The 135,757-nt window shown below is 40.0% G+C and overlaps 1 protein-coding gene across 6 annotated transcripts; it reads right to left on the bottom strand.

Moving 5' to 3' along the window:
- Positions 1-42,347: 42,347 nt before the first annotated feature.
- dyrk1aa (dual-specificity tyrosine-(Y)-phosphorylation regulated kinase 1A, a) lies at positions 42,348-133,560 on the bottom strand. Of its 6 annotated transcripts, none has more exons than XM_041211135.1 (12): positions 133,279-133,560; positions 100,885-100,957; positions 75,171-75,370; positions 69,931-70,050; positions 63,549-63,737; positions 59,787-59,934; positions 57,441-57,727; positions 54,052-54,198; positions 52,529-52,708; positions 49,392-49,698; positions 47,210-47,334; positions 42,348-46,288 (listed from the first exon to the last, which is right to left on the bottom strand). In XM_041211135.1, the coding sequence occupies exons 2-12, from the start codon at positions 100,892-100,894 to the stop codon at positions 45,677-45,679; spliced, it is 2,325 nt and encodes a 774-aa protein (XP_041067069.1). In that variant the 5' UTR covers positions 100,895-100,957; positions 133,279-133,560; the 3' UTR covers positions 42,348-45,676. The 6 variants fall into 6 exon arrangements, with proteins under 6 accessions (XP_041067069.1, XP_041067071.1, XP_041067070.1 ...); XM_041211137.1 differs by lacking the exon at positions 133,279-133,560 and adding an exon at positions 133,128-133,186; XM_041211136.1 differs by lacking the exon at positions 133,279-133,560 and adding an exon at positions 132,870-133,001.
- Between the last annotated feature and the right edge of the window lie 2,197 nt (positions 133,561-135,757).

Genomic DNA, 135,757 nt, shown 5'->3' with positions numbered 1-135,757 from the left:
AAATTGCATGATACATGACTTCAGCCAAACAAATCTCCAATGTGATTTTAGAACTAATAAACAAAAATTCTTCAAATTTTTTTTTGCAAAAAGAACCTGCTGATTTTTGTTTTCCCTCTAGGATTGCTTACAGCAGTGCCCTGGGCTTCAATCTTCAGCTGAAGGCTTGGCAACACCCAGTCACAGCCCAGCCACCATTTTCACAAAACTGTAGTCAATTTGTTTTGAGAAAGCATTTCTCATTTGCAGAACATGTTCGAAGGTAATTCAGGTAACAGTGCCTGTCGAAGGAACCTGCCTTTCTGCAAATATTCTCACTCCTGCCTGGACGGCTTTCCAGAAGTCACGCCACTACAGAACTATATTGTGTACATTGTCACTGGACCGGCCTCAGTTGAACTTTACATGTGGAGACAGAAACTGCCAACAAGTTGAAAAGTGGAGGTGGCAAGGAATTATTTTGAAAACCGTGCCATAGTTAATACTGAGCGTACACCATCATTATCATCGGTCTTATAGTAAACCTTCGAGCACTAAACGTCTTAAGTGCTTTTTGATTCTGCATAACAGCTAGAATATGAATTTATGTACATTTTTTTTATGCTGAATGTTTTCAAGCGAAATTAAAGAAATGCACGGCAGCACATCCAATTGGTCTTTTCTTTGTAACTTTTTTCCATAAAGTGGCAACCTTTTAACATTGGTACAGGTGAAATAATTATGGCAATCCTCAAGGAATTCATATTACACAACCAATGGGGATCGTGAAGAAGCAAAGCATACATGGATAGCTGGGGAAGAAAAACACGTTCCTTCAGCAATTAGCTCCATTACACTTTGTTGCGTATTCTGCATAAGCTGCAATACTGAAGTAGCGAAGTAAGTAAATTCTCCTGATTTCCAATCTTAATCTTGATGGGAAATTGGCTGAATCTCAGAGAAATGGCACAAGAGACCACTTAATATGCTTCTCCGCTAATCTTCCACTGAAGTTATGGGAGGAAATTAGGAAGTTTAACCCCACTATTAAAAAAGGAGGGAGAGAAAGCACAGAGAATCACAGACCAGTTGGCCTAACATCAGTAGTGGGGAAAATGCTAGAGTCTATTATAAAAGATGTGGTAACAGAATACTTGGAAAGCATTAACGGGATTAGACAAAGTCAGCATGGGTTTATGAAAGGGAAAACATGCTTAACTAATCTACTGGAGATTTTTGAGGATGTAACTGGTAGAATAGATAAGGGAGAACCAGCGGATGTGGTGTATCTGAATTTCAAAAAGACTTTGGATAAGATCCCACACAACAGGCTAGTGGGTAAAATTAAAGCACATGGGATTGGGGTAATTTACTGGCATGGATTGAGAATTGGTTGACACACCAGAATCAGAGATTGGGAATAAATGGGTTTTTTTCTGGGTGGCAGGCGGTGACTAGTGGCGTACCACAGGGATCAGTGCTTGGGCCCCAGATAGTCATGACATATATAAATGACATGGATGAGGGAATCAAATGCAATATTTCCAAGACTGCTAACAACACAAAACTGGGTGGGGTTGTGAGTTGTGAGGAGAACGCAAGGAGGCTTCAGGGTGATTTAGATAAGTTGTGTGTGTGGGCAAACATATGGCAGGTGCAGTATAACATGAATAAATGTGAAGTTATACGCTTCGGTGTGAAGAACAGAAAGGCTGAGTATTAGTTAAATGGTGATATATTGGGAAATGTGGATGTACAAAGGGATCTGAGTGCCCTTGTACACCAGCCAATGAAAGTAAACAGGCAGGTGCAACAAGCAATTAGGAAGGCAAATGCTATGGTGGCCTTCATTGCAAGAGGATTTGAGTTCAGAAATAAGGATGTCTTACTGCAGTTATACAGGGCCTTGGTGAAACCACACCTGGAGTATTGCGTGTAATTTTGGTCTCCCTACCTAAGAGAGGATATACTTGCCATAGAGGGATTTCAGCGAAGGCTCACTAGGCTGATACCGGGGATGGCAGGAATGTCATATAAGGAGAGGTTGGTTCGACTGGGCCTGTATTCACTAGAGTTTAAAAGAATGAGAGGGGATCTGATTGAAATGTATAAAATTCTAACAGGGCTAGACAAACTGGATGCAGGGAGGATGTTTCCCCTGGCTGGGGAGCCAAGAACCAGGGGCCACAGTCTCAGGATACAGGGGAGGCCATTTAGGACTGAGATGAGGAAAAATTTCTTCACTCAGAGGATGGTCAACCTGTGGAATTTTCTACCACAGAAGGTTGTGGAGGCCGGGTCACTGAGTATATTCAAGGAAGAAATTGATACATTTTTGGATATCAGGGGTATCAAGGGATATGGAGAGAAAGCGGGAATATGGGATATTTTGAGATAGAGGATCAACCATGATCCTATCGAATGGCAGAACAGGCTTGAAGGGCCAAATGGCCTACTCCTGCTCCTAGTTTCTATGTTTTGATGGGAAAAGCCACATAGAAGTTTTACACCATGATGACTGAAAAAAGGCTGGTGCATTATATACAGTAAAATCCTGTCACAGTGATCGATTTGCCCAGAAGCCAAAAACAATTGCTTCAAGCAATTGACCGAAAGTAGCAATCTCTCATGAGTCCTGCTGAACAACACTCACTGGACTTTAGACAGTTGAGTAAATAACCAGCTACTGAGCATCATCTCCCCAATGTGCTGCTTAGCACTTCTGTTTTGTGCCGTTTAGATGTGGATCTTGATCTAAGCCTTGGAAAACTGCTTCATCGACTTAAAAAGTTGGTGGTTACTCTTGGAATCTTTCCTTGTTTTGAGATATCAAGGGAAACCGTTAACTTTTAAAAAGAAATTCAAACTCCCAGTTTTTAATTGAAAGAACCACACCGAAATATTTCACGTTTTAAATAAGACTTCACGGTATAAAAACTAAATAAAGCAAGTACTATTAACTTAAAAAAATAAGGGTTTACAAAACATGGGCAAACATTTTTAGTTTGGCAGGTGGGCGCGCGCTCAGTGTAGAATGATATGTGTTAACGTCGGGCATGCATCCCGACATCAACGCGCAGTCGAGCGATATTTCGTTCGGCGGGTGCATGCCGGGTGTCGGCAGTACGCCAGCCGACAATTAAAAAGGCCTGTTAAGGCCATTAACAAGGTAATTAAAATTAAATTTTGCGCTGCCTGTCCAACCTTACGGTCGGTGGGCAGGCGAAAAGGCCAAGCGGCCTTCGCACTTTATGGGAAACCTCAGCCACGGGTGGGATGAGGTTCCCCGAAGCAAAGAAAAATAAAATTTAAAGCTTAAGTAATAACATGTCCTTGCTCATGTGACAGAGTCACACGAGGGGACATGTTTTATTACGTTATTTTTTTTGAAAGTGCTTCACCTCCCTGAGGCAGCTCACTCGTGCGCATGCGCAAAGTTTGCGCTCCCCCCTCCCACTTCCCTCCAAACTCTCCCCACCTCTGTCCACACAGGCAGCGCTGAGCACTGCCGCTTGCCTTTCCCTCCAGCCAGGCCATAATTGGCCCACCAACATGAAATCACCTTTCAGCCTCGATCGCGGGTGGCAGTCGGCTTCCTGACTGCCCCCACCCACCCCCGTCATACCCGCCTGACAAGGGCAAGCTTCTGTCCATGGTGTTAAGCCCAAAAATCTCAATAGCACACTCCCGGTTCTATTTATTTCCACCCAAGAGTTCCCCTATAGAATTACAGGATCGCGAGGGCTCCATCACTTCTCCTGAGCACAAACCAAGGTTTGCCACAGGTTTTACCGTCTTACTTTGACTCCCCTCAGTTTCCCAGTCTAACACTTAGGCTTCCAGAGCTCTTTCCCTCACTGCGAGGATTTCACTGCTGAACCCTTCCACCAGCTTTGCTAGGCAGATCTGACAATTTTATATCTTCATGCACTTGGGCTTTTCATTCCAAGCATGCTTGGTGACTCCAGATCAAGAACACCCCTGATTCCCAATGGTCTCTATGCTCTTTGGCAGCTGGTAGATGCACAGCTGCCTTCTCATAACCTTCCAGCTGACACACTGTTTCTGTGGGAAAAACGCATAAAATCCATACAAAAGAGTTGTTCCCTAAAACTTCTCCCCATCACAACATCACACCTGGAATGTCCCAGATAGAGGCTTAAATGAAGTATAGTATACCTTCAAAACAACCCTTTGATTCTGGCATCCAAATGAATAATTTAGATATATCTCTAATGGAGATAACGGCCCCCTTATCAAGAAACCCTGTGTTTACATGGTACTTTTAGCTTTTTTGATCTAGAGAAATCACACAAATAATTTATCCCCCTCATGAAGATACCCGTAGAACCTTACCTCAACTAAGACTCAGAAAGGGGTTACCCATTTTTGAGTGTTTTCGCATTTCTAACACTGACATAAACACAGGCCAACGTTTCAATTGCAATCACTTTAGGCATTGTTTACCAGCCTCTCACCCAGGTTTTCCCACATATCTTACAGTTAAAATTTCAATTCATAACTAAAAGCCCCTAAAACATATGAATCATGAAATTACATATCCATAACAATAATTTCAACAGTTAAGGACCATTAGCAGCTCACCGATGATATCATGATTTATCAAGGTGCTAGATTGGGTAAACTAACAATGCTGTAACAATGACGAAGAGTGATGGCTACAGCTGAAATGGGACCGATCATTATGAAAGAGTTCAATATCAGAGGTGAATTCCCATGGGGATTTTTCTGCCTGTCCACCATAACTTCCAGAATAGGCCATCATGATAAAGCAAGATTTGCATTATGTAATGCCTTTCACAACTATGGCATGTCCCAAAGTGCTTTACAGCCAATTAGGTGCTTTTAAAGTTTAGTCCCTTTTGTAGGAAACATGGCAGACACTGGGGATAACTCTTCTGCTTATCTTCAAAATAGTGACATGGGATCTTTCACATCCACCTGACAGGCAGACGGGACCTCAGTTTAACATCTCATCTAAGAGATATAGAGTTTGACCTCCATAGTGTTGGATGAAGTGTGGTTTCAGTAAACAGATTTTAGCTATTATAAGCAATTTACCTATACAATAAAAAGAAAAGATTCTCACAGGATATGACCAAAGCGATGACATAAGATTCGGAGTCAACATTTGGAATATCCCCTAATTATAACGCACATGTGTGGTCAGGAAACCATACAGCTAAATGATTATGCTCATATATAAAACACTATAGTTCCATTATTGAGTTTAAAATTCACATCCTTGTTTTCAAATCCCTCCATGGCCATGCCCTCCCAAATCTCTAAACTCCTCCAGCCCCACAACCCTCAGAGATATTTGCGCTCCTTAAATTCTAACCTCTTGTGCGTCTCCAATTTTAACCACTGGAGTCTGCAACTTTAGTTGCCTATAGGCACTAAATTCTTGAATACTGCCCTTGCATGTCTCCGCCTCACTTTCCTCTTTTCAGACACTCATTAGAGCCTACCTCTCTGACCAAGGGCGGGAGGGCGCAATTGGCGGGTCCAGGATCGGCCTGGGAGCTGACTGCCAACTGCAATTGGCCCCCAACCGTGATTTCACGCTTGTTGTCCAATTAACAGCCAGCCAGCATGGAGCGGGCGCTGAGAAGCTCAGCGCTGCCAGGGTGGGGACAGGAGGAAAGCAAGCGCTGACTGCAGCACGGATGAGCGTAGACAGAAAGTTCCCTGAAGGCAGAGAGCTGCCTTAGGGAGCTGAAGGCCTGAAGACCTGAAAAGCATTAAATAAAGTTTTTAAAAAGCAGGGAGAAAAAAAAAATATCCAAGCATCACCATCAGTCACCTGAACATAGACATGATAAAAATGCTGCCCATAGACTTTTATTTTTCTCTCATTTAATAACAGAAACCTTGGCTGAGGTTTCATGAAAAATGCAAAGTCCGCCTGGCCGATTCACCTGTCTGCCAACCATAAGGTTGGAAGGGCCGTGAAAAATCGGAGATAACTGCACTTTTAATAACCTTAATTGGCTTAACTGTCGACGGGCTCGCTTGCGACTTTTGTTCGTGCCCACCGACAGAAATATCGCGCGAACGCGAGATGACGTCGTGAAGCTCGCCTGACGTCATCTCGCGCAATTTCGCGTCCGATCGGGTCAGCCACGCGCCCACCCAATCAGCGTAAAATTCTGCCCCGGAATTTTGTCAGCTGTCTTAATATCTCCTTATGCTGCTCAGGGTCATATTTTGTTTCATAATGCTGCTGTGAAGTGCCTTGGGATGTTTTATATTTATATAATGCCCTTAATGTAATAGGTTGTTGTTGTTCTGACTGCTGCCAACTCCCATTAATGCTGTGCAGTTTGACGTTATAACAGTGGATCAGCTTACAAGCAGTGCAGTGTTTTGATCTCCACTCCCCCATGCAAACGCATTTTACAGCACACCACTGCAAGAGCTGTAGGCATGGAGACAGATACATCGAGTAAAAGAGATGCCAAATTCATTGGGTTCAAGCAGTGATCACTTATCATCCTCAGTCCTGTGACACTGCGCTGGCCTGTGTCTCAGGTGCAATGGCCCCAGTTCAGAAGTAACCTTGCTCCCACCTTGCTGCAGCGTTACCAGCATCAGTTACAGAGGGGAAGCCAGTTGTGAATATCTCTCAAGAAGGGAAGGAATAATTAAAGAGAATGTTTTCAATGTTCTCTTACACTCCTTTGTAGAATGTTTGTCATTTCAGTTTAAAGAGGAGGTAGAATGGAAGAGTACTTTCTATGTCCCCTAGTCCTTGTAGCCTCAGCTAATGGAAACAGTTTTTCCTTGTCTACATTACCTAAACATGTCAATCTTGTACACCTCTATCAAATCACCCCTCGATCTCCTTCACTCCGAGAACAACCCCAGTTTCTCCACCCTAACCTTGTAAGCAAACGCCCCATTTTTGAAACCATTCTGGTGAATCTCCCCTGCACCCTTTCAAGGACCCTCATATCCTTCCTGAAGCGCAGTGACCAGAACCGGATGCATTACTCTAGTTGTGGCGTAACCAGAAAAGATTCAGCATAAATTCCCTGCTTTGTTACTCAACACCACTACTTATGAAGCCCAAGGTGCCATATGTTTTGCTAATCACTCTCACAATAGGCTCTGCCACTCAACTCCTGACCTCATTACAGCCTTGGTCCAAACATGGACAAAAGAATTGAACTCCAGAGGTGAGGTGAGAGTGACTGGCCCTTGACATCAAGGCAGCTTTTGACTGAGTGTGGCATCAAGAAACCCTGGCAAAATTGAAGTCAATGAGAGTCAGGAGGAAAACTCTCCACTGTTTGGAGTTATACCAGCACAAAGGAAGATGATTGTGGGTTGTTGAAGGCCAATCACCTCTGTTCCAGGACATTGCTGAAGTCGTTCCTCAGGATAATGTCCTAAGACCAACCATCTTGAGCTGCTTCATCAGTGACCTTCACTGTATAAAGTCAGAAGGTCGCTGATGATTGCACAATGTTCAGCACCATTCACAACTACTCAGATACTGAAGCAGTCTGTGTCCAAATGCAGCAAGACCTGGACAATATCCAGGCTTGTGCTGACAAGTGACAAGAACTGTATATACTCGTGCAAAAGTTGATTTCATGCAAAAATTGACCTAATCAATTTTGGCCTAAAAAATATATAATTTTTGACATACTAGTTTTTCAGGGATCAAAGCCCAAAAATTTCAGAATCAAAGGACAATCTCTACAATCACCTCAAAAACCTCGATTGATTATTCATTTAAAAAGTTAGACATACTGCATTTCCTCCAGTTCCCACCTGGCAGTTCAGACAAGAAGGACGTAGATCGATTTTTGATTTTTGGCAGGCGAAACTGATGGATTGGAGAAGAGTAATGAACAGTGCAGCTGTAAACAGGATACAGGAACCAACTTCCAGAGTGAACAATAAATAAATGAACTCGCAGGCATATCCTCAACCACTGCCTTCAGCCTTCCTGGGGCCAGGAAGAGAGGCTCGGGCCTTGCCAGCCAGGCCCTTGCGAGTGCCAGCTCAGTGCAATCCCCTTGCACATTTAGGCCATGGAGAAGTAAAGGAGGGTGAGCATTATAGTCACAACCATTCAGCATGTTGGCCCAGTTTCAAAGGCTGGGAACCATCAGTGTCACATTTTGTAATGATATGGCCATTCCCTTTCCTTCCCTTCCTGCCAGTCCCCGAGCAGCATTGAAACCCCAGGCCCAGATGAAGTCATTGCCTCCTTTCCCCAGGTGCGGGGCAAGGTGGGCTGGCTCCTAAGTGAAAACACAGAGATAGGGTGCGACAGTAAGGGACTGGTGTGGGCACCACTTCCCTCTTTACCGTCTGGATTCTTTTGAGAGTCGTGTTGTGCGTGTCGGGCGAGTGTTTTTTAATTGAAAGTAAGCCCCTCAAAAACATTATCCATCGAACCTCAACCTTTTCCCTAAAGAGTTGGTCTCAAAAATTTGACTTTTACAATTGTACATACTGCAACATTCATGCTACCCAAGTGCCAGGCAATGACCATTTCCAACAAGAGAGAATCTAATCATTTCCCCTTGACTTTAAATGGCATTACTATCGTGATCCCTCATTATCGACATCCTGGAGGGTGATCGAAAACTGAATTGGACTAGCCATATAAATACTGTGGTTATAAGAGCAGGTCAGAGGTTGGAAATTCTGTGGCAAGTAACTCACCTCATTACTCACCACTGCCTGTCCACCATAAAGGACACAAGTCAGGAATGTGATGGAATACTCTCCACTTTCCTGGATGAGTGCAGCTCCAACAACACTCAAGAAGCTTGAACCATCAGAGACAAAGTAACCTGTTTGATGGACACCCCATCCACTGTCTTAAACATTCACTCACTCCACCACCAACACACAGTGACAGCAATGTGCACCACACACAAAATGCACTGCAGCAACTCCTTCTAAACCTGTGACCTTTACCATCTAGTAGGATAAGGACATCAGAGCACCACCACAAGAGGGAACATTGTTTCTTGATCAAGGGTGTCATATTGGCCACTCTTTAATCTCCTGGCAGCTCCCCACAAATCTAAGGGAGATTGGAAAATTGTGGCAAGCCCTCCACTTTCTCCACCCCAACATTTTTTAGCAACTTGCGATGCAAGCTGTCCCAACCAGGTGACTCATCAACTTTAAGTGTAGCCAGCTTTTCCAGTACACCCTATCAATTTTCACCCCATCTATTACCTCTACCATCTTTGCTTCTACTAGTATTTTGTCAGCATCCTTTTCCTTTGTAAACACCAATACAAATAAGCCACCAACCACATCACCACCACTAAAAGCTCCATGCCCAACTCTTCCTTTAATCCGTATCATTCATAACATTGAATCTACCCTAGCCCAAATCACCAACATGCTAAAATAGTTGCAACTAAAATGCATTGTTCCTCTTCACTGTTCTTGACTTCTCTGTGATCCTTGATAGTCTAACATACCACATCCCCCATAATCTCTCCTGTGATCCACCTCTATGGGAGTGCTTCTCATAGCACTAGCCCTGCCTGCCCCAACATTACTAGCTTACCTGCTGAAATAGTTCCTCCTTTCATGCCTAGATATTCACCTCCAGTGTCTCCCCCAAGGTTCCATCCTCGAACACCCTCAGATCATAATGTCTTCATTGTCTGTTATATTGTGGATAAGCATGGGCTTCAGTTTCATATGTAAACGGCCTAATTGTGCCTCTCTATTACTATCCTGACATCAGGTTGTGAATGAGCCAATGTTTTTGTTGTTATTGAAACTAAATAGCTGATGGCATTTGGACACTCCTGTTCAATGAATGATACACACAGAAAAGCAAAATTAAATTTGGAAATCCAATTCCCAGTGGCTATGACTTCACTAAGTGATTAGTTTTAATTTGCATAGACTATGTGATAAAACATTTTTTCCTTTTATACATACAAAAAAACAAACATCAAACCTATCTTTATGAAACTCAGAACATGTATTTAATAAATCACTATGGATTTACATTGGCTTGATTTAATTTACATATAAATAGCCTTTTCCCTAGAACTCAAACTAGAGATTTTATTTATAAAACTATTAAGGGCATAATAACGATTTGTGCTAATTAGCCCAATTTACATAATCATGTTTAAATGCTTGGCGTACAGGCAAAATCCCAAGGTGGAACAATGTCTTAGTGAATTTGTTTTCAAGATGCTTAATAATAGTTTGGACACACGTTTGTCAGAAAAACCTGTTACTAGCTCAGTAAATGGTAAATGTTAGGAATGCCTATTCCTGATATAGAACCTCACCTACCTGAATCACATAATATCATGGGGCCACTACCTATCCCATCAAACATGGTGATTATTTAATATGAATATTCCAGGGCCATGCATTCAAGGAATGTATTCTTATTACAAGATCTCTTAAAAACCATATTAGGAATCTTAAAAAAAAATCTCTTAATATTTCAGGTGAATCTTTGCATCCACAAAGATTAACATTCATTTTGCAGCTGTTCTTAACACGGAAGCCTAACCACAGATCTCCAGAGTTCCCATTATCCAAGCCCAAGTCACAGATGGATCATCTGGCTGCCTTTATATTTGCTTCGCTGGCTGTTAGTGGCACTAAGTATCAACCCGTTTCATGCTATCAGTGACAGTCCAAAAGTATATCAGCTGGATCTGCAAAGACTGGTGACTGGCAACAAAATAAAACTCTTTTCCCCGACACCAGACTTTATGAATCCAATAAGTTTACCTTGGACTTGCTGCCATCTGTCCAAGTGTCGATGCAATAACACGAGCAATGGCATGCTGCCAATCTTATATAAAAATAGCTTAAAGTGTCCAGGGCTTAATATTAACTCCCTCCATACCGTGGCTTATTTGTATAAGATCTACAGGATGCACTGCAACAACTAACAAATCTTATTCAAGAAGTACTTCCCTGCCCTGATAATTCCAGCACCAAGAACAGGAGCGACAATGTCAGGGGACCACCATCAGTTTTCCCTCCAAGTCACACACCATCATGACTTGATGCATGTTACCTTTGTTCAAAACTGGGCCAAATCATAAAACACCCCAACAGAATCATCGGAGCACCATCAATTGAATGACTGCAGTAGTTCATGGAGAAGTTCCACTTCCATATTCTTAGGGAAACAGGGGGTGGACAATTAATGAGGTGCTTTCCAACATTGCCCAATTCCTGGGGACAAATAAAAAATACCATTTCGCAAATAGACTATATGTTGTGTGCATACCTGACCTCATCAGATACATTAACTGCTCTCAGCCTTGCAAACAAAATAACAGCCAGTTCATCCAGAACAACTGCAAATGCCAATTGCATTTGTTACCAGCATCGCTTTGTCTCCCCAGACTAGGTAATAGTACAACGCTATTTCCAAAGGCAGGCTGCAATATAATGGGAAAAGCAGCTAAGAGGAAAATCCTGTGATAGGATTAGTTTTTATTGTTAGGATAAGTCCAATATGATGACCATTGATGATAAGGTCGCAACACCACATGGTTACACTAGAGAGACAATTACTGTAGAATTTGCTGCACAGAAACAGGCCATTTGACCTAACTGGTATGTGCCATTGTTCATGCTCCTCACAAGCCTCTTCCCCTTCTATTTAATCTAAACCTATTAGCACAGACTGCTTTTTTTCCCTCCCTCCTGTGTATACTTAGTTTCCTTTTAAATACATCCACATTCACTTCAACCGGTGGTGAATTCCACATTACGTATCACTCTCTCGATAAAGAGGTTTTCCCTCAATTCCTTGTTGGATTTACAAGTGACTCTCTCACAGTTATGACCTCTGGTTTTGGATTCCCACCCACCCAACTCCCCCACAAGCAGAAATATTTTCTCCACAAAAATCTTATTAAACCCTTTCATAATTTCAAAAACCTCTATGAAATCACCCCTCTACCCTTCTCTGAACAATCTGAAATTCTACCATCTTTTCTGTAGATATACAAGGGGAAAACCTACAAGGTAGATCTCCAAACAGGCAGAGAAATTAGCCACTTTATTGTACAAAATAATCATTGCAAAAAGATGGAGCATTGATTGTCCCCAAATACAAACGCGACAATAGATCCTAAAATACAAGGTAATCAAAGAATGTTTGAAAATAAAGAAACCAGGAGAATAGTGGTCTATGTGCATACTGGATGGCACACATGTATTGAATTAATCAACAGCATTAAGACAGAGAGCATGGTAGATTGTTCAACGATATGGAACAGGCATGCTCATATTGTAAGTGAAAATAGTGCATTCCATCTCCAGGAAAAAATGCAGGCATCAAAAAGGTTTACTTCAGCATAACCTTTGTGAAGGTCACTTTTGAAAATGGTAGCAGAATGTTGTTCATTGTGCATTTATTCTTAAAACAAAGTAGCAGCTAGTTACTCAGTGAACAACAACAAGCTTCCTAATGGAGCAATTCCACACTCTAATACCAAAGCTCCAGATCTGAAATAAGCACTTTTTGATCAACTTACCAAATAAATATAAAGATATGTTCCAAAAAGTATCCTGAACATGTTCCCAATAAAAATCATTGCATACTATCCATTGTTTTAACTTACTGAATTCATACACATCAACCTAGGAAATTCACAAAACCTGACCAACAGCTTCAAATAAACTCCCCATAAAAGCCAACAACTCAAGAATGTCCCTACGACATTGAAAACAAGTAGCTATATGGGCTTTGTAACTTAAGTTGCAAATTTTCCAAAGTGCTTTCACTTACATTGATGAGGGGTGGGGGGGAATCAGTCTGAAGGGTGAAATACAGAGACTGAAGGAATAACATTGGCGGTGCATTTCAAGGGAGTCCAAAGCACATAATCTCTGGAAAAGTTGTGTGTTTGACCCGCATTTATGATACAATTTAAACATTTTTATACTTTACATTTGACAGACTCTTAATCTAAAAAAAGAGGAACAGAAACATTTTTTTTTTAAACCGAAGTTCATCAATTTCCCAAAAGTAAAAGTCTCTTAACTATATCCAACCACCCACTCAAGTCCCTCCTGGACCTAGAGTTCATATCCCATCCAATTCCACACCCTTTCACAGAGACACTCTCTCCTTCTCCAACTCTCCCCAATTCATACTGGCACTTTTTTCCTTATCCTCCTTCAATTCAACCAAGCAATAGTCCCCCACCCCAACACCCTGTTCAAACTGGCACTCTTTTAGCCCACGCCCTCAGCTCATGCTAGCACTTTTCCTGCGCCTCATCTCGGGCTGGCATTCTACTCCCCAAGTGAATTCAATCACCCTTTCCTTCCTCAGCCTCAGATGATCTTTCCAGCTTCTCCTCTTTTCCCACCCAAGCGTCGGTGCCTTTCCTTCATTCTTTTTCCCCTTCATCACCCTCTATTTCTCTCCTCCCCTTTCCCATGGGCTTGCTTGTGTCTAACTCCTAATAGGAGGAATTCTAGCTAATGTATTCTGCAGGCAAGAGATCCTACCCTTGCAAGAATTCCAGCTTGCGGTATCCAGAATCATTTCCACAATGCTTGAAAAAAAATACCTCTTAGTGGAAAGAGGAGAGATACCCAAGAGTTATTTTGTCAGCAAACTCTGGCACGCTGGCCAGATGCACAAGGTGATGACTAGTGTATAAGCTATATCATAATATGTATACATTAATTAATAAGTGTTTATTCTACACTTGTATTAAACGTGAACTAAAAATGGGAACAGTTTTGCGCATCACCTCAAAACAATTAGATTTCCCACTGAGGATCATTGTCCACTGAGATTAAATAACAAACATAATGACAAATAAGTTTTCACAAGGTAGCTACTCATTTAGTATTTCTGTGTGAGGGTACCATGGGAGCGTCAGTTAACTTCATAATAAAATGATGCCTGTTACTTTTAATCTCCTGTACACAAGAAACAGACTAAAAAAAAGCAGCTAGTTCATGGAGTCTGTCCCAGTAAATTGTGATGCAATGAGGAAGTATGAGGATCCCAAGTATTCCCTACTCGCCAACAGCCATGTAATAATCTCTCAGGAGATGGATTAAAGGTTAGAAAAACCATCTCCTAGCCAATATAAAAGAATTTTGGGAAATTTCTTTCTGACCTTCTAGGCGATAACAGTGACCAGGAGCTACATCACTCAATGTTCCAGCTACATTTCCTACACAGTTATAGCAGCCTCCTCCAGGAACTTTCACTAACGTCCTGGGCAGCGAATGCCAGGTGATCACCACTCTGTGTCAAAAAGCTCTGCCTCACACCTACCATCATCCCCACCACCAGCCCTTGCATCTCTTGTCCAAAAGTTTAAACCTGTGTCCCCTCCCCTTGTAACATCAGCTAATGGGAACCATTTTTTGCTTTGTCGACCTTCTCTAAACCTAGCAAAATCTTGTACTCCTCTATTTAATCTCCCCTCAATCTCCTATGCTTCAAGAAGGACAACCTCCACCTTCTCCAACCTAACCTTGTAGATAAAATCCCTCATTCCTGGAGCCATTCTGGCAAATCTCCTCTGCACCCTCTCAAGCAGCTCCACATCTTCCTAAAATGTGACTATCAGAACTGGATGTACTACTCAAGTTGTGGCCTAATCAGAACTTTGTACAAGTTTGGCACAGCTTCCCTGATTTTGTACTCAAATGTCTATTTATGAATCCTAAGATCCCATATGTTTTGTTAGCTACTCCGTCAATATAACCTGCCACCTTCAAAGATCTGTGCATATGAACCACCAGGTCCCTCTACCCTGCATACTCTTTAGAGCTTTGCCTTTAAGTTTGTTTTGCCTTTCCCTATCCCTTCTGCCAAAATGCATCACCTCACACTTCTCTGCATTAAATGCTATCTGCCACGCGTCTGTCCATTCCACTACCCTGTCTTGACATATGACATGTGTATTTATGTATTTATGCTACAGTCAATTGGTATCTATCTCACTGTTTGCCACATCCCAAAATTTGGTATCATTGGCAAACTTTGAAATGTTACTTTCTGAAAAAAGAGCCATGTTGCTGAAGCTTTTTGCCTTGCGCTCATCAGGACAAAGGCAAAAATGCCAAATTTCCAATGATCACAACAATTTATACTATAAGAGAAAAGGGTGCTGATTGGTTGGCAAGTTGAATTTGATTGGCCTAGGCATTGCCATGGAGAAAGCAACAGGAAACTATAGGTGCCCCAAGCTCCTAGGTAATTCAAAAAAAGACACAAGGCTTGAACATATTCCTTTTGTTTGCAGAGAACCCGTCCCTGTGTATGACTGCATAGTGCTTCTAACAAGATTAAATGAGCCACATTATGAATTACCTTAAATATGTTGTTAGTGTAGGTAATAGTGCACTCTGGGCAGCACTTGCTGAACAATCCTATCATGGAATCACATCTAATATTAGGCATTTTGCTTTAGGCTTTGAAAGTGTGAGCTGGTTAAGTACAGTGTGTACCTTGCCTATTACAAACAAGACAAGCACAGTTAGATGTGATTCCACAACTGGGAGACACTAGCCAATGACAGCGGGAAACGATAACATTGTTATGTTGGTGCACGGTGGCCCACAGGCAGTGGCGGAAGCGGCATGGTAACAGACATCAACATCGAAAACAACCCACAATGACACCTCAATCACTTCATGTGCGGCCCCTGTGGCAGAGCCTACCTCTCACAGGTTGGTCTCTTCAACCATCACCAGAGGTGGACCATATGAAGTTACCCCATCACTAAAGGATTTGATATGCTGCATGTCCATTATCTTGTGTAGATAGAAGGATGCTGATGACCACAATGTTGGCTCTCCTTAATTAACTCAAAGCTCTCCAAATGCCAATTATTTTTTCCCCGATTATTGGAAATTTCTCCAAGTTGATTTTTTCCCCTGATTATTGCTTCCAAAACCTTCCCCAGCTCTGATGTAAAAATGATGAGCTTGCAGTTGCTAGGGATGTCCTTACATCCTTCCTTGAAAATGGGTGCCACATTTGCCACTTTTCAATCCCCTGGCACCTCCCCTATTTCTAGGGAAGATTGGAAAATTATGTTAAGCACATCCGTCATCTCCACCTCCACTTTGCTTAGCAAGCTGGAACATAAGCCATACAAACTAAGCGACTTATCTATTCTAAGAATTGCCAGCATTTCCAGAACATTCTCCCTCTCAGTTTTCACACCATCCATCAACTCTACCATCTCCACCGATATTTTGTCAGATTCCTCCCCCTTGGGAAACACTGATACAAAGTACTCATTAAATATTCTAGCCTTGCCATGTGAGTCTAAGCATAAATCACCTTTTCTTTGTTCATTTTACACTCCAACTCACTTCTTGCTATCCATTTACTATTTACATGCCAGTAGAAGATTTTTGTGTACCCTTTTATATGTTATCTGCCATTCTATTTTCAAATTCTCTCTTTGCTAGTATTATTGCACTTCACTTCCTCTATCAACTTATTGCATTTAGCCTGGTTCACGCTTGGAGAATTTACCTGCCACAAGGCTTTCATCCTCTTTTTAGTTTCATCATATTTTCTCTCTCACTCATCAATCATGGAGTCCGGACTTTCTTCCTCTGCTTTTCCCTCTTGTTGGAATGAGCCTAGTCTTTACCTGAAACATCTCCTTCTTAAAGATCATCCATTGTTCCATTAAAGATTTTCCTGTCAAATGGATTCTATTTTATCCTAGTTAGCCCACCCCATTGAAGTTCGCCCCCTTCCAACTTTGAAGTCCTACTTTAGATCGTTCCTTGCTCTTCTCCACTGCTAATCCAAATCTTATGTTATAATGATCCACTCTTACCCAAGTGTTCTTCCACAGACACTTGGTACACTCATTTCCCAGCACAAGAACCAGCAATGCCTCCTTCCTGGTTAGACCGAGAACACACTGGCCAAAGAAGTTTCCCTGAACACATTTCAGAAATTCCTGCCTGTCCTTATCCTTACTCTAACATTATCCCAATCTATATTTGGGTAAGTAAAGGCCCCCAACATCATCACTTTATAGTTCTTGCGCATCACTGTGATTTCTCTGATTTGCTTTTATATTTTTCTCTCTCTATTTGGGGGCCTACAGAATCACCTTCTTCTTAGGCAGTCCCTCGGAACAAAGGATGACTTTTTTCCATTCCAGTTTAATGAGTTCTGAGATGGCTGATGAGCCCAATGCTCGATCCACAGACTCTGCTACAAGCAGGGAAGGTGGAGCTTGAATGGTTGGGCAGATCAGTTGTTTGGAGCTTTGTGCCTTCTCTCCAATGCCTCAACTTCACCTCTGTACATTCACAATGAAGCCTTTGGACATGTTCAGTGCCTTCCTGAATGAGGCTTCTCCACCTTGTCAGTCATAAGCCCATGAGTTGATGGGGATATTTGACCTCTTCAGGGGCACTTTGAGGACATCAATAAAGCATTCCCATTCTCCTCCTGGGAGTCTCCTGCCATGACCAAGTTCCGGGTAGAGCAGTTGCTTCGGGAGTCTGATGTCAGGCATACGAATGACATGTCCCACCCAGCGGAGCTGGCTATGAGTGATTAGTGCCTTAATGGTGAGCAAGTTGGCTTTGGAAACAGCTTTACTGCTGTTACTGTTGTTGGACCAAATTTCTTGCCAGTGGATTTGGAGGATCCTGTGAAGGCACCAGTGGTGGTTCATCTCCAGTGTTTTGAGGTGCCTTGCTGCAGGTTGTCTGCATCTCCAAAGCACATAGGAGCACAGAGATCACTGCTGCCAGGCGAACCATGATCTTAGTGTCAGGTTTGAAATCATAAGACCATAAAATCCTGGTTAGCTTAACATCTGTCATAGGGAAAACATTAGAAGCTATTATGTTATAACAGGGCACTTAGATAAATTCAAGGTGATCAGGTAGAGTCAACATGGTTTTGTGAAAGGGAAATCATGTTTGACCAATTTATTGGAGTACTTTAAAGAAGTAACAGGTGCTTTGGATAAAGGGTAACCAGTGGGTGTGCTGTTCCTAGATTTTCAGAAGGCATTTGATAAGATGCCTCAAAGGTTTTTTTTTATTCATTCACGGGATGTGGGCTTCGCTGGCTGAGCTGGATTTATTGCCCATCTTAATTTATGGAAAATAAAAACTCATGGTGTAGGGGGTAATATACCGGCATGAATAGAAGATTTGTTAGCTAACAGGAAACAGAGAATAGGCATAAATGGCTTATTTTCTGGTTGGCAGGTGTGCCACAGGGATAGTGCTGGGACTTTAACTCTTGATTGCATTACAAGCAGTTCAGAGAAGTTTTACTAGATTAATACCGGGAATGGGCGGATTATTTTATGTGGAAAGGCTGGATGTGCTAGGCTTCTATCCAGTGGAACTTAGAAGAGTAAGAGGCGACTTGATTGAAACATAGAGTCTTGATGGAGTGAATGTGAAAAGAATGTTTCCTCTCGTGGGAGAATCTAGAACTCAGGGTTCCTGTTTAGAAATAAGGGGTTGCCCACTTAGGACAGAGATGAGGGAAAATATTTTCTCTGAGGGTTGTGAGACTTTGGAATTCTCTTCCTCAAAAGGTGGTTGAGGAAGAGTCCTTGAATGTCTTTAGGGCAGATAGGTAGATGAGCAAGGGTACGAAAGGTTATCGGGATAGGCAGGAATATAAGGTTAAAATCAGATTAGCCCATGATCTTATTGAATGGCGGAGCAGGCTCGAGGGGCTGAGTGACCGACTCCTGATCCAAATTTGTACATTCGTAGGGTCCTCAAATACTCTTTTCTTCGGTCAGCTGAAGGCTGAGATGGCATATTGGAGTAGATGATGAATTTCGTCATCTATATCTGCCTTCATCAAGAAGTGGCCCCAGTAGTGTGATCATACCCTTTTTGTTTCACAACTCTAACCAAATGGATTCTGTCTTTGGCCCATCAAGGGCATAATCTCTTTCTAACACTACAATATTTTCCATAATCAGTACTGTCACCCTACATCGGAACAGTAACTGCAGTGGTTTAAGGCAGCAGCTCACCACCACCTTTTCAAGGGCAATTAAGGTTGGGCAATAAATGATGGCCCAGCCAGTGAAGCCCACATCCGTGAATGAAAAAAAAACTGCACTTCAAAAGTTCTTCATAAGCTGTAAATTACTTATGGATGCCCTGTGGTCATGAAAGGTGCTATATATGTGCAAGTCTTTCTGTCCTTTGAATACTTGCAGCACATTTGCACCTTGGGTCATATGTCTTGATGATTGTTTATTTTCCAATCGCATTCATGTGCTATAATTGTACAGCTGCAAGACATAGCTTCCCACATGCTGAGCGTAAGTGCAATTAAGAGTATATCACACTGAGGCATGTAAAAGATAACACTGAGGTATGAAAATGACCCTCAGCGTCTCGACCTCATTGTCAAGAGATAACATTTGGAGCTGTTGAATAATACGGAAAATAAGAGAGAAGAACTTTGTTAGAGGTTTAGAAAGAAAACCACATTTCACTTAAATTCAATCCATTTTGTCTAGTTTTCTGATCTAAAACAGGATAACAGTAAGACAGTACTAACTGCACTAGCAATCTTGGATGGAAGAAATCAGCCTGGTCATTACTATCTAATGATCCTTTCTGGAAAGTGAAAATGGCCCAACATAACTGAACAAATTGTTCTCTCATAGGTTCTTGGTTCCCAATGCAGCCTTTCAAAAATATATAATTCAGTATCAGCAATCAGAGGAGGGCAAAGCTGCTCAATAATGGAAGACATAAAAGCAAAATACTGTGGGTGCTGGAGATCTGAAATAAAAACAGAAAGAGCTAGAAAACTTAACAGGTCTGGCAGCATCCGTGGAGAGAGAAATAGACCATAAGACATAGGAGCAGAAATTAAGCCATTCAGCCCATCGAGTCTGCTCCGCCATTCAATCATGGCTGATAAGTTTTTCAACCCCATTCTCCCTTTTTCCCGTAATCTTTGGTCCCCTTACCATTCAAGGACCTATCTATCTCAGTCTTAATTACACGCAATGACCTGGCCTCCACAGCCTTCTGTGGCAATGAATTCCATAGATTCACCACTCTCTGGCTAAAGAAGTTTCTCCTCATCTCTGTTCTAAAAGGTCTTCCCTTTACTCTGAGGCTGTGGTCTCAGGTCCTCGTCTCTCCTACTAATAGAAACATCTTCCCCACATCTACTCTATCCAGGCCTTTCAGTATTCTGTAAGTTTCAATCAGATCCCCCACTCATCCTTCTAATCTCCATTGAGTATAGACCCAGAGTCCTCAAACGTTCCTCATATGTTAAGCCTTTCATTCCTGGGATCATTCTCACGAACCTCCTCTGGACCCTCTCCAGGGCCAGCACATCCTTCCTGAGATACAGGGCCCAAAATTTGCTCATAATATTCTAAATGTGGTCTGACCAGAGTCTTATAAAACTTCAGCAGCACATCCCTGCTTTTATATTCTAGTCCTCTCAAAATAAATGCCAACATTGCATTTGCCTTCCTAACTACCAATTCAACCTGCAAGTTAACCTTAAGAGAATCCCAAGTCCCTTTGCACTCCAGATTTCTGAATTCTCTCCCCATTTAGAAAAAAGCCAATGCCTCTATTCTTTCTACCAAAGTGCATGACCTCACACTTCCCCACGTTGTATTCCATCTGCCACTTCTTTGCCCATTCTCCTAACCTGTCCAAATCCTTCTGCAGCCTCCCCACCTCAATACTACAAGTCCCTCCACCTATCTTTGTATCATCTCCAAACTTAGCCAAGATGCCCTCAGTTCCTTCATCTAGACCATTAATGTATAAAGTGAAAAGTTGTGGTTCCAGCACTGACCCCTGCGGAACTCCACTAGTCACCGGCTGCCATCCTGAGAAGGACACCCTTATCCCCACTCTCTGCCTCCTGCCAGACAGCCAATCTTCTATCCATGCTAATACCTTGCCTCTAACACCATGGGCTCTTATCTTACTGAGCAGCCTCCTGTGCGGCACCTTGTCAAAGGCCTTCTGGAAGTCCAAGTAGATAACATCCATTGGCTCTCCTTTGTCTAACCTACTCGTTACCTCCTCAAAGAATTCTAACAGATTTGTCAGGCATGACCTCCCCTTGATGAACCCATGCTGACTTTGCCCTATTTTACCATGCACTTCCAAGTATTCTGAAATCTCATCCTTAATAATGGACTCTGAAATCTTACCAACGACCGAGGTCAGGCTAATCGGCCTGTAATTTCCTGTCTTTTGCCTCACTCCCTTCTTAAACAGCGGGTTTACATTAACGATTTTCCAGTCCTCTGGGACCCTCCCTGACTCCAGTGATTCCTGAAAGATGACCACTAACACCTCCACTATCTCTTCAGCTATCTCCTTCAGAAATCTGGGGTGTAATTCATCTGGTTCAGGTGATTTATCCACCTTCAGACCTTTCAGTTTTCCTAGCACCTTCTCCTTGGTAATGGCCACCATACTCACCTCTGCCCCCACCCCGACTCTCTTGAACTTTGGGGATGTCACTCCTGTCTTCCAATGTGTAGACTGACGCAAAGTACCTATTCAGTTCCTCCGCCATTTCTTTGTTCCCCACTAATACTTCTCCAGCATCATTTTCCAGCGGTCCAATGTCTACTCTTGCCTCTCTCTTACCCTTTATATATCTAAAAAAACTCTTGCAATCTTGTTTTATAATACTGGCTAGTTTACCCTCATATTTAATCTTCTCCCTCCTTATTTCTTTTTAAGTTGTTCTCTGTTGGTCTTTGTAGGCTTCCCAATCCCCTGGTTTCCCTCTGCTCTTCGCCGCATTGTATGCTTTCTCTTTAGCTTTTATGCTGTCCCTGACTTCCCTTGTCAGCCATGGTTGCCTCGTCCTCCCTTTAGTATGCTTCTTCTTCCTAGGGATGAATTTTTGCTGTGTCACCCAAATTACTCCCAGAAACTCCTGCCATTGCTGTTCCACTATCTTTGCTGCTAGGCTCATCTCCCAGTCAATTCTGGCCAGTTCCTCCCTCACGACTCTGTCGTTGCCTTTATTCAACTGTAATACCGTTACATCTGATTCCAGTTTTTTCCTCTCAAATTGCAGAGTAAATTCTATCATATTATGGTCACTTCCTCCTAAGGGTTCCTTCACCTTAAGCTCCCTTATCAAATCTGCCTCATTACACATCACTAAATCTAGAATTACCTGTTCCCTAGTGGGCTCCACCACAAGCTGCTCCAAAAAGCCATCTCGTAGACATTCCACAAATTCCTTTCCTTGGGATCCACTACCAACCTGATTTTCGCAGTCTACCTGCATATTGAAATCCCCCATGATCACTGTAACCTTGCCTTTCTTACAAACCTTTTCTATCTCCTGGTGTATCTTGTGCCCCACATCTTGACTACTATTCGGAGGCCTGTACATAAATCCCATTTTTTTTTTTACCTTTGCAGTTCCTCAATTCTACCCCCACAGATTCTACATCATCTGACCCTACATCATTTCTTGCTAGTGATTTAATTTCATTTCTTACTAACAAAGCAACCCCACCCCCTCTGCCAACCTGCCCATCTTTTCAATAGGATGTATATCCTTGGATATTTAGCTCCCAGTCCTGATCCCCTTGCAGCCATGTTTTGAGTCCAATATGACTCTTCATCAGAACTGAGAAGACGACATATTTTAAGTGATTTTTTTTAAACAAGTGAATAAAAGTGGAAAAAGAGAATATTCACTATTTAAGCAGGCGCTGAAACACAAACACATATCGTTGGGAAATTCTACCCTCTACCAGCTCATGCTATACATCACCTAAGGCATTTTGTCACACACCATCCAACGCAAAAAAAAAAATTAGCATTTGATTCTCAACATTGCTAACACTTGCCTCAATGAACACAAGAACAGCAGCAAAAAGACTCAAATGGTAACGAAACCACAGGGACAAGTTAAAATATATCACCCCAATGTTACATAGAATATACGACACAGAAACAGGCCACTCGGCTCAATTAGTCTTTGCTGATGTTTATGCTCCACTTGAGTCTCCTCCTATTCTTTCTGCCTAAGCTCAGCCAGTTTATCCTTCTAATCCCTTTTTTCTCATGTACTTGTCTAGTTATCTTTTGAAAGCATTTAAGCTATTTGCCTGAACCAGAACCTGTGGTATTGAATTCCACACTCCAACCACTAAGTTTAAAAAAAAAAATCTCCTTACTTCCCATTCGAATTTATGAGTAACTATCTTATTTTTATGGGCTCGAGCTTTGGATTTTCCAGCAAATGGAAACATACTCTCCACGTCTCCCTTGTCCAACCCATCCAAAGTTTTAAGGACCTCCATCAGGTCTGTCCTACACCTCTTTCCTAATGAAAAATGCTCCATCCTTGATCACCTTCGGTAGCTACATAACCTGGCAGTTCTGATACCAAGTCTTGCATATCGTTTTTGCACTTTACCCAATGCTTCTATAGGGTGGGATTTTGCAGCCCCACCCCCGCCGCCGGGATCGTCCAGTCTCACGGAAAGTCAATGGACTTCGTGTCTGGGCTGCCGAATGGCCCGCGGCGGGTCCGGCAAATGCCGGCATACCTCTTTCTTATAGCGTGGAGATAAGAATAGCGCACAGAACTCTAAGTAGGACCTGACCAGGATCCTATAAAAGTTGAATATAGCTTCGCTAGTTTTGAACTCTATCTGCCTAGAAAAGAATCCAAGTACTTGGTCAGCATTTTTAATTACTTTCCTGACCTGTGATGCGGCTTTTTAATTATTTGCTCACCTGCGTCCCTAGATCCATTTGCTCTTCTATTTACCCCAATCAGTTTTATTCCACCCCACCCAATTACCTTGACTATGCGAGGCCCCCGCACCCACACTTCGCAGGCCTTGCACTTACCAGTCCCGGGGACTGGAGGCAATCCCAGTAGTAGCCACTGCTCCCAGTGGCACTGCTGGGGCCAGAGACCCAATGAAAGGTGAGGCTTCCCTCCCAGATGGGGCGGAAGTCCCTTATTAAACCAATTAATGACCATACCTGCAGGGCAACCTGGAGAGAGGGCAAGCTCACCTCTGACTTTTTTCATCAAGGCGGGACCCCACAGCAACGAAAAATCCACCCTATTTTCTGATATCTTTTTGTGTTATGTTGCATTCTTCCCCAGTGTTAACTATAACCCCCAGTTTGGAATCACCTGCAAATTTGATAGAGTTACTGGTTCCCAAGTCCAAATCACTTACGTAATGACGAATAACAGTCTCAGTACTGCTCTTGTGGCACACAGCTTTTTAACCTCCTCCAATATGAATAACTACCCTGGCTGTTTGTTTTCTATCTTTTAGCCAATTTGCTATCCATTCGTGTTTGTCTGCTGACTTCGCATGCCCTTAACTTGCAGTACCTTATTGAACACCTTTTGAAAATCCAAGTGTATAACATCTACTACATTATCTTTGCTTATTCTTTCCGTTACTTAGCAGGTTAGTTAAGCATGACAGCTGTTCAGAATCTATGCGTTGTTGGATTATATGTTCTACCTTTAAATCCCTTCTTCTAGTATAGATTCCAGTAAGTTTTCAATCTCTAGTGTTAAGCAATTGAGATCTTTAAGTACGAGCACTCTTGATAGAGCAGTTAAAGAAAAACTGTTTCAATTTGCAGAAGGGTCAAGTGTGGCTTGGAAGGGAATTGTAGGTGGTAATGCACCCATGCATCTGCTATCCTTGTGCTTCTGGGTGGTAGAGGTCACAGGTGTTGTTGGCGAGTGCTTCAGTACATCTTGTACCAGCGGTGCCAGAAGTGGGGAGCTGATCAAATGGGCTGCTTTGCCCAGCATGTTGTCAAGCTTCTTGAGTATTGTCGGAACTGCACTAATCCAGGCAAGTGGAGAGTATTCCACAGAATTCTCAGACTCTGACCTCCTCTTGTATTTATAAATGAACATCTGAATTGGGGGGAGTAGGCCAGGATAGCCTGCTCTGCCATTCAGTAAGATCATGGTTGATCCAACTGTGGCCTTAATTCCATATTCCTCCTACCCCTGATAACCTTCAAGTCTCGTTAGACAAGAATCTATCTACTTCTGCCTTAAAATGCTGATCGACCCTGCATCCACCACTATCTGGGGAAGACAGTTCCAAAAATTCACAACTGTCTGAGACAAAAAAATTCTCATCTCCACCTTAAATGGGAGACCCCTTATTTTTAAACTGTGTCCCTTAGTTCTAGTGTCTCCCACAAGAGGAAACATCCTTTCAGCATCCACACTGTCAAGTCTCCTCAGGATCTTATATGTTTATATGAGATCACCTCTTATTCTTCTAAACTCCAATGGATACAGGCCCAGTCTGCTCAGCCTTTCCTCATTAAGGTAAACACAACCCCCCCGCCCCCCCCCCACATCCCAGGTATCAGTCGAGTGAACCTTCGCTGAGCTACTTCTAATGCATTTATATCCTTTCTTAAATAAGGAAACCAAAACCGTACATGGTACTCAAATGTGGTCTGTAGCAAAACATCATATTCCACTCCTCTTGCAATAAACAACAACATACCATTTGCCTTCCTAATGTTATGATTTGACAGACGATATGTGCCAGGTGGACCAAATCTACAAGGGAAACTTGTTCACCCTATCACAATGGTTTTGCAATTTTTATTTATCGCGAGATGTGTGCACTGAATACCGAAGTAGAGTCCACCAAGACCTTTAGAGTTTTTAAAAATTAAATTAAAATATTTATTAACAAAATAAAAGATTTCAAGCACATACGTAAGATTACAATTACTTACTACTATAACAATTCCCAAAATTCCTAATTGACCTGACTCCCAGTTACAGGCCCCTTTTAAGGCAACAGTCTAAAATAGATTTTAGATTTAAAATGAAACCAGCAAGTTAACACAGCACCCACTTAGAGTGGAATTCCAAATGGCTTCCGCAACTTGTCGCTTTACATAGTGGATTTATGCACAAATGGCTGGAGGCTTCACAGACTCCTGTTAGATCTTACATGGCCCTCCCCTCCCCTCCCATAATCTTGCATTTTCCTTTATATTTGTTTCTCTCTCTTTAATATGTAAATTCTATTGTTCCATATGTCTTTGAAACTGTATCTTCCTCATAATATAAAGACTTTCATGTTGCCAATATTGCCAGTAACATTCAGGAAAAATAAACATACTCCTTAGCCTTGCTTATCTGGCTAATTGTAAACAGATTAAGATCCCTTTGAAATCCAAACAAATCCCCTCCCCTATCTAAAAATGTAAATCCCCTTCACACCTTACATGCTAAGTCATCATCCATGTTTACATATTAGCATTTCAGCCACCTTCCGACACTAGCTTATGATGAATTTCAGCTTGTAGCCTACCTGACTCCAAATGTAATTAAATCACACAGACAGAACCACCTATACTCACACCCATAAACCTACTTTATAATAAACCAGAAAAATATGGAAATTATACTTCTGTCACACTAATCATTTGCTGTACTTGCATACTAACTTTTCCTGGTTCATGTAACAAGGCACCCAGATCCCTCTATACCTTAATCTCTTTCTATTTAAATAATAGTCTTTTTCTATTCTTCCTGCCAAAGTAGACAAGTTCATGTTTTCCCACATTATACTCCATCTGCCAATTTTTGCCCACTCACTTAACCTATGTCACTTTTCAGATTCCTTATGTCCTCTTCACAACTTACTTCCGTAACTATCTTTGCGTGATCAGCGAATTTACAACTGTACATTCAGTCCCTTCATCCAAGTCATTGATATAAATTACAAATAGTTGTGGTCCCAGCACATTCCTCTGGCACTCCATTTGCCACATTTTGCCAAATTGAAAAGATCCATTGATGTCCTCGGTTTCCTGTCAGCTAACCAATCCTCTATCCATGCTGATATGTTACCCCCTATGCCATGAGCTTAGTTTGCTTATTAACTTTAGATGTGGCAACTTGTTAAATGCCTACTAGAAATCTAAGTATAGCACATGCACAGGGTCCCCTTTATCCATGTTGCTCATTACTTCCTCAAAGAACTCCAATAAATTAGTCAAACATGATTTCTCTTTCACAAAACCATATTGACTCTGCCTGATTGCATTGAGATTTTCTAATTGCACTGCTATAACCTCCTTAATAAAAGACTCCAGCAATTTCCCTATGACAGATGTTAAGCTAACTGGCCTACAGCTTCCTGCTTTCTGTCTCCCTCTTTCCTTGAATAGAGGAGTCACATTCACTATTTTACAACATGATGGGACCTTTCCAGAAGCCAGGAAATTTTGGGAAATTAAAACTAATTCAGCTACCCTCACAGCAGCTACTTATTTTAAGACTCTAGGATGAAGTCCATTTGGGCCTGAGGACTTGTCAGCTTTTAGTTCTAATTATTTTCTCAGCACCTTTTCTCTGGTGATTGTAATTGTTTTAAGTTCCTCCCTTTCACCTCCTGATTCACAATTATTTCTCTGATATTATTTGCATACTCTACACTGAAGGTAGATGTAAAATATCTGTTCGATTCATCTGCCATTTCTTTATTTTCCATTAGTAATTCCCCATTCTCACTTTCTAGAGGACCAAAGCTTACCTTACTTCCTCTTTTCCTTTTTAAATACCTGTGGAAAGTCTTAGTATCTGTTTTTATATTTCTAGCTAGCCTTCACTTGTACTCTAATTTCTCCCTCCTTATTAATCCTTTAGTCATTCTTTGCTGTTCTTTATATTCTGTCCAATCTTCTGACCTACCACTCATCTTTGCTGAATTATATGTTTTTTCTTTCAATTTGACAATCTTTAACTTCTTTAATTAACCACAGTGTGTTCTTCCTTTAAGAGTTTTTTCTTTCTCACTGGAATGTATCTTTTGTGTATTCTGAAATACCTTCTTAAATGTTTGCCACTGCATCTCTACTGACATATCTCTTAACTGAATTTCCCAATTTACTTTAGCCATCTCTGTCTTCATTCTCTCATAATTGCCCTCATTTAAGTTTAAAACATAAGATCCACTCCTCTCTCCCTCAAACTAAATGTGAATTTCAATCATATTATGATCACTGCCTTCACTGAGGTCATTAATCCTGTCTCATTGCACATTGTCAGATCTAGTATAGCCTGCTCTCTAGTTGGTGTTAAAACGAGCTGCTCCAAAAAACTGTCCCAAAAGCACCCTATAAACTTATCATCCAGGCTACCTTTGCCAATCTGATTTGTCCAATCTATATGTAAATTAAAATCACCCATTATCATCACCATACATTTCTCACAAATCCCCATTATTTCTTCCTGTATACCCCATCCTACAGTGTGGTTACTGTTAGGGAGTCTATAAATAGCTCCCACAAGTAGTTCTTACCTTTACTATTTCTCATCTATACCCAAACAGCTAAATTAAAAAGCAGTACTTCAAAGCTGGTAACCTCTAGATTACTACCTGAGCCATGAGCATTAACAGAACAACCCCTCCATCTTTTCCTATCTTCTTGTCTTTCTTAAATGTCATGTACCCTTGAATATTCAGGTCCCAGTCTTTGTCATCCAACAGTCATGTTTCTGTAATTGCTATCAGATCATACATACTTAATTCTGTGTGTGCTGTCAATTCATTGGTTTTGTTACAAATACAACATGCATTCAATATAGAGGCTTTAGTTCTGTTTTTTTTTTACTACTTTTGTAACCTTTAGCCTCATCTGCTTGCACACACTTAGTTTGTACACTCTGACCCTTACAACCATGCTCTGATCATCATTTCCCTTATTCCTACCTTGCTCTCTTGCCTGGTCTTCTCTACCTAATTTATAACATCTTCCCAAACTTGATCCCTTGCCCCCACTATTTAATTTAAAGCTCTCTCTCATGCATCCTAGTTATATGACTCATCAGAACACTTGTCTCAGCATGGTTCAGGTGAGGTATAGTTCCCACTTTCCCCAGTGCTGGTGTCAGGGTGCCATGAATTGAAACCTATTCCTCCCACACCAATCTTTGAGCCATGCATTTAAACTTCTTAGTCTGATTTACCCTACACCATTTTACTCATGGCTCAGATAGCAATCCTGAGATTGCCACCTTTGAGGTTCTGTTTTCTAATTTAGTCACTAGCTGCTCATACATCCTCAGCAGAACCTCTTCCTACTTCAATCCATTGTCATTGGTACCCACGTGGACCATGACCATTGGATTCTATCCCTCCCAACACAAGTTCCTCTCCAGCTCAGAGCAGATGTCTTGAACCCTGGCAACACAGCCATCTGGACTCCTGCTCCTGGCTCCAGAGAACGGTGTCTACTCCCCTGACTATACCATCCCCAACTACCACTACATTCCTATTAAATCCCCTCACTTGAATTACTTCCTGTGGCATAGTCAGCTTGCTCATCTACATTGCAGCCACCAATTTCATCCATACAGGCTACAAGAACCTTGAACCAGTTGAACAATTGCAAAGGCTGAGGCTCCTCCACTTCTACCTTCTGGGTCCCCATACCTGCCTCACTCGCAGTCACACCCTCCTGTCTCTGACCAGTGTCCAAATAAAAAGACCCAATCCTTAGTTGGGGGGGAGTGACTGCCTCCTGGTACAAAGTCCAGGTAACTTTCCCCCTCTCTGATGCATCGCAGTGTCTGCTCAATGAACTGAAGCTCCTCAAACTGCAGATACTTACTACAGATGTGTTTGCCCTGGATCACTCCAGCATCCAGGAAACCCCACATTCTGCAGTCACAACACATCACTTGTACTGTTATTTTTATTGTGTTCATTAATTTATTCATAATTAATGTATAATTAATAAGCAGTGCTCATCCCAAAAACCTTTACTACTGCTTGTAAACCTTACTACAACTAATATAACCTTAAAACTCATGCAGCTTATTAGTAATTGTAAGTTAAACGAGCAAAGTATTCACCAACCAATCACTTATCTGTTTTCATGTGATGTCACATTTTGAATTCTCTCAGAACACAGCCGCTCCACGCTAGAGTCACAGACTGGACTGGTTTGGATTGGATAGCTCTTCTAGGTCGTGGTTACTACCTTGTGTCCTCTTTTCACCCACTCCTATCTGGCTGATCCAGTTAAGTTTATGGTCAATGGTATCCCCCAGGATGTTGATATTGGGGCACACATGAATGGAAATACCATTGAACAAAAGGGAGGTGGTTAGATTCTCCCTTGCTGGAGAGAGTCATTGCCTGACACTTGTGTGGTAGAAGCATTACTTACCACTTATCAGCCCAAGCCTGAACGTTGTCCAGGTCTTGCTACAGTTTCTGTGGAGTCATGAAAGGTACTGAACACTGTGTAATCATCAGTGAAAATCCGTACTTCTGACCTTACAATGGAGGATAGGTCATTGATGAAGCAGCTGAAGATGGTTGGCTGAGGACAGTACCCTGAGTAACTCATGCAGCAATGTACTGGGGCTAAGATAATTGACCTCCAACAACCACAATCATCTTCCTTTGTGCTCAATGAGACTCCAACTAGTGGCTAGATTTCCCAATTCCCATCGACTTCAATTTTGCTAGAAGTCCTTCAAGGCACACTCCATCAAACACTGCCTGATGTCAAGGGCAGTCACTCTTATCTCTCCTCTGGAGTTAGCTCATTTGTCTATACTTGGAACAAGGCTGCAATGAGGTCAAGAGAACCAAAACTCCAAAACTGAGCACTGGTGAGCAGGTTGTTATTGAGTAAGTGCTGCTTGATAGCAGTGTTGACAATCATAAGCAAAGTGATGGATGGTGTTAAGAGTAGACTGATGAGGTAATAATTAGCTGGATTGGATTTGTCCTTTTTTGTGAACAGTACATACCTGGGCAATTTTCCACATTGTCAGGTAGGTCCAGTGTTGTAGCTGTACTGGAACAGTTTGGTTTGAGGCACAGTATGTTCTGCTACTTCAGTACAATCTTTGGAATTTTGTCAAGGCCCATTGCCTTTGCAGTTTCCAGTGCATTCAGCCATTTTTTGATATCACCTGGAGTGAACCGAATTAGCTGAAGACTAGCATCTGTGATAATCTTTTAAATCTAGCATCTGTGATGGTGGGGCCCTCACAAGGAGGCTGAGATGGATCATCCACTCAGCCCTTCTGGCTGTGAATATTTCAGCCTAGTCTCTTGCACTGATTGGCTGGGCTCTCTTATTAGTGAAGATGGGGCTGTTCGTGGAGTCACCACCTTGCATTAGTTGCTTAATTGTCCATAAAGGCTGCAGAGGTTTGAGCTGATCCACTGATTGTGGAATTGCTGCTCTATTATATGCTGCTTCCACTGTTTAGCATGTATGTTATCCTGTGTCGTAGCTTCACCAGGTTGGCAATTATTTTTAGGTATGCCTGATGCTGCAGCTGGCATGTTCTCCTGCTCTCCTCATTAAACCGGTAATGGTAAAGTGAGGGATATGTCAGACCATAAGGTTACAGCTTATGGTGCTACTCACGGCTCACGGTGCCTCACAGATGTCTAGTTTTGAGTGGCTAAATCTGTTCTGAATCTATCCCGTTTGGCATGGCAGCAGTGCCACACAACACACAAAATAGAGGGTATCCTGAGTGCGAAGATGGCCTTAAGTCTCCATAAAGACTGCATGGTCACTTCTATCTATGCGGTCATGGGCAGTCAAATAGATTTTTCCATCTCCCATCACATGTCTGGTTTGGCAGATTTGCCCTTCAAGACTCAGCCAACTCAGGCAGTACCGGTGCCACTGAGCTAGTCTTGGTGACAATGAATTCCCCCACCCGTAGTGCATTGTGCCCTTGCTTCTTCCATGTGGTATTCAACAGGGGAGTACCTGCTTTATCAACTGAGGGTGGTAGGTAGTATTTTGCAGGCTATTTCCTTGCCCATGTGAGATCTGATGCCATGAAACTTAAAGTGAAAGCTGCAGACTTAGCTAACAAGTTTTTAGAGGTCAAACAGCCTGATGATCAAGGTCAAGTAACAAATTACATTTGGATTTGCATGCCTAGGAACTAATATACGTAGGGCAGTTGTAATAAAGTCTTTTTTACCTTGCTCACCCTAAGCCTTCATCAATTTTTAGTGGCTTTCAGGATCATGGTCATCAGGGAAAAAAAACTTTGATAAGTATTGAGAGCCTGTTGCTTCTTGATAAACTAATGAGAACTGGTGTGAAGTGAATTATCATCTGAAGCATGCCATTAGAAAGAAAAATGGTGAAATCCTAAATTCTGGATGAAGCAGTTGATGTGAAGTTAAGATAAAACAGATATAGAAAATCAAGCTCAGTATCTGAAATATGTAATCTTTTGTAGCATTGTCATATATTATTTTTAGGTTCATGTAACCGTCAGTAATCTTGCATCAAGACCTTCCATTTCTGGTATACAGACAAGGACTACAGTTTGAGGCTAGATTTACACACCTATAAGTGAATACTTTGTTGGATCATAAGATGTCCCTGCCACTGCTTCCAGCACCGAATTATGTACACCAACTGCTCCCTCCTGTATCTAGCTGCATTACTTTGAGATAGCCAGCTCAAAGGACAGATTGGTTCTCACTGTGAAAGATTGAAGTCCTCATTTGTCTCTCTCCCTGCCACACTCCGGCTACTGTATTGAGGCAGTCCTTTAACTACTTATGGTTGCCATGGAAATCGTGGATGCGTTGGTTGTCATCTTCCAAAATTCTGGAAGTCCCGGCAAATTGGAGGGTGGCAAACGTAACCCCACTATTTAAAAGAGGGAAAAAACAGGGAATGAGAGACTAGTTAGCCTAACATCAGTGGCCGGGAAAGTGCTAGAGTCTATTATAAAGGATGCAATAATAAGATACTTAGAAAACATCAATGGGATTAGACAAAATCAACATGGGTTTAGGAAAGGGAAATCATGTTTGACAAACCTACTGGAGTTTCTTGAGGACGTAACTAGCAACGGATGTGGTGTATTTGAATTTTCAGAAAGTTTTTGATAAAGTCCCACATCAGAGGTAGGTGTGCAAAATTAAAGCGCATTGGATAGGGGTTAATATATTGGCATGGATTGAGAATTGGTTAGCAGACAGGAAATAGTAGGAATAAATGGGTCTTTTTCAGAAAAGCAGGCGATGACTTGTGGAGTACCGCAGGAATCAGTGCTTGGGCCCCAGCTGTTCACTATATCAATGATTTGGATGAGGGATCCAAATATTTCCAAATTTGCTGACGATATGAAACTTGGTGGGAATGAGTGACAAGGAAGGTGTTAAGAGGCTTAAGGCAATTTAGACGAGTGAGTGGGCAAATACATTGCAGATGCAGCATAACGTCACTGTGAAGTTATCCACTTTGAGAGGGAAAACAGAATGGCAGAGTATTATTTAAATGGTGATAGATTGGGAAATAATGTACAAAGGGACCTGGGAGACCTCGTACGCCAATCACTGAAAGCAAGCATGCTGGTGCAGTGAGCAGTTAAGGCGGCAAATGGTATGTTGGCCTTCATTGCAAAGGGACTTGTGTACAGGAGCAAGGATGTCCTACTGCAGCTATACAGGGCCTTGGTGAGACCACACCTGCAGTATTTCATGCAATTTTGGTCTCCTTACATAAAGGATATGCTTGCCATAGAGGGAGTGCAGCATAGGAATCACCAGACTGATTACTTGGATGGCAGGATTGCTGAAGCAGGAGAGATTGGGTTAACTAGTCCTGTATTCACTGGAGTTCAGAAGAATGAGAGATCATCTCATTGAAACGTATAAAATTCTAACAGGGCTGGACAGACTGGATGCAGGGATGATGTTTCCTCTGGATGGAGGGAGGGGTGTCTAGAGCAAAGGGTCAGAATTTCAGGATACAGGGTAGGCAATTTAGGACTGAGTTGAGAAACTTTTTCAGAGGGTGGTGAACCTGTGGAATTCTCTACCACAGAGGGCTGTCACTGAATACATTTGAGGAAAGAGATAGATTTCTAGACTCTAAAGGTGTCAAGGGGTATGGGGAGAAAGTGGGAGTATGGAATTGAGCTGGAGGATCAGCCATGATTATATTGAACGGCGGAGCAGGCTCAAAGAGCCAAATCGCCTACTCACGCTTCTATTTTCTGTTACAGCTAAAGATCAAGAAACCTGTCAAAGTACTGGCTGCATAAATGTAGGAGCAGAACTCCTATGTGTTTTCTGACATATTCAGGGAGCTCGGAAATCTATACTGGCAGAAGCTCTTCATGCAGTGAATGACTGGAGTTCAGTTCATTATCCAATAGCAGCTTCCCCTTCTTTAGCTGCCATCTCTACGAGGTACTTTCTTCCGACTCATCTAATACATGCCTTTAAAGTATCTCAACCACTGCTTTGATTCAATCCTTTATGAATATTTTGTGGAGAGAGGTATCTCAAAGAGTGGAAGCTTGCTTGACTTGGAGCATACCAACAAAAGTAAAATGGAAAATGTGTTAGCAGCAAATGTGCACACGGTGGTGTGTGGGTGGTGGGATAGGTCTAACGACCTGTTAGACACTGATTTTATATAAGGTACCACCAAGATGACAATAGAATTGAAGTGAGCAACCTACCAACACCAGAACTAGCCAGTCATCAGTAGTAGGCAAGGGAGAGGAAAGAAAAAATCAAGTCTCCAAGATTACAGGAACTGTGGTAGTGTCAGAACTATAAACAGCAGAATAATCCAGAGACAGAGAGCCAGGGGGGGCAGTAGCATACTGTTTATGTTATAGGATTAGTAATCCAGAAGCCTGGACTAACAATCTAGAGACATGAATACAAATCCCACAATGGCAGCAGTTGAATATCCCATAGCATACACAATGCATCTGACATTCTGTACATTATATACAATGGACCTATCAGTGTGTTGCACATGTAGCCTGGCTGTGGCATGTAGAACCAGCGTGTCTCACTGTGCAATAAATAGAAATAAACTATCATTGAGTAGCATATATAATGTCATTCTATAACATATATTTGTACCGTTTAGCTCATATTGCCTCTTCTTATTCTTGCTACCAAAAACGTATCTCTCAGAGTCACAGTGCAGAAGAGGCCCTTTGACCCATAGAGACTGCACCGACACGTGAAAAACACCTGACCTAACTACCTAGTCCCATTTAACAGCACTTGGCCCATAGCCTTGAATATTATGACATGCCAAGTGCTCATCCAGGTACTTTTTAAAGGATGTGAGGCAACCTGCCTCCACCACCCTCCCAGGCAGTGCATTCCAGATCATCACCACCCCCTGGGTAAAAAAGTTTTTCCTCACATCCCCCTAAACCTCCTGCCCCTCAACTTGAACTTATGTCCCCTCGTGACCCTTCAACTAAGGGGAACAGCTGCTCTCTATCCACCCTGTCCATGCCCCTCAATCTTGTACACCTTGATCAGGTCACCCCTCATTCTTCTCTGCTCCAACGAAAACAACCCAAGTCCATCTAACCTCTCTTCATAAGTGTTTCATCCCAGGCAACATCCTGGTAATCTCCTCTGCACCCCCTCCAGTGCAATCACATCCTTCCTATAATGTGGCAACCAGAACTGCACACACTATTCCAGCTGTGGCCTCACCAAGGTTCTATACAACTCCAACATGACCTCCCTACTTTTGTAATCTATGCCTCGATTGATAAAGGCAAGTGTCCCATATGCCTTTTCCACCAACCCACTAATGTGCCCCTCTGCCTTCAGAGATCTATGGCCACACACACACGCCAAGGTCCCTTTGTTCCTCAGAACATCCTAGTGTCATGCCGTTCATTGAATACTTCCTTGTCAAATTACTCCTTCCAAAGAGTATCACCTCACACTTTCCAGGGTTAAATTCCATCTGCCACTTATCTGCCCATTTGATCATCCCGTCTATATCTTCCTGTAGCCCAAGACACTCAACCTCACTGTTAACCACCCGACCAATCTTTGTATCATCCGCTAACTTACTACCCCCCCCCCCCCCCCCCCCCCCCCCCCCCCCCCCCATATAGTAATCTATGTCATTTATATAAATGACAAATAATAGGGGAATGAGCACAGATCCCTGTGGTACACCACTGGACACTGGCTTCCAGTCACTAAAGCATCTTTCTGTCATCACCCTCTGGCTCCTACAACCAAGCCAATTTTGAATCCACCTTATCAAATTACCCTGTATCCCATGTGCATTTTTCTTCTTTATAAGTCTCCCATGTGGGACCTTGACAAAGGCTTTGCTGAAATCCATATAAACTACATCAACTGCACTACCCTTATCTACATACCTGGTCACCTCCTCAAAAAATTCAGTCAAATTTGTTAGGCATGACCTCCTTCTGACAAAGCTATGCTGACTATCCCAGATTAAACCTTACCTCTCCAAGTGGAGATAGATACAATCCTTCAGAACCTTCTCCACACTTCTCTGCATTAAACTTCATCTGCCACGTGCCAGCCCATTTCATCTGCCATGTGTCCGCTCATTTCACCAGTCTATGTCTTCTTGAAGTCTGTTACTATTCCCCTCAAATGTTTACTGCATTTCAGAGTTTCATGTCATCTGCAAACTTCAAATCCATGTCATTATGTCAAAAAGAAGTGGTCCTAATAGCTATATATAACATATATACAGAAACACAACCCTCTGTAACTGTTATTTCAAGGAACTTGATCAAGTTAATTAAAAGCAATTTGCCTTTGACAAATCTGTGCTTACTTTCATTTATTAGCCCATACTTTTCTAAATGCCTATTTTATTCAGAATTGTCTTAATAAGTTTCTCCACCGCCAATGCTAGGCTGATTTTATACTGCTCCCTTTAAAAAAAAAACAGGGGTATAAACATTTGCAAATCATTGGTTCCATCCGCACATTCAAGAAGGATTGGAAGATTGTGATCAAAGCCTCCACAATTCCCCTCACTTACCGAGCAATTCAGGATGCATCCCATTAGGACCAGATGTCTTTTCTACTTTGAGGCCTATCAACCTTTTGTACAACTATTTTTATCCTTCTCAATATTCCTACCATCTTCTCCTTAACTGGTACATTGTATTTTCTTCACAAAAATGGATGTTGCCAAAGTACTCATACAGTATTTCAACCATGCCTTCTGTCTTCACAAAAATATTTTGGTCCTTAATCAGCATCATCTCTCCTTTGAATACTCTTTACTATTAATGCAATAATGTGGACTTCTGGGTTCCCTTTTGTCAGCCACTAACCTGTTCAAATACTCTCAATACCAAATTTCCTTTTTTAAATGTCTATTTTCTATATTCAACCTAGTTCCCTATTATTATGAATTTCACATGTGCCATAATCTCTTCAGCTTTAGTTATCCAGGAACTCCAACTTTGGATGTTCTTCCTTTCTCCTTCATCAGAATGCACACTGTACTCCATCCATCTCAGATTTGAAGTCCTCTCATTTTTCAATGACTTTTGCCTAACAATTATTGGTACCTGGTCCCAATTCCTTTTCAACTCACGGAAGTTAGCTCTTCTGTTAAATATTTTTACTTGCTTTTTCCTTTTTTAAAAAATTAACTATTCTAAATCTGATATTATCACTGTTCCCCAAATACTTGCCCACTCAAAAAATGCTACACTTGCCACATTCCTCAGGACCAGGTCCAGCACTGTTTCCTTCCCTATTGGGCTGAACACACCTGATCAAGGAGGTTTTCTTGCATCCATTTCAGGGTTTCCTCCACCCACTTTCCCTTCACACTGTTACTTTCTTAGATATATTAGAATAATTGAAATCCCCCATTATCATTACTCTGTAGTTGGTCACTCTTTATGTAAATTCCCTGTTAATTTGTTTCATTACCTCCTTCTCACTATTTGGGGGCCGATCCTACACACATTATTGTTCCTTAATTCCAATTAAATTGATTATCTCTTTCTCCAGTGCCATACTTTTTTTTTGATAAATATTGCCAAATATGCATCCTTTTCCCTTCCCTTTTTTCTGAGTATCTTTGAACCAGAAATATAAAGTTCTCAATCCTCTCCTTCTGAGTCACCAAATCATAGTCCCATAAAGTGACTATGTGTGCTGCGGAACTGAGGACATCCTGGCTAAGTTTGCAGATGATACAAAGATAGGTGGAGGGACAGGTAGTATTGAGGAGACGGGGAGGCTGCAGAAGGATTTGGACAGGTTAGGAAAATGGGCAAAGAAGTAGCAGATGGAATACGTGGGGAAGTGTGAGGTCATACACTTTGGAAGGAAGAATAGAGGCATAGACTATTTTCTAAATGGGGAGAGAATTCAGAAATCTGTAGTGCAAAGGGACTTGGGAGTCCTAGTCCAGGATTCTCTTAAAGTTAACTTGCAGGTTGAGTTGGTAGTTAGGAAGGCAAACGCAATGTTGCCATTTATTTTGAGAGGACTAGATTATAAAAGCAGGGATGTGCTGCTGAGGCTTTATAAGGCTCTGGTCAGACCACATTTAGAATATCGAGAGCAATTTTGGGCCCCATATCTCAGGAAGGATGTGCTGGCCCTGGAGAGGGTCCAGAGGAGGTTCACGAGAAAGATCCCAGCAGTGAAAGGCTTAACATATGAGGAACATCTGAGGACTCTGGGTCTATACTCGATGGAGTTTAGAAAGATGAGGGAGGATCTGATTGAAACTTACAGAATACTGAAAGGCCTGGATAGAGTGGACGTGGGGAAGATGTTTCCATTAGTAGGAGAGACTAGGATCCGAGACCACAGCCTCAGAGTAAAGGGAAGACCTTTTAGAACAGAGATGAGGAGAAACTTCTTTAGCCAGAGAGTGGTGAATCTATGGAATTCATTGCCACAGAAGGTTGTGGAGGCCAGGTCATTGAGTGTATTTAAGACTGAGATAGATAGGTTCTTGATTGCTAAGGGGATCAAAGGTTACGAGGAGAAGGCAGGAGAATGGGATTGAGAAACTTATCAGCCGTGGTTGAATGGCGGAGCAGACTCGATGGGCCGAATGGCCTAATTTCTGCTCCTACGTCTAATGGTCTAACCAACCTTATTGGCCACACTGTATGCATTTATGTATCTGCACACGAAACCCATTTTGCATTTGCCCCATTTTTAAACTATTCCTTATTTCACATTATGTCTCTGTATACCTCATTTATCTTAATTTCCATGCTGGTGTCCCTGTATATTTTTAACCCACATCCACAGCAACAGTTAAGCTCCCCATGAGAATACTGGTACCAGCTCTGTTGAGGCACAACTTGTCCAATCTTAAACAGGTCCCAATGCCCAGGAACCTTAAGACCTCCCTCTTGCACTATTTCTCCAGCTGTGTGTTACCCTATTTTATGGAGGATTCCTAGTAGAAATCCAGATATTACTACTATTGAGGAGGATTCCAGCACCGTCTGCCTCTTCCTTGCCAGCCAGGTGGCCACCTTCTTAGTATTCCCCTGGAATTTGTACTTGCGGTGTGCCCACCTTGTGGAAGTGGCACGCCAGGAACTTACAAATTAGTATCAGAAGTGGACCATTCAGCTCCTCAAGCCTGCTCCACTATTAGATAAGATCTTGGCTATCTGTTTGTGTTTTGAATCCCACATTCCCATCTACCCCCGATAACCATTGATTCCCTTGCCTAACAAGAATCTATCTACCTCTGCCTTAAAAATATTCAATTATCCCACCTCCACTGCCTTCTGAGGCAGGAGGCTCCAAAGTCACACAACCCTCAGAAAAAAATTCTCATCTCTGTCCCAATAAGAAATTCTAAGCCTCTGGTTTGTCCTGGAATGACTCCAGCTGCACGTCAAGCTCAGAGACCTTGAGCTCGAGTTTGAGAAACTTTATGCACTTCCTGCACACAAGGATTGGAGGAGGCATTATAATTGGAATTGCAGGCAACAGGTCTCATCTGCCTCATCAATCTACCTTTTTAAGTTCAGTTTTACTCCTTTTCAATCATTAAGTATTTAAATGTACCAGATTTTTAGTTTATGTAATTTGGATCCCTTTGGATACCTGTTAGTATTCTTTATTTAGCTAAACTTTACGTTTTTAGATCTAGTTATATCCAGGCTATGACTGGGTGTCACTAACCCAGTGTGTTGTTTACAAAATGTAATTCACCCGCCAATCAGGGGCACACAACCACCCCAAAACGATACTAGGAAGGGCTTCAGCCTGCACTTCAGGGAAACTGGGAGATTGCCACAAATGGTTACTTGAAGTAAAACCATGTTATTGTTTTTAAAAAACAAGTTTAATAATAGCAGGCTGCAGGAATCTCTCTCCATTCAACTGGCAGTCAGAAACATCAATGGTGAACATGTTACAAGCTCATTATTCCTTTGTGCTCCAACTAGCATAACAGGCTAATTTTTGAATCCTGACACAAGCAGAGAGGTCAAGTTATATTTCCCTACTAGACTCAACCAATGGTGCTTTGCCATCTGGGCCAAAGCTCATTTATGTAGGTTCTTGAATACTTTGAGATCTGTCCACAGAAGGCTCCCATGGTAATTAGTCAAGCAATACACTAATGCATAAGTAAAATCCCAAGTGAGGTCAGCAAATTGACAGAAGCTGACTGATCTAATCTTAACCTTCCCACGACATGTTTCCTTTTCTAAACCAAAGACCTTCCTCCATAGCACCTTTACCCAGCTTTCTTAAAGGTTTTTTCTGTTGAACTTCATTGAAAAAAAATGCATTAAAATGGGAAGGTCTGTATTAAAAGCTTCCCTGGGGCAATACATAAAGTGGTCTGTAAACTGATGACAAGGTATGTTTAACGGTGAAAACGTGAAGAGAACTGGCTAGTTGCATAGCGAATTTTGATCAGGTCACTGGTGGGTAAAGTTAACTCCATCCTCCATTTACTAAGCAGCATTGGCAGAGGATGGGAGTAGCGCTCAACAAAGGAATGGGGTGCAGTTACATAAGTAGATGGTTGTTTTGACAAATAAAGGTTTAGTTCTAACGTTAACCATTTTTTGTCAATAATTACTATTGATTTATAGTAATTAGATAAGCAAAGATATAAACTATTTCACCTTTTAATGATAAATAGCATATGAAAAGGCTGAAAAATCCAAAAGGGTTTTAAACTCGAAGCCTTCAATCAAGAATTGCGAACCTGTAAACATTATAAGATACCATTTACAACTTTGCATGGAATTTGCTAAAACAAGCTCAACTTTTGTGAAAATGCAAAATATGTTACAATGTCACTGAGGTGGCAAATCCATGAAAGATAATTCCTCTTTGCTGTCATTTTTCTTGAAAATCATTTTCTATCACCACCTTCCTTCAAGCAACCATGAACTTAATGCCATTACTGATCAGTAAGTCAGTTAAGCCTTGATAAATTCAGTAATTATGTAAAAATACCAAATATATGTATTAAGACTATTGGCCATGCACACATGAAACGGCAATAAGATAAAAGCAATGGCACAAGCACTGATACCCAGAGTCTAAATCATAGGCTTCAGAGACATTTACTCAAGCTTTGAATGGATTAGCTGATGCAATAAAACTAGCCACTTGAGAATCCAAATGAAGGCACTCTAAGATGTATCCTCAAGGAAAACCTTTGCAGTGGTCATAAAACTTTGAAAATAAGATTAACCATACAAGAGAATTAACAATCCATTTCTTTGTGGTGGAACAGTGACAAATAAATTAGAGTTGTGCTATTTTTAAACAATAACTGAAACATTTGGTGAATAATTGAAAGGGGAACGAGTAATTCTCTGCTTCTAGTACTTACTGCAGTGTGAAATAAACACTTTGATTTATTATTTGCGAAAACGGGTGGTGTTTCAGAATTATTTTCATCCTCAGAACAAGACATTGACCACTGGTGAGAATCATTACTTTGCTTTGCAAATATTGTTGTTCATCTGTATAATGTCATCGTTATGATGCACCACTTTTACATAAAAGTAGAGATAAAATAAATTACTTTTGTGGGAGGGATGGGGAGAAACAGTAGTAGAGCAATGGGAATGTAAAGCTAAGTGTTATATAACGCATTGCATTCCTAACAGGAAGAAAGATAACTCAATAAGCAAATTAAAACGTTGGGCCATTTGGTAGAAATAACGGCAAACAGAAGACATGTAAACCAGAGGGATCAATCCATTCCATCTTTAACAGCTATCTATAACATGTACCGCTTGGGAACAAGAGGGGAAAATGGTAGTCAAATCAAGAAAATATAAGATTGCATGTCAAGGATGAATCATTCAAGCGTAAGGTATGCCGTTTCTGCTAATTTAACTAGATATTGTCCCAATAACAACTTTAATGGACCTTTACCATGTTTTGTTCGTATGTTCATGTTTTTGGGTAGTATTTTAATCAAAGAAACAGATGAAACATGAGTTTTGTGAGCCCTCCAAACTTTTGAAAACTTAGAAACAAAACACACACAAAAAGGACAGTATGAGGACCAATTGTTCAATTATTTATCATACATAAGACTGCATGACTATAATACAAAGGGCTTGTCTTTTGTCATTTAACATATTACAATATACACAGCAAGTCTTGACTAGGTCTTACAATCTCTGGACACAGGTACTTAACCTTTTTCCATGCTGTTTATGGTTTACAATGCACAGTCAGAAGTCCTGTAACCAAACTGTGTAGTCAAGCAAACAAAACTGGACTGTAAATTGAGGTGAAACAGGAGAGAAAAGGAGAGACGCGAGCAAGAGCGCATGCTGAGATGAAAGTGCCTAGAGCAAGGCAGTGCCAAGACACGAATGAAACACACGCAGACACGAGACAAGAGGCACACACGCGAGGAAAAAAAGTGTGTATATTAAGTGACTGGTTGTAATACAGATGTTAACTGTTAAGATTCAGATACAAATCTGACTAGTTTTCATTTAGAAACAGATCTCACATAATAGCTATTTGTATTTGGCATTTATTAGATTAATAGCTGATTATACTGCGTTAAGCACTCCTCCTAACTTAGGTATAGAGTGTGTCAGTATTGATCATTGCTATTTAACATCCAAGATCCTAATCAAGATCTAACATTGCACCCATGACAGTACGCTGCACTTCTCTGGCCTTGGGTGTTCAAAATTAGTGAGATTTTGATCTCTGGGACTTGTGCCAATGGAGATCCAAGCATTTGAACAGGCCAGCAGCAAGTATTAGCCATCAACACTCCCTCAAAAAAAAAAATAAACAATAGCCCTGTTGAGGGCTGAATTCAATGTCCCATCACTCTGGACTCCACTTCCCAAAATTCAAGGACAGATCTACAACCACAACAGTGAGTGAATAAGAATTGTGCTACATCACATAGGTTCTTACTCCATGCTGCAGTTTCATAATATTTGGAATAAAATGCTGTACCGTTAAAGTTGATTTGAGTGAAATCATACCGTATATAGTTGTCCAAGCTGTAGAAAAGCATCTACAGTCAACGATTAACTGACACTGAAGTCAAAGCCACCAACTGGGCTCCTCTGAAAGACGATCACTGGGCACAGGCCAGCTATTACTGCTTGGCGATTGGTGAAAATGGATTCAAATTTATAGCCTACCAACACTACTGCAGACTGAAAGTGGACTGCGTTTCCCCACCTGGTGCTGATCCAGTTGAATCAGACAATATGGCCATTGATCCATTTATTAATTACAGAGATCCATTTCAGATTACAGACCAACTGGAAAATTATTAGCTTATAAGGACCAGTTGCAGAGAGCAATAACCAATCTGTTAATAAATTCTGATGGCAGGTCTTATAATCACTGCTTATATACATTAAAACAAACCCTAAGTTAGGCTAGCATTTTTAATAACATCTTGTCTTCAAGTTTTATTAAGAGGTTGCATTTATCTCTCAGTTGCAGTTGTTGTACTGCAATTTCTGTCTGCAGATTTATGTGCCCTTTTAAATAAAAAAAAATGGCTTATTTTGGCTCAGGTGAGTTTGTACCATCTACATGTTTTTACAGATGAGTCTCTTATTTAGCATGCGCAATACACAGAATGGTCCATTAAAATATATGGGTATTAGCACAAAACTAGATTGATCGTTCTGCACCAACTGCATTGTGAATGGTTGGTCCTTCCCACCTACTTACATGAACTAGACCTCATCTAATTAGCTAGTCTGTATCAATGGATACTTGACGTCCCAAGACCTGCCAAACAAACATCTAATAACTGGACTTGCATAAAATCAGAAACTATTCCTCAGGTTTTAAAAGAATCCCTTTTGGGGTGAAAAAGACAGTAAAATGAGATTACAACATATTTAGGTTGTGAAAGTACTGCATAAAGCTATCAGTTCCAGTTTTGTTAAGCAATAGGTATAGCCATAATTATAATTAACATTTAAAAAGAAAAAATGATCTAAATATACCTTGTCAAAAGTGCAGAACTGCTACATTATTGGTTACAGACATCTATGTGCTATAAAAACAGCTTTGGTACAATAAATTATCAAAAAAGGAAAATAAATTCTTGTAAAATTCACAGCATAATCGTGAGGCGAGAGCAGTCACATAAAATTCTGCATTTTAAAAATGTTCACAATGAACAGGAGTTGTCTTTGCGCAGAAGTAGTTGTCGTGCTGAAGGAAAAGCAATTTAGGGTGGGGTGGGTGAGGGAGAGAAAAAAGTCCAAGAAAGGACAGTTATAGTTATTCCAGCAAATTGAGATTGCTACTTCTGTGACCTATAACAGAGGAAGTAACCTTTATGACACACATGACCTCTTCAATCCCTGCAACTGGTGGTGGGGCATGGGGAGGGGAAGAAGAGCAAAGAGAGAAAAGATGGGACAGGGTCAGTTTTTTTTTTCTCCAACAAAGGCCTCATTAATTACCCATGCTTGCTTTACTTAAAAATTAAGGACTGAAAGTTCAATGACCTCTGCACAATGGCATGTTAAATGATAAAACCTCTTTTAAAACGATTTTTCCGTCAATGTCCAAAATCGAAAGGCCAAGGATATCCGACTGCCACTCAGAAAAATGTAAGCAGTAGGCCAAGAATGACCAGATGATTGCCACTCACTGCATCTCAATGACCGGACCAAAATGAACATTCAATTGCTACTCAGAGCCTTTGAATGATTCAACCGATGAGGGCCAAAAAAAAAACTCCAAAGTTTCTGCAGGATTAGAACAAGGTTGCTTTACTGACCACCACTCAGCATGCCAGATGTGCTTTTGAAATTTCATTTACAGTGTCCTCTCAGTTCATATACTGCTCTGATGGCAGCAAGCTCCACTTTATCAAGATCTCCTGTTCTGCAGTACATCACAGGACCGTGTTTAGGATGTTCCGGTACTTGGGGATTTTTTTTTTTTTAAAGAAAGCTGACACAAAATAGGTCAGGAAAGACTGAAGAGTGTTGATCATTCATAAAAACAATCTGCAGTTCCATTTTTTTTTTTCCCAGGTGGCTTTTAAACTAATGCTGCTACTTCACCCATGCCAAGGTGTGCTAACACAGGTGGCAGGATGCTGTGAAAGAGAATTGTAGCGTAAGGTGAGGCTACACTTCAGGGTGACCCATAACATGAAGTGTAAGGTGGTTTCTGGCCATAAATCCAGTCTTAAGCACTTTCACTCCACAGTCCATTAGCAAATTCCTTTTTCAATTTAAAAATATAATTAGCTCTGCGCTCTTGACCTGTCCATCCTGTTTCCTTTGTTCCAAAGCAGCACTGTTCTCAATGCACTTTTTTTTTGTTAAAACCCCCACCTTGAAGACACACAAACAAAAACAAACCCCATCTCAATGTAGTCACGAGCTTGCGACGGGACTCTGCTGAACGCAAACACCTACCATCGGAGACTCCTCCCTATCCATTCCTTGCCGCGTTGACAAATGCCCTTCTGTCATGTAATGGGCAGGACCTGCTGTTGCTGAGAACTGGTACACTTGTGGGCCAGGCACTCCCGTCTCTTGGCGGGGATTGGTGTACGTACCCAAATTTATGTCCACAGTGCCATTCTGAGTAAAGTCCAAAGTATTGGCAACAACAGGCCGGTTGTGATAAGCTTGAGAGCCAGAAACAGATGAAGAGGAGGTGGATGAAGAGGAGTTTGAGGAAGACAAGGACGTCATGGAGTGGTGGCTATGTCCCACTTCCATCGAGTCCTGGGCAGCGGAGCCATTTGTTGGGGAGTTATAAGCTCGTGGCCTGTTCCGGGTGCTCATGGCCTGTCCATGGTGATGGTGGTGATGATGGTGGAGGTGGTGATGGGAGCTGTTAGAGTGGTGGTGGTGTAATGCACTCTGCTGTTGGGGAACAATGTGGAACGTTGTCTCTTGAACTGGATGAGTTTCAACCGAGATCTGTGTCGTGGCGTCACCAGGCGTCCATCCCAATGCTACAGGGTACTGCTGTCGAACCTACATTTTAAAGATGCACAGTAAAAAGTTAATTATTTCCCATTATATCAAAACTCACAAGTTAACTTTGAAACAAAACATGGATTTTATTTCTTAACTCTATGGTTTTAAAGTATCAGAGGAACTATAATACCCAGTAGATATGTCAAGCATAAACAAGTTCTAAATAAATTGGCATTTCATCCTGAAACTAATACTACAATTAATATCCAAGTGTTAGCCGTATAATACATACCTGTAAAACTGTAAATCACAATATGGATTTGACAAGATCAGATTGGAAAAACAAAGTATTTACCAGCCACAGAAATACAAACAACATGGACAGGTTGCTGTTAATAGCAAAATCAAATATTTCATGTAGTGATGGATCACTAGTGATGGCTTAGGAGAACTTGGGATAGGAATATAGTTGTATGTAAACCATGCATGAATGGGCAAAAAAAAAATCACGTATCTTTGAAACACTAAGGACAAAATTAAAAGCTCTGAATCACATTCCTTTACATACTAGAATTAATGAAATTAGAGACTGCAGACTATTTCCCTCAGTGTTCCTACCCCTGCACAACACCCCCACACCCCACCCACCTCACTTTAAGGCTGCATGCCTCTACAAATCCTTCTTTGGCTTAGAAGTTGCGGCTGCTAGCTTTTCCATGGTCACTTTTGCTTATGTCATTGTGCCATTTGATGGAAAGCATGCTTACTATGGATGGATGATACAGGTGTTAATTTTATTTCTCATTGAAATACAGTATGTTGTTGGTCTGGAAAATTTCCATCAAACAGCATGTAGGGACTGACAAAACCAATCACATGTGGCTGACAGAATTAAGTGTCAGACATCGTTGAACTCAAACCTGCAACCACAGGGATGTGAAAGGAGCACTGGAGACTTTTTTCAAACACAGAGCTCACCTGTGGGCTGTGTGTCTCGCAGTCCATGGCCTGGACAGCTCCGCTGTAATGCCCACCACTATGCCGATGCTGATGCGTTGGGTCTGACCTTGCCCTTCCACTATTACTTGTCCCAGAAGAGCCACCTGTTAAATATGAGCATTAGTATGGGTTTCATTAAAAACAGAACACAAAAACAAAGTATTACTTGTGTGGTGTGCAATGGGGTTGGACGGCAGGATTGGAGAAGGTGGTTGGGTGGGGCGGGGGGGGTGCGGTGGAGAGGAAGGAGGAAGGCGGAAGGGGGCGGGAGTGGAAGTTGAGGGCAGGGTAGAGGGGGAATGGAAGTTCAGGGCGGGGGGAGGAGTGAAAAAGGAGGGTGGGCAAGGGGTGGAATGGAAGTTGGAGGGTGGACGGGGAGAGAGTGGAAGTTGGAGGGTGGGCGGAGGGGGGAGTGGAAGTTGAGGGTGGGGGAGGAGGAGTGGAAGAGGGTGAGGAGATAGAGGGAAAGAAAAAGGGGGAAATCATGTCAGTGTGTTGGAATGTCAAATCAACTGAAATTGTGTATATCCTTTAAATGCATAGCAACATTAAGCAAAACACTGCAAGCTGTCCATTAAAATACTGTTAATATATTAGCTTTGGACTTGTATCCATAAGTGTTGAGTACTAGACAAAATACTCAACAGTAAGCAGGTGCATTTACTGTTTTAGCATGTCACGTGTTCACAGATTAAACACAGGGCAATGCACAATTTGCAATGAGTTACAAAGCAGTAACACAAAAAGAGACAGACTTGACGTCATTAACCACAAGAATGATGCTCAGTTTGTTCATTCTTATTTCTACACAAAAATATGTCACTGGTTTGGAATAGATTCAAGTGTGCATATGCACATTTAATATGCAAAAAACAAGTTAAAAGGAGAATGCAAGTCTATGTGGAAGTTAAACTATTCCAAATATTTCCCCATTTTATTTGGAGAACATATGGCCTGGTGTCCTAGCACAGTTGGAGATCAGGCCTAAAAGATTTCCTGCTGATCAGATAATCTATATTTAAAGAACAAAAATTAAAGCTAAAATTTTATCTGTGTGCATTCCATCCAGTGCAAAGAAACACCAAACAAAGCACCTGTCTTTCCCAGATTTGCATTCACTGAGCATTTTTTTTTGCCTCCTTCCATCAGGATATAGAACAGTTCAGTAGGAAAGGGATTAAAGTAGCAAAACTGGAACTTCACATTTAACAATGCTATCAGAGAATATTGTAGCTTGGACTTACTGGGACAGAGGCCCTGACATTTCTCAGTATTGGAACATACACAATTTTCAAACAGCACTATGATTCCTTTAAGAGCTAGCAAATTATATAACTGAGCAAATGTTGCTTTCGTATCCCACATGAATGTTTTTGCTCATTAGAAAAAGCAAATTTTATCAGAAAATATTCATGACATTGTCTGTATACATTTGAGAAATTACCCTTTTATATGAAAAATTCTCAAATTTGGGAATGCTATTAATCAGATATGCTTGACTACTTGCCCTTATTTGCTGAAATTTGGCATTCGTGTGGAAATGGAAACTTTACATATGTACTTTAACATCTTACCAATTAGGCTGGAATCTGCAGCTTAATCTTAAATTTCTCATCTGTGCAAGTTGTGTGCATTTGTTCTTTGCTTTCATAAAACGTCAAATAACCTTACAAAACCCACTTCTTGAGTTTGAAAAATTGTTCACATTCATTTTGGAAACAGGATACAATGCCATACAAACTTAAAACATTTCCTCTTTCCTTATTAGGATTAACAGGTCAAAGGACAAAGGAGGTTTGCCCAAACTGTACAAAAAGTGTCTCAATCTAACAAACCAACAATCTCACTCAAAAGATTATCTGGGAAATGCACCCAGGTTTCATCTTTAAAAAAAAACACATCACACACTGTCCAGGTAATATTCAAAAAATAATCGAGTTATAGGTACTCTTCTGAATTAAGCAATCTACATTTGGTATCTGACCGCTTCCACATTCAATAATGGATCTGAAAAGTGAGACAAAATATTCATTCTCCAGCGCTAATGTCCTCACCTTAAAAAGTCATCCAATAATGATCATTCTTTCAAGCAATTAAAGATTGTCTGTAAAGCAAACACTGAAGTAGTTTACAAACTATAATATTTTTTGTAGACGTATACCTGAGCTCGAAGATGTGCTAGAAGAGGTGCCTGTAGACTGCGACTGTTCCATGGCAGGACTTGTTGATACACTATTACTTGTGTTTGTCCCTTCATCTGCTGTCTTTTTGAAAAAGCTGTGTTGCAGTGCATAATAGGGGGCTATCCGGGTCTTAGGGTCATAGTCCAGCATCCTCAGAATCAGGTCCTTAAACTTCAGATAATCCGCTACAGTGTGGCCCGATTCTCCAGCTCGCCTTCCACCAGGACCACCGGTTTCTACTCCAAGGATATTGTGAAGTTTCCGGCTTCCGGGTGGTTTATATTCCTATAATAAAATTTATTGATTACAATAAATCCTTCTTCACTAATTGAAACAATACAATGGGACAGACAATTTATCAAACACAATATATATTCATACATCAACGGAAGCTGAATTCTGGCTTCAGCAAGTCATCAGCACCTCAATCAGAATTAAACTTAATTATGGACCATGGAACAAACTTCATGCTCCAACATGTGACGAATGATGGATTTGTAATCGTAATCGTACATTTGGCATGTTTCAGTTTTGCACCATGCTGTTCACAAGAAGGCAACAAAAGTCAAGTAATTGCCAATACAGAGGAAGGAGGATTTTAGGAATAAAAAGCTGAGAATCTTCTTGTCACACTGGACCACTCTTATACTTTCAACAGTTGACTATACAACAGTACAGGCAGAAGCCTAAAAGCAGATCACAGGCTAAGATTGCAGCCATGTTGGTGTACAGACAGAAAAAACCTGACGCAAGTATAAATGATAACTTCAAGGGTCCTATCAATTAGGGAAATGTAATACATTTTCACTTTCCATTGCTGGTTTGTTTCTCTGAATATCAATTCTCTATCCATACATAAAAGCATTTTGAAAACAAACTCATTGGGTTAAAACAATTTAAAGAGGAATCTTGCTCTGGGAGGGAAAATATAGAAGCATTTCTCTCTTCCGTATATTGCTCGATGAAAATAACAAATGCTAGGAAGTGCTTTTTTCATCAACTCAAAAGCACTAAAAGATCAATTTTTGCTCTGCTGAATTTTTTTTCTCACTTGTTTGTTCATTGGATGTGGATGTTGTTGGTTAGGCCAGCATTTACTGCCCACCCCTAATTGCCCTTGAGAAGGTGAGCTGCCTTCTTGAACCGCTACAATCCATGTGGTGTACGAACACCCATGGTGCATTAGGAAGGGAGTTCCAGGATTTTGGCAGCGAAACAACAGTGATACCGTTTAAGTCAGGGTGGTGTGTGGCTTGCAGGGCAACTTACAGATGGTAGGGTTCCCATGCATACAACACCCATGTCCTTCTAGGCGGAGGTCGTCACGGGTTTGGAAGGAGCCTTGGTGAGTTATTGCAGTTGGTACACACTGCTGCCACTGTGCCTTGGTGGTGGAGGGACTGAATGTTGAAGGTGGTGGCTGGGGTGCCAAACAGGCTTTGTCCTGGATGGTATTGAGTTTATTCAGTGTTGTTGGAGCTGCACTCATCCAGGCAAATGGAAAGTATTTCATCATACTCCTATAGATGGTAGACAGGCTTTGGGGAGGGGGTCAGGAGGCACGTTATTTGCCATAAAATTCCCAGCCTGAATTGCTTTTGTAGCCGCAGTATTTATATTGCTGGTCCAGTTCAGTTTCTGGACAATGGTAATTCCTAGGATATCGGTTGTGGGGATTCAGCGATGGTAATGCCACTGGATGTCAAGCGAAGATGGTTATATTCGCTCTTGTTGGAGATAGTCAATGTCTGGCACTTGTGTGGCATTAATGTTACTTGCCATGCAACTCTTGTAACATTTAAGTATTTAGATATGCACTTGCATTGTCATAGCCTCCAGGGCTATGGACGAAGCGCTGGAAAATGGAATTAGTGTAGTCAGATCTTTGTTGACCTGCGTGGACACGATGGGCCGAATGGCTTCCTTCTGTGCAGTAGACGTCTATGATATCAGCCCAAGCATGAATATTGTCCAGGTCTTGCTGCATATGGACACAGTGCTGACGTTTCTAAAACAGCAGCTAAGCCATAATAAATACTATGAGAGTTATCCATCGTTAGGCTGCATAAGTAAACAGAGTACATTTTCCTGGTTTATAGTCAATCAGGCAAAATCTTCCTTAGACCATAACAAGTTTAACCAGATTTTTCCCAATCAGCAATTTCTCAAGAACAGCCTTATTTAGATATTTTCAGCTGGTTGCTTGTAATATTCCTGCCAGCATTCAAGAGCTCACTATAGGACAAACAGCAGAAAATTGCCAATGTTGCAGGCACTTGAGTAGCCACAAAGAACAACACCATTTTTCAAGCTAGAGTTTCAGTTTCAGATTCCACGCATTCAATATAAACACAAACCTTATCATTTACATTTTGTGCATGCATTCCCTCCTCTTGTATACCAATATTACTAACATGAGCATTGCTAAGGCAATAGTGGCAAAAATTATGACAATCACTCTGCCATTGCCATTTATTTTTGTACTTGGTGGGCACTTCGCATAAGCATCACATAGTCAGTTATAAACTGGGCAGGCACCCAGTGGTACAAGTCTCCATCATAATGCCATCTCTAAAGCAGGGCAAAAGCGAGGAAAATATGACATACAAGTTTCAATAGATCTCTAAACTTAGTCCACAGAAATGTGCATTTTAATCAGCTGCCAGAAAAATAACTCATTTCAGCAGGATTGTAATCCTTAGTGTGCAGTTTAACATTCAAGTTAAAAAAAAAACCGTGGCTGTGGTTGAAGCTAGGGGTTAGTTGATAACCATCTGAGTATTATATAAAATATCTTAGTCGCTAATCAATTTCACTGTCCGTGTGCGAATTAGCAAACTTGCCAGGAAACAAAAATGCTCATCTTACTAAAATAAATTTAGGAACCAGATATAATGAAGTTAAACACTAACATTCACCTAACTTGCACTATAAATTTTTGGATCTTTTGTTAAACCAGTTCTGGAAGCATCATTAACTTCATGATCACTATTAATAATTCAGTTCACTGCACCCTCCTCCCGAAAGGATGCAAGTGTTGTAAAGAAAAATTAAAAACTCCAGTAGCTACTGCATATAACTATAAATTATATTTCAAATAAGTTCAAGTCCTTACTGTGTTTCCAATTTTTTTTATGTTACTCTTGATATTCACCCTCTTGCCATCTTTGGTCTTCTTCACTGTCCATGAGGCATCAGGCAATTTCTCAAAGAATTTCCTTGCTTTGGGAGCCTGATCTAAAATGTGAGATGGGGGGATTCCCAGAACTTCTACAATTTTATTCATCTGGTCCACCTAAGGAGCAATTGTAAAGAACAGGAATGGTAAAATCAACAAACGTAAATCAGGTCACACATGAGCAAGCTACAGATCTACTCGAAATAAAGTCTTAGCTTTTCTTCGATAGATTAAGATAAGACAACATGTCTTCACTTGACCGGGAGAAGATAAATTATGGTCCTCCGTGGATCATGCATATACATAATACTTTGTGAACATGCCAGTGAAAATACTAAATTAATCTCAGGAACCTTATCTTCATTTCTAAACATTAAGCTGAAGTGGAATTCCGAGTTAGCACTGGGCATAAACTTATATCCATTCAACATTTTGCCAAACCAAATTAAATACAGATTTATAATGCCCCCAACAGTGAGCACACATATTTACGAACTTCTAACCAGATACTGAGCTTTCTCACAAAAGTTTAATTGTACACGAATACCTGGGCAAACCTTTTAATTTATAGTGGGGTTAAGTGATGAATGAAAAACTAAAATCCAACAAAAATGAGCAGAAAAAGGTGCATTTTGCTTAATCACAACAATATTCAGATACACCAAAGCATTAATTGCAATTTCAACCCCACCCAATGTTCAATTCTCCAACATTTTAACAATTATAATTATTAACAATTATTTTTAAATAATTTTAAACAGTCCCATTACAAAATAAAAGGGCAATTTCTTAACAGTTCACAATAATATTGTCCTTTGTATTTGCACAGAATTGGTACATATTTTGATTTTTTTTTGGCGTTCCGGTCACAATTACGACAACTTATTTATAATGAAAAGTCAGGTTTCCAAAACACATCATGAGTGACACAGTGATTAGTTATTACTTCAGCGTTCCAAGTCAAGGGTTTTGGCCTTCAAGTACCTATGGAATATGCCAAGATGAAAAGTACCCTTAAGTACATCTTTTATCAATTACAGTAGAAGCAAATGAATGATTTCAAAAGGAAATTGGATGGACACCCGAGGGAAATAAACGTGCAGGGCTACAGGATAGAGCAGGGGAATGGGACTGACTGGATTGCTCAACAGAAAGCCTGCATGGGCTCGATGAGCTGACTGTCCTCTTTCTATGCTATTATCACTTCTGCTCATCATATGTGAGGAATCATGTCGGTTTAAGACATATTGTAAGGTCACTGCATAGTATAAGGAAGCAACAGTCTTTACAACTATCAAGGAATTATACTTTGAAATAAAATACACAGCATTTTACACATTCTATCAGTGAATTTGGATCTTCTGAACTTTTCACACCACAGACCACACCCAGTATTTGCCTTTCCAGCAGTTGGACTGTTCCAGTTAACAATCCAAATTTGTTATAGAACATTCTCCTACCTCATTAGCTCCACTGAACAGTGGCTCTCCAGTATGCATTTCCACCAGAATACAACCTAGTGACCACATGTCAATAGCTAGGTCATAGGGCATTCCCAACAACACCTCCGGTGAACGGTAAAAACGACTCTGAATATACTGATATATCTATAATATAAAAGTACCAGTTAATACTGGAGCTACTGAAAGTCATTAAATTTCATTACTTGTTACCTTTTTTGAGGCTTTGTAGCAGTTTGGTACAACTAAGTGGCTTGCTAGGCCATTTCAGAGAGCAGTTAAGAGTCAATCATATTGCCGTGGGCCTGGAGTCACATGTAGGCCAGACCAGGTAAGGACGGCAGATTTCCTTCTCCGAAGGAGATTTGTGAACCAACAACAATCCACAGTGGTGTCAAGGTCATCATTCGACTTTTACTGGATTCAAATTCCACCATCTGCCATGGCAGGATTTGAACTCCAGAGCATTACTCATCCAGTGATAATACCAGTATGCCATCACCTCTCCAGAACTCCCTTGATAGCACTGTGGGTGTACCTACACCACATGGGCTGAAGCGTTCAAGATGGCAGTTCACCACCACCATCTTCCCAAGGGCAATTAGCAATGGGCAATAAATGCTGGCCCAGCCAGCAAAGCCCACATCCCATTAATAAAAAAAAAAATCACTGTCAAAACTGCATACAGCTTCTTGTTCATTTAAATTCAAGTCATCACTTCTCATCAATCAGAAGAATATTTCTTCACAGCTACCCAAGAGATAAATGTGAGCAAAAATGGTAGGAAAAAAGCAGCTTAATTTTGCACAAGTTAAAAGCAGGATGGAAAATGAATCATTTGCAGTGTTAATTTTTGTTAGTGATTCGTGACACTTGACATTCAGAATGAACCTAAAAACGAAATAAAAACTTCATTTTATGTAACGAACTTCAACTAGTACAAGGTTCCGTCAAACATTTAAATTAACATTTCAACCTTTTACTATGCACAAAATTGTCCTCAGTCTTTCCATATGTACTGATGTAAATGTGTCAACAATGTTTGCTTTAATACTTCTGAACATTTAAGACAACAATGCTGTAGCAACAGGGTAACCAAGAAATAAAGTATTTTCTCAGACTGAAGATTTTTATACTAGGAAATGTCTCATACTGATTGAAATACAAATATATTTTAAATACCTTACCAATTGTTTGTCTTGATCAAGACAAACATTTAGCCTAAAAGTCAAAAGTTTACATTTCTGGCAAAGGATACAATTTATAATCAAGACCATTCACTAACTGCTGCCATACAATTGCATCAATACCCCTAACTATGTTAAACTAAATATGCTCTCCCCGCTGCATTAATCTCTCCCATCTTCCGAGCTCACTTTGTTCAGCCACTCAATCAACATACTATACCTGATAAAAGCAAAATACTGCAGATGCTGGAAATCTGAAATAAAAACAGAAAATGTTGGAAAAACTCAGCGGGTCCGACAGCATCTATGGAGAAACAAACAGAGTTAATGTTTCGAGTCCGTATGACCCTTCTTCAGAGCATTTGTAATTGTATGGCAGCAATTCATGAATGGTCTCGATTATAAATTATATCCTTTGCGAGAAATGCTCTGAAGAAAGGTCATTTGGACTCAAAATGTTACCTCTGTTTCTCTCTCCAAAGGTGTTGTCAGACTTGCTGAATTTTTCCAGCATTTTCTGGTTTTACCCCAGATCTGATGTCAGGCTGTGACCACCGAACTTCACCTCATGGCCATCCAATTCTCTCTCACCCGGCAGTTCCCACCTTCTTCAGAACTACTGCCATCGATTCTCTCAAAACCTATTTTAAACTCTTCCAATCACTGCTCCATTTCAAACATTTCCTCTTTCTCCAGTCACTTAGCATGTGCCTTGAAATTATGCTCATACCGCTTCCTCTGCTCCTCAGTCATATTCCTTCCAATTTGCATCGTCTCACCCACAGGATTATGATTGCAACAGTTAAAATCACAAACATTATCTCATGTGACTGGAACCATGATTCCCTGTCTCTTCGGAAAATCCTTGATCTCTGGATCACCTTCAACAGTTGACCAATCCACACTCCTTCAATGTCGATCCTCTATATCCTATGTCCAGAGCACTGCTCTCGCTTCCAGTTCCATTTACAATCGAATCAATGCAGGCCCTATTTTGAGATCAATGGGTTCTCCTCTGATTACACAGGTAACTCTGCTATACACCAATGGTCCATCCTTTGCCCCATCATCTTCACAGTATACATGATTTTCCTATGGCACTATTACCTAAAAGTAAAGTCAGTTTCCACATTTATGAGAACAACATCTAAATCTATGTTTCTCCTTTCCCCATTGATCCAAATTGCCTCACTGATATCAAGACCTGGATGAACCAGAATTTCCTCCAGCTGAAAGACAGAAAATGTGAAGCCATGTTCTATGGTCCAGTGATGCTGAGATACTGATGTGAGCAAACAACCAACCCAGCTGCCATCTCAAACTGTTAGGAAGCACAGTACCATGATATTCTGCTCAAGGTTTAGCTTCCTCCCCTACACTTTCACTATTATCAAAGTCATTTTCACCTCCACAACATTATTCGCCTCTGCCCCATTTCTCCAGTCACATGATTTTATCAAAACCAGTCAACCCAAGGCACAAATTCTCTGCCTGTCTACCTCCACAAGCTTTAACTCATCCAACACATGAGCTAATATACTCATCCACAATAACTGCAAGCTACCATATCCATCCTTCCCAAGCTAACAGACTCCCTTTCAGCAATTCTCACCTTCCTTTTTAAGACTACTCATAGCCGTTCCCCTCTCTCTTTCTTGGTGATTGACCTTGCCTTTACATAGTTATGTGCTCTTTAATCTTCTATCAGGCTTAGCTCGCTTTCTCAGCTCTGTAAATGGCAGCCACCATATTCCTACCCTCTGAAATACTCCTCTCTGCCCTCACTTTAAAAAAAACCTCACTTTAAAAAAACCTCAAAATTCTGCACGTTGATTGTGGCCTTGATTTCCAATCATAATCTCTCTATCCCTCATGTAGGTAACAACTATGTCCCTTTCTCCTGCGACTCCTAAGTAAAAGGGACTTGAGACTTTATTCATGATGCGCACCATACAAATGCAAATTTTTAAACTTTGAGGATTGCAAAAACAATAACAATCATTTTTGTATCTAGTGTTTCAGAAAAAATGAAGTCATGTTCTTTGGGCTGGAGAGAGATTGAACTATTATCTTACACAACGTAACAGCACAAATAAGAGTGGCAACTCTTACTGATATGCAATTACTTTCTAAAAGCAAATTCTTCCCTGCTGTATTTTCCAAACTTTTTAAAAAAAAAATCATTAAAGCAATAACACGTACCCTCTGTCCAAGTTGACAGGAGCTGCCGAAGTCAACTATTTTGATAGCACTCCTTTTGGGATTACACAGCAATATGTTTTCAGGTTTTAGGTCGCAATGGATAATGCTGAGCTCTGGTGTAGCGAGGAAGAGCAGAGCTGTGCACATCTGCTGCGCAAATTTCCGTGTAAGGTTCAAGGAGACGCCACGAAAATTGGTGTTGCGCAGCAAGTCATACAAGTTGTAGGACAGCATCTCAAAGACAAGGCAGAGGTGGTTTCGAAACATAAAGTGTCGTTTCAGATGAACTGTAGAGGAGGAAATAAAGTGCGGTGTATGTTTAAGTGCATTGTTCATGCAACTATTACAAAATAAAAAAATTAAGTATTAGCCAATTACTGGCCATCAGTAGCTATTACATGCATGTTCCATACACGTGTGCATTGGGAAGAATTTATACAAAATTTTGCTTTATCGAAGTTAACAAATAAACTATTTCTCCTACTGAAAGGTCATTGACCTTAAAATGAACCGTTTCTCTCCACACATGCTGAGTATTTCCAAAATTTACTGTCCTTATTTCACTAACTTTTCATGTTTCCAATGAGGATAGCTCCCACTCAGGCTAATGCAGTGAATTGTGTAGATCTTTATATTTGACAATATAGTATTGAAAATTTTATTTCCTATTTTGCATCTATATTCAGAAATAATCCATACAGTGTTAATTATAAAGGTATACACAACGATAAAATTAGGAAAAGAACGGTCACAAAATATTTCCTAGAAGCATGCATGTCAATCCAGGGCTTGGAAAAGCATTAAGAATTACAAATGCAATGTGTGGATTGAACAATTAATTACATCTCACTTAAGCTAAAAAGAAACATGTTACCAAAATATCCAGGCTTAAAGCACTAGTCAGAACAATTATGTGCAAGTTGAATGAAACCCAGCATCTGCCAGCCTACAAAGGTCCATCATTGCTCAGGTCCATCACAGCTAGAGATCAGGCTTGAAAAGCTGCTTCAAATATTAATTTCTATAACACACAGGGAAAGATTTCTCCACACATTCAGGTCAAAAGTGTTCTTTGCATTATACGGTATTACATTGTACTTTACTTTCATATTAGCCTGGGGATGTGACTTTTTTTTTTGCAAAGGTTTTGCAGCATGCCTTTTTTGGACATGATGTCTCAGTCTAATCAGACAAGGTCACCTATTAAATTTGCTAGAATATTAAAGTTCTGGCAAACTTATTTCTGAAAATGTGAGTTTGAGAAACGGTTTTACTGACAGGATGCCAAGGCCACAAAGATATTTAGGTATAAATTCACTTTTAGTCTTAAACAGCAGCAAGCCCACCATTTAAAAAATGTTCTCACCTTAGACTAACACTGAGGTAAACAATATTGTAATAAGGTTACTTAAACACCTAATATATTGCCATAAACTTAAAACAAAACACTTCTCCTTGCCAGATTATTCCAGTAATCCTCATTTTTTCTTACCTTATCTCAATTACTTGAACTTCACTTTCATCTTGTTCAATCTAACTAAATCTACCCAACTTTGCAAAAATGGGCACATTTTCTTCTTTCCTCTGGCTCCTGCCATACATCTATGATGGAAACAACATCCAAGAAGTTGTTTCCAACTGGTTGATGTCTTTGAAGCTGTTTCCAGTCAGTCAAACGCCAAAAGTGAAAAGATTAATGTGGCTATGGAAAGAATGGCTGCAAAAGCAACTCAGAATCTAAAAGGATTGTTGGTCTTAGAGGAACATCCAAAAGGGAAGCTATTAACATTGCATCTGTTAAATGGAGCAATTTGTTCAAATTTGCCTTTACAATTTGATCTGGGCTTTGGCTATTTGTGAAGTTGGAAGTGAGAGAGATCTGCAAGACAAACTTCCAGAAACCTGTATGAATGAAGTCTAAGTCTGAAATTTGGAAAGAATTAAGATAGGAACTTAAAGGAAACCACAACTTGAGTCAATTTTATTCTGCATTAGATAAACTAGTGTTTACTACTGTTATTCTTGTATATACTAGATTTCTTCACATTAATTGGCAAGTAACTTAAGGTGAGCTAAGTAAAAAGGCACTAATTTTAAAAGTGACTATTAAATGGAATACAGATCAAAAATGAAACATCATGTAGTATCTCAGCAACTAAATCTAGAAGTCATCATAAAATTTAATCCATTAGTCATTTTCAAGTGAGTTCAGAATAACTACAAACACTGCATTGAATAACTCAAACAGAGGGAACTAAAATTTTGAATTGCAGTTATCCATGCAGTGTACAATATACATAACAGAATAACTGCCAATAAATTTAAAGCAAAAGAGTCAGCCATTACCTATGTAGTACTTCATCTCAGTATCATGTTTGTTCATCAGCTCAAGCAGTCGAACCTCAATCTGTGCCTGATTTAGGAACGCCTTCTTGTTTTTTATGATCTTTATTGCTACCCACTCCTGTTCCACACGGTCATATGCTTTGACAACCTATAAGCAAGAGAGAAGGGTTAACAATCTTTACATAGAGATGCGCTTGCAGAAAATAATGTGCTTCACATTAATGATCTGAACAAACACAAGGGAATTGCAAACAAAACAAAATTCAATCTAATACCAGATTCATTGACAAGACTAAATTTTGTACATATCATTTGACTTTATACTATAAATGTAGATGAATAATGATGGCTTGCAGTGAATTATTTCTTAAATATGCTTCCCTCCACTCCCAACAGTTTTTTTTGTTGGCTATAAAAATGAAGAATAATCTTCTATTTTGGTAGTACAAAACTTGAGTATTGAACAGTACTGAATGGTTGGCAAGTGGGCTCTGATTGGTAGAGACATTGCCATGGAGAATGCAACAGTGATGGTGACTGGCAGTTAATTGCCAAGCATAGTTTGAAATTTAAACCAAGCAGCCAATGCTTGGCAGTTAACTGTCAGTTGCTATCACTGATGCATTCGTCGCACAGTATAAACTGCTGTTTTTCCCTTACATTGGTAGTCTTGTGAAATGTCCTGACGATTGCAAGACAAAAAGCTTTAATATGTCTCTTTTTTCAGCAATAATCCTTGCTTTTTCAAATAGATCACATAATATTCCACAAGAAGCCAACAGTGATGCTTGGCTGTACTCATCCCAGGTAAGTAAGCATTCATTTTTGAGATTTGTGGATGTCAACCAAATAACTACTATCTGAAGGATAAAATGGCTATTATTAACTTGTCACTTCAAACATAGTTGTTCAAATTAGAGCTTGCAGTTTCACCAAAGTTATTGCAGCACTGCAAAGTAGTGCAAAAGGGAGCTCCTCTTAATTTGACAAAATACATAACTAAAACCTTTTGGTGGGCACAAAGTAGCCATCTTTGTTCAACAGGGATGAAACTTCTGAACTTATTTTCTGATTAGAGTTATAACAAATACTCAACATAACCTCTTCTCATCGCCAATAGTCTCTCATTCTCAAGTGAAACAGAGAATAGAGCTGATGATATAGTGAACATGAAAAACCTACATACCTCATGTCAACAACTTGGTCTGAAGAAATTTGTCCTAATTCTTCCTCTATTTCTTTCTGCTAATTAATTCAAATCTATGACCCAATACCAGCGGAAACAGTTTCTCCCCATTTGCACTAATAAAATACTGCAAATTTTGAATAGGTCCCTTAACCTTCTCTGCTCAAAGAACACGTCCAAATTTTCCAATTTTGTCAAGTATTAAAATCCCTTATCCCTGGCATCAAACTTGAAAAAAATCCTCTGTACCCTTTCCAGGGACTGGACACAGTTCCTAAAATATTGTGCCCATAACAATACTACAGTTGAAGCCTAACCAGAGATTTGCAAAGATTTAGCATGATATCCTTATTTTATTGTATTCATTGCCCCAACTTTGAAAGACAAGTACCCCACATGGTTTTGAACTGCCCTATCAGCTTGTCATCTTCAAGGATTTGTGAATGCACACCTTGTAAAGTGTGTTCACCGAGTGATACCTTGGTAAAACAAATGACTAAATTTAACAAGCTCTTGTTACCAAATGTTCAGCATTCAACAAAACTTTGATACGGGGGAAGAGAGATCCCAGGTATGAAAGCCTCAACTCTCTTCCACAGGCCTGAGAGTGCATGCTGGATGTTGAATTGGAAATAAAAGCAGGGCAGAAAAAGGCAACAGGTTCAGGTTAATTGTGCCCTATTTTTTAGTGGTTCATGACCCACTTTTAAAACAGCATCTGCCAAGTGTTTTTAAAATCTAAACAAGTAAAACCACAGAAAGATCACAGAAAAGTAACTGAATCCACACTAATGATAAGTTACAATAGTCGAAGAAGTTAAAAGCTGACGATATGAAAGCACCTTACAGTACCATACTGAGGGGGGAATAGAGCATCATAATGATAATTTTAAACTGGGATCCAGATTTAAGGGATACTAGACCATTGGCATTAGGAAGCCTGAGATCTTGTAGAAGATCAAAGGTGATTATTTTGTCCGCCTTATTTTCAGTTACTTCGTTGGCATGGTCTTTTCCATCCAGACAGTATTGCAGCAGCCTGATGCAATAAAGTAGATCTTGCATGTAGAAATAGTGTAGAAAGTTTGCAATCTGAGAAAGGTCATTACCATTTGAACTAACATTCCTACATTTCATTTCAGATGTCACATGGGCAACAAGGAGCATACTGTAATGGGAGCTTAGACAGAAAGTAATCGCCATTCTGATTTAAATAGGAGACAGAGGTGAAATGGAAAATTATTCCCACTCATCATTTTGATAAAGATCAGCACAAAAAATTACAACCATCAGGAACAGGATGATTAAATGTGTGAAAAAGTCAACCTATGCCTAGTGGATACAATTTATAACCTTCTGGTTAGTTGAACAAGCATTTGACAGAGTGTGGCATCAAGGAGCCCAAGCAAAACTGAAGTCAAAGGAATTGGGGGGCAACTCTCCACTGGCTGGAGTCATATGTAGCAAACTGGAAGGTGGCTGTGGTTGTAGGAGAGCAATAATCTCTGTCCCAGGGCAACACAGCAGGAGTTCCTCAGGACAGTGTCCAAGGCTCAACCATCTTCAGCTATTTCATCAATGATCTTTCCTCCATCATAAGGTTAGAAATGGGAACGTTCACAGATATCACACAATATTCAGCACTATTTACGACTCCTCAGATTCTGAAGCAGTCTCAATACATATGTAGCAAAACCTGGACAATATTCAGGCTTGGGCTGATAAGTGGCAAGTAACATTCGTGCTACTCAAGTGCCAGGCAATAACCATCTACAACAAGAGAGAATCTAACCCTCGCCCTTCGATATTCAACGGTATAACCAACGCTGAATCTCCCACTATCAACATCCTGGGGGATGAGCATTGACACGAAACTGAACTTGACTAGCCATATAAATACTGTAGCAAAAGAGTAGGTCAGAGGCTGGGAATTCTACTGAGAATAACTCACCTCCTGGCCCCCCAAAGCCTGTCCACCATCTACAAAGGCACAAGTTAGGAGTGTGTTGGAATACTCTCCACTTGCTTGGATGAGTGCAGCTCCAACAACACTCAAGAAGCTTGACACCATCCAGGACAAAGCAGCCCACTTGATTGGCACCCCATCCACAAACATTCACTCTCTCCACCCCCACGCACAGTGGCAGCAGTGTGCACTATCTACAAGATGCACTGCAGCAACTCACCTTGACATCACCTTCCAAACCTATGATCGCTACCACTTCGAAGGACAAGGGCAGCAGATGTATGGGGTCACCTGCAAGTTTCCCATCCAAGTCACACACCAACCTGACTTGAAACTATATTGCTGTTCCTTCACTGTCACTGGGTCAAAATCCTGAAATCCCCTTTCTAACAACACTGTGGGTGTACCTACACCACACGGACTGCAACAGTTCAAGAAAGCAGCACAGCACCACCTTCTCAAAGGCAATTAAGGATGGGCAATAAATGCTGGTGTGGCTAGTGATGCCCACATCCTATGAACGAATAAAAAAACCAAGCACAGTGAAATTATTTTCTCACTGTGGAAACAATCTGAACGGCCATTAGTTCACATATAAAGCAATGCTCACCTGTCCAAAGGACCCTTTTCCAATTAAGGAGTCAATTTCATAACGGTCCATCCACTTTTCACCATTTTTTACAATGTAGTCATAGTTGTCATCATCATAACCATCATTATACACTTTTCTTTCCTTTTTATGACTTGAATCATCCCCTTGGCCTTGTTGGTGCCGCCTTTTCTTTTTTGCATAGTACACCTGAAATACAGAAAATAAAAACCACTTGATCAAATAGTGTTTACATTATCTATACCCAGGTCTAAGTCATTGGCTTGTTAAAGAGAAATATCCAACAATGACCAACACAAAGTTGGGTAGAAGTTGATTTGATACACTGGCCATTTCTTTTGTGAAGAAGTTTCCAGCAAGATAACTTGTGTCAAGTCACTGAGCAACCAATAAATTGTGGGAGTGATTTCAAGCAAATATTGAGCCTGAACTTCCACAGAAGGGCAATCAGCATCAAATTGCTGCTCCGTGCCCAATTACACATCAAACTCTTCTTGGTCCAATCTACCCAATCTTCTGACTCAGGCTGGTAAGATCCAGGCAGTGCAGCAGTCCTTGAGGCCTAGCATCGAAGTGCAGGAGAGTCAAAGGGAAGGAGACCATACCCTCTTTTTTATGGTACCAGGACATTTTTTTTCTCTTTTGGGGGGCAGTTGGAGGTTGAGGAGTCAAAATTCAGGGGAGCGGGTGGTCAGGCGGTGTTAGAGGTTGGGGGACCGGAGCTGGGGGATGGTGTGGTGTCAGGCCCCAGGGTGGGTAGGTGGATGATGGGCCTCAGGGGAGGCGGGCTGGAGGGTGGAGGGGGGGGAACAAGCGAGAGACTCCTGGCGGGGTCCAGTGGGTGAGGGAGCCCTGTGGGAGTCAGTTTGGGTCTAAATAGTAGTAACCCAGAAGTTAGAAGTGGTTTTAATTCTTCTGTTTTCTGAGTAACTATTGGTATAACCAAGTCAGAGCCATCCGAACTTTATGATTGAAATCACATTTTCAGATGGGTCCCAGTGCAGGGCTATTGCCTGGGGGAATTTGCACTTCTGGGCAATTGCCGTGTAAACCTTACCTGTGAATTTCCAAAGGGAAATCTCCAGTGCTCCTTTGGGGTACTCCATCAATCCAACACCGGGGAGATCGGAAGATACGGCCCAATAAACTGAACCTTTAGATATGATTTCCACCACAGAATGACAGAAATGGGGTTGCGTACCATTTCAAAATTATATTTATGTTTTAACAATATAAGTTTTGAGGCGATCAGGGATTTTTAAAATGTAAATCTTGCCTAGCATGTCTGTTAAGTCTTTGTTTTTAGGTCAAGCCACTTTCAAGATGTTACATGTTGACAAATTTAAGCTGATGTCTGTTAACTGCTTTCAGAAGGGTTTTCTATTGTCTTCTAGTTTTGTGTATGCATGGATAAATATACAGACACGGTCTGAGGCATGGATCAGAGCTAGAAAGGATAGATATACTCTGCCAATATTAAAGACAAAATGCTGACAAACCCAGATCTTCACAAAATTAGTTTGCTTCTTCAGACAATGTATGAAAGCTTGCATTATGAGAAGGGAACAAGGCATTTTCAGTAAGGCATCATCATCAGGTGATATCCCCTTGTCTCAAAATACAAACAGTATTTCCTTGGTGTGTTTCTATAAAGTATCACAAACGTTTACTGCACAAGAAAATAGCTCATGCTGCTGGTTGTATGTATTAGGACTGGCCAACAAACAGGAAGTAGTGTCTGGATAAACGGGTCATTTTCAGGTTAGCAGGGTGCCGAGGGATTAATGCTGGGGCCTCAACTACTTACAATCTATATCAATGACTTAGATGAAGCAACCAATGTGTGAAGAGGATACAAAGAGCATCCCCACTGCAGAGGGTTTTTTTTTAAAAATTCATTCATGGGATGTGGGCGTCACTGGCAAGGCTAGCATTTATTGCCCATCCAGAATTGCCCTCGAGAAGGTGGCGGTGAGCTGCCTTCATGAAATGCTGCAGTTCATGTGATGGTACACCCACGGTGCTGTTAGGGAGCAAGTTCCAGGATTTTGACCGAGCGACAGTGAAGGGACAGCAATATACTTCCAAGACAGAATAGTGAGTAGCTTGGAAGGGAACTTCGAGGTGGTGGTATCCCCAAGTGTCTGCTACTCTTGTCCTCCCAGATGGTAGTGGTCGTACATTTTCAAGGTGCTATCTAAGGAAGCTTGGAGAGTTCCTGTAGTGCATCTTTTTAAATGGTACACACTACTTCCACTGAGAGTCGGTGGTGGAGGGAGTGCCAATCAAGTGAGCTGCTGCACTGTGCTGGATGGTGTTGACGTCTTGAGTGCTGTTGAGCTGCACTCATCCAGGCAAGTGGAGAGTATTCCACCATACTCCGGACTTGTGCCTTACATACGGTGGACAGGCTTTGTGGAGTCAGGTGAGTTACTCACCACAGGATTCCTAGCCTCTGACCTGCTTTCGTAGCCACAGTATTTATGCGGCTATTTCAGTTCAGTTTCTGGTCAATGGTCATTGCCTGACACTTGTGTGACGCAAATGTTACTTGCCACTCGTCAGCCCAATCCTAGATATTGTCCTGATAGGTGCATTTGGACATGGACTGCTTCAGTATCTAGGGAGTCGTGAATGGTGCTTAACACTGTGCAATCATCAGTGAATATCCCCACTCCTGACTTTATGATGGAAGGAAGGTCATTGATGAAGCAGCTGAAGATGGCTGGGCTGAGAAAACCAACCAGAAGAACTCCTGGAACTGAGATAACTGACCTCCAACAACCACAACAATCTTTGTGTGCTAGATAGGTTAAGTGAGTGGGCAAAAATTTGGCAGACAGAGCATAATGTGGGAAAATATTTGGCTGCCCACTTCGACAGGAAGAATAGAAAAACAGGATATTACTTAAAAGGAGAGAGACTACAGAATTCTGCAGTTCCGAGGTATTTGAGTGCCCTCATGCATGAGCCACAATTAGTTAGCATTCAGGCCCAGCAAGTAATTAGGAAGACAAGTGGAATATTGGCCTTTATTGTGAGGATGGATTATAAAAATAGGGAAGTCTTGCTACAATTGTATAGGGCACTGATGGGACCACACCTAGAGTAATGTGTACGGTTTTGGTCTCCTAAAGAAGGGACACACGTGCAATTTGGTCTCAAGAAGGGAGACATTTTGGATGGAGATATTTATTGGAGTGTTTACAGGACATTCGCTAACTTGATTCCTGAGATGAAGAGGTTGTTTTATGGGGAAAGGTTGAGCAGGTTGGGCCTATGCTCATTGGAGTTTAGAAGATCAAGAGGTCACTTATTGAAACAATATAAAATTCTAAGGGGACTTGACAGAGTAGATTCTGAAAAGACATTTCCTTCATGGGCAATTTAGAATTAGGGGGCACAGTTTCAGAATAATGGGCCTCCCATTTAAGAGAGATGAGGAGGTTCTTCTCTTAGAGGAATGTTAATCTTTGGAATTCTCTAACCCAGAGAGCAGTAGAAGCTGGGTCATTGAATACATTCAAAGCTGAGTTGGATAGATTTTTCTCCTACAAGGGAGTCAGGGGTTATGTGGAGCAGGCAGGAAAATGGAGTTGAGGCCATGATCAGATCAGCCATGATTTTATCAAACAGCAGAGCAAGCTCAAGAGGCTGAATGGCTACCCCTACTCCTATTTCTTATGTTTTTAATAATCCCAGCTCCCATTTGTCATAATTAACATTATGCAGTGTTTAAGCGATTCCAACATAAAATAACACTTTACCTCCTAATAATAGGAAAATATGTTCTTATAACCTTTTTATGTTAGAGCAATAGCATTTTCATATAACTGTACCACCATTTTAACATTCCAAGGTTGTTTCACTCACTGAAAACCTATCTATACTCCTTTCCAGACCCTGTGCTCTCCTCACAACTTATTTTCCCACCTATCTTTATATCAGCAACAAATTTGACAATGCATCACTGTTCCTTCCTCCAAGTAATTAATATGGATTGTAAATAGTCGAGGTCCCAGCACTGATAATTGTGGCACTGCACAAGTTAGTTTGTGAATGTTGTCACTTGTGCAAACAACAGAACCACATATTTTTTAAAAGAGTATTTTTTTCACAAAACCAAAGATGAACTACTTCTCCTGTGCGCTGAGAAATGATCAAAGCCATGCATTAAACATGTGGCCATGCAGCACTAAAGATCAAATAAACACTAAAAGGCCTAAAGGTCTACGACTGAAGCAAAAACTTTTTTATTCTTATTCTTGATAGAATGCAACACTGTTTTGCGACCAGATTACCGGGAAGTATAGAAATTCAATTTGATTATAAAAATGAAGTCACACACAAATCAGCATCATTTTGGGCATTTGAAAGAAAAGGTTCTAAGGTATTCAAATAACCAACTTAATGTCGAATCATAGAATACATAGGAACAGAAGTAGTCCATTTAACTCTCATCCAGCCTGTTCCAGCATTCAATTAGATCATGGCTAATTTGCAGCCAAACTCCAAACACCTGCCTTTGCATCATATCCCTCAATATCTTTGATTAGAAACAAAATCTATCTATCTCAGATTTAAAATTAACAATTGACTCAATTTTAACAAAAGAGAGTTCCAAAGTTCTATCATCATTTGCACATTGAAGCTAACTTCACTCCTGAAAGGCCTGGCCAAGTCCTCCTCATCCTAAATTTTACACCATAGTTGCTCCTTTTCTACCCTATCAGTTCTTGTTCATATCTTGAAACCTTCTTTCAAATCACCCCATAATTTTCTAAATTCCAGAGAATACAGCCTTAGTTTATGTAATCTCTTCTCATAACTGAGCACCTGACAGTGTGGATCATCATTTGAGAAAATCTTAAGATACACTCTCTCAAAGGCCAATATATCCTTCAAGATGTGGTGCGCAGAAGTGATGACAGTATTCCAGGAATAGTTAAAACAGAGCTTTGTATAGCTGCGGCCTGCTTTCTTCCAACACTTCTACTCTAGTCCTCTGGATATAAAGGCCAGTACAGCATTCCATTAGCTTTTTTGATTATTTTCTGTACTTGTCCTTGACATTTTGATGATCTAACTGGATCTTCAGTGCTTCTAGCTTTGCACAACTTATAAAGGATTCTGATCTATCCTTTTTAGGTTCAAAGTGATGATCTCACACTTAGTTATATGGAAATCCATTTGTCACAGTCCTGCACATTCACTTCATCTACTGCTTCCATCTACACCTGACCTTTTCGCTTCTGAGGACCCCTCCTGTGTTCTAAAAATTCCACAGAATCCTGTAACAAGTGTTTTTTCTGTACAAAAACTCTCCCAGCACCATCCCACTCACCGTATTACTGCTGCTGCTATCCTGGCACTGCAGAAAATACTGGTCCCCCACACACATCCCATTTAATCTTTTCTTCCCATAAGCCTGACTCCAAACAAGTCTCCTTTTCTCCTCAACCCCCGACTACCCCACCCGATCTGCTTATCTGCTTGATTGTCAAACAACCTCTTCCCCTCATATCCTTTATTTTAGTTACAAAAATACTGAAGTGAACAATTGAAAGAAATGAAAAAAAGATTTAAGGCCTGTATGATTTTTCCACCCCACCAACCGGTGAATTGCTCACAACAATGTCCAGGGGGAACTAGGAGGTAAATTACAGACCATATTATTTAAATGAGTTTGTGAACTGTTTCAATTTTGTTGATACTAAGTGTCAATCCTTGTTGTTTAATGCTGCTCTTCAACCTCCACAAAGATAGTAACTCACCCCATTTGACCCCAACAGCTATTTCACTCCTTGCAGCTCCCACCTGTTTCATTACCCCTTAAATGACAATCTCAATCACACAAACAAAAATAAGACAGCGAAAACTCAAATCTGAAACGGAGCTACATATGCACGTGTGTGGAACCATCATTAGCTGGTTTCAATGTGTGTTGGATACTTGAACTGACTGATGACATACAATAGTGTGAGAATTCAAGGAGTGAGGGGTAAAAGCAGATGAGCCACTGTCTCATTTAGTCCAGGGGAGAAGGAAACAATAACCCACAGAGTATGGTATTAGGATAAATGAGGATGGTGGGGTGGGAAAGAAATAGTGCAGCCTGGCAGAACGAGGATGCAAGATGGTGAGCTCAAGCTGGGGGATCTGCACACATCACCTTCTCTCTCTCTCCCTTCTTAGCTAGCAACAGTTATGCAAAAATAAACTGATAAATGCCCTAACTCAAAAAATTGTTATTTATGAATAGACCGAAATCACAAATCAAATTACTTCAAACAAGTAACTGAACATTGCAAAATCTTCCAGCAATTGCAGAAAATTCATTAGTATAGTTCAAAAGTAGAACTCATAAAATTGAGAGCTTTACCTCATTAATGTGTTTGTACGTTTTGATCAAATCTACGGAGAGTTTCCTCAGCGGAGCAGTGACAGGGTCACGGAACGTTTGGGGCATTCGCCTCTGCAACATGACAACATCAGGCATTACCTGAAATAAATAGGGAAATTTTATTATTTTAAGGAACATTCCTTCATAAGACATAATATATTTACAAACCATGTTAGAAAACTTATGCATCAGATCATGAAAAGATATTTACTACACTTGATAGATTAATAAACCAGTATTTGTGTAATTATAGCATCTTACATTACAGGAGGCTGCCATTTTGTTCATGGTGCTCTTGAAAGTGCTATCCAATCAATCCCACTGTTTTCATTCCCCATTGCCATGTAATAGTTTCCTTTTCAAGTATATATTCAAGTCCCTTTTGAAAGTTTTGAATCTGCTTCTATCAACCTTTCATGGAGTATATTCAAGATGATATCCAAGAACCAATAATTGTCACCATTATGCTGAAGGTCTTACAAAAAATGAGCAAAAAAAATTGAACTTCTTGAAAATATTTTAAAAGCTAATAGTTTCCATAAATAGAGATGCAAATTGAAAAACCCACTGTAGAGTCCCAAAGTGCAAAGATAGAAAACAAGTTTAAAAAGAAAACAAATAAATACACATTCCAAAGTTAAGCATTATTCCACTTTATGTGAAAGTCAATCAATCAATCAGATGCTGCCCCTTCCCCCAACCCCTTACAAAAATGCACTCATACATGTGAATATGAAAGCAATTAGGACTTGTTATGGTCACTTTCCAAGAAGCCAGCGTTGTGATCTTAATAGGTTAATTCTGCTCAGACTACTACAAAATCCTGAATTATGGCAATAGGGTTCCCTTAAATGTATTTCACGGTTGTAGTCTGTGATCGGTCTGACTTATGTACACATTTGAACAACCAAATGAAATAAACTAAAAATCCTAACTATTTTATGAAACAGAAATCCCTGTTGAAAGCTTAGATTGAAAAAAATGCATTGACAGCAATGAAGTATTCAATTGAATACTTAACACAGGCAGAACCAACTGCAAGTATTCCTGGATCAGAGTGTGCAAAAAAGATGTACGTCTGGTAGCCTTGTTCATTCTTTTAGCTGAAGCATATCTGATATATTGCAGGGTTATCCCAGTTAAGATTAAGCTGGAAAACAGGGGAAACCTTTGGCGCATGTTAGTTTAGCTTTTAAATGGCACAGGGAAAGTTAATAACCTCCACGCTCTTTTAACCAGAAGAAAGGTGGCCACCAAATAATATTTTGATTGAAGCTTTGAACATAGATGATCTTTCTGATGTGAAGAATGAATATCATGTTTGTAGGTAATTGATTTCTTTTTCATTCTATACATACCACAAAAGCATGGCCCATGAGGTTCAAGCAAAGGGAGGGCCTCTTATTGGAAGTAACAACTCTTGTCTTGACAGATTAATTGCACTCCAATCACCAACTCTAAATTAGCTTCTCCACAAATGCTCCAGATTAAAACCTTTTCATAGTTTGACCCAACCAGCTAAAGAACCCAGTGCATTAGCCAGAACATAACAGTGAAGAATGCATCCTAAAGCCCACTGAAACATTATGGTATGACCTAACCTTAGGGCCCAGGTCACAGTGTACAACTAACTCCAATTCTGATAAGACATTTATATAAAAATTTAAAAGAAAAGGGAATTGTGGTACCATTAAAAAATTACTGTAAGGCAACTGAGGACAGTGGTACTGTCACTGGACTGGTAATCCAGAAAACCAGAGGGTCTGGGGGTCCGGGTTCAAATCCTACCATGACAGATGGTGGAATCTGAATTCGCTAGAAATCTGGAAAGATGACTATGAAACCATCATCAATTGTCGTAAAAACCCATCTGGTTTACTAATGTCCTTTAGGGAAGGAAATCTGCTGTCCTCACATGGTCTGGCCTACATAAGGCTCCACATCCAGAGTAATTTGGTTGACTCTTAAATGCCTTCTGAAATGGCCCAGAAAGCCACTAAGTTGTATCAAACCACTTAAAAAAAGTCAATAGAAAGAAATGAAACCAAATTGACCACCTGGCATCAACCGATGCACCGGAAATGACAACGGCAAAGCCAGCCCTATTGACCCTGCAAAGTCCTCCTTACTAGCATCTGGGGGCTTGTGCTAAAGTTGAGAAAGTTGTCTCACAGATGAGTCAAGCAACAGCCTGACAGCCATACTCATGGAATCATACCTTACAGATCATGTCCCAGAAAGCATCACCATCTTTCCTGCCAGTGGGCCAGGACATACCCAGCAGAGGTGGCAGCACAGTGGTATATGGTCAGGAGGGAGTTGCCCTGGGAGTCCTCAAAATTGAATCCAGCCGCCATGATGTCTCATGGCATCAAGCCAAGCATGTCAAGGAACCCTCCTGATGATTACCACGTGTTGTCCCCCTCAGCTGATGAAACAGTACTCCTCCATGTTCAACATTACTTGAAGGAGGCACCGAGGGTGGCAAGGGCACAGAATGTACTCTGGGCGGGGGACTTCAATGTCCATCACCAAGAGTGACACAGTAGCATCACCACAGACCGAGCTAGCTGTGTCCTAAAAATCATTGCTGCTAGGCCGGGTCTATTGCAAGGGTGGAGGGAACCTACAACAGGGAAGGAAATACTTGACCTCATCCTCACCAACTTGCCTACTGCAGACACATCTGTCCACGACAGTATCGACAGAAATGACCAGCGCACAGTCCTTGTGGAGACCGAGTCCTATCTTCACAATGAAGAGGCCCTCCACTATGTTGTGTGCCACTACCACTGTGCTAAATGAGATAGATTTTGAACAGACCTAGCAACTCAAAACTGGGCCTCCTGGAGGCGCTGTGGGTTATGAGCAGCAACAGAATTGGACTTAACCACAATCCCTCATGGATCAGCATATTCCCCCACTCGCTCAGCAATAACCTGCTCTATGACGCTGAGTTTGGGTTCTGCCAGGGCCACTCAGCTCCTGACCTCATGACAGCCTTGGTTCAAACATGGACAAAAGAGCTGAACTCCCAAGGTGAGGAGAGACTGACTGCCCTTGACATCAAGGTAGCATCTGACCGACTGTTGGGTCAAGGAGTCCGAGCAAAACGGGAGTCAATGGGAATCAGGGGGAAAACTCTCCACTGGTTGGAGTCATATATAGCACAAAGGGGGAGGGCTCTGGTTGTTGGAGGTCAATCATCTTAGCTCGAGGACATCACCGCAGGGGCTCCTCAGTGTAGTGTCTTCAGCCTAACCATCTTCAACTGCATCATCAATGACTTTCCTTCTATCATAAGGTCAGAAGTGGGGTTGTTCGCTGATGATTGCACAATGTTCAGTACCATTCACGACGACTCAGGCACTGAAGCAGTCCATGTCCAAATGCACCAAGACCTGGACAATATCCAGCATTGGGCTGACAAGTGGCAAGTAACACTCGCACCACACAAATGTCAGGGAATGACCATCTCCAGCAAGAGAGAATCCAACCATCGCCCCTTGACATTCAATGGCATTACCATCACGGAATCCACCACTATCAACATCCTGGGGATTACCATTGGCCAGAAACTGAACCGGAGTAGTCATATAAATACTGTGGCTACAAGAGCAGATCAGAAGCTAAGAATCCTGCGGCAAGTATCTCACCTCCTGACTCCACAAAACCTGTCGACACAAGGCACAAGTCAGGAGCGTGATGGAGTACTCTCCACTTGCCTGGATGAGTGCAGCTCCAACAACACAAGATGACTTGACACCGTTCAGGACAAAGCAGTCTACCTGATTGGCACCGCATCCACAAATATCCACTCCCTCCATGACCGACGCACAGTGGCAGCAGTGTGTACCATCTACAAGATGCACCACAGTAACTCACCAAGGCTCCTTAGGCAGTACCGTCAAAACCCACGACTACTACCATCTACAAGGACACGGTAAACAGATAGACGGGAACACCACCATCTGGAAGTTCCTCTCCAAGCCACTCAGCTACCTGACTTCGAAATATATTGCCATTCCTTCATTGTCACTGGGTCTAAATCCAGGAACTCCCTCCCTAACAGCACAGTGGGTGTACCTACACCTTAAGAACGGCAGCGGTTCAAGAAGGCATGGGCAATAAATGCCGGCATAGCCAGCAACATCCACATCCCGTAAATGAATTTTAAAAACTTACAGAACGGTTTGACAGCCAGTGCCTACAAATGTCTGGCTGAAATAGAATCAGTGTTAAGAATGTGAGGCTCCATGAACTGAGAGGAATGGGTTGACTTAGAAAATTCCTACATTTTAAGTAGAAGGATACTCCAGTAAGTTATGTTCAATCAAGTCATAAATTTCAGAAATTCTAATTCAAACAAGACATTTATGACAACAAAAAAGGACAAGAATGTCTCATCTTCGTAATTAAATTACTCGTCTGTACACACTACATTCTTTAAATCTCCCTACTTTCTTCTTCCTCACAGATCGAGTATCTTTTCTCCCTCCTTACTGCAGTGCTTCTCCTCTTTGGCCATTGGTTAGGCGTCTTTTCTGATTCAGCCTTGGTTTAAATGTCTTCTCTTTCCTCAGTGATGAGTAACAAACTGAGAAAATAACGAGCCTCCCCATCCATCATACTCTGCCAAAATTATGCACAACCCCACTATTCGACAATCACCTACCCCATCATATTCAAACAAAATATACAGGCATAGTAGTCATAGCAACTCACTTAGCCCACTGTACATCCCTGAAACTAAAATTTTAACTTAATGATTCTCAAATACAACCAACTCATCCCTCCAATTATATGACACTCCTCCCTGTTAATCATGCTGGGAATTTATAATCAACTTGAAATAACCATCATTTTTGTTACTGCAATCTGCATTAGCTTCATAGAATAGTAATACTCACAAACTCTTCAAAGTTGCAAATCTGGCGGTCAAATTTTAGGCTGTTAAACATTTAAAAAGGACAATGCAAGCCTACTCAAGCAACTACAGCATCTGTAATCTTTGATAGCCTATGCAAAAGTCATGGTTCTAACTTAACTAACTAAAGCAGGTCACAGAACCCTTTGGTACATTCTTTTTGCGTCTGCCTGATTTTTAAAAGAACTTGAAAATATTAGTTCAGCAGTAAATCTGAAGGATTTAGAAATCAGCTGGCGCAGTACTACAGAAACAGATCTGTCATGCACGGTCTCAAAATTGGGATCCATACCTGATTCGTTACAGTTGGCTGAAGCTGGTCAGTGTAGGATAATGCAGGCACCTGCTGGTCATTTATAGTTTGTTGGTGACGGTCACTGTATTGCTGGTGAGAATGAGGCACCTGCGTAGCCATTTGAAGGCCAGCAGCATGAAATGAAAATGAAGGTGCAAGCCGAACAGTCGAAGGTTTGCATGCTGAGGTCTCTCCGCCTGAGGAAAGAAATAAAAAGCCACAAGGTTATTCATCACAAAGTTTTGCTTCTTGGCTATTGAAACTAAAATTAATAACCAAGTTATCTTTCCTGAAACTCATGTTGACTCATCCGGAGGTCCCCAGCATCACAGATGTCAGTCTTCAGACAATTTGATTTACTCCACATGATATCAAGAAACAACTGAAGGCCCTGGACGCTGCAAAGGCTATGGGCCCTGGCAATATTCCAGAAATAACTTCCAGCAAAGACTTGTGCTCCCGAACTTGCTGTGCCCCTAGCCAAGCTGTTCCAGTACAGCTATTACACTGGCATCTGACCGGCTATGTGGAAAATTGCTCAGGGATGTCCTGTACATAAAAAGCAGGACAAATCCAACCTGGCCAATTACCGCCCCATTAGTCTACTCTTGATCATCAGTAATGGAAGGTGGTCATCAACAGTGCGATCAAACAGCGCTTGTTTAGCAATAACCTGCTCACTGACACCCAGACTGGGTTCCGCCAGGGCCACTCAGCTCCTGGCCTCATTACAGTCTTGGCTCAAACTTGGACAAAAGAGCTGCACTCCACAGGTGAGATGAGACTGACTGCCCTTGACATCAAGGCCACATTTGACCGAGTGTGGCATCAAGGAGCCCTAGCAAAACTGGAGTCAAGGGGAATCGGGGGAAAACTCTCCCTTGGTTGGAGTCATGCCTAGCACAAAGGAGATGATTGTGGTTGTTAGAGGTCAGTCATCTCAGCTCTAGGACATCACTGCAGGAGCTCTTCAGGGTAGTGTCCTCGGCGTAACCAACTGCTTCATCAATGACCTTCCTTCCATCATAAGGTTAGGAGTGGGGATGTTCGCTGATTCACGGGGCTGTTTCAATGCCCAAGTCATCATGTCCAAATGCAGCAAGATCTGGACAATATCCAGGCTTGGGCTGACAGGTGGCAAATAACATCTGCACAACACAATTGTCAGGGAATGACCATCTCCAACAAGACAGAATCCAACCATCGTCCCTTGATGATTAATGGCTTTACCATCACTGAATCCCCAACTATCAACATCCTGGGGGTTACCATTGACCAGAAACTGAACTGGACTAGCCATATAAATACTGTGGCTACAAGAACAGGTCAGAGGCTAAGAATCTTACGACGAGTAACTAACCTCCTGACTCCCCAAATCTGTCCTCCATCAACAAGGCACAAGTCAGGGGTGTGATGAAATACTTCCCACTTGCCTAGATGAGTGCAGCTCCACAACACCCAAGAAGCTTGACACAGCATAGGTCAAAGCAGCCCACTTCAGTGGCACCACATCCACAAACATTCACCCTCTCCACCACCAAGGCATAGTAGCAACAACGTGTACCATCTACAAGATGCATTGCAGGAATTCACCAGGGATCTTTCTACAGCACCTTCCTAATCCATGACCACTAACATCTAGAAGGACAAGGGCAGCAGAGAGATGAGAACACCACCACCTGGAAGTTCCCCTCCAAGTCACTCACCATCCTAACTTGGAAATATATCACTGTTCCTTCACAATCGCTGGGTCAAAACCCTGGAACTCCCTTTCTAACAGCTCTGTGGGTGTGCCTACATCATATGGACTGCAGTGGTTCAAGAAGGCAGCTCACCACTACCTTCTCAAGGGCAATTAGAGATGGGCAATAAATGCTGGCTCAGCCAAAGAAACCCACATCTGGTGAATGAATTTTTAAAAAGTTGTTGTACAGGAACCCCCTCCCCCGAGTACCTCACTCAGGCTGTGTATTTTTCCCCAAGTTTAGAACCTGATCTGTACAGCTATATGACAATGCCTTCACCTATTATTAGGTAAACTGATGGAAAACCAAGGCCACATTTTTAAAAAGCTTCCCCAAAATATAAGTGAAAATGGCTATGTTTAAAAAGTAATTTTCATGGATGCTTTAATAAGAAACATGTAATGACTGTCAAGCTACTGATGAAAACCTTGCCCTCAATTCACGATACATGCTTTCGAGCATTACATGCAGATGTGTTTCACCCAAAACCACAAAAAGGACAAACATTAATCTCTGTGCTGCAACCCATTTAAAACAAAATCCAAGTGAGTTTCTTTGTACAATACATTCTTTGGGTAAAAAATCACAACTCATGAAAATTTGAGAGAAAGTCATCCTTATGCAAGATTTATATTTATCAACCACCAAAGAGGCAACATTAAGACCAGCCTTTTCCACACTGCAAGAATCAGAGCATTCATGATTTTGGGTTGTGTGTCCCAGAACGCTCAGGGTTCAATGGAAACGAACAATGGGCTTTAGATTGGACACCACCAAACTGATGTTGGATTCCACAATATTAACAGATTTTGTACTAACTTTGGACACTCCTATCATTTAGGCAAAATCTTGATAACCATACCACCAAGTTACAACAATTATTACCATCTTCTTTGCTTGGATCCTGAGCACAAAATCAATAAATGGTAGGAGATTTCTATACAGGTTCTGATCTAAGAGATTTACTCTGTCTGAAGCAAATACTCAAATGGCTGAGTTCAACAAAAGTTGTGCAATATTTTGTTTTTAAACACTGCCAGATCAATTTGTAGTGCCTTAAGTGGTGATTCAGGTAAACTTCCCTGACTTAACTCACTAATGCAACACAAGAGCAAATACAAAGTAATTAACCCATTGTTCCATGAATTCATTTTAGAGGAAACTTGCTACAAAACTGACAAACTCAGTTTCACGTAACTAAAAGTGAGACCCGGAATATATCTGTACTGTCATGTACTTACTGAATACATTGATGCTACTACATTATAATATACAAAAAATAACTGCTGCTGCCTTTGATGCTCTTTAATTTACCTCTCAAATGGCTGCCATCACAATGATTGATAGGCCTTAACCATCAGTACCTTCAACCTACTGTCACATATAGCTCAAAATGCTCAGTCCAAGCATTTGCAAGAATAAAATCTGCACCTGTGCTGCTAGATGATTTCAGTTCAAGTGGGCAAAGTACAAAAGTTGTGCAAGCTCACTATTATACTTCACTGGGAACCAAGTGACAATACTCCAAAACTAATTAATCTACAAGAAATTGGCAGTATTTTATATTCCTATGCACTAACACACACAAGACGCTGCAGGAGATACTCTAAGCAACTTTTGGTCATAAGCTTCTAATGCCACTTCATAAAAGTTAGGACTTCAGAAATCACCCCTACAAAAGTAAACCAGTTTTTTGTATTAGAGATGCATCTTATGCCACCTCGCACGCCCTTCAGTTATTTAACTCAGCCACTTGTACATCTTATTCTCCCTACAGTCCAGCACTGGGGACAGAGCTTCAGCCACCTCACCTTTACTCCGGGCACTCCTTTTGCTGTGCTTCCCCACATTGCTCTCCAACTTCTCAAAACCAATGTATTCATCCAAAATTCTCTTTTTCTAAAGTTCCCTCCATAGTTTAGTGTCCGTTCAATTCATTGTTTCCCCAATTGCACCTCACCAAAATACCACAGGATGTTTTCTATACAAATAAAAGTGTTTAAGATACAATTTTTTTTAAATTAAGCTCAACAAGACAAAAGCAAACCAGAGGGAGAGCATAGAAAATGTAAAAAAAAAACTTAGAAAAAGTTGCTTTTGCATTGCACTGCTCTGGAATACTCAACCTGTCAGCACTTGTGTGTGCAAAGGTTTTCTGATCACTCATGTATAGAATCAACAGTGAACTTAGAGTAGCTTTAGATGGTAGAAATTAGTATTTCACAGCAGTTTGAGATAATCATACACAATGACTTTCCAAGCCAAAACTGAAATTTTGCAGCAGATCCTCACACTCCAGAATTTCAGACACCTTAGTGCTCAAGTTTAAAGACCAACTTCCTTTTAAGTTTTTACATTTTCAATGCTTTCCCTCTGATTTGATTTTGTTATGCAGCAATGTAAATTGTTGCTACTGAAGGTGCAGGATCAGAAAAGCCATAGCAATTAGCACATTAATTTCACCCACAAAATACCTGGTGGTTTCCATTCAGTATCAAGGTATAGTGAAACTGGTAAATTACGAATAGCTTAGGGGCTGAAACTGTCCCTGTTTTTTTCACAGCTGTCCTTATTTTAGATTGGCCACAATGTAATGGATAAAAATTTCCAACAATATTGAAGAACCTGTTGAAATTATGATCAGCACCTAATCATTTGCAACAATGCAAAGAATCCCCCCTCCCCCAGGTCAATGTTAAATTCGGTTCACTTAATTTTGCAGCCTTAGTTCCCATTTCAGTTGAAACCATTTTCACTTCAAGTAGGGTGTAAGTAACTTTAGTCAAAGGGCAAAACAAATGGCTGCCAGTACAATGAAGCATCCAAAGGCAAATCATGGGACAGATTGAAAATGTTTGAGAGGAAAACAGTGTGTGCTGCAAAACTGCAATTTTCTGGTTGAGGCTGCAGGAAGACCGATTTTAAAATCATCATCCTTAATTTCAAATCTCTCCACAGCCTTGCTCCTCTCTACCTTTAGCCTTAAACCCTACCAGATAATTGACGCTCGTCCAATTTTGGCCCCTGGAACATCCACGATTTTAATCACTCAATCAATGGTGCTTGTGCCTTCAGCTGCCGAGACCCTAAGGTCTGCAAGTCCCTTCCTAAAACTTTAACATGCTTCTTAATACCTCACCTGTCATAACTGCTCTTCACCTGTGGCTCAGTTGATAACACTCTCCTCTGAGTCAACTGGTATCCAAGTTCAAGTCCCACTCCAGGGCTTGAATGCAAAACCAGGGCTGACACCAGTGTAGTTCGAAAGGAGTGCTGCACAGAGCTGCTGTCTTTCAGTTGAGATGTTACACTGCAGTCCCATCTACGTGTTCAGGTGAATGTAAAAGATCCTCCAAGATGATTTTGAAGAAAAGCAGGGAATTATCCCCCTGCCCTGGACAACATTTACCGCCCAACCCCATCTCCACCTTCCAAAAACCAGATTACCTGTCATGATCACATTGCTGTTTGTGTGAATTTTGTGTGCAAATTGGCTGCTGCATTTCCACATTACAACAGTGACTGCACTTCAAAGATTATTGATTTCCAGTGATCATGCAAAGTGTTTATAAATATAAATCTTTCTTTCTAACACCTCTTTATGTGACTTAATGTCAAATGTTATTTGTCAACATTCCTATGAAGCACATTGGGGCATTTTATTACATCGTATAAATGTAAATTGTTGGCAGTGTTGCTGATAACTGAGACTCAAAGACTAGTACATCACAATGAACCTAAACAGCCATCTACCTGCACACCCCCAAGTCAAAGCTCCTTAAAGACGCAGATACACAATCAACAGTCAAGCAAAAGATGACAGCAGGGTCAGAGAGAGGGCCCATCAGCAGTTGCTGAAAAACTGTATAGGCTCAGTAACAGAGCAGGAAAGGGCAGTCTCTCACTGTTCACAAGCTCTCCTTGATTCAGGAGGCTGGTGAACATACAGGTCAGCACAATGGTTAAGCGAGCTTTTTGAAACAAGCTGCTTTTATCGAATGGAGAGTTCTTTACCCAACATTCATTGCTCTAGAGAAACCATTCTATCCCTGGGATATGGTCATATATTCAAATTCAATTACAGAGACAGAATGGTTTCTCTGTCACGATGAATGCTAACAAAAGCCATTACTTACACAAAACCAACGTGAGGCTGCAACCTCATGCTGACCTTCACAAAATGACCTCAAAAAAAGCAACGGGCCCAAGAGAATTTGGGGCCAAAAAGGAAGGAAGCTACAAGAGGAAGCACCAGTGAGATTCCAGCCCTTCCAGATACTGCAGCTTAGCAACAGTTTCTGTCCCTTGTTTTAAAATATAAACTGGCTTGGTATGTTGAAGGACGTCTGTAGTTTGGAATCTGTGGATTCGGATTACATCTTAGATATTTTAGCATGTAAACTATCTGCATTTCTCAATGAGACTCTTCCTTTGGGAATGTCTGTTTAAAAAGGATTCACTGCAAATGTCTAATTTTTAGCCATATCATTAGTTTGACAAAAATATATGGTGCATATGTTTTTGCAAAGTGCTGTATGTTTCCGCAGTCACCCCGCTATTCAGTTAAGTATGGTTATAGATAGCTTTCAGCTGTGTAAATAGTTCACTAATTAAGTAATTGACTACAAATTATGGTAGCAGGTGATTGGAGTTTTACTGACCTTTTGATGGAACAGAGGTAAACTACAGCAAATGCCTGAATTAGAAATTATGGCATGAAAGATCAATTCAACACGTGTTGGCTTTGTTTCTTCAATTGGTACGGTAGATCTGAAATCAATTCATACTTAATTCAAGGCCAATTGCTTCTTGTGGCCAACACGGAATGAATACTTTTTAGAAGTACAATTAAACTTGAAAACAGATTTATCAAATTTAAGCAGTCCCCCACTGGTGCTTGATAGGCTCAATGCAAATTTGCCGCTCCAACTTGTGTCATCAATAAATATTTTATTCTGAATGAAAGCTTGATCAATTGCTAAAATTTATGAATGTTATAATCTGTGAAGTACAGATTACTGGACAAACTAATTTCTGCTGCCGTACAGTGTAGAGGTTAAGATGACTCAATAGAACAACAATTTTTTTTTTTTTTACACAGCCCCTTTAACTTAATGAAACGTCCCAAGGTATTTCACAGGAGAATTATGACACCGAGCCACTTAAGGAGATATTAGATAAGATAACCAAAAGCTTGGTCAAAGAGGCGGGTTTTAAATAGTCTCTTAGAGGAGGAAAGCAAGGAAGAGAAGCGGGGAGTTGTAGGAATCCCATTAATTAAAAAAATTACAAGTTGAAGTACTTGAAAAATGAACTTTTAGTATATTCTCCATGCTGTCTGCAAATATCAAGCCTAATTTAAGCAGCAATTTGTATACTAACTCAATTGTTTTGGTCAACAAAAGCATTCACTTAAGACAGTAATGTGTCATTAAAAGAGGACTGGTTCTATTACAAAGGTGATCATCTCAGTTTTGCTGGCAATAAAGCTTTCATGTTCATCATTTGTCAGTCAACAAGCTTCAGTCATAAGAACATAAGTAGGAGTAGACCATATGGCCCCATCAAGCTGCTCCGCTATTCAACACAACCATGTCTGAATTTCAGCCTCAACTTCACTTTCTTGCCAACTCCCATATCCTGTAATTGCCTGACAGACCAAAACTTGCTATCTCTCAGCCTTAAACATACTCAACAATGAAGCACCCACAACCGTCTGGGGTATAAAATTCCTTAGATTCACAATCTCCTGAATGATGAACTTTCTCCACATTGCAGCCCTAAATGATCAACCCCTTTATCCTGAGACTCTGCCCTCATATTCCAGATTCCTCAGCCATGGGAAACAACCTCTCAGTGCACAACACCCTGTCAAACCCCATCAGAATCTTCTATGCTTCAATGACATCATCAATTCTTCTAAACTCTAGCGTATTTAGTCATTTGATTCTTATCCCATACTTTGAACCATAATAATTACCCAATGCCAAAATCTGTCAAATTAGGGTCTTAATAAATTCATCTTGTGAACTAAGTTTTGCATTTTTAGATGAAAAAAAGGAAAAACAAAATGTTATCAACTGACAGTAACTGTTTTGCCAATGGTACTGCCTGATCTGCTGACTATTTTGAGCATTTTTTGTTTTTAGGTTTTTCATTCACCACTTTCTCAACAATCCCATTGCTAACAGTTTAAAGTTGGAAGACAAAACTGGGTCACGAACAAAACTGATGTGCCAAGTAATTTGGTTTAGGATGCAGCAAGTTTTTACAACAACAATCACAGGCATCCCCCTTTAAAGAAAATGCCCAACACACTTCTACGGAAATAAAAATACCTGGAAAAACTCAGCAGGTCTGGCAACATCTGCGGAGAGGAACACAGTTAATGTTTTGAGTCCATATGACTCTTCACAGACACATATGAACTTCTACAGACACTTTCTTCATGATTACTTCATAACTTGTTTGGGACATGTAACAGGGAATAGGGCTTGGTAAGTCAGTGCTTCATAAAGGAACCATGGGCTGCCTTTGTCCTCCAGGACAACTCAAGAATTGGGTCAAGGAGAATGAGGCACAGTAGAGCTTAATGTGATTGATACAGATATGGTGAAGAATTATTGGGCCAGCTGCATGCCATGTACACTTCAGTTTGCAGTCCTAAGATTAAGAGATGGTATCATACAAGAAAAATAACAGAGTAGGAGACAGTTAGTGCTTCAGTAGTAACAGAAACATAGAACAGAGGCAAAGAAATTACAGGCCAACAGCATCATAGGGTGAGAACCACAGCAGTAGGAGTTGCAAATTGAAGGATTATTGTACAAAGAGGCTGCGGATTTCCTTCCTCACGAGGAAAACCATGAAAGTAGTGGAGTTGAATTATGCTAAAGCGATATGGGTAGTAAAAGCAACAAGCAAGTGGTGGTGAGGAAATAGTGGTCTGTGATTAAGCACTCAGAAGGAGGACACGTGGGATGGCAAGATCAAAGGAGTGGCTGTCAGTTCCAAAATTTGTGTAAAGGGTGCACTGTAGGGACAATATGGCAGAGAAATCAGAAAAGAATGGGATCAAGAGGTTTAGATCCAAATGACTGAAGATGAAAAGTTACATGGTTTGAAGGAGGAAAGTGGTAGATGATTATATGAGAATTAGAAGGTGCTGAGAGATATTATCTAGGAAGTAGTACTAAAGTTGACTAAAGAACTTGACCATATCAGCTATACAATTTGGATTAAGTTATGTGCACGCAGGTGCAGGAGATTTGATGAAAGAGAAATCAGTTGGGATCAATTTATTGTGGGCAATAAATTCATCAACAATTAGACCATGCAAAAAGCAAGTTTGCGGTGGAAAATAAGAGATGGGTAGAATCTTGGAATAACCCATAATCAGTGAGCTGGATGTGATAGTTCATGGAAAGAGAACAAGAGAATGTGTCCCTGGTATAGCGGAAGATACCAAGGCAGAGACAGAGGGAGGTTGTACAGTCATTCAAGAGACTGGAATCTGGAACTGTCAACAGGAGTAACAGTTGACTGGGCAGTGAGCTGGCTAGCGAGAAGATTCAGAATCTTATGGTACTGGAAAGATGACGATGCGGAAGGTGCAGGGATGGTGAAATGAAAGTAGTCAACAATGTAAGTGGGAATTGGAGAACTCAGGTTAAGAGTGGCAGCCAAGTTGCAGATACAACTGGATAGGATCAGACTTTGTGGTGACATCTCACGATAAAATAGCCTGCCATCATTAACTGTTAAAGGATGACCACTCGGGTGCAATACTGCAGATTCTCGTGAAAAATACTTTAGCAAGAATTAACAATTTCAGAAGAGGGGCAGAAAATGAGGAAATACTTACCTCTGTGTAAGGGAAAATGCAGCAAAATGAAAATATTTTGCACACAGAGGATTTTATTTTGTTATGATAAATTGAGGTTTGAAAATTCTATAGCAAAACACTTTAGTCAATAACAGATTTGTTATATAAGCACTATAGATGGCTCAGCAGATCTTACCTGCTGCCAGCAGGGTAGTGGATAGTGCAAACCAACAAAGGCATGAATTCAATCCCCCAGTTGTGACATTAGCTCATCTCAGACACTAAAATTGGCCTCAGCATAATTGGTATCTAGCCCAAGGGCAGGGGAGGGGTTAGAAATATTTCTCATTTGACATCATGAACCTCAGCATGTTTTAAAAGTGACTGACAAATCCGCAAGTGCAATTTCTATTTGCCCAATATGAAGTGCACAGTTTCAGTAGGGATGCATTCAGCTGAAGTTGAGCATGCTTTGGTGCAGGTGGAACAAGTCAAAGCTTTGGACCCTCCAGGTTAGGAGAATTTAATCAGCTATGGCAATGTTACTCAGCATCACAGAGAACGGTAACATTCCCACTGTTTATCCACTAAGTGCAACCTCCCACATTATGGTACAGCTTGCCGGGGTATCTAGAATTGAGCTTAGATATCCAGCTCCCTTTCTTTCCACTCGTGCTTTGTAAATCAGGACTCTGCAGTAGCAGGCTTTCCTTGCTATTGTATCACACCAGTGGAACTGCCATACTAATTTCCATTGTAGATGTGGCATCATGGATTCAACTTGATGACACTGCTTATCCCCTCCCCATTAACAAAACATTCACTGAGCCCTCCTACAATATTTGCATGTGAAGTTAAGGTTAGGTACATAAAAATTCAACTGAACAGCCTACGAGAACATAATAGGACAAGTTCTACATAATGGTCACTTGGTGTTGGAAGCTGTTAACACGCCTGCACAAGAGATTGAGTCAGTGACTTGAGAGAAGGTGGGGCAGGAAAGATGATTGGTAAAGCAAAAAAAATTAAATGATGCAGAGGTCCGATCAATCAAAGATGTGAAAAGAGGATGGCTCGACTTCTCCCAGCTTTTCCTTTTGTGTGTAAAGTGGTATTTGGTGCATTTTTCTGAAGATTGAGTCAAATGATGCTTTCAAATAACATTGAAAACATATTGAGAAATGAGATCAACTAAAAAAAGTCAAAGAAATGAGTCATCCAGTTTAACATCCCATATTTCAGATGAAAACAAATGTTTTATTTTAAAAACAAACCAACTTGAACAAAATTGATAAAATACCTACCTCACCGCCTCTTAAGACTGAAAAATCCTTCTATATATTTTCTGTTCTAGTTTGCACCTCAATTCAACCTTGCTATTTTTGATAATTTGGTTTGGTGTTGCTTGCCTTTTCTTACTAATTCTTTATCGTGGCCCTCAACCCCCTTAGTTCACCATCTTTTAGTTATTATTTTTCTTCCCGCATCTTTATTTAGATAGTTGATAACGTGCCAAAAAAGTGAAAAAGTAACCTCTGTGGCTTTAATAAATCCTGCTAGTTCTAATTCTTTAATGCAAAATCTAAACCATGATAAGACACTTGTGAGTCAAAATGGCAAACGAGTTTTTGGGAAGCCAAGTAAAGGAACTGTAAAGCCAGACGTGTGTGGACCGGGAAAAATACACAGGATTCATAATGAAGCTACCAAATGGACTAGAATATATTTATGACTATAATTGTAAATTAAAGTTATGATCAACTATGAAAACAAAGAGTTGTCAAATTGTTATCTAGTCAAAGCTTTATTCAAAAGTGCATGGTTTTAAAAACAAAAAAGTAACCACGATCCATCTTGATATACCTATCGTGAAATCTTCAGGTGTCAAACACGCACTCTGCCGTTTTCAAGGGTGGAATTTTAGATTCCCGTCTCGGCGGGGGGGGAGGGGTGCCATAAAATGGGCGAGCCATTCACAACTCCAGCAAGTTTGGCAGGACCATAAAATCCCACTGACATAAAATTCCGCCCAAAGTCTTCATTCTGGTTCACAGTTTTATATAGACAAAAAAAAATCTTGCAAATAAGCAAACTTCTTCTGAAATTATTCCGCCAAGTAGTCAGATTATTCATTGAAGATAGAACCTGCATTATTTCCCTAAATATATATTGTTACAAGCAATACCATAATTTTAAATTATACAAGCAATTAGGAGTTTCCAAGACAACATCTACACAGGTTAGACTGCACACCACCTTAACAGTTGGTCGCTATTTTAGGATTAAAATTACAAGGGCCACTTACATATTGTGACACCACCCAATAATGTAAAAATGAGAAATTATATTGTTCCTTAAAATCAAAATAATTCAACATCTTGGGAACTTTCTTCAAAGTATCAAATATAAAACTTTCAAGAAAGACTATTACTTCATTGAAAGATTTTTAGAATCACTATGATTCACTATGAATGATTTCAATAAAGATTCAACAATGGTGATAAGAGAGAGATACTTCTATTCAAACTTTACCCTGCAAACTTTAAGGCATCCATTTGATTCACTGGGTTGCTGGTTAATCGTTATCTTTTTTCTTTACTGAAGTCAATATGACATACAGTGCTTATCACAGTTTTTAGATAATCCCAAAAGAGCACTAAAATGGACTTTCACTCTGGTGTGGAGCTGTGCCACAAGCAAGTAATTCAACAGCAGCTTCTTTTCAGAAGCATGTATGATTGATTCTGTCAATGGGGGTGACATCATCTATTGACAATGCTGCCCAGTTGTCTGCACTGTTACAGAACAGTTTAGTTAGGGATGCAACTTGGATTCAATTCATAGGAAGCAGTGATCAAGCTTAATTGACAACAGTTTAAAATTGGAAACTATATTTGTGATACATACAGGTAATAACAATTAAGTCTTGGCAGTTTGTCTTCAGTAAATTAGAAGCGCAAGGGCTTTTAAATAAAAAGTCTGAAAAATGTGCATTAAGAACTATCTAATATTGTGCTTAGGGACATTTCTAAACTCAAAATATCCTTTATATTACATGAAGAGAACATATGTTAATGGCAGTTAATGCAAAATAACTGGCCTGGTTCTAACCACATAACTGAAAACTGTGAAATGGCGGTCCACCACCAGTTTATTTTGAATAAGCCACCAGTCCTCTCCATATATTCTATGAACACACAATGTGCTTAACAGATTAGTTTCATGCTTATTTCATACCCGTGCACATTCAGCAAAATTCACAAAATGCGCCAAAACGAAACAAAAAAAAATCTAATTTCCAATTAAGAGCTCAGCATTAAAGCATTTAATTGTATACATCAGAAGTGGACAGTGTGTGAAAATCATGTTTTTGCTATTTAATCAAAACCAAAGCTTGGTGGAAACAAAAACCACCATAAAACACCAATTTTACTTGCATTACACATCATCGCATTTTCATCTTTGTGAAAGGCATCTGGCAACAGACAAATATTGATGAACAAAATCATCTGAATCCACCAATCCAGAACAAATTACTGACCCCTACTGCCAAAAGCAAGCATCTCATCATCTATTGTCTCAAATTATTAAAAAGGTTTTTGTCGACGCTACACAATGCAGAGGTCCAATTCAAATATTTATCCCCACATGCATGGAAGAACTTCCTAAAACCAAAATTAGAAATTCAGCCTTGCACCTCTTCTCAGCGTTCCCTCCAGAGATGAATGTTTCCCATTAAGAGGACAAAACACTCAAGGCATGGTTTCAAAATAGCACTGTAAAGTTTCAGCATAGAAGCGTACAATAGTTCCAGGACAAGAGGTGGCCATTCAGTCCATCATGTCTGTGCAAGCTTCTGAAGGAGCAATTCACAAAGTGCCACTCTCCTGCCTTTTTCCCCCGCACATTCTTTCTCTTCACATACCAATCAAATTCTCTTTTGAATGCCTCGGTTGAACTTGCCTCCATCACATACTCAGGTAGTGCATTCCAGATCCTAGCCATTCACTGTGCAAAATACTTTTGCCTCATCACACCATTATTTGTTTTGTCAATTAACTTAAATCTGTGCCCTCTGATTCTCAATCCCAATCTCAAATAATGGTATATTGTCCTCTAGCCTTTTGTGTAGGTGACTATAAACTGTAGATCCCAATTCTCCGTATTGTGTTATTTTCTGAATAAAACGCCACGGAAATGTACGCAGTCGAAAGAGTTAATCAGGATTAGAATTACAGGTTATGTTGGTGGGGGTGGAGTCACAAGCTCAATTAGGCGTAGCTGATTAAAAGTGACAAAAAGGCTTTGATGCACTCAAATGGAGCAAGATGGACAGAACAGGAGGCTCAGAGTGAAAAGTCAACTCCTTCAGCAATTGAGAACAAGGGAGTTTCATACACCTTTAAATCTACATTTGCTGATTCCCATGCCTTCCCTTGGTTAAAAGAAAAGTGGCTTGTTCAAACCTAGGGCTCTATTTGGCTTAGACTGAATGATTTCGGAGTGTGCGTTCAGACACAGGACCCAGTTTGTTTATTAAAGCAACACATATTCAGAAAAAGAGAACCAATTTGATTTTTCTCTTATATTGCACTGATTCAACAGTAGATCTGCGCATTCCATATTGATCACTGCTCCACAAGTCTACTTCATTCCAAGATTTTCAATGTCACCATCGTATGAAAGCAGAGCTAGCGAATGTGAGCTGGCAATTTAAGTTAAGGGATAGGTCAATAAAGGTGCAGTGGCAGACATTCAAGGGGATATTTCAGAATAAACAGAATAAATACATTCCAATGCGAAAGAAAAATTCCAAGGGAAGGATCCACCATCCATGGTTAATTTAAAAAGTTAAAACAACAAATTTATAGATAAAACATACAATTGTGCAAAGATGGGTGGCAGGTCAGAAGATGGGACAGAATACAAAACAGTGCAAAAAATGACTAAAATATTGATAAGGAGGCAAAAATTCGAAAGACAGATACAAATATAAAGACAGATGGTAAGAGTTTCTACAGATATATTGAAAAGAAAAGTTAACAAAGCGAGCCTATAGAAACTGAGCCTGAGGTGCTAATAATGGAAAATAAGAAGATGGCAGATGAATTGAATAGGTATTTTGCATTGGTCTCCATTATTGAGGATACAAGTAACATCCTAGAAATAGCTGTAAATCAGGAATTGGAAGGGAGGGAGGAACTCGGGAAATTTAAAAAATAACCGGGAAGTGGCGGCACTTAGCAAGTCATTGGGACTGCGGATTGACAAGTCCCCCGGGTCCTGATGGATTTCATCTTAGGAACTTAAAAGTGGCTAGTGAGATAATTAACGCATTGGTTCTAATTTACGAAAATTCACTAGATTCGGGGAAGGTTCCATTAGATTGGAAAATAGCTAACGTAACTCCTTTATTCAAAACGGGCGATAAACACAAAGCAGGAAACTATACGTCAGTTAGCTTAACATCAGTCATAGGGAAAATGTTAGAAGCTAAAAAGATGTTATAGCAGGGCACTTAGAAAAATTCAAGGTAATCAGGCAGAGTCAACATGGTTTTGTGAAACAGAAATCACGTTTAAACAATTTATTGGAGCTCTCTGAGCAACAGGTGCTGTAGACAAAGGGGAAGCAGTCCGTGTACTGTTCTCAGAGTTTCAGAAGGTATTTCATAAGGTGCCTCAAATCTCACTGCAGAAAATAAAAGCTCACGATGTAGGGAGTTAACAAATTGGCATAGATAGAAGATTGGCTGACTAACAGGAAACAGACAGTAGGTATAAATTGCTCATTTTCTGGTTGGCAGGATGTGGTGAGTGGTGTGCCACAGGGATCAGTGCTGGGGCCTCAACTCTTTACAATTTATATAAATGATTTCCATTAAGGGACTGAGGGCATGGTTGCTAAATGTGATGACACAAAAGGTAGGTAGGAAATTAAGTTGTGAAGAGGACACAAGGAGGCTACAAAAGAATATAGATAGGTTAGGTGAATGAGCAAAGATCTGGCAAATGGAGTTTAATGTAGGATAATATGAGGTTGTCTATTTTGCCAGGAAAAGAGACATATTATCTAAACTGTAAGAGATTGAAGAGTTCAGAGATGCAAAGGGATCTGAGTGTCCTGGAGCATGAATTGCAAAATATAAGTATGCAGGTACGGCAAATAATTAGAAAAGCTAATAGAATGTTATCATTTATTGCAAGGGGGAATTGAATTCAAAAGTAGGGTGGTTATGCTTCAGTTATATTGGGCATTTGAGAGACCATATCTGGAGTACTGTGTACAGTACTGGTCTCCTTATTTAAGAAAGACGTAAATGCATTAGCAGTTCAGAGAAGGGTTACTAGACCAATACCAGGAATGGGCCAGTTGTCTTATGAGGAAAGGTTGGACAGGCTAGGCTTGCATCCACTGGAATTTAGAAAGAGTAAGAGGCGACTTGCTTGAAACGTACAAGATCCTGAGGGATCAGAGTGGATGTGGAAAGGATGCTCCCTCTTGTGGAAGAATCAAAGAACTCAGGGTCACTGTTTCAAAATAAGATGGGGGGGGGGGGGGCGGTTTTACCCATTTAGGGGTGGGATGAGGAACATGTTTTCTCTTGGAAGGTTGAGATACTTGGAATTCTCTTCCTCAAAAGGTGGTTGAAGCAGAGTCCTCGAGTATCTTTAAGACAGCAGTAGATAGATTCTTGATAAGCAAGGAGTGAGGGGTTATCAGGGGTTTTGCGGGGGGTGGGTGGGGGGGTGTCTGGAATATGAAGCTCAGGTTAATATCTTATTGAATGGTGCAGCAGACTCAAGGGGCCAAGTGGCCTATGTTCCTATTCAACACCGCAGAGGACATGATCCACTCTTTCTTGCAACATGCAATATCTTACACTCCTTCATATTCATCTACCGCTAATCCATCTGCTTAAGATCTGATCTAGTCTCTCATCCCAAACCAGATAGCCCTACCCTAAAAGAAATACCCATTCTCTGTGCCTTCAAAAAATTTCTAATGCCTCTCTAGGTTTTATCTTAAGTGTACACAGAACCTTGCCTGTGAAACCTCAGGATTTTAGAATTCTAGTGGCTTCACATCAAGTTGCTTTCCAAACTTGCTTTCTCCAATGACCAACGTCCAGCAACGATTTATATTTATATAGCACCTTTAATATGATGGTAAAAATGCCTGTGGGATCCATGAGAATGTAGCAAGCTGGATACAAAATTGACTCAGTGGCAGGAAACAAAGGCTATTTGTTGATGGCTGTTTTTGTGACTGGAAGGCTAATTCCAGTAGTTATGCAGGGCTCAGTACTTTTTAATGTTACATATTCATGATTTGGACTTAAATGTAGGGGGGAAAATCAAGAAGTTTGCAGGTGAAAAATGGGCCACATGGTTGAGGAAGTAATGGGGAGGGAACCTATAGACTGCAGCAAGATATCATTGGACAGGTCAGGAGGGCAGAAAAGTGCCAGAGTCATAGGGGTCCACAGCACAGAAAAAGGCCCTTCGGCCCATCAAGTCTGCACCGGTCAAACAAGTACCTAAACATTCTAATCCTATTTACCATTACTAGGCCCATAGCCTTGTATGCCATGGCATCGCAAGTGCACATCCAAATACTTCTTAAATATTAGGGTTTCTGCCTCTACCACACCCTTTCAGGCAGTGAATGACAAAAAAAAATTAAATGAAAAAAAATGGCCAACAGATTCAACCCAGAGAAGAGGTGATGCATTTGGGGAGGTCAAACAAGGCAAAAGTATACACAATAAATGGGAGGATACTGTGAGGTGTCAAGGGACCTTGGAGTGAACATCCACAGACCCCTGAAGGCGCAGGACAGGTCGATAAGGTGGTTAAGAAGGCATATGGAATCCTTTCCTTTATTAGCCGAGACATGGAATCAATTTAAGAGCAGGAAGATTATGCTGGAGCTATCATCACATTACAGAAAGGATGTCATTGCACTAGAGAGGAGATTTGCAAAGATGTTGCCAGGACTGGAAAATTATAACTATGAGGTAAGATTGGATAGGTTGGGGTTGTTCTCCTTGGAACAGAGAAGGCTGAGGGGAGATTTGATTGAAGTGTACAAGGCTGTGAGTGATCTGGATAGAGTGGATGGGGAGGACCTATTTCCCTAAGCAAAGAGGTCAGTGACCAGGAGGCATAGATCTGAAGTGATTGGTATAAGGATTAGAGGGGAGATGAGGAAAGACTTTTTTCACACATGGGGTGATAGAGGTCTGGAATTTTCTGCCTAAAAGGGAGTAGAGGCAGAAACCCTCAACTCATTTAAAAGGTGTCTGGATATGCATCGAAAGTCCTGTAACCTCCAGGGCCACGAAGCAAACTGCTGGAAAATGGTATTAGGCAGAGGGCGGTGCTCATTTTTCAGCCAGAACTAATGGCTTCCTTTTCAGCCAGAACTACTGGCCTCCTTCAATGCCGCAAATTCATCTACATTTTCTAAACAGCTGAAAAGGAGGAACGTGTAGAAAAGAGAGGAGATAGAGGAGATATGGTGTGGCAGTAAATGAATTGCTCCTTAGAAGAGCCTGCATGGACACAGTATGGCCACCTTCTGTGCTGTAACAAAAACAGAGCAAAACAAAATATGACACTAAACCATATAAGGCTCTATATCAGTTGACCAAAAGCTTGGTCGAAGAAATAGGTTTCAAGGAGTGTCTTGAAGAAAAGCAAGATGAAAAGCCAAGAAATTTAGGAGGGAATTCCTGAGCTTAGGGCCTAGGCAACTCAAAAGCAAGGCCACCAATGGTGGCGTGATTAAAACTGAGGATGTTCAAGAGGCCAGATATTCAGAGGGTTGTGGGGTTGGAGGAGAAAGCAGAGATAGGGAGGATAGGCCATGGAGGGATTTGAACATGAGGATGAGAAGTTTAAAGCAGATGAGAAATAGGAGGGGCCAAAGATAGATTGCTGGGAGACACCAGGATAGTGCAGGAGCAGGAAGAGGCCATTGTAACTGATTCTATGGCTACAATTAAATAGTTAAGAATGGAACCAGCTGAGAGCAGTCCCACACAGCTAAACAAAGTGAAGGAGAATGTGATCAACTGTGTCAAAGGTTGCAGACAGGTCAAGAAGGCGAGGGAGAAAGCTTACCTCTGTCACAGTTGCACAGGAGCTTTATCGATTGCATTGGCTGTATGCAGTTGGCTTGTTGTACTGCATGGCCCCTTTAAGACTGACAGGCAGCTGCGTATGTCTGTAAATTAAAGGGAGGGTTGCTTGTGCCCAGCCTGGCAATGCACCCGTACAGCTCAGAGGGAACATTGGTGACTATAGTTCAAAAGAACTTCAATGGCTGTGAAAGTGCTTTGGATGTCCTGAACTTGTGAAAGGTGATACAGAAATGAAAGTTGACTTTCTTTTTTAACTCAAATGTGCAGAAACATACTTGAGGCACCACAATCTTTCCAGCTCAGAACATACCACTAACACAAAATAAGTTTGCAGCATAAATTAAGAAATCCACAGACAGTAATCATTCAAAAAGATCATAAGAGGAACATAATTTCATCACAAAGCACTTGATCTTGAAAAATATATTTTTTAAAGGGGGTGCAAGATTGATAAAGGCAAACACATATTTACTCGTTAAATTTAGCCTTCTTAAAAAAAAAATTCAATTTTTTTCACTTCCCTCTCCTGTACAGAAAAAAAAATATTTGCTTAAACTTTCAATACTGTTATTCGGAAGCTTGGCCATGCTCTATAAACATAGCTTCTGAAAACATTTGCCCTGCAGTTAGATCTTCTCAATCCTACTTTTAAATCTCCGCCTGCTTGCAGAAAACAGGAACGTTGCAGATTATTAACTACTCATTTATCAACGTCTCTGCCAGGCAACACAATGCAGCAGAACTGCACGAAGTAACCACCCTGATCCCAGCAACAGCATCTAATTAGCATAGCCTACCACAGCAATAGCACCAGATGATTGGCTGCCTTTCAAACTTGCTGGTCAAATCACAGCGAGATATGTTAATAACATACTTCTGTTGCTAGGGTACAGCCGCCTACTTGTGCCCAATAGGAAAACAAGAGGTAAACAAGTGAAAATTATGCTTTGTCATAATTCCAAGCTGCTTTTAACCCTTGAAGTAACCAGCATGGAGCCAGCAAAAATACAAAGGCAAAATATTCACAATTTTTACCAGAATAAACTATATACACAGTACACAAACATGGAATTCTATAAATTACGGACAGAAAACCATCAGTAAAATGTTAAAAACAAAAAAACTGCGGATGCTGGAAATCCAAAACAAAATGTTAAATTCACTACATTATCATGTAGTGAAAAGTGACAAATCAAAATTGAAATGCTTGGAATCATGATCCTCACACCTTTCTCAGCAAACTTTATAAAAAGAGTTTGATGAGCATTTGTATACTTTTTCCCTAACTAGGAATACACAACCAGAGTTTAAAGCCAGCATCATGCTGGCATTTTCATCTTAGATATTTCAAAATTTATTGTATTTGGTGCTTTGTTCACCTTCCAAGGGAAAACACACCATAAATAAAATGTTTACTGATGCTACACAAATAGTACTCATTAAACCAGAAGTCTTAACAAACATTATCCAGTACTGTAACTGCAATGACAGAACACATTGGTATCAAAATGCACATCTAAGTATGGAGGCTGCAAAATGGTTTTGGAAGAGCAGAACTACCACCGCAGGTTTATGATGGTAACACCACATTCTAAAGCAGTGCAGGCAATTGAGTTTACTTTTGGCTTTAAATGGTGCAGCATCCTTAAAAATCATTGTAAACCTGGCAGAAGCAGGAGAATCTTTTGACAGTGTTACCTATCATGCAATCTACAAACAAGCGTATCTTAAAATTTTAAGCACACTCCCGCAGGTTCCTATTGGTGGGCACATTGCAGCAAGCATTCCCACAGAAGAGCAGACTCTCTGCAAATGTCAAAGCTGAACATGGAAAAGGAACCAATACAATAAATGTACTCAGTATTCAGCAGCAACTATCCTGTCAGTTACTCCAGCGAACCTGGAGGTAGACAGAATCAGCTTAGCTAGGGGCTTACTAATAAAATAGGAACCAAAATGACAATGATAATGATAATATATTTATGATCTTCCTCCTTGCTTTTCTACTTCCACCCCACTCTCCCCAGGGCACTGGATGCCACTTAACTTACATTAACCAACAATAGCATGCTTGTTAATGTTACGACCCCCTCATCAATATTCAAAATGGCCACAAAAGATTTTCAATGGCATTGTTCAAGAAGAGATAAATTGCTAGATTTTGCTAAACACCGCCATGAAAAAACAAATAACTTGGTTACTCAATCCCTGCACTGTTTGTAGGTTCTGTGAAAATTGCTACCACATTTGCCTACATGACATTGACTACAAATCAAAAACAATTTGTTGGATATGACATTTTGGTCAGGATGTGGAGAATTTCCTTATCTTCAAATATTGCCAGAGGATATTTAACTCCTATCTGAGAAAGTACCCCAGTTTAGCATCTGATCTGAAAGTTGGCACCTCCAACAATGCAGCACCTCCTTAGTATTGCACAACATGGCACCTTTGATTATGTGCTCAAGTCTCTGGAGTAGGGCTTGACCCAGTTCTTTCTGATTCAGAGATCAGGTTACCACTAAGCCAAGGCTGACGCCTAAAATCTTAAGGGGATAATGTGCCACATAAATTCTGTTTTCTTTTTAAATTTTCTTTACAATACTACTTAAATCTATCTGATGACATATTAGTAATACAGCTGACAGTCTTACATTCATCTGCAGGTGCCATAGAAGAATGAGTTAGTCTCCTCTGATCTACACAAACTTACCAGCATTGACAAGATACAGTTGGCTTTAGCATTTCTAAACTAAGGAAGGGAGAAACGGCTGGAGTTACTTCCACTCATTGCTATTTAATGTGCATACACTGATAATCAAATTTATCAGTTCTGCCTGTGATTTACCAAAACATAAAAACTCTTAAAACATTTTTTCACTTGTGTCCAAATGTTTATTTTTTAAAGAATCGAGAAGACATCACTACTCATGCAACCTATACTGCCTTCATCACAAAATCCACGAAGGGAAATTTAGAAAATAAAATCTCTTAAAATTGATTCCTTATCTAGCAGATTGTACCATAATGGGTTGTTAACCCTAACCTCTTCCTCAACATTGATAAACTCACTACAGAAATATTGTAATGTATCAGACATTTAAATTACAAGGTACATGGCTGGCATCCTACTCACTCATATCCACAAATGTTACCAGTGCTAAGTGATGCAAAGAGCAAGACATTACATGCACTGGCATATCACAATTATACATTAAAAATTAGTTAATTATAGAAAAATGAGGAACCAACAATCATCTCAGGGTTTGTTGACATACTATTTTAAAATCACAAAATGTACATTATGTGTAGCATAAATCATTGGTAGAGCAGGAAGGACAACAGTAGGATTGTTCTTATTCTTTTACAGTTATTGTGCAGTGTTCTTTATTGATGTAAAATCAAAGCTCACTGTTCAATCAGGCATTCTCCAAAATGAAGATGGATGAGTCCAACCACAGTGCAAGCAGACAGTTCAGGTCGTTTTCAACAAATGATTACACAACTTTCTGGCTATATTGAAATTTTGCAACTTCTGTCATTGGGACTGCTAATTTTATGTCATCAATGAATTTCCAACTTAACCTGGAATTCTATTTCCAGTCATTTCTCCAATAATGAAGCAGCCCATGTCAGCCACAGCAGGACCTGGATAACACACAGGCTATGACTGTCAAATGGCAGGTAGCATTTATGCAACATAGTGGCTAGGTAATGACAACCTTGAATAGAAAGCACAGCCATCTGTGATCTTCAACATTCTGAGGGTCACCAGTGACCAGAAGCTTAACTAGATCAGTCATACCAACTCTGACTCCAAGAGTAGAGGAGGCTGGATACGTGGCTAGATCCTAACCCCTCAAAGCTTATCTCCATCGATCAAGATTCAGGTTTGTCCAAAGGTATTACCACTCCCCTGGATGGGTGGAACTGCAACATTCAACCATCCTAGACCCATTAGTGGTCTCATTATCCACCCACTCCACTATCAGTGTACAATAGCTGCAGTGCATATGATCTACTGGATGTAGTGCAGCAAATCACCAATATTATTCCAATAGCTATGTCTTCCCATGCAGCTTCTACCATCACATATAACAATGTTGTGGAAATGCTATGATCTCCATGTTTCCTTCCAAGTTACAAATCATCTTTCCTGGACATACATCACCATTGTTTCATAATCAATAGGGAAGTCCAAAGAAATATGGGGCACCATTGTGTGAGGCCTAACACCAGCACCTTTTTCAATGGCAAGCAGAGATGGACAACAGGTGTGGCCAAGTCAGTGTCACTTATGTCCCAATAACAAAAAGAGTAACATAAGCTTTCAAAAGACTTGGACATTTAACAACCACAATAAATGTACAGCTTACACAAGGGGTGGTTTCTATCTTTTCAAAGATATAACAATTAATTCTTGGTGTATAACAAAACTTTTCACAGTATACAGCATTAATTTGTACTGAATGAACAGGTGACGGGTTAAATATTAAAACAAACAAGTGACAAGAACCAGAGGACACAATTTAAAGGAGGATAGCAAAAGAACAGGCAACACAAGGAAAAAAATTATTTTACAAAACAACCGGTTAGGATCTGGAATGCTGAGAGTGTGGAGGAGGTAGATTCAATCATGGCTTTCAAGGGAGAATTTGATAAGCACCTGAGGCAAAAAAAATGCAGGACTAAGGGGAAACGGCAGGGGAGTGGAACTGAATAGTTCTGGCATAGATTCTGAATGAATAGGATAAGCCAAATGGCCACCTTCTGTGCTGTAACTCTTCTTGATTCTATTAAGTTATTTTCTTTTCTAATTGAAAGTTGCAAGTTATATTTGGAATATCCAAGTAAGAGACTCAAACTTCAGAAAAATGGGAGGAGATATTTAATGGATATCAATATGGAGGAAACAAATATATAGCATATATGATTGAAAACTCACCACCTTTAGGAAGTTTTAGACAAAACTCTTGAGACTACAAAGTAGAGTCCCAATAGCTGCAATGAACAGGATCAGTACTCAACTGGTACATTATGCAAACACACCAAAAAAAATTGTTTACCAACAAAAAAATCCTGGATATGGTTTTAAACTGTTTTGGACAGATGCATCATAATATGGCTGGGGGAAAAGCAGATGGCACAATTCGTGGGTTTTTCCCTTTATAAAATTACCATTACACTACGCTCTTACCAATCAAAATTAATGCATTTAAAGCATTCTGAAAATAAGCAGCTGTTGTATTTGCTTTTAAAAATGGTTTTTTTCGTTAAAATACTCTTGCTACTCGTTACATTTGCACATTGAATCCACAGTTCTGAACTCAAAAATTAGCAATTATGTTCCATTGCAATCAAGACATTTTATTGGACTGAAAAAAAGTGGTTTCGGAAAAATTCCATTGTAAAACAGAACATGGTTAGATTCCTCTATAGCAGGTAAAATAAACCCCATATACTTAAGAGTGCTACTAATTGGCTTGAGTTAGTGATACCAATAATCCTATTAACATCTTTGTCAAAATAATTTATAATAAAGCATTCAAAAGGGGCAGTGTGGGAAATTAGTAATATATTGCACACCGCAAATAACATGCTCTTCACCCCTTCATGCCAGACCCATTGTTTCAATTGTCCATTCTCCAAATAAAGGGGCCCAGAGGCACCCTGCCAGAATCTACTCAATATACAAAAAAAAATCAAAGACCTACAAACAAATTTCTAAAAATCAAAGCGACTCTGTCCTTTGCAACCAATCCTTTGCTCCAACATCTTCCATACTCAGGCACCTCCTCCTGAATGGGACAATTTTGTGCAACTGTGCCTACATCCCCCTCGCAGCAGCATGTTTCTTCAAACAGTCCAGATCTCTGACAACAATGGCTCCATTACATTTCTGGTAGGATCAGCAACTCCTGTTAGACCAGACACCTCAAAATACCTAATCCCTTAGTGCTCCAGTTCCCCAAAAGAACCTCATTCTGCAATTTCACTTACACAGCTCCATCAGCAAGTCAAATTGTGCTGCGCTTGTATTTTAACACAAAAGTACCACCAGCAGAATATTGATGTTCTAATCCTGATTGCAACCAGAAGAACTACTTCATATTACTTGATTGAGGAGTTGAGCTCAGTTGCAGTTTTAAATTCATACAATATTCTAGCCCAATATGCTTCAGTTTATTTTTGTTTGAAGCTGTTTTAAGGTGTTACTAAATTTGTTAAAAAGAACCCCAATTAAGCTTTGATTTGTTCCACAATTGTTATAGTGTGGGATAGTATTGCTCAGTAAATAGGACATAAGAAATGACTGACTCAGACAGCCAATAACACCCTGAGCTTAGAATGAGTAATTTAATCAAACAACACAGAAGCACCCATTAAGCCTCTTGTGCCTGTGCCAGTTCTTTGAAAGAGCTACCCAATAGTTACTCTCACCACCTCTTCCCACATTTGCAAGTTACTATTGGATCTGCTTCCATTACTCTTCCAAGCAGTGCATTTCAGATCGTAAACAGGTACACAGGAATGCTCTCATCTCTGGCTTTAATCATTTTGCCAAACAACTTAAATCAGTGTCCACTGGTTACCTACCCCAAAGCATCAGAAACAATTTTGCCTTATCTTCTCTATCAAAATCCTTTATAGTTTGAACATCTTTGTTAAACTTCCCCTTAACCTTCTCTGCTGAGCATAGCAACTTCTCTACTCTCACCACATAACTGAAGTCCAGGAGGTCATTTGAGTAAATCTCATATTAAGCCTCTCCAATGCCTTTCATTCATTCTATAAAATGAATCTACATTTTTCATCAGCACCAAATGAAGAATTAGTTAGTATATGAACTCTGATTTTACTGGGCACAAGTCCATTTGATGTTAAGAAAGTAACTTAGCAAGTAGAAAAACAAGAGAAGATTTCGCAGATTCAAGTTCCTTCCTGGTACCTGCCTTTGATCAAAATCCCAGAATATCGTAAAGGTGAAAATACCTGTGTGCATTGTCTTCTTCTGTCGAGTCTCATATCATTCTTGGTGGAGGATCCAGCTGCAAAACCATACGCTCTACAAAAACAAAAACAGTTAATAAGTGAGAGAGGGAAATGTAGAAGTTATTTTAAAACATCAAAATCTGACAAAAATATTGACTACATGCTAATTAGTTATTACTGTCACACCAGGCTGACATTAAAAAGGACAAGGTCACAGTGAAGTACAATTTATTTTAAGTGTTGCATCAAGCTCTTAAATTTGAGGGAGAGAAATGGATGTGCATAATTTTAAACTTGTACCCATCCATACAGGGCTGCCTGGAGCACCTCAATATTTTAAGCTACAAATCAATAGCAACATTGAAAAATAAGACTAATAAGCAAATTTGCTCTTATACAACTTTGTGATTGAAAAAATCTGGAACGTCTGCATGTTTAGCAATGAAGAAAAACAAATAACTCAATTCGACAACTGTTTCTACATTCGTTCCTATGTGAAGGTACTCACTTGATTATTTTGTTGTGCTTTGCTAAATTTAACATTTTCAAATCTTTCCACTTGAACAGGCCAATGCAATTATCAAGTTATATTAAATTTACTCTCATTTCTATTTTTGAAATTATCCAAGGTTATCGGCGGTAGGCAGAATGTGGAATTGAGGCCACAGTCAGATCAGCCATGATCTTATTGAATGGCCAAAAGGCCTACTCCTAATCCATATGTTTATGTATTTGTATGATAGGTCAGAGGTCAATATAGATATATATGCCAGAAATGCACCTGTCAAAAAAAGTAAAAGCTTCACAATGCCTCAATAAGGACTGCCCTTCCACATACAGAAATCTTGTACTAAGTTACTTTTACCAAATGCCTTTATGACATGCATGCATTGGTCAGTTTTAGTTTTGGAGGACGGGTGTTATTTTTATGCATGTAATCAAAAGAAAATTCAAATAGTTGCGAAAATTCTCAACATTCATCTGATTACAGCAAACCCTCAGAGATTTTGCTGAATATACTTGAAACTGCTAGCACAATGTAGTCTGAACGATCCACTGTCAGAGGAAACCACAACATAATTGGTAGATATGTGATTGCAAGTTCGTCAGGCAATCTGTACATCATTCAATCCTGTTTTTCTTCCTTGTGCTAAATCATAAAGTAAATAAAATTAGACGCACTCTGGGAGCCCACAAGAAAAGCACAAATGCTAATTTTGAGGAGCAACTACCCATATCACCAACACTGAAAAATTCCTGAACTGTTCATTGAGCCACTCAGTAAAGGCAGAAATTGATACGCATTTAAATTGTCCTTCCCCCAAAACTTGCCTGAGGACATAGGTCGACACCCTTACAAGAATGTTCAACTCTCAGAACATTAAAAAGATTTTAAAAGGCCACTTAATTTTGAATAACACGAAGGGCTTTTTTTGATCCTTGATCAATTTTCCCAAAGCTCCAAATTCATTTCTGAGCTACCGATTCCATCCTTCAAGACAACAGTCCAAGACTAAGCCAGTGTGTTCACAATCTTGCTGTCATACTTGATCGCAAGATGAGCTTCCAACCACATATTCGCACCATCAGACCACCTATTTCAACCTCCATAACTTCACTTGGCTTTGCCCATCTCAGCTCCTCTGCTGCAGAAACCCTCATCCATGCCTTTGTTACCTCTGAACCCTATTATCCAACAAGCACCTGGCTGGTCTTTCACATTCTACCCTTTGGAAATGGAGGTCATTCAAAACTCTGCTACCCATGTCTTAACTTGCACCAAGTGCCATTCACCTATCACTCGTGTTCACAGGCTTGCACAAGTAAGATCTTCATTTTAAAATCTCCAATGCCTCCATGATCTTTGCCCCTCCCTCTCTGTAATCTCCTCCAGCCCCACAATTCCCTGATATATCCACGCTCCTCTAATTCTGGGTTGAGTATCCTCTTATTTTAATCACTCAATCATTGGTACTAATGCCTTCAGCTATGTAGGCCTTAAGCTCTCGAATGCCCTCCCTACGCTACTCCGCCCCTCTACCTCACTTTCCTCTTTTCAGACACTCCTTAAAGCCTACCTCATTGGCCGGTTTTTGGTCATCTGATCATATATCACCTTCAGTTGTTCAGTATCAAAAGTCTATCAAATCCAGTCTTGAAAATGTCAACTGAGCCATCATCCATAGCTTTTTGCTGAGCAAGCTTTCCAGACATCAACTAAAAACTTTTCTGAAAAAGTGTTTCCTCATTTCACTCCTGAATGGCCTGAAAAAGCTCTATTTTAAAGACCCATGTTCCAGATACTTGTCTATTTTAAAAACTTGAATTTGAACGCTCCACACCTTCTAGACTCCAACCTGTTCCCTCAGTTTAATCCTTTTATCCTCAGTATCATTTATTTTGTAGATAGATTCAGGTATGTCTTTTTAATTTCTTTTAACCGATTTGACATTGGAACAAAATGAATATTAAAGTTTTTAATAATGTCCAATTAAAAGAATGACAAATTCTGAGGAAGACCATGTACTACAGACATGCCAGTTGAGTGGGCAGATAAATAGCAGATGTAGCTCAATGCAGAGAACTATGAAATTGCACATTTTTGCAAAAACAATGAAATGGTAGGATTCTTAACAGGGAAAAGAAATCTAAAAGGTACAAATACATTTCTGCCTTTGAGATTTAATGTATTTTATATAAAAGACTTCAATATAAAAAGAAACTTTATTGAATTTGTACAGGACAGCTTGAATTGTGATCAAACTGTCTAATTCCTGTAACACATTTCCTGTAATTTAGCAAAGTGATGGAAAGTTGATAAATTCTCTAGAATATCAAGAAAGAAAAGTTAGTTGTGAAGAGATTTGAAAATTGTGTTTTATTTTAACCCCTGCACACTAGAGCAGATAGACAAAGAAAACCAAACATTTTCAGAGTACGCAATGCAATCATTTCAACTGGCTGACAAATTGGTAACAAAGATGCAATTGACTGAGAATCATAAAAAGATCAAAAGGCGCAAGTTAAAAGAACTCGACACAGAAAAACAAAAGGGAATTCTTCACCATAAGTGGATTCTAAGGCAGTTACAAAATCATCTCAGGTCTCTTTTGCATCTGCCAAATCTTTTCACCTGATTCAATGATTTCCTACAGTCACCACATAATTCACTCTTCTACCTCACCTTCCATGTACAGTCTATTACTTTATTATTTTATTTTTGTTGCCTATTCACAAAAATTCAAAATAAATGTGTCATAAGTGACCATCCCCAATGCCACCACTACTTGTTAATTTGGATGGTACCCTGGTCACTCAATAAAATGTCAAGGTATATTACTCCAAGTAGGTATTATAACACACAGGGTGCTTAACTACTTCCTGACAACATTTGCTGATACTTATTCTGCCTCACTTTCATTTGGACACTAACTTAATTGGATTAATTGAATCACTCATCATTACAAATATCTTGTCTGTACATGTGCTTGTGCACTTATTCCTAATTTGTAAAATAGACTTTATGCAACATAGTTATAATATTTGGCTGCTAACCCACCCTGCCCTGTCTAAGGCAGAGTGTCACGAATGGGAACAAATAGTAATTTTTCCTAGTTTGCCTAAAATAGCAGTATCCGGTTGTTAACCTCGTTTCCCACTCACTTGTTAATTTGAACCAAACTATTTTGTTTTGCATGTTCTTAGGTTGATTCAACATACTCTGCTTCAACTTTTTCTGACCATTGAAAGCTTCCTACTCTCCCATCTTTTCCATCATTCTCCAAAGAACCCATGCTCCTTCAAATTGCATCTTTACCATATGAGGGGAAAACCATGGGTTTAGGATGGCAATCATAATTGCTTACCACTAGATAGACTTCTAACTCAAACATCTTATTCCAAATGCTTCTCGCAGTGTGGCAAGTATTTGATTGCCTTTTTCGCTTTAATCGTGGTAGTGTTTACTTTCAACATGGAATTCCGCACATTTTGACAAAATTCAATAGTGCTCTCAAAGTTTTGAATTTTCAGGTCGAAGTATTCTCTATGCATCATTTACAAATTATCCTACTTAGCATGTGTTTAAAATAAATATGTAAATCTGGCCAATAATCTTCAAATTATAATTTAGTGATGCTATTTTAACTGCACATATACAGACAGGCTATGTGTAAAATTATCCTGGATGCATATCAATATGAAAGTTGCAGCATAACTTCAAACAGATGATCTGACTTTTCTTTTTATTCTTTCATGGGGTGTGGGCGTCGCTGGCAAGGCCAGCATTGTTGACCTTCCCTAAATGCCCTTAGAAGGTGAGCGTTGAGCCACCTTCTTGAACCACTGCAGTCCACATAGTGAATGCAAACCCAACATGTAGCTAAGAAGGGAGCTCTGGGATTTGGATCTAGCAACAGTGGAACAGCAGCAGTATAACTCCAAGTCAGGAGCTTGGCCTAAGTTGGTGGTGTTCTCATTCATCTGCTGGCTTTATTCTTTGAGGCAGTAGAGGCCACAGTTTTGTTAAGTGCTGTTGAAAGAGGCTTGAGTTGCTGCAGTGCATCTTTTAGATGATACAAAAATCTGCTTTTGTGCCATTCATGGAGCAAGTGCATGTTTAAGATGGTGCACTGGACATCAATCAAGCAGGCTTTGTCCAGGATGGTATCAAACTTCTTCAGTGTTGTTGAAGCTGCACTCATCCAAGCAAGTGGAGAAAATTCCACTACACACCTCACTTGTGTCCTGTAAATGGTGAACATACTTTGGGGACTCATGAAGTGAGTTACTTGCTGCAGGATCTCGTCTCTCATCTGCTATTGTAGCCACAGTATTTGTATGGCTAGTCCAGTTAGGTTTCTAGTCAATGATAAACATCCCCACGCCCATGTCCTGGGGCTGAGATGATTGTCCTCCAACAACCACAACCAGCTTCCAATGTGCAAGATGTGACTTCCAACCAGTGGAGAGCTTTTCTCCAATTCCCACTGATTCCAATTTTGCTAGGAATCCTTGATGGCATACTTGGTCAAATGCTGCCTTGATGTCAAAGTCAGTCACTCTCACCTCATACTCCTGAATTCAGCTTTTTTTTAAATCCACGTTTGGACCAAGCCTATAATGAGATCTGAAATGGAGCAGTCTTAGCAGAATCCAAACTGAGCATTGCTGAGCAAGTTGTTGCTGAGTAAATGCCACCTGATAGCACTTTTGTTGACATCTTCCATCACTTTGCTGATAATTGCGAGTAATCTGATTGGCAGTATTGGACTGGTCCTGTTTTTTGTGGACAGGAGAGACCTCAATAATTTTGCACATTGTTAGGTAGATTCCAGCATTGGAAGTGCACTAATTCCAGAATGCAATAAGATGAAGACAAACTGCACACCAATTGAGCAAGGCAGTCTGTGGAATATAACTCACTGCAGTGAGTAACCAGATTCAGTAATGTTCAGGCTGTTCATTGGACCTTCAAGGCAATTTATGAAACGACAGTATCAGACTTTTTCAAGTGCAGTCTACCAACATTACAAGATAAATCTGTGCATTCGCTTTACTAGCTGAGCTAGCTCTCCATAGGTGAAGCTCTCAGGCTGGTGTAAAGGTAGCTACAGAGTGAAGTCATTATGGCACAGGCTTAAAGACGACGTCAATTTATTGATGCAGTCTAATTTAACAAGAGAACACCTCCACATATAACCACAACCACAGATTTTAATCGTCTGAAATTTCAGGGGAAAAACTTACTTTATACTAAAACTATGGGAGGTTATACTTTTCATCTAGGTTCATTTACATTGTTATTGAAACAGCAAAAGCATTTAGCACTGGAATTTAAGCTTTTGTTAGAAATGCATTTATCACTGTTGGAATAAAAGGCGATTGTGCAAATATTTTAAAAACTTACCCACCATCTACTAAATTCCACATTATTTTACCAACCCAAGCAAAAACCCAAGACTAAAAACAAAAAGGATCATTAGCAAATATAGGCAGTACAAATAAAAAATTATCCCAGCTTTTGTTCCAAATTTCTAGCATATTGCATTTTCTTTCAAATCAAAAGTTGTTCATCCACATAACTTCCACCTTCATCACATCCCCCTCCACAAAAGCCATAAAATTTCATTCTAGAAGCTTCCAACCACTTTATATTCGTTTTGATAATGTGATCAACTTACCATGCCTTTAAAGTCACTATTAGATTTTACAGAGATAAAAAGAACCAAAATTTTACATCTGTCTTTACAAAGGAAGGTGATGCTACCCAGGCCAAGGTGAGAGAGGAGGTAACTGGTACGCTAGAAGAATTTACAATTGAGAAGGAGGTAGTGTTAGAAAGGCTATCTTTACTTAAAATAGCTAAGGTACTACGACCAGATGTGATGCATCCAAGGGTGCCGAGGGAAGGGAGTGGAAATTGCAGAGATACGAGTGATAATCTTCAGTCTTCCTTAGACACTAGGGGTGGTGCCAGAAGACTGGAAAATTGCAGTGGGGAAAATTTTTTTCACCCAGAGGTTGGTTGAAGTCTGGTACAAACTTCCTGAGAGGCTAATGGAGGCAGATTCGATTGAGGTTTTCAAAAAGAAATTGGATTGATATCTGAAAAATAAGAATGTGCAAGTTATGGGGATAAGGCAGGGGAATAGGACTGGGTGGAACGCTCTTTTAGAAAGCCAGTGCAGACTCGCTGGGTCGAATGGCCTCCTTCTGCACTATAAAGATTGTGAAGATACTCAAATTATCAGTCCAATAACTTTGAAATCTGCAATTTTGTGGAAAGCATGTCTTCTCTCGCTCAACAAAGAATGATTTTATTAAAATATTGCAGATTACAGAGTATATGAGTAGTAGCAAATGCAAAACCAAAATATTAATTGTCTAGAGAAAGAGCAGGTGCTGCAAAACCAATTAAACTATGTACCTTCTGAAAAACTGATCAGGAATTATGTAATTACAGATTTCAAAAGCATTAGAAGTGAAATTTCACTTAGTTAGCCCAGTTAATCCAAACTTTTTGTATTAAGTGAAACATCAGGAGCCTTAACTAAAAATAATTTACATTAAGATATTTTGGCCTAAAAGTCATATAGGTCAATTTGAATTTAAAAAATAGTAAGTAAATGGTTAAAATCTTAAGTTAGAAAATGTCCTTGTCCTGTTATGAAATTGGATTCATTTACAGAAAAAGCTCATATACTTCAAGGCTGAATATAAACTACAATCTTCATAAACTCAAATTTGAGACAGATCTAGCAAGGGTCTCACATTTCAGCATTCTGGAACACTCACAAGTCGAATACAAGTTAAACTAACACTTTTACACCAATGTCCACTCAAGACCACTTTCACTTTTGCAAAAGTTGAAATTTAGCACACGTAGCACAAAAGATTTTAGATCCATCTTGTAGCAACATGGTCTATCATCTTGAATGGTTTAGACCAGTGTCTGCAACAATGGCATACAGGAATATCCAAAGTGATTAACGAATTGGCAAATGGAAATAGAAAGGTTTAACCAAGCCTGTTGTCTATGATAAAAGGGTGAGCCAAAAGCTTGGTCAGGGAAGCATTTCAGCAGGTTTTTAAAATATGAAGAAAGTGAAGGGATGAGGAAGAGCTGGATATTGGTGAGGGAAGGGGTGATGCAAATTAAGATCAGAGCATGTAATAAAAAATATATAGTAAGATAGATAAACATATTATAGAAAAAAGAAAAAAAGGAGGGATATGCTGAGAGGGCTACTTGAGGATAGACAAGAGGCTCCACTGGAACATAACCGCTGGCATGAACTAGTTGGCCTGTTTCTGTGCTATATTTCTGTATAACTTACGTAATATGTAAAAATATTCAGGAAGGAATACAGGATTGGTAGCAATTGCAGAAATAAGGCGTAGCAAACCTATTTAGAAATATATACTCAAGGGCTATACAGGATTTAATGCTTTAGAGGAAGGGGAGCTAGTGTAGATCAATGAGGGCAGGGGTGAAGGCAAGCTATACTTTGATCTTGACAAAAATACATACAAGCTGGAACTTATGGATGACTGAAGGTCAAGCAAGAGCTTCATTGAAGTAGTTGAGCCTGGAGGTGACAAAAGCACGCAATGACTGTTCTGCAGTGGAAGGTTCAGGTTGGGATAGAAACAGACCATGCTGCAGAGGAAGCAAGCTTACATCGTGATGGATATGATAGGATGCTCCAAGTTCAGCTGAGGGTACAATAAACCTAGATTACCAGTCATCAGTTTCAACATGAGTATGCCCAAAGAGCAGAATGGCAGCAATATCAACAAAAGAGCGAGCTCTTCAATTCTGTAATTTGTGGCTCCTAGAAAATGAGGCAATAGCTGGTTTTATTTCATGCTAACTCGTGTGCTTGGGCTGCCAACTTACATTGCATGATTCTCTCACAGCTGTCAGCAACTCCAGAGTATATCTGCCACATTCTTTTAGGGCTGCTGCCAAAAAAGCCTGGTTAAAAATTCTGCCATTGTTGTTGGCAGAGTAAAACCTGCGCATCAGAAGCCAATCACCAAAGCACCCAACAAATGCAATATAAAAAGTTAAAATTAAACTCCATTTATCCTGTGAGTGTAAATGAACGTAATTTCCTCAAAGGTTTATTTGTTCAAAATCAACTTCTGTTGCTGCCAGAGGATAAGGGCAAGTTTTTACAATCAGTTCAAGTAAAATACAAAAATACTAAAAATAGCAAAACAACATATTAAACCAAAAACAAATTACTTATTCTTAAAAATAGCACCAAAAAGCAAAAAAAAAGTTAAAGTGCAGGCAAAAATTCACCCAATAGCATCACAGCTAACAGTGCCACCATCGATTTACCAAGCAGTCATAACTTCCTCGAGACTGTGTATCACTTAAACAACTGCCCTGTGTTTTATGCAGGAAATCTTCCAAATGCCTCTTTCCAAATGCGGCCGCACTCCTGGCAGGAAGAGGAGGATCAAGGGTTGTACTCAATTGACCTCCTTGGGATTCATGACAAAGTAGCTGCTGCTCAACCCATGCAGGTGTACGTTGCTTCCGAAGGCTTGTTCAGCCCTACGGCACTATGCTGGTGAATGATTATAACATTGCTGTAGTGAAGCCAGAGAAGCTTTCAGTCTTATGTCAACAATGTTTTTAAATGAGCCACATCACCCAAGGAACATGTATTTCCTCCCCAGGAGATCTTGCTTATGATGGCTCCCTCAGCATCTATAGTCTTTTGGTACCACATGTCAGGCCCATTTACCAAGTCTAGAAGAACTGAATCACAGCAAGTTAATCAACCACTGTAGAAATAGGGGAAATGATAGCTTAATCAAAGCCAACAACAGCCCCTATTATGTCCTCAACCAACATATACACATATTCACCAGTGATTATTGAATAGCTATCAGCAATGAAATTTCTCACTGTATTTCTCTCTTTCAGGCAAGTTTAGATCAAGCTAGGAACAGAGGGCCAATAAGTCATCCAAAACTGGGCCATAATTTTCATGTTAGGAACAAGATATCAGCTCACTCCGAGTACAGCATCATGCAGTCATAATTCTGCTGGATTTCACTGTTCAAAAGGTTTTGAGAGCCAGTTTTTAGGCACTTTTAAAAAATAATCTAGAATGTGCCCATTCCTAAAATGGATAGTGAATGCAAGCAAGATTAGCATTTTTGGGAAGTGTCCCTAAAATTCCAACTTAAAGGTGAACTTGAAATAAAAACAAAAATACAACTGGTAGAATTAGAAACTGTGACATCAACCCTAATTAAATGTTAGCAGCCACTGTGCTTGGGAAAATGAAAAAATAACTATAAAATTAATTAACATTATTCCTAATCAATCTAAAGTTCAGTATGGAAACTCCATATCAGCATCGTTTCTTTACGTTAAAAAAATGAGTGATATCTGAATTTGTTTGATTTTTCACATTTAACCAAGCTGCTAATTACACCATTTGAGGTGACTGAGGGACTACACTATGAAAGGTATTCAAGTTAAATGAACTGTTAAGTTCAGTTCCCTCAGTTTCACTCAGTACCTGCCACTTCCTCCCAACAATAAAGTCATCAGCACTTAAGTGGAAAACAAATGCATAAAGGAAAAGTATTTTTAAACGTTCAAAATTTTATCATACTGAAGATGACACTCTACCAGCAACATTTTTTTCAAAAATGGACAACTTGGTGCTCATTGGCTTCACATTTGAAAAGCAATGACATATTTCCTTTTTGAAAAGCTGATAGTGGGATCAACGAGATAACAAACCTCAAACCAAGGATATGCTTAGGTCAAACAATCCAGGTCACATTCAACTAGGCAGACAGATAGTTATTTACATATCACATGACAGAAAAATATTCTAATTAAGACTCTAAAAATACATGGTCTGGTGTCCCAAAACAAAGGGATGCTCAGAAACAACAATTCACCAGCATACTTTTTTAAAATAAAGCTTAAATACAGGTACCTCTTTGTTAAAATAATTTAGATACCATATTCGTGCGATATTTAAACTTTCAGTGTGGATAGCCCTGCTCCAAGTACCAATTACATGGACCACAGAACACCAGAAATCAAGATTTATAATTAAAAGATGCTAACATGTTTAGGATTCCAAATTAAACTGTTGTAAATCAAAAAAAATTCCAAGGTTTAAAGCCTGGTGCATAAGGACAACTCTCGAACTTTTAAATGACCTGCAAACATGCAGACTCTCATACGAAAGCGACTGTGGTTGGCGAGGTGCATCAAACATGCAAGTATCACGTTACTGTGTCATTTGGAGCTTGGCTTCATTTCTGCAGCATTTACTTCAGTATGGTTTATTCCGAGTCTAAGCCAGTGACTGCTTCATTGAAAAAAGCATTATGTAGTACCATGCTAAAATCCCACTAGAATGTTTTTCCTGAAAAAAGAGCTGTTCAAATACTGAAATCAAACATTTAAATACAATTCTCAATCATTCCAATTTCTTATCTTATCTCTTTGCTAAAGAATGGTTTTCCTAATTTGTGTGCCTTCTCTCCAGCTGGAGGTGCTCCAGTTCATTGTAATGCTTTGAAAATAAATATCAACTTTGCTGCTTTGACCATAATATTAAAATGATGTAACTGCGTATCATTCCGAAATCAAGCATGTTTCAAGAAACAGTTCCAAAGTTCTGCAATTTAAAATTATACATTAAATCAGCTTAGCTTGGTTGGTAGCACTCTAGCTTTAGTCAAGTCATAAATTCAAGCCCCTTTATGGATACTGATAACATTCTCATTTAATTGGGAAGATAACCCTGAATTTGCTGGGACTTTTTTTTGCTTATTTTGGCTTCTTTTTGTTTGATTGGACTATATGATCTTTCTCGTATAAATGGAGCACTTGCCAAGATAAACTGACCCTAGGGCAAAACCCAGTGTCACCCTTATTCATCTGCCAAGAAAGACCCACCACCAGGACTCCGGTATAAGTGCAAGGAGCTCATGGACTTATCACTAATAGAATCCGATCAACTGCTTCTGCTTCTTCCCTCCCTTCCCCTATGCCAAACTTGCTTGAAAGGCTCTCCACGCCCCCTTGTCCTGAACTCATCTTTCCCTAGTTTCTCACCTCATTCTCTCAGAATTTATCTTGGTTATGAGATCCACCTCCTGTTCCTTCAGCGCTATTCCCACTGAACTGTCGACCACCTAACTAACTTCCTGGCTTCTTTGTTAACTATTGTTAATGTTTCTCTTTGTTCAAGTGCTGCTCCCCCCACCTTAAAATCTGCTAACATTCCTCTTCTCTTCAAAACAAAGCAACCCTTCATCCCTCTATTATTGTCCCATCTCCAACCACCTCTCCTCTCTCTAGTCTTTTAATGGATTGTTGAATCCCAAATCTGTACCTATGTTTTCTACAACCCAATGCTTGAATCCCTCCAACCAAATTTCCACTGCAATCACTATATCAAAACCCTTCTCAAAAGTCACAAACATATTTTCTCAACCAGTCTGCAGACTTTGAAAAGGTTGACTTCCATCGTGTCTCCACTGTTGTCCAGCTGGGTGGACCGAACTCACCTGGTCCCATTTTATCTATCCAATCATAGCCAGAGAATCACCTGAAATGGATTTGCATGCCACTCCCACCCTTATCTCTGGTCTCTCCCAAGGATCTCTCCTTGGGCCCCTATTATTTCTCACCTCCATGCTGCCCTTCAGCAACATCACCCAAAAACTCAGCGTAGGTTTCCACATGTATGCCAACGACAACCAGCTCTACCATACTGTCTCTTGCGACCCCTCCAGTGCTGAGCAGCAATTCCCTCCAACTAAATATTAGGAAGACCAAAGCTATTGTCTACTCTGCCACAACGTCCATTCCCTAGCCAACAACGCCATCATTCTCCCTGGTAACTATACAAAGTTGCTGCAGGCAGTTTGCAACCGGGTGGCATATCTGGCCCCAAGTAGGGTTTTCCTCCTTATATGGTCACTAAGACCACATATTTCTACCTCCTTTACATTATTCAAGTCTAGAGGTAACAAAAGGTATATATAATGGTTTCAGGAGTACTCAAATACAATCCTGGCCTGCCTCCCACATTATACTCACTGAAAGCTTGAAGCCATCAAATCTCTGCTGCCTGTGTCCTAATTCATATCAACACCTGCATTCATTGACCTATAATGGCTCCCGATTATACAATGCCTCAAAAAATCCAGAGTTTTCAAACATCTCCATGGTCTTAACCTCTCCCTGTCCAGAATCTGCTTTAGCCCTCCAGGATATCAGCATTCCTCTAACTTTGGCCTCCTGCACCATTTTGTTTGATAACAATCCTGTGAAGCGCCTAGGGAAATTTTACTCTGTTAAGGACATTAATGTAAATGCAAGCTGGTGTTGTATTCCAAATTACCACTTCAGTGGAGTATTGAAAGAATGCTGCAGTATCAGAGATGCTACTTTTCACAAAAAGATATTCAATGGAGGCACTATATGCCTACTTAAATGTAAAAAAAATCCTTCAAACCACCTGGAGGGTGTCACAAGTCTCCAGATATTCCAGCCCACATTCATCTCTTCATCAAAATCACCACTTAACTGGTCATTTAACACATTTGTGTTGTGTTTGCCTACATTACTCTAAGTCAAGCTTTAGAAATTTTATTACAAGTGTGCAAATTGAAGAAGCTCTTGTTTACCCATTTATATTTCTTAAAATTATAAAACCAAAGATTAGTCCTTTTCACTTCACAAAAGCTCCAATACATTGCTATCCATACTGATTTCAATAGTCTCAGGCCGGGAACCAGCTATTTACAGCAGTGCAAACATGGAAATATTTTATTACCAATACTGCTATCACACGAATATGAAGACATTGCCAGAGCATTGAGCTTCCATGTTGATGTAGGGGCTTCAAACCAATGTAGATACTTATCAAGTCACAAAGCGTAAACAGAGCATTCATGATGTGGTTATTTACTTTGGATGGGGATGTCAAGAGAAACAACAAACCAACAAGTGTCCAAAGTACAGGGTGATCCTTACGTTCAACTGTGATAGCTTAGATAGGGGCTTTAAACCTAACATGGTTCACACATTCTTGCCAATTGTTTTTTGAAAATCAGGCAACCCACATCAGCATGGTTAGTAATAAGGACAACTATGTCAAGAATGAGGGGAAGAGACATGGCAAAGCTTAATAACACTAGTCATTATTAGCTCTTGCTGCGTATTTACTACCATCCCAAAAGGTCCATAAACATTAATTTGTTACCATTATTTACAAAAGAACTCTTTAGTGAAGTTTACAGCTGTCATCAAAGCTATTAAAATAAATTAATAGTTATTAGAGCTTATGCTCAAGTGTGATGGTCAACCACACCATTACAATTTAAATTGAGGTATCATCATATAGGTCTTATTACATATCATTAGGCCAGCAACTTTCTGCGGTTAGGAGAAATAAATAGTAACTTATGCTTTATTACGACAGTATTTAATATTGAAATACAGGTCAAATAGAGCAATTAATACTAAAACATGGATCAAAGAAAACAATTCTAATAACATGGGTCATAAGTTCACTTATCCTGGTTTCACAGTGTTCCCTGGCAAGTTTAAAAATAAGTCATGAACTAAGCATTTGGCAAAAGGTGCTGCTGAAATAACGTGTTAAAGTAAACTTAGAATCATGAAGCTTCTCCATATAAATGAATGTACATCTGACAATGCAAGATGCATCTCATTGAAGATTAACTTTTTGACTAATGCCTGACCTTGCATTGTACCTAATATTTCATACCAGTTGTTTCTGTTGCTACTTTGATCCGAAATACTTTCCCACAGTCATTTAAGGTGCCTCCTGTTTTTCGGCAACTAGTTTTTGTTGCACAATTATGTACTTCCTATGGCCACATAAAAACAAAACGTGTCAGATTGCAGTCCAGGAGCGAGGAATGTACATTTTCCATTGGATCTTCCTAGTTGCTACTGGTCTAACAAAAGCTAATAAACAGAACACAGGTTTCATTGATGGTTGTGAAGTCACCAGGCACAAAAGATATCTTACTACTTGCCGGCAGACATTAATTATGATGTCAATTTTCTGCATGCGCACACTTGCAAAAACATCATGGTACAACTGGTGGCAAAGGCTTACTGTAAGAGTAAATTTAGCAGAGTGATTGTTCTTATTCAATCCCTCAAGAACTGGAAAAGAAGTTTTTGTCTCCATGCCATGGAAAGAACAGTCAATGGTAGTGATGGCTTTTTCTTGGTGTAGGAAAACCTATCTGGTATAATAAACCATTAGATTGAAATTCTTTGAAATATAGTGGCCCAAAGAAAACTCCTCTCATTCATTTCACTCATTTTCAAAAGTGAATCAAAGTACACAAACTGTAATTCAAGACAAACCCATTAACAATGCTAAAGCAATAATGGCTTCCTCAATTCGTCAAACAAATATTTATCACCATATGTAGCTAAACTAAAATGACTATGCTTGGCAGGGAGATTTTTTTTCTTCATTTCTACAACTAGGAAATGATAAATATCGGGATACTTTTGAGAAAATATCAGAAGTTAACCACAGATGTTACTCAAAAACAGATCCAAGTGCCCTTTAGCAGCAATTAGGTTGTCGGCATTATCAAGTCACGCATTTCAATGTGAAATTTAAAATCCTGTATAGGAGAACTATGGGATATCATAGTCCATCATTAATACGGCCAACATTTTACAGCTGGCACTATGCTACAAATGGGCTAACACAAACAGATGCACGTAAAAGCTCAAGCTAAAATTTCCGATTTCTGACACTGAGCCATCCAGGCCAAAAAGTGTGCTGAAGTTTCATCCTTAAACTCATGTGTGGACATGACAAATAAGACAGGATCAGGCTTGACTGTGAAGGCCCCCATCAATTGTTAATGTTTACAATAAGGCATAATGGAAAAATCCTGACCTAGAGAAGCCATCATCATGTGTATCCCCATAGCCCAGTACCTCAAAGAAGCAATCATATCAGTAGAAAAGCTGATAAAGGAACAAAAAATTGTGAAAGGAAATAAATCCTCCTTTTGCATATACTTAGGCACACGAAACATCTGTATTGATTCCACATGCCCAAGAATAATTTATACACACATTACACATGCAAGCCAATTCCAGCCACATTAAAATCTAATCACCATAGACAAACATAACATCAATCTGTAACTGCCATGACAACCGCACTAGGAAACAATTAACATTTTGTACCATACAGTGAATCACCAATCAACCAAATATGAAAAATTACAGTATTAACTGCTTTATTTACATACATTCCCTAGGTTTTTTTTTTAAATACAGGCTACTCACGTTTAGGTTGAATTAAACTCAATTCATAAAAGCACATACACTGAAGCCACTTGGCTTCTCCCTGTCCTTACAATAACCTTACACCCATTAACCTGTTGCCTGCATGATTTTTCTCTTTAAATCACCAAGAAGCACATTCAAATAAAAAGCATTCATGAAATGATAAAGGTTACTTTCTATATTTTAATTAGTTACATCTCTCAACTAGCTCCAAAAAAGGCTAAGTGACAAGTTTGAATAACGCACACCAATGCATACATTCCTCCAACTAATGAAAATTTACAATAACCAATGGAAAATTTTGCATGAAAATGGACGATAAAGTGTACTTGGTAATAACATTGTTGACTATAACCAAATAGATGAAAGTCAATATCAGCGATATTCATTTCTTCCTACAATGTGAGGAAGAAAAAAGGCTTGCACATATATAGTGACTTTCATGATCACCAGACATCCCAAAGCACTTTCCAGCCAATGAATTACTTCTGAAGTGTAGTCACTGCTAGAAAGTAGGTGGCATTGGAAGCCATCAGGTAAATAAGAAGCAGCCATTCAACTGGTTATTGGGCAAGGTACGTTTGTCTACAATGGCATTCTACCCCAAATGTTACTGATAAGGAATGCAATATTGTATTACATGGTTGTTCTTTATAATAGTCTGTACCTGAATTCAGAAAAGGTGATAGCTCAATAATGTATCTCTACACACCCATCATGTCCAAGGGAAATAAGAACAGCACAAAGATCAAAGGCAAAGTTCATATTTAAGTATTTTCAGATTCATACAGGACACTGATTTATCAGATGATTAACTGAGAAGTACAAGCAATTCTAAAAGTTGTGTTCACAAATTTTCCCTCAACAACAATCCAAATACATTGTACTCCAAATCTAAAATCAGGGAAAATGGAATGAATTACATATAAATGAATGCAAGGTACAACTATCCCCAAGTGCAATTGATAAGACAAATTATTCCTGTCATTAAATTTCATATGGAAGGCACTCAGTTCACATATATCACTTCTATAGACGCTATTGGCCTACTGGAAAAATAAGTTATATGCAGATTTGCTTTGAGTTTTTGTTGGGTGCATTTCCTCACTAAACACAGGAATATTCTCGTTCTGGATATCTGGAACTGAACTGTCAAATAAAAAAGTCAATAATATAATGGCTGTTATATCAAATATTGCCGAGGTTAATTAGTGCACTGCATTTTAAAATCAATTTTAAGCAAGTGCTCCCACCATTAAATCAATATAAGTGAGGAGCCACTGACGGCAAGATAAGAGTGAGCTATCGAGAGCAAAAGGCAAGCAGTAAATTGGAAAATAGGGATACAAGAGACATTGCAGCCTTAAGATGAGCTTTATTGCTACTATTGATCTAAATCAAAGCTTTGAAAGTTTTTTTTAAATCAATTACATAATATTCCATAACAAATATATGTGTTACTCGGTACAACTGACTGTTCCATTTCTTGACTCAATAAAACTTTAACAAGGTTACACTGACTAAGTCTGTATATCAGCTCAGTGCAACATAAATTTAAGCTTGATTGACACAATTACAGCAATTTAAGCAAACTCTTCATCTGACTTACCCTCATCTTACTGACCACAACCACATTCTGATAATTTCAAACCCTTCTTCTAGATTTAACATACATCCCCTTTTACCACACCACCCCCTCCAAGAATAAATTATGGGGGGAAAACAGTAGAACTTCTAATCCATGCAGCTTTATTTCTTTCTGGCAGGAGCTAATCAACACGTTTAAAAACTGTTGGATTGTTGGCCTCTTTGACCTTAATCCAAGAAGTCATCAGTTTTCTGAAGGTTTAAGTTTCAGGACCACAGCATTCCCATCTGCCCAAATGCAAAATTAGCCTATGAATCCCAAAAATATACCTTTTATGACTAGAGTAAAAAAATCTGTACTGTCTTTTAAGGAATTTTTTGCTTTTCTATTGTGACATGCTTCCCAATCACTACCTGCCAAGACCACCACTAACACACGGGCTATTAGAATTTATGCTTTTGACAATATACAGATGCAATGAAGTACAAGCATGGCTGTAATGAAGCTTTGTCATTTCAATAACATAGCAAAGATATTGTTCTGTTTGAAGTAGGACTACAACAAAGCTTCATTATTACATTGTTAACACAACTTCATAGGGTCTGAAAACATACAAACTTCCACAATTACTTTAAGTTCTTGAGAATGCTTTTTCACTTTTACACTGACAACACCCAGCTCTACCTCACCACCATCTCTCTGGACTCCTCTACTGTAGGTATTCTTCAGACTGTTTACCAGTATTGGGTGAGCATAGATTTCTTCCAATTAAATGCTGGAAAGACTGAAGTCATCATTTTCAGTCCCTGCTTCAAACTCAACCAACTCCATTCCTCTCTGTAGGAACAGAACAAGAAAAAACCTTGCTCACAACCTTCGTGTCACATTTGACCCAAAGATGAGCTTCCAACTATATATTCATGCTATCGCTAAGGCAGTCTATACCTGGATAACATTGCCAGACTTCACTCCTGCCTCAGCTCATCTGCTGCTGAAACCATCAATAATGCCTTTTGTTACGTCTAGCCTTGACAATTTCAAAGTACTCCTAGCTGGTCTCCGACATTCTCCCCTCAATAAACTGAAGCACTTCAAATCTCCGCTGCCAGTGTCTTAGCTGGTGGCAAGTACTGTTCATCTTTCACCCCTATGCTTGTTGAGCTACACCGGCTCCAAGTCAAGCAACGCCTTTAATTTTAAAATTCTCATCCTTGGTTTTCAAATCCCCCCAATGGCTTTGCCTCTTCCCATCTCCTCCAGCCTCACAACCTTCAGATGACTGCACTCTAATTTTGGCTTCTTGAGCATCCTTCATTTTAATTGCTCCACCATTTTTGGCTATGCTCTTAGTTGTCAGGCCCTAAGGTCTGGAATTCCTCCCTTGACCTTTCCACCTACCTTACTTTCCTTCCTTCAGACATTCATCAAAACCTACCTTTTTAACCAAGGTTTTGGTAATCTGACCCAGCATCTCCTTACATCACTCTCCTATGAAGTACCTTGGGACATTTCATTACATTGAAGGTAACTGTACAAATATAAGTTGTTGTTGAAGTTCCATTCTTAATCTCATCAGTAACTGTGTCCAAATCTTCATTTCTGGACCCAAGTACAAATCTCTTTACCTGTGCTTCCTCAACCAAGTGGGTTTGGATCTAAATAAACTGACAGCTGAAATCCAAACAGCTTAGACATAATTCCAATGTGGAGGACAGGGGATTCCTCATTTGTCCTGATTTGATCTTCTACACTGAAATAAAAACTAGTTGATGCATTTTGTACCATGTTAATGACTATCCTTACAAAAAAAAAACCTGCATATTATTTAAAATGAACTAACAGTGTCAGATCTTCTCATGTGATCGAGAAAGTGAGACCTAATCTAGTCTTACAAAATGTTGATCTGCGAGGTTCTAGACAAGGCCCTAACGTACACAAGCGAGTTGCTGAACGGCTTTTTCTCATTCTTAAAAAGAATTAAGGGCAAGAGCACTTAAAAAAAACAACCCACTACTGCCTTAAAAACACACCTAAATTAACAATGATTAGCCAGATAGCTTGATTTTCCGCAAAAACTTGGTACAATTTATCTATTTTAAAAATATATTGGGGGATTCGACATGACTTAGACATGACTTCACAGAAGTAAATACAACTTTTAAAAAGAGAGCCTGCAACACAACCAAAGTTACATTCAAATTTGGAATTGAATTATCAATGGATTATTGGAACAAAGCATAAAAAAAATGAAAGAATGATATTGCACTGTTTCACAATTACATATAACCTGGAATGAATCTACCATTTAAGTTTTTAAGTAATTTTTAAACATGATGTGCATTTTAAAGGAGTGAAAATAATTTATTTTTAGATTTTCTGTCAGCCTGAACGTAAACCAGGAAATGTCTGAATGTTCTTAAATTACAAGACAAAATTAATAATCTTGCATGTATATATATATATATGTCAAATAAATTTCAATGTAAGCAATTATGAGGTAGTGCATACTCCTCCAAAAATTAAACAGGGTAAGCAATGGGATCTAGGGGTACAGATGCATAAATCAGTAAAGCTGTGACACAGATTAATAAAGCCACTATGAAAGCAAAGCACCAGGTCCACTTGTGGAGGGAAAGAATTGAAAAGAAACAAGTTATATCAAACTTGCAGAGAACCGAGATTAGACGACAGAGTATGAAGCCGTTTTGGTCTCCATTTTATAAAAAGGATATAGCAGCACTGGAAAAGGTATCAAAAAAATCACAAGAAAATCCAAGAACAGAGATTCTAACTTTCAGGGAAAGTTGAAAGGAACTTTCATAAACACCAGTAGAGCTGGGTTGAATGGTCTGTTCTTGTGCTGTGCATTCTATGCAATTCTCTATAAAATTTAGACAACCAATAGTATAATCATCTTCAACAGTGGCTTTCAAAACGGTCAACTCGGCAATATAAAAAGTGGGTTACAAATGCTTGCGATTTCTAAGAATGCCAGCAAGCTCAGTATCCTAGTGCAACGCTAAGATATTAAATACCATTAGCTTACTTGGGGTTCACATTTTTGCAAAATCAATAATCAAAAGATCGAACTAGATGAGCACTTAATGCCATATTAAGTCCACAGCTGACTGATATCAAAGCAGTTACCAAACTAGTTAATAAACTCATACAAACATCAAATGGAAATAATGAACGTGCATTTATATCCTACAAATCTGAAGTATAACAGCTGATGATACCAACAGACTAAGTAATTTCAAGCTGATGAATCACTAAAAAAAAAGGATGGAAAAGGATATTTTATAAAGAGTGAAAAGGTAGAAACAGCGGAGGCCCATAGAGACTTGGTGGTCAAGTCACTGACAGGTACAGAAAATAATCAGCAAGGCTAATGGAGTACTGGTCTTTTCTCTAGAAGACAAGAACACAAGGGGGATAAAGTCATGTTTCTGCTATACAAGGCCCTGGTTAGACCACACCTGGAGTAGTAAGCATTCTGGGTACCACACCTTTGAAAGGATATAATGACCTTGGAGGAAGCGTAAGATAGATTTATCTGATTAACACCTTGACTCCCAAGTTAAAATTAAAAGAGATCACACAAATAAGAGATCCATTCCCTGGAATTTAGAAGATAATGGCAGATTTATTTGAAATTTTCAAAAAATTAAGGGGAACAGATCAGACAGAAACTATTTAAACTAGCTGGGGAGTCTTTGGCTAGGGGATGTAAAAAATTAGTGCCAAACTTATAAGCAGTAAAATTAGTGCATCATAGAATGGATACAGCACAGGAGGCCATTTGGCCCTATGTTCATGCCAGCTCTCTGGATATGGAACTCAGCGAGTCCTACTCCCCTGCAGTTGCCTTGTCGCCGTGCTATTTCCTCTTCTGATAACTATCAAAGCCACAATCTTTCTGCCTCCACCACCTTTTCAGGTAGTCCATTCCAGATCCTAACCACTAACTGAATAAAGCTTTTCCTCATGCTGTCTTTGGTTCTTTTGCAATTCACCTCACCTTGTTCTCTAGTCTTCAACCTTTCCACCAATGGGAACAGTTTCACTCCATATACTCTTTCCAGATGCCTCGATTTTGAGCACCTCTATCAAATCTCCTTTCAATCTCCTCTTTTCCAAGGAGAACAGGCCCAACTTCTCCAATCTATCCACATAACTGAAGTTTCTCATCCTTGGAACCATTCTCATAAACCTTTTGTGCACCCTCTCCAATACCCTCACATCTTTCCAAAAATGTGCTACCCAGAACTAAACACAACACTTCAACTGAGGGCACACCAGTGTTTTATAAAGATTCAACATAACATGATTTTGTGTTCTTTGCCTCAATCCCAAGCATATGCCTCATTAACCACTCCCAACCTGCCCTGCCACATTTAACAATTTGGCCACACACAGCCCCAGGTCCCTCTGCTCCTGCACCCATTTTTTAGAATTCAATCCTTTATTTCAGAGGTTCCCACATTGTTGGGTTGTGACCCCAATGTGGTAGGAGAAGTCACATTTGGGGTCACAAGCTACCCCTTCTCCAAAGCAGCAATGCTGACTGTGGAGAGGAAACTGCCCCATTTGGAAACTCTGTGGGGCAGCCCTGGACCAATGCTGCCAAACAACAAGGAGCGGACAGAGAGCCCAAAGCACCCTTGAACGTCAGAGACCACATTTAACAGAGAGTTCAAGTGGGCCCGAGATGTCTGTGTGCTGCCATGGAGCAGACAAAGGCAAGTGTAACTCAGTCACAGACTCAGTGCAGGAAAAACAGGGAGGTCATGCAACTGAGCCAGGAAGGTTCAAGGTGGCTTCAAACTTTCCTGTGTTTCTGCTTTTTGTCAGTCTGTTGTACAGGCTCCTTACCCGAGGATATAGTGACTGCTTTGCAAGCACCAGCAACCATACCAAAAGGGTGGAAGGGGAGAGGGGCTGATATGTATGTGTGCGCGCATATGGATGTGGAGAGGAACAATGTGTGTGCGTGTGGCCAGAAAAGAGGGGGTTGGGACAAAGGGCATGCATGAGGTGTTGGGAGTGGGTGTGGGTGGTCAGGGGGCTCTGAGTTTTCTGTCACAAGGGAACTGGCTGGAATCTACACGAATACACAAAACAATATTTTATAAAGTACTTGAAAAAAATCAAAGATTTTCAAATTTATGTGATGTATTGTTATATGTTGATCTGTAATAGATGAACTAATAATATAGTGAATACTACTATGCTGCTTTGTTTTGCTGGTGTCTGAGGTCACGTTAATTTTCATGTTAAAATGGGGTAACATTGGTAAATAGCCTCTGAACTTTTTGTATTCAGCGTGGTTTTCGGTTGTATTATTCAACCTGGTATCTGTCATAAACCGCTTTCATCTGCTACATGGTGCTCTCCATCTTTTTTGTCATCCAGAGCTCTCTAGCTTTTTTTGTCCTTTCTTTTCTCCTTCATGGAAATGTACCTCGAATGTATACGAACCATATTCTCTTTAAAGGCATCCCATTGTTTTGTCAAGATTGTCAGCCAATTTTTTATTCCAATTCACCTGGGCCAGATCTGTTCTTATCCCACTGAAACTGGTCCACCACCAATTAATTACATTTTTCTCTGGATTGCTCATCTTTTTTCCATAGTTAACCTAAACCTTATGATACTATGACCACTTTCCCATAAAATGTTTCCCTCTTGCCACTCGTTCCCACCTTATTTTCCTCAGATCCAGATTCAGCAATGCCTCCTTCGCTGAGCCAGAAATATACTGACCCAGAAAACTCTCCTGAACAAACTTCAAAAACTCCCCCTGTGTTCTCTACAGCAATACATACCAGCACAGTACAGGGCTCCGTTCTAACTACTCTATTGTTTCTGCATCTGTCTGAAATTTCCTTGCAAATTTGTTCCTCTATATTTTCCCCTCTCATCGGTGGGCTATAGAATTCACTGGATAGTGTAACGATACCTCTAGTTTCTTAAAGTAACCAAACAGATTCTGTCCTTCTGAAAAAGTCATAAGGACTCAAAACGTTAACTCTGTCTTTCTCTCCACAGATGCTGTCAGACCTGAGTTTTTCCAGAACTTTTTGTTTTTATTTCAGATTTCCAGCATCTGCAATATTTTACCTTTATCTTAAGATTCTGTCCTTGATCCCTCTCACCAGCACTACGATATTCTCCTTGATCAATACTGTCACACCACCTCCTTCCTTTCCTTCCCTATCTTTCCTGAACATCCTGTATCCAGGATTATTTAATATTTAAGTCTTGCTCTTCTGTGAGCCAGGTCACCATTATCACCAGAACCTCACCTTCTGTGTGCTTATTTGTGCTTGTAGTGCACAAATCTTACTTAACACTCTCCATGCATTTTCACATAAATGAACAAACCTAATTTAGACCATACTGGGTTTGGTCATAGTCTGGCCTCACACGATCCCTTATTATTTCTCACTTTAGTGCTATCAATCTCTCCCAATCCTTTGTACACCTTGATTATCCTTTATAATGTTGCACCCTGGTTTCCATTTCCCTAAATTAGTTTGAACCCCTCCTACCCTTCTAGACACAGAGAGTGATTTAAGTTTGGAACTCTTTTCTGCAAACGCTACATCAATTCTTAATCATAAAACTGAGATTGAAAGATTCCTGTCCCCCAAAAGTGTTAAGGGATGTAGGGCAAGGTCAAAGATCAGCCATGCCTCCATGAATGGGGGAACAAGCGTGAGGGGAAACAATGGCATGCTCCTGTTCCGACATTCTTTCCTAATTAAAAAGGTAGAATCTCATATCAAACAACAAAAATTTGCATTTATCTAACTGGTTTAGATTAATTTATATACTCAATTCATAGCTCTATTTTATAAAAATATACAGTTGGCATAATTGCAACTTCAAAAGTTTCAGTATCACTCTGGGGCCAAATAGTAGTCAGTTTCAAACTGCACTAAATTCTCCAGAACTATGGAATTTTTTTTTCCCTCCAAACAAAAAATATAGGCCGCACATGTATTGTCATGTTCTATCAAATCTACAGTAAACAGCTCAAGCCAGTAAATATAAAATTAATTGCATCTACCTTGTTCCTAGTACAAGTCCAAATGCCTCCTGAGAACCAAACTAGCACCAACAATGTTAATATGTACACAGCAAGCAGAAGCAAGTTAATACTCACAGCACTCTGGCTTATCCCATTCAGGCTGCACATGCTTTGCTTCAGGTGGTATATTGGCCCTGCATGATTCAGACTAAGCTGAAAGGGCATTAAATGTGACATGTCAGATTTAAATCTCATGTTGCAATTTCAATGATTCAAATGCCACCTCATTAAATAATACTGGATTATGAGCATTACAGAGAGGCATCTCTTAAGATCAGGTGAAATGCTGGAAATGGAAATATTTCTGTGGAAGATTTTTGGACATCACCAGAGTAGTGTACAGGTACTTCATATTATGTACGAGTACCATTTCTTTGCAAAAAGAATAAAAATGAGATAATGGCTAGACTTCTTAAAAGAAAGTCAAAACATAGCATTGCAAATGAACTCTTGAAAATCTCCTGACATCTGAAGGAAACGTATATTTATCTAGTGCCTATAACATAATACAATGTCCCAAGGCACTTGACAGGGGCATTATAAAACAAAATATAGCAAGCCACATATGCAAGAGCTGCAATTATCAGTCACCCATACTTAATACAAGCTAATACATTCCATCACCAACTATTACCTGCTCCTCCAGATGCAAGTCTCTTTATAATAATGCCAGGATTCTGTACTTTTCCACAGATCTAACAGGAGCCGATAAAGGCTGGGATAACATTATGTGCCCAATTGGCAGATTACAATGACAATTTTTAAACCGTTAAGTTTTAGTAAACAGATCTTTTGTCTTACATATTAACAGACCATACCAACAGATAAATGATTTCTTTCCACATTTACAGATGAGAATTTTATAGTATCGCTATAAAAATATACTGGCTCAGTTGGTGGAACTCTTCCAACTCAGATGGTTGTGGATTCACCCCCTCACTCCAGAGATTTGCGCAAAAAATTCAAACTGACACTAAAGCACTGCTGAGTTTGCTGCACTGTTGGAGGTACTGCCTTGCAGATAAGATTTTAAACCGAGGTCCTGTTTGCCTTCTCAGGTGGATATAAAAGATTTCATTTTTTTCAAACTGGTCATTTACCTGATTTGCTGTTTGCATGCCTTGTGTGCAAATTGGTTGTTGAGCTTGTCTGCGTAGCAGTATGCACTTCAAAAATAACTCATTGATTAGGATTTCCCGAAGTATTTCCCAAAGGTTTACAAAGGTGACACAGAAATTTGTTAATTTAATATACTTTTTTGAGAATGATTGCAGTGTAGGGAGGGAAGAACAAGAGAATCAAAAATCACAAGGCATTGTGATTGTGCAATATACTTTATACAATAATACAAAGTGTTCTGGCCACTACTGAAAAACCTATAATCAACATACTTAAACCCAGTCTTACACAGTTCAAAATGCACTGTCCACATAAAATAGAAGTTTGGAACACTGTATCCAAATCCATCATTGCAATCTTGCAGATTTTCCACAAATAAAAATTGCTCATGATTAAACATAAGTGACATCCTACCCTCACCAATCCTAACATCAGGAGATAAATGTTAAAAATTCATTATTTACCATACAACAAGGAGCCATTTGCTGGAGTAACCGAAAAAATCGGTCTTGCTGTTTTATACAATTGCTAAATGTCTCACCTCCATTGATATATATTTTATTCAATTCCCAAAAACAAAGTCAATACAAGCACTTTTTAGTTTTATGCAATAAAGTATTAAATTAACTGGTTGTGACTAAACAATGCATTAATAGGCTTCATTTTAGTCAGAAATACTGGTGACATGGGAATTTAAAAATAGGATTAAAAAGATTAATAGAAATTTTCTTATATCTAGTATTAGTCCATAAGTTCTCCAAACAGTGAGGCAATTAGCCAGTATCATAGATCAACATCAACTATTAGTCCGTTGTCGCTCTAGAAACAGGATTTTTATGAAAACTGACAGATAAGCATTACACACTAAATCACAGGAGGAACAAATCACAAGATAGTCATCTAACAGAAGGGTATGGGTTACATCCAATTGTCAACAAAATTCTAAATGGGGTGAACGCAAGATTCGATTTCAGTTTTGAAGTCCTCCCTGAAACAGTCTGGACCTTTTTTTGGCTGTATATGCGGCTTAGTGAGACAAAGCTGTTGTGCACAAGTTTCTTGTGCTTTATAAAAGCTCATTATGCTTCTCTTGGTTGATCAAAAGCACAGGATTACTAATAATGTGATTGGTGCAAGCAGCATTTCATTTTCTTGTCTTAAATTATTATAAGAGTAACTCAAGTAACTTCCTATCTGGCAATAGTTTAAGAGCATATAATTTACACATATCGAAAGAAATCTGTGATGTGAGTGCGACAAGTTCAGTGAAATAAAAATTTATTCATTAAACAAAATTATACATTAAATGCAGCCAGAAAGGTGGTTTGTTTCTGAACACCTGTTACAATTACCAAGGTAATCAAGTAAAAGCTACTTTAAAAGTTAGGCATTTTATGGCAACTACGGCCACTAATAGGCAGAAATAATACAGCCAGCTTTTGCACTTTATCTAAACATGTTCAGAAGAAAAATCTTCAGGTTGATAATTTACCATTGTATTATAAAATGAATAATTCATACAAGAATGATGTCTCCTAAAGATGCAGTGGATGAGATACAGTGATTATTAAAAGTTAAGATGCTAACATAGCCCCTTACTAGTATGGGTGTCAAATTAGGGCATTTTGCTTACTGAAGTAAAGCACTCAACATTATGCAATTTAAGTGGATGACAACTGTTAAGAAGTGGTATTTCTACTGGTTGTATTCTAAATCAATCCCAAAATTGTATATTGACTTGTTTTCAAAAAAAGTGCAAACTTAACGAAATGTGCATAACTTTATTTCATGCAACATATTTTGCAAGTAGAATGTGTGAAATCCTGACAACCATACTTGTGTCCTAAACTGTCCTGGAACTTTATTTAAGTGCAATGGCGAGCATCGACACCAAATGAAAAAAAATTCAAACTTTCCACCAAAAAAATTGCTCCTCACTTCAATCCCAAATGGCCAACCCTTTATTTTGAGACAGTGGTTCCTAGTTCTAGATCCCCCAGCCAAAGGAAACATACTCAGAGCATCTCTCATCAAGCTCATGGTTCAATTAGATTACACTTCATTCTCCTACATTCCAGAGAATATAAACCAAGTGTGCTCAATTTCTCCTAACAGGGCAACTCTCTCATCTGAGGAACAGTCTCATGAGCCTTCCTTGTACTCCCTCCATGGTAACTATGTTCTTCCTTTAGTAAAGATACCAGAGCTGTCCACAGTACTCAAGGTGTGGCCTCTCCAAGGCCCTATAGTCAATTGCAGTAAGACTTCTTTATTGTTCTGTCGATCTCTTCGTATTAACAGCTTACATGCCATTTCCTTTTCTAATTACTCGCTGTACACCTGCATGTTAACTTTGCTACCTCTGAATACCAACCTTTCCCAGTCTCATACCATGTAAAAAATCTTGTGCTTTTCATATTTCCTAGCAAAGTGGATAATTTCACACTGGCCAAACTATATATCCATGCTTGCTTTGTGGCATAAGACAAGATCTACAACAATGTTAAGATAGAAATAATTCCATTTGAAAAAAATGAAGCTGGGTTAAATCATCTTCAGTGAGATGAGTGAGAAACTGAACCTTCTAATTTGTAACAGTGCTAAAGATGCAATAAAAATTAACAATTTAACATTGCCTTATTACTAAATGGGGTTGCCCCGAAGCAGCAGCAGCAAGAACATTTGAGAAGTAAAATATTTAGAGGAGAAATATCTTCAGAGTTGGCAGGATTTGGAAAGCTCTAACTGAAAAGGCAGTGGAAGGTGAATCCATAAATAGTTTTAAAAGGGAGTTGGATAGGTACTTGAGGATGAGGAGCCTACAGAGTTACATGCAAAAAGCAGGGGTATGGAACTTAGCACGGCTGCTCTTTTGAAGAGCCAGTGCAGCTATGAGCCAAACGGCCTCTTTCTGTGAGATAAGTTCCTTTCAAAGATGAAAAAGAAGAAAAAAAGATCTTAAACATGATTAGGTCAAATGAAGTATCTATACTTGTTCATGATGTGTCTCATTCACATCGCCTCACGTCATATCTTTGTGACGTAATCAGTACTGCTGACTCACTTAAGGGAAACATACCTATATGAACATGACAGGCCAGAATATCCTGCAGGCTTCAGCTTTTTTATGACAGACGATATTTTAGTACAATGATGTCTACATCATTCTAACATTGTATCTTAGTACTTCATATGTTTTATTTTATATATAACAAACTTTTGTACTGAACATGGACCATGTTCAGAGATTGGATTGCCCAGGTGCAAAGCAATAATATTTTTGTCAGAAAGCGAGCACTGCACATAACTGTTTTACAGATGCAGTATGTGTCCAGAGACAAGAGAAATTTTATTCCTCGAAATACTACAAGCAATTTTATAGTTTTAAAAGTGCATTGGTCAGTTCATTGATATCAGGTTATTGATATCTGTTAGTAAGTTATTTCATCTTAATAATTTCAACAGGGAAAAAGTAATAGCAGTAATACTACAGTAAAACATATATACAAATTGCACAAACTAATATGCTGACACCTTTCTGAAAATAGTATTGCAGTCAATTGTGCTTTTAAAAGTACCTTTTTATGGAGGCCTGCATATTTCTCATGAGAGATATCTGCACAAGTGCATTTGCAATTTCATAGCTAAAGTATTACTGTGAAAATAGTATATCCTACAAATGGAGATTAATTAACAAATCATGACAGGGCTACTGCAAAAGAATAAAGTAAACTTCTCCTGAACACAGCCACTGTAAGCAACACTTTTTCAACTACTCATAATGATTAGGGACTAATCTCCACCAATAATTCACCACACTGTAGCTGCAGGATTAGCACTAGAATAATATATGTTCTAAAGTACATCACTCAAGTGAAAATAACAGTGAGAAATGCAGGGTGAAGATCAAAGTGGTAGAGGTTTTGAGAATGGGTTTGAAAGGGGGGGGGAAGGAGTTAGGAAAGGCAGAGGGGTGTAACAATGTTCCAGATTGTGGAGCCAAAATAGCTGTAGGCATTTCATCCAAACTTAGAGATGGGAGAATACAAAGGTCAGAACTGGATTTGCAGAGGACGAGAACTGAATGAGGTTGTTGGGCTAGGAAGGAGCACGCTCACGAGGGGACTTGACATGGAAAAGGTTTTTGAAATTCATGTGTAGATGAACAGGGAATTAAGTTTGGAGAGAACACCAATACAGAAGTAGAGCACAGGACACAGATAACGCAAGGGGAAGTTAAAATTCCATTAAGTGGGTACATGCTGCAATATTATCTTCATATTCATCAACATTTGAAACCAGATGAATCTCACCTGTAGCATCTTATAATCAGAACAATCCCAATCATTTAGAAAACTAGATTTTTTTTTAAACCAGCCTACATTTTTGAAATGCTTAAAAATCAAATTATATTGTGATCTCAATTAGCAATCCACACTTCAATTTACAGGCTTAAAGACTTGTTGAAGCAGAGTTTATTGTGGTGCATTTATAAACACATTAATTACAACAATACATTAAGCCATACTTGTGCACAAAAATAAAACAACTTGTACTTATGTAGCACCTTTCACTAACTTGGGGTGTCCCACTTTTTTGAAGTGGAGTCAGTGTTGAAGGGAAATGCGACAGCCAATTTACAGAGTAAGATCCCACAATCGACAATGAAATTATCAAACAATTAAACTGTGAGAGATATTGGTTGACAGATAAATGTTGGTCAGGACACCAGGGAGAACTCCCCTGCTCTTCGAGCCATGGAATCTTTCACATCCATTTGAGAGAATAAATAGGGCCTTGATTTAACATCTCATCAGAAAGGTGGCACCTCCAACCAAGCAGCTGCACTGGACTGTCAGCCTATACTTTCTGCTCAAGTCTTTGGAGTTGTGCTTGAACACACAAACTTTTGACTTGTGGGAGTGTGTTACTGCTGGCTAACAGCTAGCACAATCAAATATAAAAATAAAAGTCAGATAGCCAACTTGCATAGTATATCTCAATATACAGTACACAGAGCCAGAAACAGATTTTTGCTTGATTTTGATGCTGGATGAAGACAGCAAGAATTCTACCAACAATGCTTTATTTGCTAGCCAGATGTTGTCACAAAGACAACTTTTCCCTACTATTTCAACTCTACAAGTGTTGAAATCACGTGACTGACAATCCAATTCCAATCACAACAAACTGATATTTTGTGGTGCTGAAGTGAAAGTATCAGTTCTGTATAGAATATCTTTTTCACCAGAGGTCTAAGCATAGAAAGCAAAGTAATGTTAAAAGATATTTTTGGAAGGGCTGCTTTATTGAGACCAACCGAAATTAGTCTGAGATTTGGTTCTGAACCTGCCTTAGGACACCAAAAGTTAATCCCAAAAGGTAATTATGGATAGTTTTCATTTGACTTATTGAAAATAACACTGGCAATACAACCAAAAGAAAATCTATATGTTTCCTTAGTCAAATAAGTTAGTCGGCATTGAGAAACTCTTGAATAAACATTCAACCATTAAAACAAGTTTCATTAAATGTTTACTGACATTATAGTTTGCTGTTTGCAGGTGCACCAGATCTCAACATACTACAAATTAGTGCACTGTCAGAATTCGTAAAGTTTAACAATTTGCCATAGGACCTTGCACCTGTACACATCAGGTTAATTTTAACACCTGTACACGCTTTGCATAATGAAAAGGTTTTTTTTAAATGTTTAACATGTTAAGTGGCTTGCCCTTGTCTTGTATTACAGTCCAACATGTAACGAGCATTTTTGGCAGGCATCACTCCAATCATGGTTTTACAAAAGAACAATCTTCTGTTAAATGGACATGACTATGGCAAAGGAAAATTTAAAAAAACAATGCACAACTATAGGCTGGGTGTCGATACTGACTTAAACTGTACATCAACTGTGCATACTGGCCAAATAACCCTTAACCAAACACAAGCCAAATGTCTCAGATTCAAATTTCTCCAGATCACTGAAATAACACAACTGTCATATACATAAGAAAATAACGTGAATATTTCTAATTCATGATTTGATTGCTGTGCCCTGTGGCTAACACTCGGGTACACAACATTTACTGTAACACTTCCAGTACAGTAGCACTGTCAAAAAGAGTCCATCTTCTTCCTCTCTCACTCTGAGCTAACATATGAATTAACAACCATCGCTTTAAAAAAGATAATCCAACCAAACCAAAAAAAAAAATGCCTTTAAAAAGCGTCAGGCCGTTTTGGCGTAAAACGACAAGGGGGGAAAAAAAAACTGAAACACAGAATAAACTGGGCGAGGAATCAGAATGAAACAGACAAACCTCTTCCCGTTTTCTCTTCTATCCCTCTCCCTCCCTCTGGTCTGTCTGTCTGTCTGTCTGTCGCCAGGCCGCTCTCGTTGCTGAGAAGCCGCCACCTGGGTTTACAGTCTCCTCCTTTCTAAAGGGGAGGGAAGGGGGGGTGGTAAAGGAAGATTTAGGGGTTGGAGGGTTGGGGGGTCTGAGGGGGGGGAAAGAGTGTAGGAAAATAATACACAAATTTCCAGTGCGGGAATTCAGGATCGTCTCATCCCCACCTACCCCAGGTTGTCTCCAGTCCCCTCGGTGCCAATTCTTATTTGGGTTTAAATTGTGCCTCTGCTCTTCTTCCCCCCCCCCTCCCCCCCTCTCTCTCTCTTTCTATTTTCCCCTCTCTCTTTTTTTATTTCACAAAATGGCGCGCACTACAAACCTGCGCAACAGCAAACACCTCCTCGGCGCCGCCTTTTTTCAAACCCGCTTTACACCTCCTTGCGCTGCTCGCCAGCCCGACTTCTCCGGCCGCTCCGACCATTCAACTTTCTCCTCCCGCTCTCCCGAATCTCCCGATCTGGCCTTCGAAATTTTTCAGAATGCAGGGGAGGGAGGGAGGGGGGGGGGAAGGAAAGGTGGAGTTTGAAAAAAAATTATTTTCCCCCCCCCGCGGAAGAAAAAAATATTCCGAGGCGGGAAAGCCCTGAAAAAAAAATTTTTCTCTCTCTCTTCTCTCTCCGCTTAACAACAAAATGGCGACAGACGGAGCGCGTTGCTATGGAGACTGTCAATCACAGCGGATGCCCCGGATGAGGCGCTGACGTCAGCAAGCGGGAGGCGGGGGGGGGGGGGAAAGGTGGGGCCTCGAGCCGGCGGAGGACGTTGCCAGCCGGCCTCAGTGCCCCGGATGCCGCACTGATTAACAGGGCGGGGCCTGTTGCCATGGGAAACCGTCAATCAGACCCGGCCCAAAGAAAAAAGCCACAGAAGGCTTGTTGCAAGGGAGTGGTCGGCTGTGGAACCTGCTGGGCGGTGTTTTTATTTAACATGGTTGCTCTGTGCCAAGGTTACACAACTGTGTGTATGTTTTTTTTCCTTGTTGTTGCCCTTAAAACAATCATCGTCTTAATTCTATTCGCCTTTTGCTCGGCAAAAATTGATGCAAAACTTTTCTATAAGACTTAATAAGTCTTTATTACTTTATAATTACCCGCTCACCCAAAACAATAAAATATTAACATTGCATCCGTGAACGTTGACCCATATTGGTGCATTTTTTTTGGACCTGGGCTGAAATTTTTAAAATTGTGCCAGTGAAGGTTAATTTTTTTTTTCAAATTGCAGGCGCTTGTTTTATTTTCACATCTTCCCCCAAAAAATTTCTCGAATGAAGATGACCTACAAACACACAAATATAAACGATGTGACAGAATGGACTTCCCTCCCATTGAGTACGGTTGTCGGGCTGCAGGTTTAGTTAAACGATGAAAAGTATTTGAATGATTGAAGTTAAACGCTCAAAAGCCACTTCTGTAGCCGGAGGGACATCAATTTATCTTATAGAACCGCCCCCCCCCATCAAAAAAACGCAACGAATAATATTAGAACGTGTACTTGGCTTTAAAGGTATCCTCTTTTTATGTATATCTTTTTATATTCTGGCAAGAATAGTGAAAACGTGCTTTCATTCCCAGCACCTTTAGTTACAAAAGGACGATTTCATGTGTCGTGTATCAGGCAAGCGACTGGCTCTTCGCTCCATTCTCATCAGCTGGCGTGACATTCACAGTTTTAATGAGTTATGTGTCTGGCACACACTGCGTAGGGGGACGGGCTCAAGCTGTAGGTGAGCAGGAATGCAAAGCTTCAGACTTTGCACAGCCTTGCTTGTATTTTGAATGGTGACAGTGGCAAGGTAACACTGCTTCATTGTTAATTTGCTCGTGCTAGCATTGAAATATTATATCTATGACCTGCAATTCTGATTAAGACATGTCACTCCGTTAAATTATCTTTTTTGGGTGGAAGGGGGCTGGAAAAAAGGTAAATAAAGGTAAACTGGATCGCCCATTTGTAATAAAAATCACACAGTGCAGATGCTGAATGAATGACGCATACCTGTACAGTCCCAGGTTCACTCCCCAGATTCTGGTGTTGTCCAGCCTCAGCTCGGACAGCAATAGAAGTCATTGTAAATATTTTCAGCATTCCTACCTGAGCGTGGAACAGAGACAGATTCAGCCGCAATACAACTTAGAATCAAACAGATGACTGACATCTGCCATCCATGCTCGCACTTGAGGCGACTTGAACAAGGGAAATTAAAGACCTTCTGGAAACTCGACATGTCACAGACAAGCAGGTATCTTAGATCTTTCTCAACCTTAGTTTAGTGTATGTAACGGCGCAACAGATTAATTTATGTTAACGCAGATAACCTGTCCTGCCTCTATCCACCCAGATACAGTCACGATACTGGAATTTGTCACCTGAATGCTCCCCTTTTGAAGAGGACCTCAGGAGTACTCCCCTGAGTTATCCCCACGGCTGAGGCGTTTGTCGCTTGCTGACCTTGCAAGGAACAGCGCGCATGTCATCTGCCTGCAGCACAATGCTCCATAGCAGCAAACCCGCGTGTTTGTCGGGGATTGAATTCAAACAAACCATTGGATTGTGATCCGAATATATAGTGAAACGCATGCATGGGGATACAGTGCATTATCTGCCATGCCCACACTATGTATGCGAATACGATCTTTTTCAATCACTGGCTATGCCAAGACGCAGTGGAATATCTTGCAGCTCAGATAAAAAGAACAAGCTGTTCCTTCCCATGACCACTGATCCAGCTCAGCTCCTATCAGACATATACATGTGGATTACAAACTCCCCAGTGCATTGACTGGGAGAGGATTTGC

The sequence above is a fragment of the Carcharodon carcharias genome, chromosome 18 (genome assembly GCF_017639515.1).
Source record: "Carcharodon carcharias isolate sCarCar2 chromosome 18, sCarCar2.pri, whole genome shotgun sequence".
Lineage (NCBI taxonomy): Eukaryota > Metazoa > Chordata > Chondrichthyes > Lamniformes > Lamnidae > Carcharodon > Carcharodon carcharias.
This window is presented reverse-complemented; position numbering and strand designations above follow the sequence as displayed.

Excerpts from the sequence above, each read along its gene's own strand:
- dyrk1aa (XM_041211134.1), bottom strand. The coding sequence starts at position 93,908 with ATGCAATCGATAAAGCTCCTGTGCAACTGTGACAGAG. Across the intron at positions 54,199-57,440 it reads CCTGTCAACTTGGACAGAGG|ATATATCAGTATATTCAGAG; the intron begins GTACGTGTTATT and ends TTTATATTATAG. Across the intron at positions 46,289-47,209 it reads GCGAGACACACAGCCCACAG|GTTCGACAGCAGTACCCTGT; the intron begins GTGAGCTCTGTG and ends TTTAAAATGTAG.